General features: G+C 31.8%; 1 protein-coding gene across 1 annotated transcript; it reads left to right on the forward strand.

Annotated features, from left to right (window-relative positions):
• Positions 1-29,007: 29,007 nt before the first annotated feature.
• Positions 29,008-113,938, forward strand: LOC140450153 (alpha-lactalbumin-like). Its single transcript, XM_072543599.1, has 3 exons — positions 29,008-29,033; positions 87,119-87,352; positions 113,689-113,938. Exons 2-3 carry the CDS (start codon positions 87,129-87,131, stop codon positions 113,891-113,893), a joined length of 429 nt encoding a protein of 142 aa, XP_072399700.1. The 5' UTR covers positions 29,008-29,033; positions 87,119-87,128; the 3' UTR covers positions 113,894-113,938.
• Positions 113,939-144,179: the final 30,241 nt, after the last annotated feature.

Here is a 144,179-nt window from a genome sequence, read left to right on the forward strand (position 1 = left end):
TTACATAATATTAGCACGTTGGCCGTAATAATGACCTATAAATATACATTCTCCATTCGTTCTTAATTAAGCACATGTTATCCACAGGATACTTCTCTCATTTTTAAATCATTACTCTTTTTGCCTTTTGCCATGGATTTCTTTATTTTGTTTATTCATATCGTTTTTACTTATAACAAATATTGGGTAGATTATTGTATCATTAAACTTTCTCCTTATATGTCCGTATCATATAAGTTGTCTAGTTATTTTAGCGTATATAATGTCGTATGTTAATTCCATTTTGTTTAACAATAAAACAGCAAAACTTCTACAAAATTATTTCTATCTTATCACTACAGCTGTTTCGGAGAGTGCCTTTCTCAAGTCTCAAGTTTCTCGAATCCATCAATCATCCATTGTATTTCTTATACTTACATTTTAATCCTCTCCAATCAAAGATTTTGAAGCAGCTTTGCTCCATAGTCCATTTTTGTTGCTTTTTGTCACTGTTTCTCCTTTCTATGTATCATTATCAATACGTAGCGCTACAACACTGGGTAGGTCTTCGCTGACTACAACTTATCTCCAAGTTGATCGATTTTCCACGAATCTGCAATTAAATGAAATGTTCATTTTTTGAGATATGATTGGATGTTTTCTCTCCATTGTATACTGACATGCCCAAGTGGCATTCTTCTGTGCTAACTTCCTTCCACACCAGTTCTACAAGTTTGACATCTTGGCGTCTATGCACGTGTCCGATATACCTTAAAGGATTTATTTTCCTGAACGATATCGTTATGCGAGCTTTCTTTATTCAGTATGTTTTCTTATTCTATACGGATTTGTAGCGATATGATAATGAGTTCTGAAGCTATTTTCTTGTGGCATTTTAAAGTAATTACTATTTAAATGGGAATAAGCCACAATTAAAGCTTAAAGTTAGTTTATTGACGTTTCAATTTCCACTTCGGAAATCGTTCTCAAAATACAAACATTAGTGAGAATGATTTCCGAAGTGGAAATTGAAACGTCAATAAACTAAATTTAACCTCTAATTGTGGCTTATTCCCATTTAAATAGTAGTTATGATAATGGGGTTAAACAAAAATTTCTGATTATTTTCCTTTCAAATATTCGGAGTGCTTCCTTATTTGTTTTAGTCATTCTCCATGACTCACATCCATGTATTAAAATAGGTCTGAAGTTTGAATTATGCTCTGTATTTCTATAGTGGAATTATTACTAACCGTGATTAGTGATCTAAGATATTTAAAGTGTTCCATACTTTCGAAATTGTAGTTGTTGACTTTAATGTTTTTTCTAAATTTATTGAATTGGTTGATTGGTTTTCTGTTGATTCGCTTGTATTTGGTTTTCATTTCGTTGACTTTAAGTCAAACATTTTTTGCGCTCTCTTCACTTTATTGAAGTTTGTGGACGAAAGAGTTTCTCATTAGAGTTATGAGTTCTATATCATTAGCATATGCTAGGAGTGCTTTGTCCCTTGGGCCGTTAATGGATTACATCTTAAATAGGCGTTATTTCTATTTTAGTAAGCTGTTCATTAATTTTTTGATTATTGGAATCGAGAATCTGTATTTTATTCGACTGTTTTATAACACAGAGTTTCTTGGAGCATATTTTCATCTTTGGTTTCCAGTATCATTATTACATGGATTTTGCTGGATATGGACATAGTGAACCCGGTGGTATGTACATGATGTTTTCATAACCAACGTTCAAAAATTTTTCTTACTGTAAATTTATGATTATTTTACTAGGAAATATAGTGTTCTTTAATAATAATAAAGTTCAAGCAATAATTCCTATGCATTAAGTCGGTAATGATAATTCTGCTCCCCGATACCAGGTAGCAGTCCCGAAAACAATAAAACTGCTACACTCATGCTTCTCATTATCCAACAATTAGCCAGTCCAGAACTATACGCCTTATTATGGTACTGATATTGCTGCTGCTCCTCATAGGTGAATAGAATATGCAAGGAAGGTTTTGACAATTTAATAGGATTTAGTGTTAGAATATTAATTCTCCGAGAAAGTGAAGAATATCTATTTGCTATCCGGATTTAATCCATAAATTAAATAATAGAATGCTCTAAAGTAATGCTAGTAGCAGCAAAAAAAAGCGGTCTAATAGTCATCATCATCATCAATCAGCCTTGAGTTGTCCATTGTTGAACATAGGCCTCCTCTAGACTTTTCCATCTGCTTCTGTTCTGCACTTCTGGTATCCAATTGGTCACGTTTCTTTTGAGGTCGTTGGTCCATCGCTTTGGGGGTCTTCCTCGGCTTCGCTTGTCAGCCCGTGGTCTCCACTCAAGCAATTTTTTTGTCCAACTGTTGTCTTTCATTCTTGCAACATGTCCTGCCCATCTCCATTTTTTTTGTAATATGTTCGATAATGTCCATCACTCCGGTTCGTCTACGAACTTCCTCGTTTCTTATTCTATTGCTTAAGTTTATTCCAAGCATTGATCTCTCCATCTTTCGTTGTGTCCTTCTCAATTTTTCGGCTGATGTTTTTGTGAGAGTTAAGGTTTCTGCTCCGTATGTGAGGACTGGTAGAACGCACTGGTTAAAAGCTTTTCTTTTTAAATGGATCGGTATATTTGTTTTAAATACGTCTCTCATTTTTCCGAATGCAGCCCAACCCAGACTTATTCTTTTGAGTAGCTCGCATGTTTGGTTATCTCGCGTTAACCTTATTTCGTGACCCAAATACACATATTTTTCTACAAATTCTATGGGCGACTTTTTGATTTCTATTAGCTCATTGGGGACGAGATTGGTCATCATTTTTGTTTTTCCATAGTTTATTTTTAAACCGACTTTCTGGGTCACTTGCTGTAGTTGTTGTGGCATAACTCTGGCTTCTCCTTAGTTGTCTGTTATGAGAACAATATCATCGGCATATCTGAGATGATTGAATATCTTTCCATCGATTCTAATACCCTTTGATTCCCACTCTAGCCTTTTAAATGCGTACTCCATAACTGTTATAAATAGATTTGGCGACAAGGTATCTCCCTGCCGCACCCCTCTACCAATTTTTATCTTCTCAGTGCAATGGAGGTTAACGGTTGTTGTCGCATTTTCGTATATATTTCGAATAATATTTGCATACCTTTGATATATTCTGCATTCTGATAGTGCTTTTAAGATAGCAACTGTTTCGACTGTGTCAAATGCTTTGTGGAAGTCGACAAAGATAAGAGCAAGTGGTCTGTTATATTCGATAGACTTTTCAACTAGAGTTTTAAGGCATTGCAAATGGTTGTTTGTTCCGTGTCCCGCTCGAAATCCTGCCTGTTCTTCTGATTGATAGAAATCGAGTTTTGCTTCTAATCTGTTTGTCAGTATTTGAGTAAAGAGCTTGTATAGGTAGTTAAGCAAACTAATTGGCCTATAGTTTTCGAGATCTGCTTTATCCCCTTTTTTGTGGAGGATGATTTTAACCGAATTTTTCCATTTACTTGGAATGTTTTCACTATGCAGACATAGATTAAAAAGTCTTTGGATTCGGGACATCAAAAGTAGACCTCCTAGTTTAATTGTCTCAATGACTACACCATCTTCCCTCGTACCTCTATTATTTTTCATATTTTTGAGGGCATGTTGAATTTCCTCTCGTGATATATCTGGTATATCCTCCGATCCTACATTATGTACCTTTTGTATTGGTTTTTCGATGAGCTCTGGAATAAGTTGACTTTTATATAATGTTTCATAGAAAATTTTCCACTATATGTAATATGCTGGGTCTATCTGAGATAATATTTCCATTTTTGTCTTTAAGTTGGAAGATTTTTTTTTTGCCATTTTCTATTTTTCTCCTCAATGCTTTCATGCTTTTATTGTCTTCTATAGATTTTATAATTTTCTCGTTGTTGTATTTTCTAATATCCCGTCTGATGGCTTTAGAGATTTCTTTATTTACGTTGTTTATATCTTGTGAGTAAACATTTCCTTGACTTCTCAGCATTCTACGATCTTCCATTTTTTGTTTCGTTTCTTTACTATTTTTTTGTTCTTTTCCATGTTTAGGGCCAAATTTTTCCTGAGCTTGTGTTAATGTATCTACTATTTCTTCGTTTAGGTTATTTATGTCTTCTCTTGTTGTATTTCTGAGTAAGTTACTGGTGATATATTTTTCAAACTCAAGTTCATTCGTTGGGCGCATCCAAGGTTTGAATTTTTTACTTTTTATCATCTTCAGTCTTTCTTGCTTAATATTGACTTCTACAGTTGCTTGGACCATTCTATGATCGCTTGCAACCGAAAATTGATTTAAGACTGTAACATCTTTGACTGTATGTTTTTTGTCAGTGATGATGAAGTCGATCTCATTTTTTGTCTTACCATAGGGGCTCTTCCAAGTCCATCTTCTATGGATCTTCTTATAGAAGAAGCTATTCATTAAATATAGATTGTTTTCTAATGGGAAATTTAAGAGTATTTCGCCCCTTTCGTTTCTACCTGGTGTGCCAAAATTTCCGAGGGCATTTTCAGCTGGGTCAGTACTTATTCCTATTTTGTCATTTAAGTCGCCACATATTACCGTAAAATGTTCTTGGTCTTCTGAAACAGCTGTGTACAAGTCATCATAGAACTGTTCTATTTCTTCGTCAGCGTGACTCGATGTTGGTGCATAGACTTGAATGATCTTTATGGAGTAACGGGTGTTAAGTTGTAATTTTGCAAGTATAACTCTTGTGGAAACTGCTTTTACTGATATGATATTCTCAGCTAGTTTTTTATTAATAAAGAGCCCAATGCCTCCATTCCCATAGTTTTCTCCGACCTGATAGAAAATGTGACCGGATTTTAAAGTGGTTAGGCTTTCTTCTTTACTTCTGACCTCAGCGACTACAACAATGTCCCAATTGATTTTATCAAGTTCAGATTCCATTTCTATGAATTTTTCTTCTGATAGCAGGGTTCTTGCATTGAAAGTTGCAATTTTTAGAGATATATGTCTGTTAGATGGTTTTCTCAAATATGTCAGAATTTTGCCCCCCCAGAATCCGTGGGACTGACTGATAGTCTGACTGATGGTCTAATAGTCACTAATAAGAAAAGCAAATAAATGTTCTTTAACATACAAAAGAGAGGATCGAGAGTAGGGCATAACGGAACAATAAAGCCATATAGTTTTGAAAGATTGCAGCGTCTTAGATGCCGTAGGTAATGTTGTTACATAAAAAATAAAAGGGAATATTTAGGTAGCTAACTGATGTTTATGTATATATAACCCTCTTTTAAATCCAGAAGTCTAATTCGAATCTCTAAAATCAGGATATATAAAATAGTGATCAAACCAGTGCTAATGTGTGGATACGTGAGGAGAACGTATTAATTAGACCAAGATTGCTAGAAAAGCCATCAGAGGTATTTTCCGACTTCAGAGGTCCGAGTACTAACCAATACCGAACAGAGCTAATTCCAAGATCAAACACATATATAAAGATAGCAACGTCGTACAAGAAACTAAATCTCGGTGCTAAAGTTGCGCTGGCTTTATCCAAAGACTCTATAATAACTGCATTGCCAAGTTAAATTGAGAGAATGCCCCAAGAGAAAAAATGTCTTTAAGACTTCCACAAATGAAGGAGGAGGTAACATATGGTCAGATTTAGGAATAATGAGACTATCTACCGACCCATTATATTTATCAACACCTGCTATCCTACCTACAATCAATACTTATCTGTTGTGGAATATCAAATCAATTACATGTAATCAAACGAACTGGGCTTAAAAAAAATTATCCAAGGAAAGGCACTTCGGAAATATTGACATAAATTTTAAAAACGTCATTTACGTGGCTGTATTTTCAATAAAAAAAGGGAAGACAAAAAGAAGAAAAGGCAATAGAATCTTGTTGCGTTCTGACTATACGATGACGATGATCTTTATATAACATATAGGGAGAAAGGGAGAATAATGTTTATATTTAATTTAGAACTCGAAAGGGAGAAAAAGGGTTTTCTCCCTTTTGAATTGGGTATGTATATGTATTACCATAGAAAATAAAAGCAAGAGAACTAGAATTATAAAACGAAACGATTACGAAATGAAAAGATTATATAAATCCCTTATATTTACACAGACTGTTTTACAAAAGGTGAACGAATGAGCATAAACGGACAGCTGTTTTACAAACTTAATATTATTAGACGCATTTAGGATCAATTTCACTCAAAATATGATATGCTAAAATATGATACGACACGAAAAAGGCAATGACTTTTACAGCTGATTGCTACATAAATATCAATGTAACCCAAGTATGATGATTTTTGCCACAGCAAATTAAAAGTGTTTCATACTTTCGAAATTGTAGTTTTGACTTTAATGTTTTTTCTAAATTTATTAAATTGGTCTCTTCTGTTGATTCGCTTGTATTCGGTTTTCATTTCGTTGATTTTAAGTGAAACATTTTTCGTGCACTTTGTTAAAGATGTTTGCGGACCGGAGAAAGTTTTTTATGAGATCCATATCATTAGCATATGCCAGGAGTGCTTTGTACCTTGGCCCGTTAATGGATTACATCTTAAATAGGCGTTATTTCTATTTTACTAAGCTGTTTATTGATTTTTTGATTATTTGAATCAAGAATCTGTAGTTTATTCGACTGTTGAATAAAACAGACTTTCTTGATGCATATTTTTATCTCTGGATTTTTGTTTGCCGTCTCCTTATTACAACGATTTTGCTGGATATCGACATAGGGAACCTGGTGGTATGTACATGATGTTTCCATAACCAACGTTGGAAAATGCGTCTTACTGTAAAGTCATGATGATTTTACTAGAAAATATAGTGTTGTTTAATAATAATAAAGTTCAAGCAACAATTACTATATGCATTAACTTGGTACTAATATCTCTGCTCTCCGCTAACAGATGGCAGTCCCGAAAACATTAAAACTCATGCTTCCCATTATCCAACGATTAGCCAGTCCAGTACTATACGCCTTATTATGGTACTGATATTGCTGCTGCCCCTCATGAGTGAATATAATATGCAAGGAAGGTTTTGGCAATTTAATAGGATTTTGTGTGTTAGAATATTATTTTTCCGAGAAAGTGAAGAATATCAATTTGCTATCCGGATTTAATCCATAAATTATTAGAATACTATAAAATAATGATATTAGCATAAAAAAAACGGTCTAATAGTCAGTAATAAAGCATATAAATGTTCTTTAACATACAAAAGAGATGACGTAGAGTAGGGCATAACGTAACAATAGACCCATATAATTTTAAAGGATTGCAACATTTTAGATATCGTAGATAACGTTGTAACATAAGAAATAAAAGGGAATATTCAGATAGCTAACTGATGTATATATAACTCTTATAATACTTTTAAATTCAGAGGTCTAATACGACTTTCTTAAATCAGGATATATAAAACAGTGATTAAACCAGTGCTAATGTGTGGATATGTGGCCAGAACGCTAACAAAACAATGTACGTAAAACTCAGGTATTAATTAGATCAGGATTGCTAGAAAAGCCATCAGCAGTATTTTTCGACTTACAAAGGTCCGCGTACTAACCAATACCGAACGGAACTAATGCCAAGGCCAAACACATATATAAAGACAACAACGTCGTGTAAGAAGCTAAATCTCAATGCTAAAGTTGCGCTGGCTATATCCAAAGGCTCTATAATAACTACATTGCCAAGTTAAATTGGGAGGATGCCCCAAGAGAAAAAATGCCTTTAGGACTTCCACAAATGAAGGGGGAAGGTAACATGAGGTCAGATTTAGGAATAATGGGACTTTCTACCGACCCATCATATTTATCAACACATGCCTGTTCAACTACCTGCTATCCTACCTATAGTCATTACTCATCTGTTGGGGACTATCAAATCAATTACATGTAATCAAACAAACCAGGCTTAAAAAAAGTTATCTCAGGAAAGGCACTTTTAAAACGTTATTTACGTGACTTATTAAAATTTAAATTTTTAATGAAAAATAAAAGATTAGCCATTTGTTATGGGGTTCAGAGAAGAACCTTCACAATGTTAATTTTTTGAGATATGATTGGATGTTTTCTCTTCATTGCATACTGAGACGCCCAAGTGGTATTCTTCTGTGCTAACTTCCTTCCATACCAGTTAGGTATGGTTTGACATCTTGGCGTCTATGCATGTGTACGATCTACCTTAAGCAATTTATTTACCTAAACAATATCATTATATGAGCTTTCTTTATTAAGTATGTGTTCTTCTTCTATACGGATTTGTAGCGATATGATAATGAGGTTAAAACAATTTTCCTATTATTTTCCTTTCAAATATTCGTAGTTCTTCCTTATCCGTTTTAGTCATTGTCCATGATTAGCATCTATGTATTAAAATAGGTAAAAATTTAAATTATGATCTGTATTTCTTTAGTGGCATTATTATTAACCGTGATTATTTATCTAAGATATTTAAAGTGTTCCATATTTACAAAATTGTAGTTGTTAACTTTAATATTTTATCAAGATCTATTAAATTGGTCTCTTCTGTTGATTCGCTTGTATTTCTTCTTAGCTTGACGAATTCTTCTTTTTTCATTCTGTGAACTACTAGTGGGTTCTTTTTACGGAATTTTTTCATCACGTTTAGGTAATCATCAACGGTATATAAACGTTGTTGAAATTTTAGGGCATTTTCAAAATCTCCAAAATCACTACCATTGGGTAAAATCTATGACTAGGAAAGAAATAGCGTAATGTAATTTTTTCAATGGTAGGATGAGTTTCCAAAATCATTTTCAGAATCAAAACTATTAAACTATTTTAATGCTGCGGTTTTTGCCGCCACAAGAGTCTGACCACAAAATTACATGTTTTGCAGAAGTAACATTTTCTTCAATGTGTTTCTTAAGACAAATGCCTACGTCCTGGGCTCCCCGACCAGCTTCACCTTCTATCCAAATATAACAATGACTTTTTTATCCTTGGCGCTATGGATACCAAGGTTTTAAATACATAATTGACGCTTATAATATACAATATTTATTAGAATTTTCGAAAGGGGAAGAGTTTATCTTTAAATCAAAATAAAAGGTTTCCACTTCTGGTTGATCGTTGCTTATCTTCATGTCTAGCTTTCTTTCTTCTAAGTGCACATTTTTTCTTTTTTTTAACGCTTAATTGTTCGTTGTCTGCGCAATTTTTAATTTCTAATTCGAAAAAATCACATCTACTACAAGTATCTTTTTTCAACTTTTTTCTTTGAAGATTAAATCGTGTTAAAAACATTTTTTTGTAAAACGAAAATTTAACAAGGTCATTGTCTGCTTCTTCAATATACAATTCATACATTTTACTTAATGTTATGTCTTTTGTTAAGTATTCTCTTTCTGTGTTAGCTCTTCTGTAATGTGACTATTATAGAAAAATTTAAGCAATAACTGCCACTACTTCTTAACCTAAACGCCTCAACAAGTTGCCAACGTCACCATTGTTAACCACGTTTATGTACATATGTTTCCAAATATTCGATTTACAATCATTAAAACGCTCGCAAGAGGCGCTTGGTTCAAAACTAATACACAAAAATTAGTCGTTTGCTCTAGTTATGCAAAATTCAAAATCCAAAATAAAAAGAAAGGTACCTAATCTTTTTAAATATATCTGGTTATCCGTTACTAACAGGTTAATGGGATTTATTACGTAGATAGTTTATGCCTTTTTCTATCTTCTTCTTTAAGTTCCATCTTCTATCGAAGGTTGGAAATCATCATGGCTATACGGACTCTGTTGACTGCCGCTCTATAAAGTTCTGCACTACTGCATTCAAACCATTCCCTTAAGTTTTTAAGCCAGAATATTCTTCGTCTTCCCACATTTCGCTTTCCTCGGATTTTGCCTTGCATAATAAGTTGTAATAATGCGTATTTTTGCCCTCTCATCACATGTCCTAAGTACTCAAGTTTTCGTCTTTTGATAGTTAATAATATTTCCGCCCCATTTCCTATCATTCTAGTTACTTCCACGTTTGACATTCTTTGAATCCATGATATTCGTAGGATTCTTCTGTAACACCAAAATTCAAAGGCGGCCAACTTATTCAGATGGACTTGTTTTAGTGTTCACGCTTCCAAGCCATAAAGAAAAGTAGAGAACACGTAACATCGAAGCATTCTCAGGCTCTAACTTTATATCCCGAAAACAAAGAAACTTTTAAAGTTTAAAAAATAATGCACCTGCTATTTCAATGCGTGTCCTAATTTCTTTTGTTTGGTCTACATCTGATGTTATCCTGTTGTTCCTCTTTTCCACCAGAGAGCGCCATAATCCACAATTTAAGAAATTGGGGATGGGTCTAGTGATGCATAACGCCGTTCATATAGCAATTTGTTGTCACATGTTTATAGTTTTTCAAAAAATGAACTCCGATTTAAAGATTAAAACTTAAAACAAAATATAAAAACCTATTGAACCTTATTCAGAAAATTTTAGAAAAGAATAACTTTTGTGAAAGTTTGTGGGACACAGTCATATTTTAAGATAAAAACTTCAATTCAGAGAGTGGACATTCTTAATAAATGTATAATCTAATATGAAAGCATGTTTATGTTTTACAGACTTAGAAAGCACTGAACACACAAGTATTTATTTTTTTGTGTACTAGGTCGTAAAGTATACTCAAAACAAATAAATATTATCTACCAAGTATTCTACTCCATTTTAATATCAATGCATCAGATATATTATAAAGATTTCGTCGTAGTTGTAAATTAATAGGAGATAAAGCCAAATGTAGAGCATATAGTGAAATCTGAATATCTTAGAATAACTATATCGAGCGGGAACATTATTGATGAGCAAAAGGGAGACCCATCGCTGAGAAAGTGACAAAGCAATTGGCAAAAGCAAAGGGTACTTTGTACTAAAGTACCCATACTCTAAAGCATAAGCAGGTCTTTTCGTACTCTTTTAGTAAGTGATAGATTCGACCGTTACTTGATGGAAATTCATTTTATCTAACCATTAAACAGGTATGCGTTTACACGTCATATTTTGTAACTAAATAAGTTGAGGAGGGGATAACTGTTTGTCTCAAGTTGGTCATTCAGAATTATGTCTGTATTTTTTAATTTGCTAATTTCCATAGATTCTAATATTCATGGAATCTGCAGATAGCTTAAGGCCTTTATTATAAATACACTTTTTTAGTAATAAAAATATATAAATAGAACCTAGAATACGCCTGTAAAAGTATGTAATCTTTGATCTCTGGGATAAACCCATCTCCTGAACAATGGTGCCGATATATGTAGGTAAAATTTTCTACACCTATTTTAACCTGTTTATTTCCTCATTATCAATATATATGAGTTGTAACCGATACCACAAACTCATTTACTTATAGAGACTATATATTGACTATAGTTATTACTATATAAATCTGACTCGAAATATCGTCTTAAAATAACAGTAGCAGAAAAGTGAAAGATTAGTCATTTTTTATGAAGTTTAAAGTAGAAGCGTTTACGAAAATTGAAGTACTAATAAGACCACCGCAATCGGGCGTACCCTGGGTAATGAATAATTAAGTAATCGTTAATTCTTAAATCACCCGTTCAATATGTTTTTTGTCAAATCGGTCCTTTTTAGGACCAACTATTCTAATTATGTGTATAAATATTAAGAGTATATCTAGAGATAAAGACACTCCACTTTACATATGCGCTTAACAAAATGCAGGAAGCACGTAGATGGCCAATCCTATGGTATTTGGTATTAAGCTAATCGCTGAAAATTACATATTAAATGTAGGCAAAGAAGCAAAGAAAAACTTATAATGAGAGGAAACAAAACCAGTCAGCTGAGAGAACCTTTCAACGATGTTGAGCTTGGATCCGCTATCCACGTATATAATGAACAATATTACGGCTTCTGGCTGAGGATCTGAGCACAAAACTAACGATAAAATATAAACTAAAAATACAACAGTGGCTAATATTCAAAGTCTTTAGACAAGCAAAGCAAAGACAAAGTTGTTGCCTTGCTTAAACCTGGCAAAAACTCCAACGACCACAAAAGCTATCGGCCAATATATCTATTTATTTTGTCAGCTATACAGAATACTTCTGTACATGATCCTTAATATAAACCGATAATAGAAGAAAAACTTAAATTAAAAGACAAAAGTGGCTATATATGACAGGTTAGATCATATATGTCACAAATACTAAATCTTGCCCAACACAGCGAAGAGAAGTACGAAAAATATCAGGTATGAGGAGTGGTATTTGTTAATCTAAATGCCGCTTATAAATAGTTATTTAAATAACTTATAAAATATTTAGTTATAAATTAGTCAGCCAAATTCAGGGAATATTAAGACTCACATCCATACATAAGCTCTACAATATCGTAGCTATCAACCCACCCAATATCCGAAGATAAGTAGCTAGAGAGCAAAAAAAACAAAGTCCAGATTCGTGACATCCACTCCACGAATACCAGCCCATTTTATGACTAGAATCAAGGAAAAACTGGCTATATCAACACATCTGCAAGATATACAAACAAAAATAAGCTGCTCCTCTCCATCTGATCCCTCGAACGGAACTTCCTTATGGTAGTTATCTTCCTTAAATCTGCCAGGAGGACTTTTGCCTGCAAACACCGGTTAACTTGTGTGCATGTGGGGTGGTACAAGACTTTTCGCACTTTCTTAGTTAACTTTACCGTTCAAATCGCTCTTTTTGAAGGGACAAGGTTTATTTATGTGAACTGAACATGTAAAGTACAGTCAGTAAGCTATTACTTATAAAGATCATTGCAAATTTGACACTAACTCCACTTATATTGATTACATATTACTCCTAAATACGAGATAAAACATTCAGAAATATGTAATATTTGTGAAGTGGTATAATTCATGTTAGAAAAATTAATCATTCTTCCCTTTTTTGTGCACTACTACCCATTTTAACAAAAAAATATCTATTTTAGCACTTAAATATTTATTTTGAGATAACCTTCTATCCAAAATTAAAAAATAGAATAATAAGAAATAGAATCCAGAAAAAAATAAAATAATAAAATAGAAGAATTAAAATAATAAAAAAGCTGTATATAAGATATCATGAAACAATGGATGACATAAAAGAAGTTCTTATTAACCGGATTCTTAAATAAAACGTATAAAGACATACTCACGTTAACAAAATACATTAGGAAATTTTCGCATATGAAAAAACACATCCAACTTGGTAATGAAATCCTTTTGTATCTATAAATCTATTTTTAGAAAAGCACGTACCTACCAAAAACAGGTATTTGGTAGTACACATATCTGTTACATACTGTAATGTGTATGAATGATAACAAAAGTAAGGAGTCTATATGAACCGTTTAGAATATACGCTGAAAATAAACGGCTTAATCCCATAGTTGCCAAACTATCAGAGCTTACTTAAACCGATGTACCTATGGTTCAAATATACACGGAACAAGATCTGAACGACCCCTATAATATATACACGTGAACTACGCGATATACATTCATGATACAGGGGTACTTAGGGGCTCCACAAAATTTTTAAAAATTGTGAAACTATACATGCTGACGAATCGACAGAGCCAATATTATGGAATGGTCAAGTGAGCTCCGTATATCGGTGGCCACTTGACCACGGAGCTCACTTGAACCTGAATTTTAACATGGGCGGAGTCCACTTTATGCCGTAGATATATATATATATATATATATATATATATATATATATATATATATATATATATATATATATATATATATATATATATATATATATATGTATATATATATATATATATATATATATATATATATATATATATATATATATATATATATATATATATATCTACGGCATAAAGTGGACGCCGCCCATGTTAAAATTCAGGTTCAAGTGAGCTCCGTGGTCAAGTGGCCACCGATATACGGAGCTCACTTGACCATTCCATAATATTGGCTCTGTCGATTCGTCAACATGTATAGTTTCACAATTTTTAAAAATTTTGTGGAGCCCCTAAGTACCCCTGTATCATGAATGTATATCGCTTAGTTCACGTGTATATATTATAGGGGTCGTTCAGATCTTGTTCCGTGTATATTGGAACCATACGTATATCGGTTTAAGTAAGCTCTGATAGTTTGGCAACTATGGGATTAAGCCGTTTATTTCCAGCGTATATTCTAAACGGTTGGTATAGACTCCTTACTTTTGTTATCATTCATACGCATTACAGTATGTAACAGATGTGTGTACTACCAAATACCTGTTTTTGGTAGGTACGTGCTTTTCTAAAAATAGATTTATAGATACAAAAGGATTTCATTACCAAGTTGGATGTGTTTTTTCATATGCGAAAATTTCCTAATGTATTTTGTTAACGTGAGTATGTCTTTATACGTTTTATTTAAGAATCCGGTTAATAAGAACTTCTTTTATTTCATCCATTGTTTCATGATATCTTATATACAGCTTTTTTATTATTTTATTTCTTCTATTTTATTATTTTATATTTTTCTGGATTCTATTTCTTATTATTCTATTTTTTAATTCTGGATAGAAGGTTATCTCAAAATAAATATTTAAGTGCTAAAATACGAGTAGATATTTTTTTGTTAAAATGGGTAGTAGTGCACAAAAAAGGGAAGAATGATTAATTTTTCTAACATGAATTATACCACTTCACCAATATTACATATTTCTGAACGTTTTATCTCGTATTTAGGGGTAATATGTAATCAATATAAGTGGAGTTAGTGTCAAATTTGCAATGATCTTTATAAGTAATAGCTTACTGACTGTACTTTACGTGTTCAGTTCACATAAATAAACCTTGTCCCTTCAAAAAGAGCGATTTGAACAGTAAAGTTAACTAAGAAAGTGTGATAAGTCTTGTACCACCCCACATGCACACAAGTTAACCGGTGTTTGCAGGCAAGAGTCCTCCTGGCAGATTTAAGGAAGATAACTACCATAAGGAAGTTCCGTTCGAGGGATCAGATGGCGAGGGGCAGCTTATTTTTGTTTGTATATCTTGCAGATGTGTTGATATAGCTAGTTTTTCCTTGACTCTAGTCATAAAATGGGCTGGTATTCGTGAAATGGATGTCACGAATCTGGACTTTGTTTTTTTTTGCTCTCTAGCTAGTTATCTTCGGATATTAGGTGGATTGATAGCTACGATATTGTAGAGCTTATGTATGGATGTGAGTCTTAATATTCCCTGAATTTGGCTGACTAATTTATAACTAAATATTTTATAAGTTATTTAAATAACTATTTATAAGCGGTATTTAGATTAACAAATACCACTCCTCATACCTGATATTTTTCGTACTTCTCTTCGCTGTGTTGGGCAAGATTTAGTATTTGTGACATATATGATCTAACCGGTCATATATAGCCACTTTTGTCTTTTAATTTGAGTATTTCTTCTATTATCGGTTTATATTAAGGATCATGTACAGAAGTATTCTGTATAGCTGACAAAATAAATAGATATATTGGCCGATAGCTTTTGTGGTCGTTGGAGTTTTTGCCAGGTTTAAGCAAGGCAACAACTTTGTCTTTGATTTGCTTGTCGAAAGACTTTGGATATTAGCCATTGTTGTATTTTTAGTTCAAATTTTATAGTTAGTTTTGTGCTCAGATCCTCAGCCAGGAGCCGTAATATTGTTCATTATATACGTGGATAGCGGATCCAAGCTCAACATCGTTGAAAGGTTCTCTCAGCTGACTGGTTTTGTTTTCTCTCATTATATTATAAGTTTTTCTTTGCTTCTTTGCCTGCATTTAATATGTAATTTTCAGCGATTAGCTTAATACCAAATAACATAGGATTGGCCATCTATGTGCTTCCTGCATTTTGTTAAGCGCATATGTAAAGTGGAGTGTCTTTATCTCTAGATATACTCTTAATATTTTTATACATAATTAGAACAGTTGGTCCTAAAAAGGACCGATTTGACAAAAAACATATTGAACGGGTGATTTAAGAATTAACGATTAGTTAATAATTTATTACCCAGGGTACGCCCGATTGCGGTGGTTTTATTAGTACTTCAATTTTCGTGAACGCTTCTACTTTAAACTTCATAAAAAATGACTAATCTTTCACTTTTCTGTTACTGTTATTTTAAGACGATATTTAGAGTCAGATTTGTATAGTAATAACTATAGTCAATATATAGTCTCTATAAGTAAATGAGTTTGTGGTATCGGTTACAACTCATAATATATTGATAATGAGGAAATAAACAGGTTAAAATAGGTGTAGAAAATTTTACCTACATATATCGGCACCATTGTTCAGGAGATGGGTTTATCCCAGAGATCAAAGGTTACATACTTTTACAGGCGTATTCTAGGTTCTATTTATATATTTTTATTACTAAAAAAGTGTATTTATAATAAAGGCCTTAAGCCATCTGTAGATTCCATGAATATTAGAATCTATGGAAATTAGCAAATTAAAAAATACAGACATAATTCTGAATGACCAACTTGAGACAAACAGTTATCCCCTCCTCAACTTATTCAGTTACAAAATATGACGTGTAAACGCATACCTGTTTAATTGTTAGATAAAATGAATTTCCATCAAGTAACGGTCGAATCTATCACTTACTAAAAGAGTACGAAAAGACCTGCTTATGCTTTAGAGTATGGGTACTTTAGTACAAAGTACCCTTTGCTTTTGCCAATTGCTTTGTCACTTTCTCAGCGATGGGTCTCCCTTTTGCTCATCAATAATGTTCCCGCTCGATATAGTTATTCTAAGATATTCAGATTTCACTATATGCTCTACATTTGGTTTTATCTCCTATTAATTTACAACTACGACGAAATCTTTATAATATATCTGATGCATTGATATTAAAGTGGAGTAGAATACTTGGTAGATAATATTTATTTGTTTTGAGTATACTTATTTTACGACCTAGTACATAAAAAAATAAATACTTGTGTGCTCAGTGCTTTCTAAGTCTGTAAAACATAAACATGCTTCCATATTAGATTATACATTTATTAAGAATGTCCACTCTCTGAATTGAAGTTTTTATCTTAAAATATGACTGTGTCCCACAATCTTTCACAAAAGTTATTTTTTTCTGAAATTTTCTAAATAAGGTTCAATAGGTTTTTATATTTTGTTTTACGTTGTACAACAAATTGCTATATGAACGGCGTTATGCATCACTAGACCCAGCCCCAATTTCTTAAATTGTGGATTATGGCGCCTTCTGGTGGAAAAGAGGAACAACAGTATACCATCAGGTGTAGATCAAACAAAAGAAATTAGGACACGCATTGAAATATCACGTGCATTATTTTTTAAACTTAAAAAGTTTCTTTGTTTTCGGGATATAAAGTTAGAGCCTGAGAATGCTTCGATGTTACGTGTTCTCTACTTTTCTTTATGGCTTGGAAGCGTGAACACTAAAACAAGTCCATCTGAATAAGTTGGCCGCCTTTGAATTTTGGTGTTACAGAAGAATCCTACGAATATCATGGATTCAAAGAATGTCAAACGTGGAAGTAACTAGAATGATAGGAAATGGGGCGGAAATATTATTAACTATCAAAAGACGAAAACTTGAGTACTTAGTATATGTGATGAGAGGGCAAAAATACGCATTATTACAACTTATTATGCAAGGCAAAATCCGAGGAAAGCGAAATGTGGGAAGACGAAGAATATTCTGGCTTAAAAACTTAAGGGAATGGTTTGAATGCAGTAGTGCAGAACTTTATAAAGCGGCAGTCAACAGAGTCCGTATAGCCATGATGATTTCCAACCTTCGATAGAAGATGGAACTTAAAGAAGAAGATAGAAAAAAGCATAAACTATCTACGTAATAAATCCCATTAACCTGTTAGTAACGGATAACCAGATATATTTAAAAAGATTAAGTACCTTTCTTTTTATTTTGGATTTTGAATTTTGTATAACTAGAGCAAGCGACTAATTTTTGTGTATTAGTTTTGGACCAAGCGCCTCTTGCGAGCGTTTTAATGATTGTAAATCGAATATTTGGCAACATATGTACATAAACGTGGTTAACAATGGTGACGTTGGCAACTTGTTGAGGCGTTTAGGTTAAGAAGTAGTTTCAGTTATTACTTAAATTTTTCTATAATAGTCACATTACAGAAGAGCTAACACAGAAAGAGAATACTTAACAAAAGACATAACATTAAGTAAAATGTATGAATTGTATATTGAAGAAGCAGACAATGACCTTTGTTAAATTTTCGTTTTACAAAAAAATGTTTTTAACACGATTTAATCTTCAAAGAAAAAAGTTGAAAAAAGATACTTGTAGTAGATGTGATTGTTTCGAATTAGAAATTAAAAATTGCGCCGATAACGAACAATTAAGCGTTAAAAAAAGAAAAAATGTGCACTTAGAAGAAAGAAAGCTAGACATGAAGATAAGCAACGATCAACCAGAAGTGGAAACCTTTTGTTTTAATTTAAAGAAAAACTCTTCCCCTTTCGAGCATTCTAATAAATATTGTATATTATAAGCGTCAATTATGTATTTACAACCTTGGTATCCATAGCGCCAAGGATAAAAAAGGTCATTGTTATATTTGGATATTGGATAGAAGGTGAAGCTGGTCGGGGAGCCCAGGACGTAGGCATTTGTCTTAAGAAACACATTAAAGAAAATGTTACTTCTGCAAAACATGTAATTTTGTGGTCAGACTCTTGTGGCGGCCAAAACCGCAGCATTAAAATAGTTTTGATTCTGAAAATGATTTTGGAAACTCATCCTACCATTGAAAAAATTACATTACGCTATTTCTTTCCTAGTCATAGCTTTTACCCAATGGTAGTGATTTTGGAGATTTTGAAAATGCCCTAAAATTTCAACAACGTTTATATACCGTTAATGATTACCTAAACGTGATGAAAAAATTCCGTAAAAAGAACACACTAGTAGTTCACAGAATGAAAAAAGAAGAATTCGTCAAGCTAAGAAGAAATACAAGCGAATCAACAGAAGAGACCAATTTAATAGATCTTGATAAAATATTAAAGTTAACAACTACATCCGTAAAATAGTTTCGAAACACAATTCAGATAACTGCCTTAATCTGAACCTTCTATAAATGCAAGGTATAACAGACGCTGATAAAGATGTTAATAGAGACATGGGGAATCTAAAATTTGCATTCCACGACATGTCTCCTCAGCTAAGCAGAAATCGTTAGCGAATTGGTTTCTTGTACTCATACAGAGTAGATCCGAATAAAAATAAAATTAAAGACAGTCAAGATTTCCTTTCACGCAAAAATAGTCTATGTATCTGTTGATACGTATTTCGCTTTAATAAAGCTCATCAGAACAGTTATTCATAGGCTTTCTCAACGTGAAAATTAATCTTTTCCTGTCTTTGTGAAGCAACGATAAAATGGCTTCGAAACGGACGCAATAGCGACATCTGATATTAAATCCGTAAAATAGTTTCGAAACACAATTCAGATAACTGCCTTAATCTGAACCTTCTATAAATGCAAGGTATAACAGACGCTGATAAAGATGTTAATAGAGACATGGGGAATCTAAAATTTGCATTCCACGACATGTCTCCTCAGCTAAGCAGAAATCGTTAGCGAATTGGTTTCTTGTACTCATACAGAGTAGATCCGAATCTTTTCCTGTCTTTGTGAAGCAACGATAAAATGGCATCGAAACGGACGCAATAGCGACATCTAAGATTAATTTTCACGTTGAGAAAGCCTATGAATAACTGTTCTGATGAGCTTTATTAAAGCGAAATACGTATCAACAGATACATAGACTATTTTTGCGTGAAAGGAAATCTTGACTGTCTTTAATTTTATTTTTATTCGGATCTACTCTGTATGAGTACAAGAAACCAATTCGCTAACGATTTCTGCTTAGCTGAGGAGACATGTCGTGGAATGCAAATTTTAGATTCCCCATGTCTCTATTAACATCTTTATCAGCGTCTGTTATACCTTGCATTTATAGAAGGTTCAGATTAAGGCAGTTATCTGAATTGTGTTTCGAAACTATTTTACGGATTTAATATCAGATGTCGCTATTGCGTCCGTTTCGAAGCCATTTTATCGTTGCTTCACAAAGACAGGAAAAGATTAATTTTCACGTTGAGAAAGCCTATGAATAACTGTTCTGATGAGCTTTATTAAAGCGAAATACGTATCAACAGATACATAGACTATTTTTGCGTGAAAGGAAATGTTGACTGTCTTTAATTTTATTTTTATTCGGATCTACTCTGTATGAGTACAAGAAACCAATTCGCTAACGATTTCTGCTTAGCTGAGGAGACATGTCGTGGAATGCAAATTTTAGATTCCCCATGTCTCTATTAACATCTTTATCAGCGTCTGTTATACCTTGCATTTATAGAAGGTTCAGATTAAGGCAGTTATCTGAATTGTGTTTCGAAACTATTTTACGGATTTAATATCAGATGTCGCTATTGCGTCCGTTTCGAAGCCATTTTATCGTTGCTTCACAAAGACAGGAAAAGATTAATTTTCACGTTGAGAAAGCCTATGAATAACTGTTCTGATGAGCTTTATTAAAGCGAAATACGTATCAACAGATACATAGACTATTTTTGCGTGAAAGGAAATCTTGACTGTCTTTAATTTTATTTTTATTCGGATCTACTCTGTATGAGTACAAAAAACCAATTCGCTAACGATTTCTGCTTAGCTGAGGAGACATGTCGTGGAATGCAAATTTTAGATTCCCCATGTCTCTATTAACATCTTTATCAGCGTCTGTTATACCTTGCATTTATAGAAGGTTCAGATTAAGGCAGTTATCTGAATTGTGTTTCGAAACTCTTTTACGGATTTAATATCAGATGTCGCTATTGCGTCCGTTTCGAAGCCATTTTATCGTTGCTTCACAAAGACAGGAAAAGATTAATTTTCACGTTGAGAAAGCCTATGAATAACTGTTCTGATGAGCTTTATTAAAGCGAAATACGTATCAACAGATACATAGACTATTTTTGCGTGAAAGGAAATCTTGACTGTCTTTAATTTTATTTTTATTCGGATCTACTCTGTATGAGTACAAGAAACCAATTCGCTAACGATTTCTGCTTAGCTGAGGAGACATGTCGTGAAATGCAAATTTTAGATTCCCCATGTCTCTATTAACATCTTTATCAGCGTCTGTTATACCTTGCATTTATAGAAGGTTCAGATTAAGGCAGTTATCTGAATTGTGTTTCGAAACTATTTTACGGATTTAATATCAGATGTCGCTATTGCGTCCGTTTCGAAGCCATTTTATCGTTGCTTCACAAAGACAGGAAAAGATTAATTTTCACGTTGAGAAAGCCTATGAATAACTGTTCTGATGAGCTTTATTAAAGCGAAATACGTATCAACAGATACATAGACTATTTTTGCGTGAAAGGAAATCTTGACTGTCTTTAATTTTATTTTTATTCGGATCTACTCTGTATGAGTACAAGAAACCAATTCGCTAACGATTTCTGCTTAGCTGAGGAGACATGTCGTGGAATGCAAATTTTAGATTCCCCATGTCTCTATTAACATCTTTATCAGCGTCTGTTATACCTTGCATTTATAGAAGGTTCAGATTAAGGCAGTTATCTGAATTGTGTTTCGAAACTATTTTACGGATTTAATATCAGATGTCGCTATTGCGTCCGTTTCGAAGCCATTTTATCGTTGCTTCACAAAGACAGGAAAAGATTAATTTTCACGTTGAGAAAGCCTATGAATAACTGTTCTGATGAGCTTTATTAAAGCGAAATACGTATCAACAGATACATAGACTATTTTTGCGTGAAAGGAAATCTTGACTGTCTTTAATTTTATTTTTAACAACTACAATTTCGTAAATATGGATCACTTTAAATATCTTAGATAAATAATCACGGTTAATAATAATGCCACTAAAGAAATACAGATCATAATTTAAACTTTTTACCTATTTTAATACATAGATGCTAATCATGGACAATGACTAAGACGGATAAGGAAGAACTACGAATATTTGAAAGGAAAATAATAGGAAAATTGTTTTAACCTCATTATCATATCGCTACAAATCCGTATAGAAGAAGAACACATACTGAATAAAGAAAGCTCTTATAACGATATTGTTTAGAAAAATAAATTGCTTAAGGTAGATCGTACACATGCATAGACGCCAAGATGTCAAACTTGTAAAACTGGTATAGAAGGAAGTTAGCACAGAAGAATACCACTTGGGCGTCTCAGTATGCAATGAAGAGAAAAAAACCAATCATATCTCAAAAAATTAACATCGTGAAGGTTCTTCTCAGAACCCCATAACAAATGGCTAAGCTTTTACTTTTCATTAAAAATTTAAATTTGAATAAGTCACGTAAATAACGTTTTAAAAGTGCCTTTCCTGAGATAACTTTTTTCAAGCCTGGTTTGTTTGATTACATGTAATTGATTTGATAGTCCCCAACAGATGAGTATTGACTATAGGTAGGATAGCAGGTAGTTGAACAGGCATGTGTTGATAAATATGATGGGTCGGTAGATAGTCTCATTATTTCTAAATCTGACCTCATGTTACCTTCCCCCTTCATTTGTGGAAGTCCTAAAGGCATTTTTTCTCTTGGGGCGTCCTCCCAATTTAACTTGGCAATGTAGTTATTATAGAGCCTTTGGATATAGCCAGCGCAACTTTAGCATTAAGATTTAGCTTCTTACACGACGTTGTTGTCTTTATATATGTGTTTGGCCTTGGCATTAGTTCCGTTCGGTATTGGTTAGTACGCGGACCTTTGTAAGTCGAAAAATACTTCTGATGGCTTTTCTAGCAATCCTGATCTAATTAATACCTGAGTTTTACGTACATTGTTTTGTTAGCGTTCTGGCCACATAACCACACATTAGCACTGGTTTAATCACTGTTTTATATATCCTGATTTAAGAAAGTCGTATTAGACCTCTGAATTTAAAAGTATTATAAGAGTTATATATACATCAGTTAGCTACCTGAATATTCCCTTTTATTTCTTATGTTACAATGTTATCTACGATATCTAAAATTATATTATTGTTCCGTTATACCCTACTCTCGATCCTCTCTTTTGTATGTTAAAGAACATTTATTTGATTTTCTCATTAGTGACTATTAGACCATCAGTCAGACTAGAAAACCATCTAACGGATATATATCTCTAAAAATTGCAACTTTCAATGCAAGAACCCTGCTATCAGAAGAAAAATTCATAGAAATGGAATCTGAACTTGATAAAATCAATTGGGACATTGTTGGAGTCGCTGAGGTCAGGTTCAACATGCCCTCAAAAATATGAAAAATAATAGAGCTCCGGCGGAAGATGGTGTAGTCATTGAGACAATTAAACTAGGAGGTCCACTTTTGATGTCCCGAATCCAAACACTTTTTAATCTATGTCTGCATAGTGAAAATATTCCAAGTAAATGAAAAAATTCGGTTACAATCCTCCTCCACAAAAAAGGGGATAAATCAGATTTCGAAAACTATAGGCCAATTAGTTTGCTTAACTACCTATACAAGCTCTTTACTCGAATACTCACAAACAGATTAGAAGCAAAACTCGATTTCTATCAATCAGAAGAACAGGCAGGATTTCGAGCTAAACACGGAACAAACGACCATTTGCAATGCCTTAAAACTCTAGTTGAAAAGTCGATCGAATATAACAGACCCCTTGCTCTTATCTTTGTCGACTTCCACAAAGCATTTGACACAGTCGAAACAGTTGCTATCTTAAAAGCACTATCAGAATGCAGAATAGATTACAGGTATGCAAATATTATTCGAAATATATACGAAAATGCGACAACAACCGTTAACCTCCATTGCATTGAGAAGATAAAAATTGGCAGAGGGGTGCGGCAGGGAGATACCTTGTCGCCAAAACTATTTATAACAGTTATGGAGTACGCATATAAAAGGCTAGAGTTTGAATCAAAGGGTATTAGAATCGATGGAAAGATATTCAATCATGTCAGATATGCCGATGATATTGTTCTCATAACAAACAACTTAGGAGAAGCCAGAGTTATGCTACAAAAACTACAGCAAGTAACCCAGAAAGTCGGTTTAAAAATAAACTATGGAAAAACAAAAATGATGATCAATCTCGTCCCCAATGAGCTAATAGAAATCGAAAAGTCGCCCATAGAACTTGTGGAAAAATATGTGTATTTGGGTCACGAAATAAGGTTAAAAATGAGAGACGTATTAAAAACAAATATACCGATCCATTTAAAAAGAAAAGCTTTTAACCAGTGCGTTCTACCAGTCCTCACATACGGAGCAGAAACCTTAACTCTCACAAAAACATCAGCCGAAAAATTGAGAAGGACACAACGAAAGATGGAGAGATCAATGCTTGGAATAAACTTAAGCAATAGAATAAGAAACGAGGAAGTTCGTAGACGAACTGGAGTGGAAGACATTATCGAACATATTACAAAAAAAAAAATGGAGATGGGCAGGACATGGTGCAAGAATGAAAGACAACAGTTGGACAAAAAAATTGCTTGAGTGGAGACCACGGGCTGACAAGCGAAGCCGAGGAAGACCCCCAAAGCGATGGACCGACGACCTCAAAAGAATCGTGACCAATTGGATAGCAGAGGCTCAGAACAGAAGCAGATGGAAAAGTCTAGAGGAGGCCTATGTTCAACAATGGACAACTCAGGGCTGATTGATGATGATGATGATGACTATTAGACCGCTTTTTTTTGCTGCTACTAGCATTATTTTAGAGCATTCTATTATTTAATTTATGGATTAAATCCGGATAGCAAATAGATATTCTTCACTTTCTCGGAGAAATAATATTCTAACACACAAAATCCTATTAAATTGTCAAAACCTTCCTTGCATATTCTATTCACTTATGAGGAGCAGCAGCAATATCAGTACCATAATAAGGCGTATAGTTCTGGACTGGCTAATTGTTGGATAATGAGAAGCATGAGTGTAGCAGTTTTAATGTTTTCGGGACTGCTACCTGGTATCGGGGAGCAGAATTATCATTACCGAGTTAATGCATATAGGAATTGTTGCTTGAACTTTATTATTATTAAACAACACTATATTTCCTAGTAAAATAATCATAAATTTACAGTAAGAAAAATTTTTGAATGTTGGTTATGAAAACATCATGTACATACCACCGGGTTCACTATGTCCATATCCAGCAAAATCCTTGTAATAATGATACTGGAAACCAAAGATGAAAATATGCTCCAAGAAACTCTGTGTTATAAAACAGTCGAATAAAATACAGATTCTCGATTCCAATAATCAAAAAAATAATGAACAGCTTACTAAAATAGAAATAACGCCTATTTAAGATGTAATCCATTAACGGCCCAAGGGACAAAGCACTCCTAGCATATACTAATGATATAGAACTCATAACTCTAATGAGACACTCTTCCGTCCACAAACTTCAATAAAGTGAAGAGAGCACAAAAAATGTTTGACTTAAAATCAACGAAATGAAAACCAAATACAAGCCAATCAACAGAAAACCAATCAACCAATTCAATAAATTTACAAAAAACATTAAAGTCAACAACTACAATTTTGAAAGTATGGAACACTTTAAATATCTTAGATCACTAATCACGGTTAATAATAATGCCACTAAAGAAATACAGAGCATAATTCAAACTTCAGACCTATTTTAATACATGGATGTGAGTCATGGAGAATGACTTAAACAAATAAGGAAGCACTCCGAATATTTGAAAGGAAAATAATCAGAAATTTTTATTTAACCCCATTATCATAACAACTATTTAAATGGGAATAAGCAACAATTAGAGGTTAAAGTTAGTTTATTGACGTTTCAATTTCCAGCTCGGAAATCATTCTCACTAATGTTTGTATTTTGAGAACGATTTCCGAAGTGGAAATTGAAACGTCAATAAACTAACTTTAAGCTTTAATTGTGGCTTATTCCCATTTAAATAGTAATTACTTTAAAATGCCACAAGAAAATAGCTTCAGAACTCATTATCATATCGCTACAAATCCGTATAGAATAAGAAAACATACTGAATAAAGAAAGCTCGCATAACGATATTGTCAGGAAAATAAATCCCTTAAGGTATATCGGACACGTGCATAGACGCCAAGATGTCAAACTTGTAGAACTGGTGTGGAAGAAAGTTAGCACAGAAGAATGCCACTTGGGCATGTCAGTATACAATGGAGAGAAAACATCCAATCATATCTCAAAAAATGAACATTTCATTTGATTGCAGATTCGTGGAAAATCGATCAACTTGGAGATAAGTTGTAATCAGCGAAGACCTACCCAGTTTTGTAGCGCTACGTATTGATAATGATAAAAAGAAAGGAGAAACAGTGACAAAAAGCAACAAAAATGGACTATGGAGCAAAGCTGCTTCAAAATCTTTGATTGGAGAGGATTTAAATGAAAGTATAAGAAATACAATGGATGATTGATGGATTCGAGAAACTTGAGACTTGAGAAAGGCACTCTCCGAAACAGCTGTAGTGATAACATAGGAATAATTTTGTAGGAGTTTTGCTGTTTTATTGTTAAACAAAATGGAATTAACATACGACATATATACACTAAAATAACTAGACAACTTATATGATACGGATATATAAGGAGAAAGTTTAATGATACAATAATCTACCCAATATTTGTTATGAGTAAACACGATATGAATAAACAAAATAAAGAAAACCATGGCAAAAGGCAAAAAGAGTAATGATTTAAAAATGAGAGAGGTATCCTGTGGATAACATGTGCTTAATTAAGAAGACGACAAAAAACGTTTTAAATTGATAAATGTATACAATTTTTAACAATGTATATTTATAGGTCATTATTAGGGTCAACGTGCTAATTTTATGTAAAATAACACTTTTCAAGTTGGATCGGTTACAGCACGGTGGAATCAAATACACCCAAAGTTAAAAACTATCGATGTTTATATGAAAGATGAAACCTTATGGCACATGACCGTGCAATGTTGACACCTACACATTATCACATAATTGTGAACGGTATATTGTACCTAATTACTAAGAAGTTTGTTATTTTATTCTAAGAATAAGTTTAATAATTTACGGGAGATTTAATGTATTTAAAATTGTACAGGATCCGGTATCGTAATAGTCAAATTTCACTACAACTCCATTAAAACGTGTTAAATTTTACTTTGGATATTCTTTTTGTGAATATAATAAGTAAAAATACAGTAAGTATCATCTTCTTATTGTGCCGTATTCTAATTAAGGTTAGCGATTACTTCTTTAAACGCTTCCCATAAATTATTATAGTTTAAATTTAACTACTTTATGAAACAAATATTGTACGTCATAAATTGCAGGAATTGAAAAATTACAAAGATCTCCTGTTTACAGAGTTTCTTTTAATTTTGTGTAGTTTATTATAATCCTACCGAAGGGCTTCTACTTTCTTAAACTGTTACACGACTACTCTACTCGATGTTAGTACATTTAGAGACTAAATGTTTAAGTGCATATACATTTTAACAAAAAATAATAATAAATAAAACGAAAACTAGCCATTTCCAAGTTTATAATAAATACTTTTTTAAGTTTGAAAATAATTAAAGCAAGTAATATAAATAACCACCATAAAATATTTAACTACATTAACCAAGTACCCATTTGTGAAATTTCTCGATGACTAAATTGATTGATATTTAAATAAATTTGAAGTTCCAAAACGTACCTGCTGTAAAATTAAAAAATCTACGACTAATCAAATTATTGGCAACATCGGAGAAGTTTAGTTGTGTACGCAAAGAAATGTATACGGATCCCAAAAGTGTTGTAACCTATTACGGAGTCCACTTAATCCGACGTGTTGGTCGGAGTCCACATAAAGCGCTACCCAGATAATAATATACACGATGTATATTCGCCTGGAGTTAGTATAATACCGTTTTAGTACGGAGCCCCCATTAACCGCTAGATCTATATATATATATATATATATATATATATATATATATATATATATATATATATATATATATATATATATATATATATATATATATATATATATATATATGTATATATATATATATATATATGTATATATATATATATATATATATATATATATATATATATATATATATAAAAATTTATTAGTAACATACTGTAAAACTTTAACAAATAAATATAAACTCGAAAGAAAATCACTGAAGAACCAAAGGTTGTGCTAAATAAAACTAATTCTGATACGGCTCAGCCGTCCCTGTGGTTTAATACTAAACTATACATGCATATTCAAGACCACTATAATTTTTTGAATTCTAATCTATATCCACATTAGTATAAAAACACAGAAATGTATGTGTGTTAAATAGTTAATAATAATATTAAATTACAAAAGAAGGTAAGTAAAATAACCACATATTTACATTTACCTGTACACTTGACTTATCTTAGTCAGATCCTTATTTTAATTAAAGTTCATTATAGGCTTTGAAGAAGTGTAAAAATCTTTCAATTTTTGATTTTATTTTTTAAGTTGTTTCTAAAAAAATTCTAAATGTTATTTATGTTTCTAATAATTATCACTTTGTGAATTCGGGCCATAAAAATTTTTGTATATTCAGATAAGTTTTGATATCTTTCATTTATGTATATATATATATGTATATATATATATATATATATATATATATATATATATATATATATATATATCTATATATGGTTTTTAATTGGTATCTAGGAAGAAAAAAACGTTAATAATTAAAAAAAAAACCGTAAATTGTGAATTTTAAAATCATTATTAAATTCATAGATTACTTCATTAGATTATATAAAATTAACTGTAACTCTCTAAGTTTATATTTCTACCGATCAAATTATTAATCTTTAGTAATATCTCATTTACAGGGTGCGGCATTAGTGTGAGAAAGTTTTACCAACTACTCATTTTGTCGTAAGAGATACGAAAAAATTGTAAAGATAAAAGTTTACAGTGGACATACATTCGACCATACTTAAATATGTTCAAATATACAGGGCTATGCATATTGACTCCATGGAAAAACTTATCTTTTCTTAATGAAACACCCAGTATATTTTTAAATTTTTGAACTCTCCTCAATATTCTCGTTTTTGTGTTTTTGCAACATTATACGAAGTAATTTAAAAGATAATTGCGTTTTTTTTTATTAATTTCGTAGCAATATTAACACCCTGTAGTATTGTAAAGATTTGACATAAAAAAAATTATATTTTTTTCAATACAGTCTACTATTGTTTAAAATTACTAACATAGCGAAAAATTCTATTTTGATATACAGGGTTGGTCGAAACCCGGAATGAGTATTTTCTAAGGTTTCTCCCAGAGAAGCTTTTCAACGTTTACTAGAACGATTCTAACGGTCAGGACACATAGATTGCATGAAACATGATAGAATAAAAACTATTGTAGATGAAGAAAATAAACTAAATTATTGTAATTATTATTTTCATTAAGAATCCTCATATTATTACTAGATAAATTATTGTAAATGCGTTTGATGTCAGTGGTCGTAGTGTAGGCAGAATTAAAAAAATAAGAACAAGGAGCATCCATGTATGGTCGTTGAATGTTTTTTTGTAGGGATTCTTGGAAATTATGTCATCGGACATTACTTTTTAGGGGATTACGTAAATGAAAAAATGTATCTACAATTCCAGGAATTGCCGGAATTATTGTAAGCAGTACCGTTGAACATACGTCAAAGAATGTGGATAAGATATGATGGCGCTCAAGTATATTACAATTTTTTAGTGAATGAACATTTAAATAATAATTTTCATGAAACATGGAGTAGAAGAAGGTGACATAAGTTGGCCTCTACGATCTCCAGAGTTAAACAAGCTTGACTTTTTATAAAAAATAAGGTGTATAAAACACTAACTAAACAAGATATGTGTTTATCTGTATATATATAATGTTCGGAAAGATTTCAGCGGTTAGTACAATTAAACCTAGAGCTAAGATTAATACTATTATAAAAATTAATATTAAACTCACCAGTCTTCCGGGTTGAACCGCGTCGATATCCATTGGGCCGAGCTTTCGACATCCTCTCTGATCTCTTCTTCTGCCCTGAAGAATTATCAAATTTTTGTTTTTTAAAAATTAATTCTGGTCAATCAAGTCGTTTATTGTAAAATAGAGTTTATTTTAACAATGTTTAATGAACAATTTTAAGTTTTTATGCGGAGAAAATTGTGAAAAAAATAAATGTTTAATATTAGGTAAATAAGGTTATTTTACTCTAAACTTAAATAATAATTTAAATTGCTTAAACAAGTCGTTTTAACTGAAAGAAGTGCATGATCAGTAACGAGTATTCCCCCCTCTAGCTTTTATTACTGCTAACATCTTGCTCAGCATGCTTGCAAGTAAATTTTGGACATATCCTTGGAAAATTGCATTCCATTTATCCTATGCAGTAAGCCGAAGGTGCTCTATTGGATATAAATCTGGGCTAAACGGTGGCCAATCCAATCTTCGAATTTGGACCTCATCAAGAGAATTACTCACTATGGCAGCGGCATGTGGTCGAGCATTATCGTGCATTAACGTGAATCTTTCATATCCAATGTAACCAACATATGAAAAAACATGATCTTGCAGGATGTTTTAAACGTAAGAATCACCAGTCATCCGTCCAATCACTTCCACAAGTGCGGTACGTACCTCCCAACTAATACCTTACCAAAGAATTATGCCATTAACTCCAAAACTAACGGTCTGGGCGAGACTCCAGCTGGCGAATCGTTCTCCAACTCTTCTGTAGACGTAATTTTGACCATCTGGCTTCCATAATAGGATTCTGGTCTTATCAGTGAAAAGAACCTTTTTCCAGTTGTCGATATTCTACTAAATATGTGTTCTTACAAATTCCAAACGACGAGCTTTATGTTTTTGGAGAAGACGTGGAACTTTGACGGGGCGTCTGTGCTTTAAGTTTTCTTCTCTTGAACTTCTTCTAACTGTTTGTGAACTCACATTAACTTGTCTAACCTTTAATAGCTCATTTCTGAGGTGAATGGATGACAATGAACGATTTCGTGTAGAATTAAGAACCAAAAACGGTCATCAATTGCGGTTGTGCACCTTAGGCGTCCTTGACCAGGCCTTCGTACAAAATTTAAAAATTTAGAAACTATAAATTCAGTTTTGCTGAGATGTCGTGCGATACCTTTTTGTTCATATCTTTCCTCGTACAAAATTACAATATGTGTTACTTGGACTTCATCGCAGTGTCGAATTTTTGGGATACTTGTTTTAAACTCAGGTTAATCAAAATAATATTTAATTAAACTTAATAAATAAACTAAAAATAACCGAATTAGTATGATTTTTCCTTTACGTGAAGAAGGATTTTTATGATAAAATGTACGAATGACACTAACCACTGAATAAACGTCAAAATAAACATCAAAATATTTCAAACCAGTTGAGCACATCAGAATACTATATGAGTATTATCAGTAATCTAAAATTATTATGAACTACAAAAACTTATGACTACAAAAAAAAATTGGAAAATTGGCACACATCAACCCCCTAGGCCCCACCCACCATAACCAAAAAAGTTTAAATTGCAAACTCCTACTTGTGATACATCATTAAAAAGACTATAAATAATGCTATCCAATGATATAAATGATGCTTATACAGGGTGAAACTTTGGCTTAAATGGAAAATTCAATGAGGTTTTTTTTTTTAATTCTGTTGATGACACTGTATAATTATTGTTTAATAATGATACAGGGTGTTAATATCAGCCTTACTTTGACTTTTGTATTTGTAATGCTATCTCCCGAACTATTATTTTTAGTGATAAGCCCGTCGGAATTTTTTTTGTTAAATAAAAATTTAATTTGCTGTTTTTGCAAAACAAGTTGATAACATCTGATTTTTTCAATAATTTTTGGTTTATTTGTGAATTTTAAATGTCATTAATTTTCATCATTTGTACGATCGGTACTGTCATTCAGCTGTAGTTGTCGCGATGGTTTACAGTATACCTGAACACGTGCAGATCATTTTCATATTTGACTCACAGACCCAGTGTTATTTATGAACAGCTCAAATATTTCATGAAAGACATCCGGACAAAAATGTTAGTCACGTGTACATGTGTAAAATTTCGTTTAAACATTCTTTTTTGTTTAGTAACAAAAAGAAGAAGATTTATCCACCGTTGACAGATGTCTGAAAGAATGTAACAGATATATGGAGAATTAAATATGACATTTTACAAGTTTTATATATAAATCATAAAGAAAGAATATAATTATAAATTTTGCTTAAATTTTGAATTTCTGATCTTTTGTTTAAATTATTATCACTTTTGCTAATACAAACAATTTCCAAAAAAAGTCCTTTTAAATTTATTACTATTTTGAAAGTAATAAATTTAAAATTCTCAAATAAACCAAAAATTATTGAAAAAATCAGATGTTATCAACTTGTTTTAGAAAAACGGCAAATTAAATTTTTATTTAACAAAAAAAATTCCGACGGACTTATCACTAAAAATAATAGTTCGGGAGATAGCATTACAAATACAAAAGTCAAAGTAAGGCTGATATTAACACCCTGTATCATTATTAAACAATAATTATACAGTGTCATCAACAGAATTAAAAAAAAACCTTATTCAATTTTCCATTTAAGCCAAAGTTTCACCCTGTATAAGCATCATTTATATCATTGGATAGCATTATTTATAGTCTTTTTAATGATGTATCACAAGTAGGAGTTTGCAATTTAAACTTTTTTGGTTATGGTGGGTGGGGCCTAGGGGGTTGATGTGTGCCAATTTTCCAATTTTTTTTTGTAGTCATAAGTTTTTGTAGTTCATAATAATTTTAGATTACTGATAATACTTATATAGCATTCTGATGTGCTCAACTGGTTTGAAATAATTTGATGTTTATTTTGACGTTTATTCAGTGGTTAGTGTCATTCGTACATTTTATCATAAAAATCCTTCTTCACGTAAAGGAAAAATCATACTAATTCGGTTATTTTTAGTTTATTTATTAAGTTTAATTAAATATTGTTTTGATTTAACTGAGTTTAAAACAAGTATCCCAAAAATTCGACACTGCGATGAAGTCCAAGTAGCACATATTGTAATTTTGTACGAGGAAAGATATGCACAAAAAGATATCGCACGACATCTCAGCAAAACTGAATTTATAGTTTCGAATACTCTAAAAAGGTACCATAAAACAGGAAATTTTGTACGAAGGCCTGGTCAAGGACGCCTAAGGTGCACAACCGCAATTGATGACCGTTTTTGGTTCTTAATTCTACACGAAATCGTTCATTGTCATCGATTCACCTCAGAAATGAGCTATTAAAGGTTAGACGAGTTAATGTGAGTTCACAAACAGTTAGAAGAAGTTCAAGAGAAGCAAACTTAAAGCACAGACGCCCCGTCAAAGTTCCACGTCTTCTCCAAAAACATAAAGCTCGTCGTTTGGAATTTGTAAGAACACATATTTAGTGGAATATCGACAACTGGAAAAAGGTTCTTTTCACTGATAAGACCAGAATCCTATTATGGAAGCCAGATGGTCAAAACTACGTCTACAGAAGAGTTGGAGAACGATTTGCCAGCTGGAGTCTCGCCCAACCCGTTAGTTTTGGAGTTAATGGCATAATTCTTTGGTAAGGTATTAGTTAGGAGGTACGTACCGCACTTGTGGAAGTGATTGGACGGATGACTGGTGATTCTTACGTTTAAAACATCCTGCAAGATCATGTTTTTTCATATGTTGGTTACATTGGATATAAAAGATTCACGTTAATGCACGATAATGCTCGACCACATGCCGCTGCCATAGTGAGTAATTATCTTGATGAGGTCCAAATTCGAAGATTAATGCAATTTTAATTACTGTAAGCAGTAATAAAAGCTAGAGGGGGGAATACTCGTTACTGATCCATGCACTTCTTTCAGTTAAAACGACTTGTTTAAGCAATTTAAATTATCATTTAAGTTTAGAGTAAAATAACCTTATTTACCTAATATTAACGACTTGACGAATAAACGACTTGATTGACCAGAATTTATTTTTAAAAATCAAAAATTTGATAATTCTTCAGGGCTGAAGAAGAGATCAGAGAGGATGTCGAAAGCTCGGCCCAATGGATATCGACGCGGTTCAACCCGGAAGACTGGTGAGTTTAATATTAATTTTTATAATAGTATTAATCTTAGCTCTAGGTTTAATTGTACTAACCGCTGAAATCTTTCCGAACATTATATATATACAGATAAACACATTTCTTGTTTAGTTAGTGTTTTATATACCTTATTTTTTATAAAAAGTCAAGCTTGTTTTACTCTGGAGATCGTAGAGGCCAACTTATGTCACCTTCTTCTACTCCATGTTTCAGGAAAATTATTATTTAAATGTTCATTCACTAAAAAATTGTGATATACTTGAGCGCCATCATATCTTATACACATTCTTTGACGTATGTTCAACGGTACTGCTTACAATAATTCCGGCAATTCCTGGAATTGTAGATACATTTTTCCATTTACGTAATCCCCTAATTGATCCCGTAATCCCCTTATTGATGGTGTTGCTGGTGTTGATGGAATTGCCTTTTGTTGTTGTGGGGTGGCTTTCTTTTTCGGTGCTTTTGGTCATCTTCGATAGTTAGCTGTGTGGGCTTGCTCGCAGTTTGCTCATTTAGGATCAGTTGTTCTGTCCTCTGCTGAGGTAGTTGTCTCAGTTCACTTCTACACACTACACACTACACTTCACACCTTTGGCGCCACAGTGGCATGATTTGGAACTGTTACACGTTACCACTGAATCAGCAGTTACTAATATTGTAAAACCACTTGTCGCTCTTTATTTTAGTTCAATATATTTATGTTTTTAAGTTCAGTAATTGCTAATTGTATTTTCGAAATAAAATTATTTTTTAAAAAAGTCAAAAAAGTGTTTCGTGATATAAATTATATATATATATATATATATATATATATATATATATATATATATATATATATATATATATATATATATATATATATATATATATATATATATATATTGATATATATATATATATATATATATATATATATATATATATATATATATTGTTATGATGTGTTGTTTGTTTGAATGATGAGCAATGAGTATTTTTAATAATATAATATATAGGGTTTTTATCGCGGTTCTCAAAGAATTAGCTTGTAAGTACTTTTTTAAATTATCTTTATTATAACTATTATGAAACACACATATATATCTAACTTAGCCAATGTAAATTTAAAATAAACTATCTTTAAATTGATATTCTTATAAAACTAATTAAATTCTATAGACAATGTAAAATTTAAACAAACTATCTTCAAAATTGAAATTGTTATGACACTAACTAAATTATATTAACAAAATTTTGTACCTTTCTTTCACTGAATGCCTAAATGAACTGTTTTCCACTATATAGATTCTAATCATCACTAAATGTCTTCGTACTTCGGTTATCCTTGTTTTTGTGAAATTACTTTTTCCAATTATCAGCTTCTACCAATTTAAGATATAGTTTTCTTCACCAGCATTTCTACACCACCAAGCAAACCAGCAAACACCATTTATATTTATTCTTCTTTTCAATATACCAATATCCAATTATTATAAGTTGATTTATACTAATCTCCAATCATAATATAATTTTAATTCCTTCCAATGTCCATCCAATATTCTTCTAATATACTTTTATAATCTTCAATAATTATTTGTGTATAATTATAAATGTGCATTAAATATATGCATAATTTTTAATCTTCATTTAACTCACTATATTAAACAATTTGACTATTTGTAACTGATTCACTGACTCCAACTAATCTTTCATATTTCTTACTAAACTTTTCTGACTGACTTCTTGAAAATTCTGAACAATTTACTTCACTATTCACTAACTAAATGTGTCTACTAACTTTCATAATGAACTGGCCTGACTTCTGACTAAAAACTGCCATCTTGAATCCAAATCACGGGTATTTATATCTTTTTGGATATTCCAGAATCATCTGGTAAGAGATCATGTTCCAATTTGTTCTATTAAATACATGTCTGAATTTTCTGGAACAAACCATTTCGCAAACATGGCCATCTCCGGTGATTTTCTATTAATAATTTTGTTGACATTTAGGCTTTTCAGATCAGAATAAACATTTAAATCATTAAATATATATAAATTAAACATTTTAAACTAACATTATTATTATAACCCCACTTATATTCGTATTATGATTAATTTCTATCTGTCAATTTACTGTATAGTTGGTTGCCTATGCACATGGCTCACTTAAATATATTTACAACATTAAAATATAACTTTTTACACTTATTATATGCTAATTTATTAAAAATGCCCTCACATAAATATCTTTTTATTAAATTCTCTAGTATATAACTTATTTAAAATAATCAAATACTTTTTTATATCTAATATTATGTAGTATATAACTTATAAATTAATTTTTTTAAACAATATCATTTCAAACACCCCAAAATTAAATTTAAAATAAATAATTTACTTATTATTTTTTTAAATATTAATTTTCTTATCCACATACCTTAGTAATTATAATAAATGAAATAATTTAATTTCCTATTTTAATTGTTCTATCAAATACATCCCTGTTCGCTGTCTATGTCAAACTGTCATGTCAAATAAAGTTTGTGTGTTGTTTTATTGTGTTTACATTTTACAATGGATGTTAAGATACAAATCTAGGAATTATTTCCATTCAACAGGCTTTCATCCATATAAATTGGTAAGTTTTATACTTTATTATATTAGAAAGACATTTATAAAATCAATTTTGTATCTAACCCCCAAATTATGATTTTTAGGGTACAAAATAATTTCCATATATACAAAATTCAACAAGTATGATGTCAAATTGATTCAAAACAATGAAATCTAGCATCTATGTATGAAATGGATCTATCAGTAAGTTATTAGTGTTATTATATTTGTGTTAAAGGTATAGAAAACATTATTCAATGTCTTCATGATATTGAAAAATGTCATTAATATGAAACATGCCTCTTAGTCTGTTCTCTGCATCTATTAACACATAACTATTTAGTGCATTCTGATTTTCAATTCTATATGGACCTTCAAACATTGGTTGTAATTTCTTACAACGATTTTCTTTAACATTACTTTTTCTAAGTGAACGAATTAACACTTGGTCCTCCTCCTCCTTCCTCCTAATTCGGTTATTCACTTTCTGCATTACTTGTTCTAACATATCCTGATTATATTCACTAATCCACTTTCTGTTTCCTATATGGCCAAACATTAAATATTCTGGTACTTCCTCTGTATTCAAATTATGTGTATTATTTAAAAAATATTCTACTTGTGGTATATGTTGCTGCCAAGTTTCATGTTGGTTTTGGCACAGTATCCTTAAATATTTTATAACTTCTTTAATATATCTTTCTGCAGGATTTGCCTGAGGATGTCTGATACTTGTAAAATGAATGTTGATTCCCTTTTTCTCACAAAATGTCCGAAATTTTTGGTTGTTAAAATATGTAGCATTATCTATTATGCAATTTCTAAATGGTCCTATTTCTTCGAAAAATTGATTAATATATAATTTTAATGTTTTAACATTTGTTCTGGAGCAGGGATATAGTTTAATAAATTTTGTATATAAATCAACTATCACTAGTATATGCTTTTTTCCTGTTGGACTGAGAACTAAATTTGAAATAAAATCCATGGAAACTGTATTTAGTTTTTCATATACAACATTAGATTTATATGTGTTCTGGTTTTTGAAATTCTTTTCTTTGTTTAGTTGACATATTGGGCATTGGGTAGTAATTTCTTTTGCTATACTTATGTCATTATTTGCAAAATAATTGTCCCTAAATAGCATCCATAGCTTTCTTGAACCAATATGCATATAATTGTTATGTAAATTTTTCAATATTTTCTTTGCTAAAGTTCTAGTTATTACATATACTTCTATGCCATTTATTATTTTATAATATACCCCATCTTTCCTAAGGACTTTTTGTTTTTCACTCAAATTGATCTGATCTCTTATAATTTCTTCTTTAGAATATAATCCAGTACTTTCTACTAATTGATTTAATCCAATTTTTATTGTTCGCTGCCCTTTTTGTGGTGTATTTTCTAACCTTGATAAAGCATCTGCCACTATATTGGATTTTCCAGAAATGTATTTGATTTCAAAGCAGTATTCACTAAGTATTAGACTCCACCGATGTATTCTACTGTTTCCATATTTGTTATTTAATATAGACGTTAAAGCTTGGTGATCTGTTTCTATTGTAAATTCATTACCCAACAAATAAAATCTTAATTTTGTGACACAGTGTATTATACTTGCTAGTTCTAATTCTGAAACTGAGTAACCCTTTTCATGTGGCTTTGTAATTCTTGAAATGAATTGTATTGGGTATTCGACCCCATCATGTATTTGTAATAATACCCCTGATAATCTCTCTATTGATGCATCTGTTCTTAATATGAATGGCTGTGTGTAGTCAGGATAGTATATTTTCAAATTTGACAGAAAAATGTTTTTAATTTCTTGGAATGCTAGTTCTCTTCTCTGATCCCATCTCCATTTTACACCTTTTCTCAGTAGTTCAAGTAATGGAATTTCTTTTATACTTAGATCTGGTATCATCCTTTTATAATAATTAATTATTCCAATAAATCCTCTTAAAGTTCTTAAATTGTGTGGTGTTTTATATTCCTGAATGACTTGTGTCCGTTCTGGATCCATTTCGATTCCCTTAGTGTTAAGTTTATAACCTAGATATATGACTTCTTTTTGAAAAAATGTACATTTTTCTTGATTTATTTTTAGTCCAACTTTGTCTAATCTATTTATTATAATTTTTAGGTGTTTCTCATGATCTTCAGCAGTTTTAGAAAAAATTAATATATCATCAATGTAGTGAATTACAAAATGTTCATATTGATCCAAAATATCATGAAGACATCTACATAGAGATGATTGAAGTCCAAATGGTACTACTTTGAATTGATATACTACTCCATCTATCTGAAATCCTGTATACTGTCTACTTTTTCTTTCTAGAGGTATTAACCAGAAACTATGCTGTAAATCGATTTTAGTGAAAAATGACATTCCTGTAATTCTTCCTAATATTCCATCTATACTCATTGGTGCTTCAAATTGCTTTTCAGTAATCTTGTTAATATTCCTTGCATCCAAACATAACCTGATTTCACCTGATCTTTTTCGTACTACTACTATGGGGTTAATAAAACGTGTGTCTGCCTTCTCAATGATCCCATCTTCTAACATATTATTAATTGTTTTGTTTACTTCTTCTCTGTATTTATATGGTATTGGGTATGATTTTGTTTTAAAATCTTTTTCTTCTTTAACTTTTATACTATGGATATAATTTTGTGCAATTCTATTTTCTTTATTGACAAGTCCCTTGTGTTGCTGCAATATGGAAATGACTATTGATTTATATTCTTCAGGGCAATTTAAAACTTTTATCACATCTTCTTCTTTACAAATAAAATTATTCTTCATTATGTACTCATTATTCCTTGCTTCCAATTTTACGCACTCCGCCTCGTAGGCATCCATCTGCTTAAAATTTCCATTCCTTAAATATTTACTACAATAATTATTCTTTACATTCTTTTGGGACATTTCCCTATCATCAAAATACATTTCTTCTTCATAAACATCATTATTTTCTTTTAATAATATCCTATCAACTCTTATTCCTTCTTCTACCTCATCTTTCTGCATAAATTTAATTATTTGCCCTTCCAAAGTTACCATTTTTTCTTCAAAATCTATCTTTACTTTCTTTTTTTCCAATTCATCATTTCCCATTAATATATCAACACATAAATCCTTGACAATAAATCCTTGCATATTAATTTCGTTATTAAGAATATTAATTTTAAAATTGGCTAGTTTATCAATTTCACCCAACTTCTTATTATTTGCACCAACAATTTTAATTTTTGGAATCTTTATTATATCTGATAGTTTTAATGTATTAAAAATAAAATTCTCCGAGACTAAAGTACTTTCTAAACCAGTATTTTTCATAATTTTAATCATTTTATTTTTGGCCAAAGCATTTATATAAATTAAATTAATAGATTCAATAATTTTCTCTTCATCTAAAGAAATAAATTCTGAAGGTTTTTCATAATAGCAATGGCCTAACTTGTAATTCAGAAAGTTTACTGCACAAAATTTTGATTATTAGAATTGTCAGATTGTATCTGACCACTTGGATCTGATGTCCTATGTCTTTCCCTACTATGACTTCTACTCACATTTTCTTGCCTTGTACGATTTCGTTCCCTGTCTTCGCAGCTCCTATTCCTTCGAACACAATTTACCTGTCTGTTATAGCTAGGTCGCTCTGTATTTTTTCTATTGTTAAAATCTTGTCTATTATTATTAGTACTGTTATTAAAATGTTGTCTATTATAATTAGTATTATTATTCAAATTTTGTCTATTATAACTAGTATTATTATTAAAGTTCTGTCTATTTGGATTACTGTTATTATTATTAAAATTTTGTAAACTATCACCATACCTAGTATTATTGTTATATGATTGTCTATATTGTTGATTATCATTTTTATTATATTGAAAGTTATTATTGTTTTTTCTGTTGTTATTATTACTTGTCATATTGCCTCTTTGTATTCTTTGAATAAAATTAATAAAACTATCTATTGTTTGAATATTTTGTACAGTTACGGTTTGCACAACACCAGTATCAAAATGTCTAGATACATTTAAGACTGTTTCATCCTCTCTAAGTGGTGGTTCTAAATATTTTGCAACTGTTATCAATTTCAATGCATAATCTACCATATTTGATTTTAAATTTTGATTATACTTTCCAAAATATAGAATTTCTCTAAACTTGGCTTGCTCCAATTCACCCCAATAATAATTTAAAAATTTATTTTCAAATGTTTGAAAATTATCTAAATCATTCTCAATACTAGCAAACCAAGTTGCTGCATTGTCATTTAATGTCACTCTAATATAATCTTTAATATCATTAATATTATTCACAAATCTTAATTTATGTTTTAAACTATTTATGTATACTCTAGGATGCAAATTTTTTATATTACCAGAGAATTTAATCCCAGTCTCATTTGTTAAATTTAAGTAAGGTCTTCCTATGTCTCTCATTTGTGAAATATCATCTATTCTCTGTTCCACATTTCTTATTTGATTATTATTTATTTGGATATTTTGTTGTATATCATCTAATTTTTCTTCTGCGTTTCTCCTGTCTTCGTTAATTTTTACTTCTAAGTTACATTTCTGTAACTCTATTTTCTGTTCTATATCTATCTTATTATCTTGAATAATCCTCTTTACTTCTGTCCTCTCATTTTCTATCCTTTTCTTGTAGTCATTCCGTATAATTTTTATTTCATTTGCTACTTTTTTCTCTGCAGCTTCAAGTTTTTTATCCATTTGTTTTTCTATTTGTTTTACAATTTTATTATTATTATCTTCTATTTTCTTTTCTAATTTTCTATAATTCTCTTCTAATTTTTGTTCCATTTTTTTCATGTCTTCTTTGACTTCTTTTGAATTCTCTTCCAATTTTTTTATGTCTTCTTTGACTTCTTTTGAATTCTCTTCCAATTTTTTTATGTCTTCTTTGATTTCTTTTGAATTCTCTTCCATTTTTTTTGTATTCTCTTCCATTTTTTTTGTATTCTCTTCCATTGTCTTGTTCATCTGCATCATTAATGACATCAAAGCTGCCATATTGACATTTTCCTCTCTTTCTGGATTCATTTCTGCAGTATTTTGTGGAACTTGAACTAAACTCTCCTTTTGTATAGGTTGTGTTTCTACTTCCACATCTTCTTCATTCTTTTTGCTTCTTGTACCTTTCTTTCCTTGAGACATTTTGAGACTTTACTTGTTCAAATATAATTAAAAATAAAATCTATAATTTTTTCTTTCTACTGATAATTAATTTAATTATATGAGAGCACTTATCTTCCCAAACTAATTCTTTTAAATAGAGAGCCACCGCGTTGGGTGCCAAATTGTTATGATGTGTTGTTTGTTTGAATGATGAGCAATGAGTATTTTTAATAATATAATATATAGGGTTTTTATCGCGGTTCTCAAAGAATTAGCTTGTAAGTACTTTTTTAAATTATCTTTATTATAACTATTATGAAACACACATATATATCTAACTTAGCCAATGTAAATTTAAAATAAACTATCTTTAAATTGATATTCTTATAAAACTAATTAAATTCTATAGACAATGTAAAATTTAAACAAACTATCTTCAAAATTGAAATTGTTATGACACTAACTAAATTATATTAACAAAATTTTGTACCTTTCTTTTACTGAATGCCTAAATGAACTGTTTTCCACTATATAGATTCTAATCATCACTAAATGTCTTCGTACTTCGGTTATCCTTGTTTTTGTGAAATTACTTTTTCCAATTATCAGCTTCTACCAATTTAAGATATAGTTTTCTTCACCAGCATTTCTACACCACCAAGCAAACCAGCAAACACCATTTATATTTATTCTTCTTTTCAATATACCAATATCCAATTATTATAAGTTGATTTATACTAATCTCCAATCATAATATAATTTTATTTTCTTCCAATGTCCATCCAATATTCTTCTAATATACTTTTATAATCTTCAATAATTATTTGTGTATAATTATAAATGTGCATTAAATATATGCATAATTTTTAATCTTCATTTAACTCACTATATTAAACAATTTGACTATTTGTAACTGATTCACTGACTCCAACTAATCTTTCATATTTCTTACTAAACTTTTCTGACTGACTTCTTGAAAATTCTGAACAATTTACTTCACTATTCACTAACTAAATGTGTCTACTAACTTTCATAATGAACTGGCCTGACTTCTGACTAAAAACTGCCATCTTGAATCCAAATCACGGGTATTTATATCTTTTTGGATATTCCAGAATCATCTGGTAAGAGATCATGTTCCAATTTGTTCTATTAAATACATGTCTGAATTTTCTGGAACAAACCATTTCGCAAACATGGCCATCTCCGGTGATCCAGAGAATTCCATTCTTTTCTATTAATAATTTTGTTGACATTTAGGCTTTTCAGATCAGAATAAACATTTAAATCATTAAATATATATATATTAAACATTTTAAACTAACATTATTATTATAACCCCACTTATATTCGTATTATGATTAATTTCTATCTGTCAATTTACTGTATAGTTGGTTGCCTATGCACATGGCTCACTTAAATATATTTACAACATTAAAATATAACTTTTTACACTTATTATATGCTAATTTATTAAAAATGCCCTCACATAAATATATTTTTATTAAATTCTCCAGTATATAACTTATTTAAAATAATCAAATACTTTTTTATATCTAATATTATGTAGTATATAACTTATAAATTAATTTTTTTAAACAATATCATTTCAATATATATATATATATATATATATATATATATATATATATATATATATATATATATATATATATATATATATCACGAAACACTTTTTTGACTTTTTTAAAAAATAATTTTATTTCGAAAATACAATTAGCAATTACTGAACTTAAAAACATAAATATATTGAACTACAATAAAGAGCGACGAGTGGTTTTACAATATTAGTAACTGCTGATTCAGTGGTAACGTGTAACAGTTCCAAATCATGCCACTGTGGCGCCAAAGGTGTGAAGTGTAGTGTGTAGTGTGTAGAAGTGAACTGAGACAACTACCTCAGCAGAGGACAGAACAACTGATCCTAAATGAGCAAACTGCTCATTACTACTACATACTAATATTGTAAAACCACTCGTCGCTCTTTATTTTAGTTCAATATATTTATGTTTTTAAGTTCAGTAATTGCTAATTGTATTTTCGAAATAAAATTATTTTTTAAAAAATTCAAAAAAGTGTTTCGTGATATAAATTATATAAATTATATATATATATATATATATATATATATATATATATATATATATATATATGTGTGTATATATATATATATGTGTATATATATATATATATATATATATATATATATATATATATATATATATATATATATATATATAAATCTTCGAATATGAACAGTATTAACTGCAGAGTTTGTGTGTTTTTTGTTTTTATTTTCTTTTTGTAGTTATGTTAAGTTAGTTTTAAATATTGAGTAAATTATACAGTACATATACAACATCGAGAATATACTACATATTGAGTTGTAAGCTATGAACTATTAACTTAGATTCTATATTTTAGAGAACTGATGAAGGCTTAGAAAAATAAGGCGAAACGTCTTCAATTAAACTAATGAAGTAGTCAACTTCCTTTTTGTTTATTGGCCACCTGAATGACCGACTAAATCTCTGAATTCACTAGGTGAATACCTTTGATATATCTATATATACAGTGTAGGTAAAAGTTTATGGTCGGTATGGTAAAATTTAACAGGATATCTAACACAGATATAAAATCATATTTTCAGCGAATAGACAAAGATAAAAATCATATTTCCCCTTGGTCTTCCCTCCATATTTGACGCCCATTGCCCATTGGTGAGACGATTAGTTCCGATCAAAGATATTTTACATATCTCTGCTTCCTATCCTAATATAAGAAACTAGAGGTGGGTCGTTGACATTTTAAATATACAAATAGTAGTTACATTTACATTACACATTATTAAATCGCGAATCGTGTATATTGACATTTAAGAACTTAAGTTTTTCCACTTTTCTGGTTAGCACTGTTCTTCTTTTATTTAAAATTAAACCAGATTTTAAACATGTGTTCACAAGGAACAGATTTTGTTACAATACTACAATATTTTATGAATACAGTGGTTAAGTTAGGATACACATGGCGATGGTTTTTCCACCACTGTAATGGACAGTTCCAATCTCCGTTCGAATTTTTTTGTGGGTATATATCATCAGACAAATACATGTCGACTTCCTTCATATCTCTCGATACAGGTGTATGTTTAGATGAGTCATGTCCAATTCATCAAAAATACACCATAGACTTAAGTCATCTTTATCAGTTTCTTTTTCTTGTACTGGTTGATTTTCAATAGTACAATCTTCTTTTTCTTTTTTTATAGAAGTAACCAGCTTCTTAACTCTTTCTTTTGTTTTTTACTTTCATTTTTATCAGAAAATCCCTGCATTTTAAATCATTATTTGTCATTTACGAATCTACAGTTTCTCACTGGTAAGCCAACTAGTTGATGGTTGATTCAAAAAAACTACGTTTTGTTTAGACGTAAACAGAGGAGCAACGAACACTTTACGTCGACGAGCACGATTAGTTGATCTGAGAGACTACTACAAAACTAAAAATAACTCTTTCGGGACAGTGGACAGTCGGGCTATCGGTTAACGTTGAAAATAAAATAACTAGGTATTCTGATTAATGAATGAGTTTCGATTTACGATTGATCTGCGTTTTCGAAGGTGATGGATACTTCCATTAATAAAAATATTAGTTTAGAACAAAAGAAACAAATAGATATGGATTTACTAAACCTATGCAAAGACTCGTTCCATCTGTTTTCCATAGTTGAAGAACGAGCTTTTAAAAAGTTTGCAGGGTGGATTCCTGGATATAAACCACCAACAAGAAAAACTTTGTCAGGTTCATTACTTTAGGAATGTTATATCAAAACTGTGCAAATTATTAGATCACAAGTTGTTAAAAAAGTAGAAAATATCTGTATTACTACTGACCTCTAGACATCTGGAATAACTGAGAGATACATCGCATTAACAGGACAATATTTAACCGAAAATAAGAATTTAAAACGGTTTTATTAGGCTGCTGTCATTATTCAGAATTCAGAAAATATCGCTTTTGAAATTAGTGAAATTATTAATCAGTGGGGTTTAAAACCAAAAGTACATTTTGCAGTAACTGATAATGCCTCAAATATGGTCAAAGCTATTAAATATGTTTTGGAATGAAAACATTTAAATTGTTTTGCTCATACGTTAAATTTATTGGTGGAGGATACACTTACATACTGTCGTGTACAAATAGATAAAATAAAAAGTCTTTTTTCGACAATTCGGAAAAAAACACATTTCAAAAAATGTACCTTATCTTCAGAAGTGCTTTTAAATATCGATTACAACATAACAAAGTTCCCAAACGGCCAATTCAAGACGTGGAAACTAGGTAGAACTTCATCTACTACATGTTAAAAAGAATGACCGAGTTAGAAGAGGCAATCCGTTCCACATTGGTATTAGTTAATACAGACTTAGACTTAGACCAAATCTAAATAATGAAGACTGGATTATTTGTTCTCAACTTTCCCAAATTTTACGGCCTTTTAAAAAAATAACAAGTACAATAAGTGGCCAAAAATACTTGAAGGGTAGTTCAGTGATTGTTATGGTACGCTGCCTGCAAGAATCTTCTAATAAAATTTTAGCAAACGATAACCTTACATCCATAGTATCCGACGTAGTACAATTACTAATATCGGGTTTAACAAAAAGATTTAGAGGGATAGAACAGAACGGCACATTGTCATTATGTACATTTATGGATTCACGATTTAAAGTGCAGGGATCTGATAAAAATGAAGCTAAAAAAAACAAAAGAAAGAGTTAAGAAGCTGGTTACTTCTATAATTAAAGAACAAGAAGATTGTACTATTGAAAATCAACCAGTACAAGAAAAAGAAACCGATAAAGATGACGTAAGTATTTTTGATCAATTAATTGTACATGCCTCATCTAAACGTACACCTGTATCAAGAGTCCATTACAATGGTGGAAAAACCATCGCCATGTATATCTTAACTTAACCACTATATTCATAAAATATTGTAAATATGAACACATGTTTAAAATTTTATTTAATTTTAAATAAAAGAAGAACACGGTTAACAAGAAGTAAAGTAGAAAAACTTATGTTTTTAAATGTCAATTTAGACGATTTGCGATTTAATAATAACGTGTAATGTAAATGTACGATTTACTATTTGTATTGTTTAGTTTATTTTTCAAGTTATAATAAATATATCCTACATAAGTTTCTTTCACTTCAATAAATATACACATAAACGATAATATCCATTATGTTTGTTTATACACACGCTTATTTGAAACTACTGGTAACAATCAACTAGTTACTTGTTTACGAAAAACGATTCAGTTTCGTTAACGATAAAAATGTCAACGTCCCACCTCTAGTTTCTTAGTTATGGCCTGTGGAATACCTGTTCTGAGGTTGCTGAAGTGGTATTGTTGTTGCAACGTGACGTTGCCAAATAATTTTGTATGAAGCTTGTTTATTGTTGGCGTTATAATACAGTTTATTTTTATTGGAAATAAGGCACAATGTGACTTTAAAATAAGCTTATTTTGATGTTTAAATTTTTAATTCGGAAATCGTACTTAAAATACGAAACATGAATAAATTTTATTTATATAAAACGATTTCCGAAGTGGAAATCAAAATGTTAAATAACACTTATTGTAAAGTAAAATTGTGGCATATTTCCAATAAAAAACAGTAAGCTGCCATTTAAATCCATTTCGCCCAAATTTTATTATCTTAGAACATTTTTCAAATGCTGCAAAGACAACAGGTTAAATAAAACCAATAAGTTTGGCAACGTTGAATTTCCCCTTTTTTATTATTTCCACTCATGTATTTTCGGCGATATTTAAAGGGCGGACCTAATATACCCCTCTTTTTAAACAGGTGTTTCTCACTCCATCTCACGTAAGGTCCCATACCCACCATAAACTTTTACCTACACTGTATATATATATATATATATATATATATATATATATATATATATATATATATATATATATGTATATGTATATATATATATATATATATATATATATATATATATATATATATATAGAAAAGAAAAGAAATTTAATCTTTGCAGATAAGTTAGATAGTAAACTCTTAAATATTGGGGAAATCTGCAAGAAAGACTCTAAAGAGTATCAATTGTTTCGCCAAACGTAATATACTTCACCTTCCTTCGCGACTAACAATGCTGATCCTGATGTCTTAAGTGGGAACCCAGTCTCGGATACTCCTATCAACAAATATTTTTCATTACCATATTTCAGAGAACTCCGGGGTTAACAAGGATTCTGAAAAGTGTTGAAAATAGCTTTGGTAATAATAATAACAACATTAAACTTAATGTGACTTGTAGATCAGCCCTAACAATTAATAATCTTTATTCTAAGATAAAAGATAAGACTCCCATAGATAGGCTTAGTAATATTGTCTATAACATTCCATGCCTCTCTTGCAGCAATTCCTACATCGGCCAAACATCTCAATTATTGAAATCACGTATTACACTACACAAAAGTGATTCTCGACTTCACCCTGATCGCTGTGCATTAGCCAAACATATCCATTCCACTGATCATCTCATGGACTATACTAACACTACAATTCTCCACCGCGAGAACAATAAATCTAAAAGAGAGTTCATTGAAATGTCTTATATTTTCCTTAACGATTTCTCCATTAATGTTAAGAGTGACATTAAGAATCTAAGCGATATATACCACTTCTTACTTAAATCAGATACCAAGAACAATACAACATCACAGATAACTAACTTGACTGATATATCCATTAACAACTAACCTACTTTTATAATTAATTTTTATTAACTAAAAAAGATAACATTTCCTTGCTTTTCTTAGATACATCTCAATAAGATATTATAATAATACATGAACAATATAATATAATTAAAAAAGAAAATCAAAATAATATTTCCCTATTCTGGGATTTAATTTCATTCGGTTTTACCAATGAACCTTAACGACATAAAGATTCAAAAGAACTACTTGAATTTGTCAGCGCATGCGTTCTGGCTAAAACAGAACCTCACATTTAAACTTTCTAACAATCAAAAATTTAGTTATTGCCGACAATTCAAAGAGATACCTCCTTTTAAATGTAGTTACATTGGGTTTTTCGATTAACCTTGGGTAAACCTTTGCGTTTTAAGTTCAAAGCTACCATACATTTCCAACGTTAAAAAATTTTTTTTTTGCACATAGTAACAAAAAACACCATTATGTTGTCACTAGCAAAGTTTTTTAATATTCTAACTCTACAATTCTAAGTTACGGTAAGATCAATAATGTTTTTAATAGATAATATATGATAGCTAATTATAATTTATTCTCTTTAAGCCCTGAAGAAGCCAAATTAATTCTCTTTGGCGAAAGCGTTCGGCGAAACAATTGATACTCATTAGAGTCTTCAGATTTCCCCAATATTTAAGAGTTTACTATATATATATATATATATATATATATATATATATATATATATATATATATATATATATATATATATATATATATATATATATATATATATATATATATATATAAAGTAGTTAGGTATTATTGACTGACACGTTATGTAAAATAAAGTTTTATTTTGAGGTTGCAGTCATAAATAGGGCAGGAAAGTAAAACTCTTTGTTCGTTATCAAGCTTTCGCAAAATTTATTTGCTTCTTCAGGATATGCTAAAATATGGTATTAGTAAATACAACGAAATTAGAACTAAATAGCATTGTATAAAACTAGTATAAAAACTTACAACATGAGGTTAATCCAGTAAATTTTCAAATTTACAAAACATTAAAACTTAATTTTAAAATTTATACAGTTATGTAAGTACAATATTCCAATTTAATTTAATTTTGTAAAAATTCATTATGACATTAAAATATGGAATATTGTACTTACATAACTGTATAAATTTTAAAATTAAGTTTTAATGTTTTGTAAATTTGAAAATTTAATGGATTAACCTCATGTTGTAAGTTTTTATACTAGTTTTATACAATGCTATTTAGTTCTAATTTCGTTGTATTTACTAATACCATATTTTAGCATATCCTGAAGAAGCAAATAAATTTTGCGAAAGCTTGATAACGAACAAAGAGTTTTACTTTCCTGCCCTATTTATGACTGCAACCTCAAAATAAAACTTTATTATATATATATATATATATATATACAAGGTGGTCCAGAATTATGTACATTAATTTCTAGAGCTCATAGTACTTCCAAAAATAAGGGTACTTCTTTATGTACACTTTTTTATAAAACTGAATAATAAGGGAGATACAACCCAAGGGGTGAATTGAAATTCCTATTTTTTCAAATATCTTCCAAACGGTTTTGAATACGGAGTTCATATTTTGGGAGTGATTATAAGACATTAGGATAATTAATTTCATGTCACCACCTACCACATCCTATATTAATACAGGGTAGTTTTGGAGTGTAAGTGGGGGTTATTGCGTCACATCTTTTTTAATGTTTACATATTTAAAAAAAATATTTTAAAAATTGTTTCCTTAGACTTTTCTACGCAAAAAAGGTGCTCTTGTAATATTTCGATAGATATCAACGTTTTCGATTTATTTAAACTCGAAGGTATACATGTATTTTATTGTAATCGTTACATTTCTTAATATTCATCAAGTATGCTTTGGAATTGACACTTGTGTGAGCAACAACACTTTAATCTCAAGTAGTCTATGAATTGTCAGTGACGTTTAATAACAATTAAATTATTTTATCTACACTTTGTACTCGACAGTAAAATTTGTTTAACACGTCTCTTTTGCTATATTTTTAAATTTATTTGCCCGCAATATGGCACACTATTCAAATTCTGAGATGACAGACATACTTTTAGTATTAGGGGAATGTTCGGGATATGCTGCTGCTGCTGTAAGACGCTACAGAGAAAAGTATCCGAACAGAAATATTCCCAATGCCAGGACTTTTGTAAGTACTGAACGACGACTGAGAGAAACCGGTTGTCTTCAAAAAAGGAATACAGATGCTGGTCGTCGTAGAGAAGTAAGAAATATTCGCGTTGAACAGCAACTATTGGATGCTGTAATAAATGACCCCACAATAAGTACACGCAGGTTAGGATTAAGAACGAATATTCCCCATTAAAGTGTTTTAAGAGTTCTGCATGAAGAGCAATTACATCCTTACCACTATCGACAAGTGCAGGAATTGTTACCTGACGATATGCCACTTAGAGTTGATTTTTGTGAAGTATTGCAAAATAAAGTTCAAACTGCACCAAATTTTTTAAGCAACATTCTGTTTACAGACGAGGCCACATTTACAAGACAAGGTATGTTCAATTCTAGAAATATGCACTTCTGGGCTGAAAAAAATACAAGGGCTACAATGGAAACTCACTTCCAACACACGTTCAAGATAAACGTTTGGGCAGCTACTTTAGGAAATAGTTTCTTAGGATACCACATCTTTCCCGGAAATTTAAATGGTAACATGTATTACAATTTTCTAGACAATATTTTACATGATATTTTGGAAGATATTTCATTACAAATACGAAGAAACATGTTTTTTATACATGATGGTGCTACGCCACATTACACAAGAATTTGTAGAAGGTGGTTACATGAACATTTCCCTGATAGGTGGATGGGCTGGGGTGCGGATGCACCGATTCATTGGCCTGTTCGTAGTTGTGATCTTAATCCAATGGACTTTACAGTATGGAGTTATTTGAAATCAAAAGTGTATAACACTCCAATTAATACAGTAAATGAGTTAAGAGACAAAATTAAACAAGTATTTACCGATTTACAAAACGATCCAGTAACATTAAATGGATTAATGCGTTCGCTAAATAAAGGAATTAGATTATGTATTCAACAAAATGGAGGACATTTTGAACAGTTGTGAAATATTATTTTCGCCATTAATTAAATGTTAAGTATTAATTAAGTTTTCCATTAATTTGTAATATATGTATCGATTGATTGGCGGTCAGACTAGTTGGACGCGTGTAGTGTCGCTCCGAAATTAAATTCCAATTTTGGGCGGTTTCGAGTGTAATCTGCATGCAAATTAGTGTAAAGTGTATTTAAAAAGGACCTTTATGTAAGTAAATAATCAGTTATCTGATTTTGAACTGTATTAAATTAATAGTTAGTTATAATTGCCCTACGGATAAAAGTGAAACTTCTGAGTGGTCGAAACGAGTTGAGCTTTTTGCGCTGGACGGGTGATTAAGAAAGATAAACAATAATAATTATCAACAAAAACAATAGGTCTGTTATTCAGGTTTCGGTAAAACTATACAGAATTAAAAAGGCTGAATTTATTTGCTGTTTTGACATTGATTGTATTTTTGTATTTACAAGTGGTAGAAGTCGAAACTGATTAGGATCGAGAATAATAGCTAAAATTTAACTGTAGAGGTAGGCGCGGCGCTTGTCGAGATTTGTAACCGTTACTTATAATATTTATATTTATAAATACTTTAATTATTTGAATAAGAAGAAAAATGGCGGATGGTAAGGTTGATGAAGATGGTAAAAGAAAAAGCAAAGAGGAGATAGATATATTTAGCAGGAGCAGAAAAGTGAGCCGAACGCCAGACAGGTCGAAACCAACAACGAATGAAACCAGCAGCCAGAACGAAATGATGGAACTAATGAGACAAATAGCAAGCGATAATAAAAAGAAAAACAATGACCTGGAAGAGATAAAAAATACAATGGGTAATATGATTGAGGAACTAAAAGAAATTAGAAAGGAAAATAGTGAATACAAATTGCAAATGAAAGAAATAATAAGAGAAAATGAAAATCTAAAGAAAGAAATGAGAACGATGAAACAAAAAATAGATAAAATAGAAATAGCATTGGAAGCATGTCAGAAAGAAAAGAAGAAAAATAACCTAATTATGAGAGGCTTACCAATAGACACAATGGAAACAAAGCAACTGGAGAACTTCATAGAAACAAAAATGGGAGTAAAATCAGAAATAAATAGGGTACAAAAGATAAATGAAACAATGTGTGTTATCGAATGTAAAAAATTCGAAGATAAAATGAAAATACTGAAAGCCAAGGGTAAACTAATAAACTATAAGCAACATAGAGTATATATAGAATGTGATCTAACATTAAAAGAGATAGAGATACAAAGAAATCTTAGCAAGATAGCAGCAGATGAAAAGACTAATGGGAAAAGGACAAAAATTGGATATGGTTTCATAGTTATTGAAGGCATTAAGTGGAAATGGAATCAAAAAACAAGCCAGATAGAAAAAATAACATACAATACAGAACCAACTAGTTCAAAAAACTAGCTGAAGAAAACACAATAACGGACCGAGAAACAAAACAGGCACAGAACAGGGACATGAGCAGATCTAAAGATAATAACACAAACGGGAGTAAAAACAAATTGAAGTACAACTTAAACACAGAAAAGAACAAAACAATTTGGAAAATGGCATCATGGAATGTGAGAGGTATAAATGGGAAGGAAATAGAACTGGGGGAAGAAATTAGAGATAAGAACATTGAAATAGTAGCTATAACAGAGACAAAGAAAAAAGGAAAAGGATCAATAATATTAGAAAACGGAATGTTACTAATATACAGTGGAGTGGAAGAAACGAAGAGAGCTCAGGCAGGAGTAGCGTGCATGATAAAGAAGGAGAGTATCAACAAAATAAAAAATTGGATATATTACAACGAACGTATACTAAGAGTAGACATAGATATGGATACAAAGGAAACCAATACAAACCTAATCATATGTTATGGACCAGATGAAGACGCAACAAAAAATGAAAAGAATGAATTCTGGGACAAATTACAAGAAGTGATAAATGATTGTACAGAGAAAATTGTGATCACAGGAGACATGAACAGTAGAGTGGGGAAAGAAACAGAAAAATGGAACAAACTAAACAAAAATGGAAAATTACTACTTGAATTCTGTCTAGACAATAACCTGGTGATTATGAACACACACTTCCAACATAAAAGGATACACAAGATCACAAGAGAAGTCAAATCAAGAGATGAACAATCAATTATAGACTATACTATAGTGCAAAAAACAGAGAAGAACTGGATAAGAGACGTAAGGGTAAAAAGGAGTTATGAAATTGGTAGTGACCACTATCTACTAGAAACCACATTCAAAAGCAAAAGAAAAGAAATAAGAACATAAACAGAAAACACAAAGAAATAATAAAAATTTATAAACTAAGGGAAGAAACAACGAGAATAAGATACTCAGAAGGACTAGAGAAAGAGATGGATAATGAACATGAAATAACAGAAACAATAGAAGAAGAATGGGGAAAATTTAAAAATGCGATGATAAAAACAGCTAAATCAATATGTGGAACCACAAGAAATAACAACAGAGGGAAACGAACATCTTGGTGGAACGATGAAGTGAAAAGAGAAATAAAAGAAAAGAAGAAATTATGGAAAGAATACATCCAAGACAAAACACAACAAAAATATGAAAATTATAAGAGACAAAGAACAAAAGTTAAAGAGATAGTTAAGAAAGAGAAAAAGAAAGTTGGAAAAAATTCGGGGAAAAAATGGAAGAAAATAGCACAGAAAACGTAAAATTATTTTACAGATCACTGAAAAACCTAAGAAGCAACAAAGAAACGCAACTGAAACAAATAATGAACAAGGAAGGAACAATAATAAACGACGATAAGACAATAATGGAAAGATGGAGGGAACATTTTCAGCTAATACTGAATGGAAATCAAGCGAATACAATGGAGAAGGAAAGCCACAACAGGAGAGTATCCATGAGAAACACGGAAAATCCAGAAACTATAGAAAAAGAAGAACTGGAAGAAACAATAAGAAAGATAAAAATTGGAAAAGCAGCAGGAAGCGATGAAGTAGCACCAGAAATGAAATATATAGGAGTTAAAGCAAAAGGAAAATTGGTATACATATATAACCTAATATGGAAGAGAAAAGTAATACCCAGAGAATGGACAAATGCAGTAATTATACCTATATACAAAAAAGGAAACACAAGAGACTGTAGGAACTATAGAGGTATATCACTACTATGTGTAGCAGCAAAAGTATACGAAACCATAATAGAAAGGAAAATTAGAAAAGAAATAGAACATAAATTAGAGGATGTACAAAGTGGATTCAGGAAAGGACACAACACACAAGACCATATATTCACCATGCAACAAGTAATAGAAAAAGCCTTAAAGAAAAATAAAGAAATACATCTGAGCTTTATAGACATGGAAAAAGCATTCGACTCAGTCAAAAGAAAAGATATGTGGGAAAGCCTAAAGAAGAAACAAGTAAGTGAAGAACTGATAGAAGCAACAAAGAGTATATACATGAAAACAACAAATACGGTAAGAATGTTAAATATACAGTCAGAACCATTTGAAACAACCCAAGGAGTTAGACAAGGGGAAGTCTTAGCCCAGTACTATTCATAAATGTAATAGATGAGATAGTGAAATAATGTAAGAAAACATTCAAGAAATACTGCATCGGTTGGAACAGAATGCAAATGATAAATGCTGAGATGTGTATATTTGCAGACGACATAGTATTAATTGCGGAAACTGCAGAAAAACTGAAATACAACTTAGAGAAATGGAACCTAGAAGCAAGCAAATACAACTTAAACGTAAACAAAGAGAAGACTCAAATAATGAAAATATCAAGGAAACAAGGGACGGAAGATCAAATAGAACTAATGATAGACCAACAAAAAATAATACAGACAAATTCATACAAATACTTAGGAACAGTAATCAACAACAAAGGAGACATCGAGGATGATCTTAACAACAGAATGGAAAACACAGGAAAACTATTCCAAGCACTAAATAGAGGATTCCTTAATAACAAAGAAATATCAACAAAGACTAAGATGACAATAGACAAAACAATATATAGACCTACAGTGACATATGGAGCAGAAAATTGGATATTAAACAAAAGACATCAGAGCAGAATTCAGGCAGCAGAGATGAAATACCTCAGAAGAACGATAGGAGTAAAAAGAACTGATAGAATCAGAAACGAAGCAATAAGAGAAAGACTCAAAATCAAACCGATACTCGAGTCAATCAAAGAGAAAAAATTGGCATGGTTCGGACATCTAACCCGGATGGACAATAATAGACAAGTTAAAAGAGTGTGGGAAGCCAAACCAATAGGGAAGAACAGAAGAGGAAGACCCATTAAAGAATGGAACAGTGACATCTCGCAGATACTGCAGAGTAAGGGTAAGACTTGGCAGGAAGCAACACAGATGGCATGCAATAGGAAGGAATGAAGAAAGTTTAAGAGCTAGGACACCTCAGAAGACTGTCAAATATTGTAATGTAATGAATTGTATTTTAAACGGCCCAACACCGAAAGGTACAAATGGGTCTACTGATTAAGTAAGTAAGTAATATTATTGCTAACACAAGTGTCAATTCCAAAGCATACTTGATGAATATTAAGAAATGTAACGATTACAATAAAATACATGTATACCTTCGAGTTTAAATAAATCGAAAACGGTGATATCTATCGAAATATTACAAGAGCACCTTTTTTACGTAGAAAAGTCTAAGAAAACAATTTTTAAAATATTTTTTTGAAATATGTAAAAATTAAAAAACATGTGACGCAATAACCCCCACTTACCCTCCAAAACTACCCTGTATTAATATAGGATGTGGTAGGTGGTGACATGAAATTAATTATCCTAATGTCTTATAATCACTCCCAAAATATGAACTCCGTATTCAAAACCGTTTGGAAGATATTTGAAAAAATAAGAATTTCAATTCACCCCTTTAAAGGGTTGTATCTCCCTTATTATTCAGTTTTATAAAAAAAGTGTACATTAAGAAGTACCCTTATTTTTGGACGTACTATGAGCTCTAGAAATTAATGTACATAATTCTGGACCACCTTGTATATATACAGGGTGGTCCTTAAGTAATTGTACAAAAAGAAACAGTAGATTCTACACTTTAAAATATTACGATTTAAGCCAAATTGCTTTAATAAAATGTTGATATTAAGAAAGATACAGGGTGTTAAAGTGCAAATTTAAAATTTTATTTTTTGCTATAACTTTTATGTTTATAAACATTTATGTATAAAAATTTACAACTGGGTACTTTTAAATATGGAAAATTATAATTTGATGCAAACTGTAATGTAACTGATAGAGGGCGCCACATATACCACATATGTGGTATAAATTTGTACTTAACTTTTTTGTTCTTTAAGTTACCTGTATCTGGAACAAAAAATATTAAAGACACATTATTTTAACAGAAAAAAGGTATACTTGTTAATATCTTTAAAACTCAACATTTTTCGAGATAATCGCATTTTACAAATCAGCTGCATAATTCTGATTTAAGGCAATTACTCCAGGCAACGAAGAAAAAATAGACAAAAACGTTAATACTTTTGAATTTTTTTATAAAATACCTTTAAATAAAGTTAATAATTAACTAAGTATTAAATAAAATAAATATATCAGCAGGATAATTAATAATAGGATTTAACAAAATAACAGGATAAAAGGATTTTACATCAAACATTTTACGTTTTATGTTAAATTAAAGTCATAATCAAAACATTTTGTTTAAAAACCAAATTAAGAAATAGTTAAACTAAATAACATAACTTTTTATCAAAGTAAGTGTTCGAAATGTTTCTTTAATTCATTTGTCAATATATTCCATAAAAGATGGTCTCGTATTAAATAGCATCATTGGTTCTAAAAAAACTGCTGCAGTATTTATTTCTTCCCATAGTTGGTTGCGAATGTTTATGGGATTTTTATGGACACGTTGCTTTGATGCGCCCCATACACCAAAATCAAGCGGATTAAATTCTGGGCTACGTGATGGCTATAATGTATAATGGATGAATATATTCTTTTGGATACATATCCAAATCTTATGGTATATTATGGAACTACATCTTATTCGTCGCAGAGGTCAAATCACGTATTAAACTGTGATGTATCTCGTTCATTGGTTACTTATATACACACGGAATAATCTATCGATGACATTACTTATTTGTATGATTACATTACAGCTTACGAGTAACTATAATTACATCTCGAACAAACGGAGTATTATGATTTACTAACGAACTAATATTATGCTGCAATAAATTGCCTTTGTATTTACTATATTTATAACAATATCGGTTATTAGGCCAACGATGATGTTTTTGTAAACATGCTGAGTCTTTAAGGTTAGATTTGTAGCAAAAGTAATATGAAACAAGACACATATGTGTTATTCAATACCTGTGCTCTAGTTTCTATTTGTTCTAATAAAAATGGGTAAACAATTTACGTCATGAATAATAAATATTCTTTTCGGATATTTTATGAATTAAATAATTATATCAATATCTCACCACATTGCCAAGAAATATGACTACCACGACCAATCCAACGTTCAGAAAAGTTTTTAAGTATGTTCTAACTGCCTTCTCTAGGGTGGTGTACCATCTTCCATAAACCACACATTTTGGGTTTTCAGCATTTTACAATAGAGAAAAATTAATATAACGCCATTATAAAAACTTAAGAAGTAGTAGAAAAGGGAAATTGTAAACATGATGACGGCTAACGTCTGAATACGGACACGGCAGCTAAAGAAGAAGATGAAGAATCTTTTCTCCAATATGACTTTTAGCACCCATAACAAAGCATTTTGTAAAGTTACATTATCATCTTTGAGATGTTTAATAAGAATAAACTATGAATTATGCTTATTTACAGGTATTCAGTGCTTTACTGCAAAAATATCAAACTAAGAATTATTATGCAGCTGATTTATAAAATGCGATTATCTCGAAAACGGTTAAATTCTCAGATTACTAACAAGTATACTTTTTCTTTGTAAAAATAATGTATCTTTAATATTTTTTAACACAAATAGAGCTAACTTAAAGAGCAAAAAAGTTAAGCGCAAATTTATGCTACACATGTGGCATATGTGGCGCCGTCTATTAGTTACATTAAAGTATGTATAAAATTACAATTTATCCTACTCAAAAGCATCCAACTGTAAATTTTTGTCTAAAAATATTTACAAACGTAAAAGTTATAGCGAAAAATAAAATTTTAAATTTCCACTTTAACACCCTGTATCTTTCTTAATATCAACATTTTATAAAAGCAAGTTGGCTTAAATCGTAATATTTTAAAGTGCAGAATCTACGGTTTCTGTTTGTACAATTACTTAAGGACCACCCTGTATATATATATATATATATATATATATATATATATATATATATATATATACATATATATATATACATATATTCTTTGAGAACCGCGATAAAAACCCTATATATATATATATATATATATATATATATATATATATATATATATATATATATATATATATATATATATAAGTAAACGTTAAATAGTGGGTTTGCAGCAATAAAAATGAAATGTGTACTCTTTTAAATTTTTATTCCAAGCTTTCGGACATTGGTTATGTCCTTCATCAGGGAGCTACAAATGTGATTAAGAAATTGTTGGTGTTGGTATAATTAATTAAAAATTGTTTCTACTTACAAACTTAACGAGGTTGTATCAACAAAGATCTATTATAATATTGATAAAATTTATCATGGTCTCTCATCTATTTTAATATATAAAAACTATTTTTATGTTTAAAATTTTAAAAAAATTATTACTGTAAATACAAAAACCCTTAATTATTCTAAATAAATACGTGACATTATTTTGACAAAATTCTTTTAAATGTCAATTGATAAATTGTTGTTTGTGTTATTATTACATTTATCTAGTAGTAACAAATAGGAGAACATTTCATTTAGATGGCCAATATCCGTTTTATGATTCATTGTATTATTATTTTGGCAAATGTAGGCCATTTCAAGAAAAAGTCTTTTGGTGATGTTACGGATCATGTGAACAAGTATACTATGGTCAAACATCAAGATGCCTTAAAGATCGCATTACATCCCACAAGTCAGATAATAGACTGCATCCTGAAAAAACTGCATTGGGTGAACATGTATTTAAAAATGGACATCAGATAGATTATAATAACATCAAAGTAGTAGAACAGGAAAGTAACATCACCAAAAGACTTTTTCTTGAAATGGCCTACATTTGCCAAAATAATAATACAATGAATCATAAAACGGATATTGGCCATCTAAATGAAATGTTCTCCTATTTGTTACTACTAGATAAATGTAATAATAACACAAACAACAATTTATCAATTGACATTTAAAAGAATTTTGTCAAAATAATGTCACGTATTTATTTAGAATAATTAAGTGTTTTTGTATTTACAGTAATAATTTTTTTAAAATTTTAAACATAAAAATAGTTTTTATATATTAAAATAGATGAGAGACCATGATAAATTTTATCAATATTATAATAGATCTTTGTTGATACAACCTCGTTAAGTTTGTAAGTAGAAACAATTTTTAATTAATTATACCAACACCAACAATTTCTTAATCACATTTGTAGCTCCCTGATGAAGGACATAACCAATGTCCGAAAGCTTGGAATAAAAATTTAAAAGAGTACACATTTCATTTTTATTGCTGCAAACCCACTATTTAACGTTTACTTATATATATATATATATATATATATATATATATATATATATATATATATATATATATATATATATATATATATATATAAGTAAACGTTAAATAGTGGGTTTGCAGCAATAAAAATGAAATGTGTACTCTTTTAAATTTTTATTCCAAGCTTTCGGACATTGGTTATGTCCTTCATCAGGGAGCTACAAATGTGATTAAGAAATTGTTGGTGTTGGTATAATTAATTAAAAATTGTTTCTACTTACAAACTTAACGAGGTTGTATCAACAAAGATCTATTATAATATTGATAAAATTTATCATGGTCTCTCATCTATTTTAATATATAAAAACTATTTTTATGTTTAAAATTTTAAAAAAATTATTACTGTAAATACAAAAACCCTTAATTATTCTAAATAAATACGTGACATTATTTTGACAAAATTCTTTTAAATGTCAATTGATAAATTGTTGTTTGTGTTATTATTACATTTATCTAGTAGTAACAAATAGGAGAACATTTCATTTAGATGGCCAATATCCGTTTTATGATTCATTGTATTATTATTTTGGCAAATGTAGGCCATTTCAAGAAAAAGTCTTTTGGTGATGTTACGGATCATGTGAACAAGTATACTATGGTCAAACATCAAGATGCCTTAAAGATCGCATTACATCCCACAAGTCAGATAATAGACTGCATCCTGAAAAAACTGCATTGGGTGAACATGTATTTAAAAATGGACATCAGATAGATTATAATAACATCAAAGTAGTAGAACAGGAAAGTAACATCACCAAAAGACTTTTTCTTGAAATGGCCTACATTTGCCAAAATAATAATACAATGAATCATAAAACGGATATTGGCCATCTAAATGAAATGTTCTCCTATTTGTTACTACTAGATAAATGTAATAATAACACAAACAACAATTTATCAATTGACATTTAAAAGAATTTTGTCAAAATAATGTCACGTATTTATTTAGAATAATTAAGTGTTTTTGTATTTACAGTAATAATTTTTTTAAAATTTTAAACATAAAAATAGTTTTTATATATTAAAATAGATGAGAGACCATGATAAATTTTATCAATATTATAATAGATCTTTGTTGATACAACCTCGTTAAGTTTGTAAGTAGAAACAATTTTTAATTAATTATACCAACACCAACAATTTCTTAATCACATTTGTAGCTCCCTGATGAAGGACATAACCAATGTCCGAAAGCTTGGAATAAAAATTTAAAAGAGTACACATTTCATTTTTATTGCTGCAAACCCACTATTTAACGTTTACTTCCTTACGTTGTCAGCAAATACTTCTGGTTCATTATATATATATATATATATATATATATATATATATATATATATATATATATATATATATATATATATATATATATTATTAAAAACACTCATTACTCATAAAACATCATTCACAAACAAAACATCATTACAATTTTGCGCCCAACGTGGGGCTCTCTATTTAAAAGAATTAGTTTGGGAAGATAAGTGCTCTCATATAATTAAATTAATTTTCATAAAAAAAAAATTATAGATTTTATTTTTAATTATATTTGAACAAGTAAAGTCTCAAAATGTCTCAAGGAAAGAAAGGTACAAAAAGCAAAAAGAATGAAGAAGATGTGGAAGTAGAAATACAACCTGTACAAGAGGAGATTTTAGTTCAAGTTCCACAAGATACTGCAGAAATGAATCCAGAAAGAGAGGAAAATATCAATATGGCAGCTTTGATGTCATTAATGATGCAGATGAACAAGACAATGGAAGAGAATTCAAAAGAAGTCAATGAAGACATGACAAAAATGGAACAGAAAATGGCAGAGAATACGAAGAAAATGGAAGAGGATACGAAAAAAATGGAAGAGAATTATAGAAAATTAGAAAAGAAAATAGAAGATAATAATAATAAAATTGTAAAACAAATAGATAAAAACCTTGAAGCTGCAGAGAAAAAAGTAGCAAATGAAATAAAAAATATACGGCATGACTACAAGAAAAGGATAGAAAATGAGAGGACAGAAGTAAATAGGATTATTTAAGATAATAATATAGATATAGAATAGAAAATAGAGTTGCAGAAATGTAGAAATAAAAATTAACGAAGACAGGAGAAAGACGGAAGAAAAATTAGACGATATGCAACAAAATATCCAAATAAATCTTAATCAAATAAGAAATGTGGAACAGAGAATAGATGATATTTCACAAATGAGAGACATAGGGAGACCTTACTTAAATTTAACAAATGAGACTGGGATTAAATTCTCTGGTAATATAAAAATCTGCATCCTAGAGTATACATAAATAGTTTAAAACATAAATTAAGATTAGTGAATATTATTAATGATATTAAAGATTATATTAGAATGACATTAAGTGACAATGCGGCAACTTGGTTTACCAGTATTGAAAATGATTTAGATAATTTTAATAAATTTTTAAATCATTATTGGGGTGAAATAGAGCAAGCTAAATTTAGGGAAGTTCTATATTTTTTAAAGTATAATCACAATTTAAGATCAAATATGGTAGATTATGCATTAAAACTGATAACGGTTGCAAAATATTTAGAACCACCACTTAGAGAGGATGAAACAGTCTTAAATGTATCTAGACATTTTGATGCCGATGTTGTGCAAACAGTAACTGTACAAAATATTCAAACAATAGAGAGTTTTATTAATTTTATTCAAAGAATACAAAGAGGTAATATGACAATATGACAAGTAATAATGATAACAATGAGATTAGGATGAAGAATAATAATAACAATAATAACTTTCAATATAATAAGAATAATAATCAACAATATAGACAATTATACAAGAATACTAGATATGGTAATAATTTACAAAATTTTAATAATAATAACAATAATCAAAATAGACAGAATTTTAATAACAATACTAGTTATAATAGACAACATTTTAATAACAATACTAATAATAATAGACAAGATTTTAACAATAGAAGAAATACAGAACGACCTAATTACAACAGACAGGTAAATTATGTATGAAGAAATAGAAGCTGCAAAGATAGTGAACGAAATAGTACAAGGCAAGAAAATATGAGAAGTCATAGTAGGGAAAGACATAGGACATTAGATATAAGTGGTCAGACACAATCTGACAGTTCTAACAATCAAAATTTTGTTAAGTAAACTTTCTGAATTACAAGTTGGGCCATTGCCATTATGAAAAACCTTCTGAATTTATTTCTTTAGATGAAGATAAAATTATTGAATCTATTAATTTAATTTATATAAATGCTATGGCCAAAAATAAAATGATTAAAATTATGATAGATACTATTTCAGAAAGTACTTTAGTCTCGGAGAATTTTATTTTTAATACATTAAAACTATCAGATATAATAAAGATTCCAAAAATTAAAATTGTTGGTGCAAATAATAAGATGTTGGATGAAATTAATAAACTAGCCAATTTTAAAATTAAAATTCTTAATAAAGAAATTAATATGCAAGGATTTGTTGTCAAGGATTTATGTGTTGATATATTAATGGAAAATGACGAATTGGAAAAGAAGAAAGTAAAGATAGATTTTGAAAATAAAATGGTAACTTTGGAAGGGCAAATAATTAAGTTTATGCAGAAAGATGAGGTGGAAGAAAGAATAAGAGTTGATAGGATATTATTAAAAGAAAATAATGATGTTTATGAAGAAGAAATGTATTTTGATATAGGGAAATGTCCCAAAAGAATGTAAAGAATAATTGTAGTGAATATTTAAGGAATGGAAATTTTAAGCAGATGGATGCCTACGAGGTGGAGTGCGTAAAATTGGAAGCAAGGAATAATGCGTACATAATGAAAAATAATTTTGTTTGTAAAGAAGAAGATGTGATAAAAGTTTTAAACTGCCCTGAAGAATATAAATCAATAGTCGTTTCTATATTGCAACAGCACAAGGGACTTGTCAATAAAGAAAATAGAATTGCACAAAATTACATCCATAGTATAAAAGTTAAAGAAGAAAAAGAATTTAAAACAAAATCATACCCAAGACCATATAAATATAGAGAAGACGTAAACAGAATGATTAATAATATGTTAGAAGATGGAATCATTGAGAAGGCAGATACATGTTTCATAAACCCTATAGTAGTAGTACGTAAAAGATCAGGTGAAATTAGGTTATGTTTGGATGCAAGGAATATTAACAAGATCACTGAAAAGCAATTTAAAGCACTAATGAGTATAGATGGAATACTAGGAAGAATTACAGGAATGTCATTTTTCACTAAAATCGATTTAGAGCATAGTTTCTGGTTAATACCTCTAGAGCTCTGGAGAGATTAGGAAATGCCGAAAGGTCTTAATCTCGATGAAGGAAAAATCCGAATCTGCACCTCCACGCGGTAGAGGACGGTCAACATCAATTTTGATGGCTAACGCAGATAGGGACCGAGTGATTGCCGGTATAAGCAGTTCCCCACTTACCGACCAACGGCTCCGGGCGGACGAGTTGGTAGGTGGTAGGGCACTCTTTTGTCCTGGGGCTGAGAAACCGGCCCCAAAGGCGGAAGAATAAATGGTTTGGTCAACGGCATAAGAATATAGAAGGCAACGAGAAACCACTATATTAAAGATCCCTATGGATATCTCTAGTACAATTATAATGGCTCTACAACTCAATAAAAAGTCGCATACTAATCATGGACATCGAAGACCAAGATCCGGCAAGAGAGGTCATTCCCATGACCACAGGGCCTCTCAGGTCGTTAATATGCAAAATCCCTGTGAAATACCCAATAAAACACCTTTAAGAAAAGTCCACACGAATTGTCTGAAGAGGATATCCACTTGGAACGTTAGGACGATGGCTCAATCAGGAAAAATCCAATGCGCAATTAAAGAAATGGAACGCATGAAAATAGAAATAATGGGCATAAGTGAAATGAGGTGGCCTGACTCAAGTTATTGTGATATAGAAGACTACAGAGTATACTATTCAGGATCAGAAAATGGTAAATATGAGAATGGGGTTGGAATTATCACGCAGAAAAGTATAGCCAAACAAGTCAACAACTTCATACCAGTGAACGATAGAATCCTCCTGTTGCAAATAAATACGTCACCGGTGAACACAAACATCATACAAGTCTACGCACCCACAGCAGACCATAGTGATGAAGAAATATCAGAATTCTACAAACAAATAAGCAACCTTATAAGAGATATACCGAGACACGAACTACTTATAATCATGGGAGATTTCAATGCAAAAATAGGTAACGGAAAAGAAGGGCAACATATTGGTCCAAATGGATTAGGAGAGAGAAATCAACGCGGAGAAACAATGAGTATCTTTGCAGCTGAGCATGACTTAATCGTGCTAAACACATTTTACAAACTACCGCCTAGACGCCTGTATACGTGGAAATCACCTAGAGACAACGGAGAAGACGTTATTATTAGAAATCAAATAGACTATATGCTTGTTAACAAAAGATATCGAAATAGTTCCAACAGTATTAAAACCTACCCAGGCGCTGATATTCAATCTGACCACAATCCTTTAGTGGGCGTGTATAGAACTAAGTTAAAGAAAATACGCGGAAAAACTGTAAAAAAACATGACATGAGAAAACTGAAATGTAGCGAAGTAAAAGAAATAGTCAGCAAAACATTAAATAGAAAATTTAAAGAAATCGATAATACAACGGAAAGCACAGAAGATAAGATAGAATCCCTTAAGAAAACAATAGACGACATTAAAGACAATTTTATGAAGAACGAAGAAGGTAAGAATAAGACATGGATGACGACAGAGATTCTGCAACTAATGGAAGAAAGAAGGAAAAACAAGAACGATAACTCCATGTATAAAACATTACAGCGAGAGATACAGAGAAAGATCAGAGAAGCCAAACAGAAAGAACTGGAGAAAAAATGCCAAGAAATCGAAATTCTCCAAAGTAAATACGACGACTTCAGCGTGCATAAGAAGGTAAGAGAAATTACAGGTAAATGTAAAAACAGAAGAATAAGTAAACTTGTTAATGACAATGGAGAGATAATCGTGGACAAAGAGAGTATCAATGATACCTGGAAAAATTACATAAGAAATTTATTTTTTGATGAGAGAGAGAACCAGCCCCCAATACCTACGGAAACAGGACCACATATACTAGTGGCAGAAATAAGAGCAGCCATAATATCACTAAAAGAAGGTAGAGCTCCAGGACCAGACGGAGTACAATCTGAATTTCTTAAACTTCTTGATAATGAATCTTTAAGAGTACTATGTAAAATCTTCAATAATATCTATGACACAGGCAATATCCCAAAAGATTGGCTACTTTCAGAATTTATTACCTTACCAAAGAAACAGGGAGCAAAACAGTGCGGAGAATATAGGCTAATAAGTCTAATGAGCCATACATTAAAACTTTTTCTTAAAATTATACATCGTAGAATATACAAGCTATGCGAAGAGAGAATACAAGACACACAGTTTGGATTCATGAAGGGCGTAGGTACAAGAGATGCACTGTTTAGTCTACAAGTATTATTTCAAAGATGCAGAGATATGACTTGCGATATTTACACCTGCTTTGTGGACTACCAAAAAGCATTTTATACAGTTCAACACCAAAAATTGATGGATATTCTAACAAAAGCCCAAATGGATGATAAAGATCGGCGTATAATACAAAATTTATACTGGAACCAATCAGCCAAAATAAGAACGAATTTTGGAGGTGAACCAACGGAAATGATCCAGATTCTACGAGGCGTTAGACAAGGTTGTATACTTTCACCTATATTATTTAATCTATATTCAGAGGAAATATTTAGTGAAGCCTTGGAAAAATGCGAACATGGAATACTTCTAAATGGAGAACGCCTAAACAACATCCGTTATGCAGACGACACCGTTATTTTTGCAGACAGTTTGAACAGTTTACAGCAACTGATAAACAAAGTAAATGAAGTAAGTGAAAGATTTGGACTTCAAGTAAATATAACAAAAACTAAATTTATGATCATCAGCAAAAATAAAGTTAGAGACGCTCAACTACTTATCAATAATACACCAGTGGATCGAGTAAAACAGTATAACTATCTTGGAACAACAGTAAATGAAAAATGGGATCACTCACAGGAAATAAAATGTAGAATAGAGAAGGCTAGGAGTGCATTCAATAACATTGCCAAACTCTTTAAAAGCCACAATCTTAATCTGGAGATAAAAGTAAGGCTCCTACGATGTTATATCTTCTCAATATTGTATTACGGAGTTGAATCCTGGACACTAACTGAAGCAATGGAGAAAAAACTTGAAGCCTTCGAGATGTGGCTATACAGGCGAATTCTAAGGATATCATGGACAGACAAGATAACCAACGAGACCGTATTACGAAGAGTGGGCAAAGAAAGAGAGGTGATGTATACCATTACAAGGAGAAAGTTGGAATATCTCGGACATATAATGAGAAACAGCACTAAATACAGATTACTGAAGGTAATCCTACAGGGTAAAGTATTCGGAAAGCGAGGAATTGGGAGAAGGAGAATATCATGGTTGAAGAACCTGAGGAAATGGTTCTCCACAACAACAACGAATCTATTTAAAGCATCAGTCAATAAAATACTTATAGCCAGAATGATTGCCAATATTCGGAACGAATATGCACTGAAAGAAGAAGAAGACCTCTAGAAAGAAAAAGTAGACAGTATACAGGATTTCAGATAGATGGAGTAGTATATCAATTCAAAGTAGTACCATTTGGACTTCAATCATCTTGCAGTGCTCTATGTAGATGTCTTCATGATATTTTGGATCAATATGAACATTTTGTAATTCACTATATATATTAATTTTTTCTAAAACGGCTGAAGATCATGAGAAACACCTAAAAATTATAATAAACAGATAAGACAAAGTTGGACTAAAAATAAATCAAGAAAAATGTACATTTTTTCAAAAAGAAGTAATATATCTAGGTTATAAACTTAACACTAAGGGAATCGAAATGGATCCAGAACGGACACAGGTCATTCAGGAATATGAAACACCACACAATTTAAGAACTTTAAGAGGATTCATTGGAATAATTAATTATTATAAAAGGATGATACCAGATCTAAGTATAAAAGAAATTCCATTGCTTGAACTGCTGAGGAAAGGTGTAAAATGGAGATGGGATCAGAGAGGAGAACTAGCATTCCAAGAAATCAAAAACATTTTTCTGTCAAATTTAAAAATATACTATCCTGACTACACAAAGACATTTATATTAATAATAGATGCATCTATAGAGATATTATCAGGGGTATTATTACAAATACATTATGGTGTCGAATACCCGATACAATTCATTTCAAGAATTACAAAGCCACATGAAAAGGGTTACTCAGTTTCAGAATTAGAACTAGCAAGTATCATACACTGTGTCACAAAATTAAGATTTTATTTATTGAATAATGTTTTCTATACTTTTAACACTAATAATAACCACACTAACAGTTCACTGATAGATCCATTTCATTAGACTTGATTTGTTGAGATAGATAGATGGTAGGTTTCATTGTTGTAAATCAATTTGACATCATACTTGTTGATCTTGTCCATATGGAAATTGTTTGTGCCCTAAAAATCATAATTTGGGGTTAGATACTAAATTGATTCTATGAATGTCTTTCTAAAAATAATATGAAAAGTGTAAAACTTACCATTCATATTGATGAAAGCCTTTTGAACGGAAATGTTTACCTAGATCTTGTCTATAAATAAACAGACCACAATATAGACAATTAGGTTATATTTTTATTCTCTGATATAGTCTCCATTGCTCCATTCGACATGACAGTTTGACATAGACAGGGAACAGGTATGTATTTAATAGAACAATTTTAAATAAAAAATTGAATTATTTAATTTATTATATTTACTAAGGTATGTGGATAAGAAAATTAATATTTAAAAAAATAATATGTGAATTATTTCTTTTAAAATTAATTTTGGGGTATTAAGATGATATTAAATATAGGAAAGACAAAGATAGTGTTTAAAAAAAATAATTTATAAGTTATATACTAGATAATATTAGTTATAAAAAGCATTTATATGAGGGCATTCTTAAGAAATTAACATTGAACTTAGTAAGTTCAATGAAGATTAACAAACAGAATAAAGAGAATATTATTGAAGATTAAAAATTATGTTAATATATATTGTATATTGTGATGGGAGATATATTTATTGGAGTTAATGTATATTGGATTGGAGTTATTATATGGTGATTTGAGATTGGAAGAAAAAAAAAGATTATTAGAAAGAAGAATAAATAGAAAAGAAGAAAGAACAATATTTTACTGATTTATAAATACTATTAAGAAGAAAAATATTCTAAAATGGTGGAAGCTGATAACTAAAACATTGTGTTGTATTTGGCAAGGCAAGTTTACAAAAGAAAGATAACCGAGGCTGACAAGGAAGACATTGAGTGGTGATTAAAATCTTTATCTTGGAAAACACTTTCATTTAGGCATTTAGTGACAGAAAAGTACCAAATTTTGTTAATATAATTTGTTTAGTGTCATAAGAATTTTAAGTTAAAGATAGTTTGTTTTAAATTTACATTGTCTATATAATTTAATTAGTGTCATAAGAATTTCAATTTAAAGATAGTTTGTTTTAAATTTACATTGTCTATATTAGATATATATATGTGTGTTTCATAATAGATATAATAAAGATAATTTCAAAAACTGCTTACAAACTAATTCTTTGAGAACCCCTATATATATATATATATATATATATATATATATATATATATATATATATATATATATATATATATATATATTATTATATAAAACACTCATTGCTTATAAAACATCATACATTTTGTGACGAATTACGATTTTTGTTCCCCCCTTTATATTAAACTTCACTTTAGGCTATGTTGATTTGGTAATGGGTATAGTTTAGATTTTTTGTATCATGATTAGGATCCAATTTAGGTAAATAATTTACACACCAAAAATCAAACAAAAAAAGATTTACAAATTAAGCATCAGTTTAGATTATGAATTATTTTTTTTTTGAAAAAATATTTCTGATTTAATATTTTCATGGCCAACCTAATAAAATTTTACCTAATTACTTTTGCAATTAATGTTTTGCTCAAAAATCACGAATTACACACAAATTGAAGCAATATGGTATTGAAAGTGCTAAAGAAATAATAAAATATAGGGTGTTGCATTTAAGAAAACAGAAAATACTCATTCCAAGTTTCGACCAATCCTGTATACCTAAATTTAATACCTATTCTTCTATATTACTAATTTTGTACAATAGTAGACTATACTAAAAAATCGTTAGAATAATATACAGAGTTCTACAGAGTGCTACGAAACTAATTAAAAAAGCTTAATTATCTTTTAAACTACCTCGTATAACTTTCCAAAACCGTATATTGCAAAAACAAGAATATGGAGTAGAGTTAAATGTAAAAATATACAGGGTGTTCTATTTAAAAAAGATAAGTTTGTTCTACCCTGTCAATATGGGTGGCCGTGTATATTTAAAAATATTTAAGTATCGTCCTATCTATGCCCCATCTTTTACTTTAAACATTTTTTTCGTGTCTCTTGCGACACATGGTTAATTGGATTCTGTCCCGCACTAATAATTAATTATAACAGGTTTCTTAGAATTCTGTCGTTGATGGATAATGTAGTTTTTATAGGGGGCAATTCCTTATAAACGAGTAACGTCCATTTGTCGTTAGATATACGGATGGTACCTTCTTCGTGATAGAAGATTCCGACTGTGTTATTTATGGGAGAGAGGTGAAATTGAAATTGGGCGACTGAAAGAAGTCCATAGAATCTACAAAGAAGAAATTTATTCAAAGTATGGTTTAAGTCTGTCAAAATTTACTTTAGAAGTTTGATTGGTTTGGAGATTTGAGATAATAGCAGAATTTGTAAATAATTCTTGAATTTGAAAGGGGCCATTAAATAAATTATTCGATTTTAATTTAATTTGAGATTCTTTTACATATACCTTGTCACCGATTTTTAAGTTAGGTCGTTGTGTTGAAATAGTTTCATCAAATCTTTTTTTATGTACTGTGTCAAAAACATGGAGCATTTAGAGGTGAAAAGTTTCAAACAAGGACAAATCTTAGATTTATATGCGCGAAAAATTATTTTGAATATTTTGATATATAAAACAAAAACAAATTCCAATCTGACTCCAACACAAATTGTTTCTACAACAAGTACAGCGCTGGGTGTTAGCGATAGGACAGTCTGGAAAATTCGTCAGAAAGGATTGGATTATTATGGAGACTTACCCAAAATTCTAAAAAACCCACGTAAACGGACCAAGAAGGAAACCAATCGGGAGTTTACCTACGATGAGAATATCAGGAGCCAATTGAGAAGACTTGTTCACATGGAATTGTTCTTAAAGAACATACATCCCACAATCAAAGCTATCCTGGATGCCGTTAATTTACACGAACATTTGCCTAAATTTTCCAAAAGTACTCTATATCGACTATTGCGAGATACGGGGTTTGTTTATGAAAAAAGAGGAAAGAAAGCAGTAATGATGGAACGTCCTGACATAATAAATTATTATAAGTATAGGCTTATAGGAGGCATAAATTTCTTAGAAAAATACAGAATTATCGAAATTAAGGATACAATATTTTCTATTTAGATGAAAGTTGGGTAAATATCGGACATACAGTAAATAAGGTATGGATGGATTCAACCATAACAAGTTATAAGGATGCATTTTTAAAAGGCTGGAGTACTGGTCTAAATGATCCAAAACAAAGAGGTCCAAGATTTGTCTTGTTACATGTTGGATCTGATAAAGGTTTTCTACCAAATTCAGAATGTGTATTTTTAGCAAAAAAAGATTCAGGCGACTACCATGACGAAATGAACGGCTAGTCTTTCGAAGACTGGTTTGAAAATAATCTAATCGCAAACCTCCCAAAAGGAGAAAAAAATGTGAGAAAGAAGTTCCTGGAACAAACAACAAATTCAAGAATGGTTACGAGAGAAGGATATATTTTATGAAGATTATTAAAAGTCAGAACTATTGGATGTAGCAAACAGTTATGCAGATATATACGACAAGTATAACATCGAAACTTTGGTCGAGAAATACGGCGCAGAAGTATTACGATTGCCTCCCTATCACTGTGAGCTTAATCCAATAGAGATGGTTTGGAGCCAAGTTAAAAATTACGTTGCAGCCCGAAACACTGACTTTAAAAAAGATCGTGTTCAACAACTCATCCATGAAGCGTTTGCCAATGTCTCTACTGAACAGTGGCAAAATTATATACAGCATGTCATCAGAATTGAAAAAGAAATGTGGATAGCTGACAACCTACAAGAAGATATCCTAACGGTGATTATCACAGCCAACACCGGCAGTTCCAGTGAGGACGATTTTTCCGAAATGGAGTAGAGACCAGACATTGTTATTGTAAGTCTTACCTTTATTCATTAGGTAGCGTTTAGGCTACATAAATTTTTATTCTTTTATTAGCGTAATTTTATTCTTTGGTGTATACATACTTTTCTGTGTAATAATTGTTGAGACTGTTAATAGTAATAATTGATCTAAGTAGGTATATATCCTGTCGGTATATAAATTAACAATTTAAATTTGTAGCCACTACGGTGCTACGATTTTTTTTGTAGCAGTTTACCCAGTAGATTCCATTCTGTTGTTACACCCTGTATAATTTAGTAAAAAAGATTTTAAAGAAAATAGTTTTATTAAATTTTGTGTAATTTGCAAAATCTTGAAGTTGTAAATAATGTTACATTTGTTTCTCGAAGGGATTGAATTTTTTAATTACTATTGTAATGCATTGAAGATTGGTGTTTCATTTAATAACGATGTAAAGCAAATAGACATTCTATATTCATTTTGTGAGTCTTCGTTTATTACAAATTTAGCATTAAGGGGGTGTTTTATTATTTTACTGAAGATGTAATAACAGATTTAAATAGCACCATTTTAATAAAGATATAATTAGAGATTTAAATCAACATATGTTTTTTAGTTAAGTTATTTTACTAGTTAACCAACTTGTCTTTTGTTATTGTACAGGAATAAAATACTTTTTAATTTAATTTAATTTTTATTTAAATATAAACATCTAATTATAGCATTTATTTTACAAAATTCTGTTAAATAAATAGGTTTTCAGTTAATAATGAAAATTGTAAAAGTTGGTTATGTTTTTATTTATTAATTTGTTTATTGTTTTACTCAATTATTGTGGTTTCATAATGACCCCAAGGTAACGTGTCATGAGAATTTTGTTGCAAGTAACGTTTATCATCGTACGGACTTAATGCAATTTTTTTCTTGTGTTATTGTAAAGAGATCATGGGCGTAGGAACGAAACGTTGATTGGGAGACACTTTTAGTTGTAAATTCGTTTAAACACTTAACATAATCTTCGAAAGTAATGTTATTTTTTACCGTTGAATATTTAACCCCCTCAGATTTTTTTGTGACACCTAAATTATTTACAATTCTTTCAATATTTGCATCATCCATATTATTCTTGTATTTATCCCATAATGATGAAATTGTCATAGATGCATGTCAGTAACATAATATCGGTCTTCATGTACAATCAGTGGTGGCACCTGGTGTAAAGTATTGGGGGTGCACACATATTATATATACCATATAAAAATAGATAACACCATAGGCATCCGCTTCAGCCCTATTTCCGTAAGCAATAGTTTTTTGAGTGTCGTCAAATTGTAAAAATCAAAGGATCTTATTAAGAAACTACAATAAATAATGTATTTTATTAAACTTAAAATTATAATTTAGTTTTTAAATGTTACAAGCAAGTTTTGTATTGAAAATCAAGTCCCTGTCTTTTTTGAGATAAATTCTTCAATAACCAATTCATTAAAATTTGGAATTTCTTGAATCATTTTTTTTTTCAATTGATAACATGGTGAGTGCAGTTAGTCGATCCTGGCCCATAGTACTTCTAAGGAAAGTTTTGATACGTTTCAATGTAGAGAAACATCGTTCTGCTTCTGCTGTTGTCATTGGCATCGTAACAAGTACTTGAAGAATTAAATTAATTTCAGAAAAATCTTCTTGCAAATTATTTTCAATCAAAAATTTAAGTAAGTGAACTGCTCCGGAAAGTTCTTTAAAATCGGATCTTCTATAAACAATTTCCAATTCAGTCCTTAATTTGTTTTTATTTAAAAAGGGATAATTGTTAATTGCTGATTCCAATGTCAATGTAGGAAAATTTGAGCTGTATATTTCACAATTGTCCACTGAAAATAATTTTGCTATTTCCAAATGTCCTGTAAACAAAAACCTGCTTTTAATTTCAGATAGTATAGTATCGCAAACTTCCTTAGCTTGAATAATTGTGGAGATATAAGAATTTCTGTCATCTTTCTTCCGTCTCTTCCTGGATTAACTATCGTCAATGTCTGTTAAGTCGGTTTCTCTTATAGTGTGAATATTGTCTCTTTCTTTTTGTATCTTTTCTTCAAATGTAGTTAGGCATCGTTTTACGATTACGGAATCAGTAGCAGTTTTTTGTATTTGTGAATATAGTATGTGAAAGTGGGGCATAACACGATGAAAAACTTTCAACCAAAATACAAATTTATCATCATTCAATAACCTTAAAAGTGCACCTGCTTTTGTTATGATACCAGATTGCCTAGATGTGGATTGTATTCTTTCCATGCACTCTATTAGGCTTCTCTATTTTCATACACCATGTTCACCGTTCTAATTTTGAAATTCCATCTTGTAGCAGATGATGACGGAACCCTATTTCCCACAACTTCATCTAATATGGCAACTCTCTTAGGTGAATTTGAAAAAAAAAATAGTAATGTCGGCCAAATCAGCAAAAGATATGCATACATTAGTATTTATGCTTGTTGCCTGAGACATTAACAAATTTAACTGATGCGCATAACAATGTATATAATTGGCATATCTAAATTAATCCTGAATGAGTTTATGCACACCCCCATGAACGCCACACATAACACTTGCTCCGTCATAGCTTTGAGAAATTAACTTATCGGAACTTGATAAAACACAACTTAAACATTCTTCTATGCAGCCAGCTAAGGAAACAGCATCGTGGTTATTTGGTTTTAAAAAAGTCCAAAATCTTTCAACAGGGGTCCCGTCTTGTAAAGTGTAACGATAAACTATAACCATTTAAAAAATATTTGAAATGTTACTAGTTTCATCACTCACAATGGAAACAAATTTTGAAGCAGCAATTTCTTTTTTGATATGTGCCTGACACACTGAAAGCATACAATCGAGTAAATCATTTTGAATGTCTTTTGACGTTCCTTTAAACACAGTAGCTTGCTGCAAATGGTCTTTGAGAGCTAAATTCAATTCGGCGGAAAAAATTTATGAGACCTTTAAATATACCAGGATTTATTGAATCCTTTCTTTCATCATGGCCGCGGAGAGCAAGTTCAAAAGCACCACAAAATTTGACACAGTTTATAATTTTTGATAAGGTGTATCTATTATTTTTTATTTGTTCATTATGTTTTGCAATATTTAATCGGTATGCACTATTTAGTTGTTGACGAATATCTTGTTTACCTAATAAATTGAAACCTAATTTAGCAGATATGTGTGACTTTGAATGTTGATGCTTTTTAATTTTTTCGGATAAATGAACTAAGTCTTTACTGCCATATTTTGTCCATTCTGATTCCTCATCTTCAAATAGCAAACACGGAAAACAGTAAAGAGTATTGGTAGTAGGACACTCACACAACCAGTCAGTTTTTTCATAAATCTCAATTTTAAATGATCGTTTATAATCCCGACTTTTGCATTTTGTTACCTTCGAAATTAACAAATTTGGTTTAGGACGACCGGCACTTTTAATTTTTCTTCTAAAGATGGTGAAGAAAATTTAATTGATTTTAAATAATCCACGCTAACATTCACGCTCTCCATTCTTAAATTGTTTGAAACTTTATAAGCAACACTAACACCGCAAAATTTAAATGTGTATTTGCCGTCCGTACAAGTTACAATGACAATAGGATTTAGGATCACCGATCACAATCGATTTGTGTACACCAGGCCAGCTATAACGCTGGGCTATTGCGGGGAAGTGGGAAGTGCGGTCGGTGGTATTGGGCCAATGAAAATTAATTTTTAGCTGAGCAGTGCTCTGGAGATTGTGTCTCATGTCTCGAACCCGTGAAGTTTCCGCATGTCTAAATAGAATAAAAATAACTAAATGTTACCTATTACTTATAAGCTGCTCGGATCTGTAATTTCTGATTTCAGTTACGGTTAATTAGTTGATTAAAAATATTATTTACATAATAATAAATTTTAAATATTTATATAAATGTTTGTATAAAAATAATTGTGGGAGTGCACGTGCACATTATGAAGGAACCGCCACTGTGTACAACATGCTATATTCCAAAATATTTTTAATACCGAATGAAATCCAAACAGTTTGTGCATTATGATACATATTTTTGAAGACGTGTTCATCTGATAACGAGCTGTAAAATTTATCAATTGATGGTAGTTGCGTTTCATTCAATTTATTCAAAGAATCAATATATTCATATGAGAATATGCCTTTTCTTTTCAATAATTCCATTTGTTCGGTATTCGCGTTTGAAAATTCAACAGCTAAATATCTTAAATCCTCAGGTTGTAATGTAGCAGACAACTTGTCCAATGATGAATTTAAAAATCTCAGTGAATCAACAAATCTCAGCCTTATGATGGATTCGGATTCGTTTATTGTTAATGAAATATAATTTTCTTTGTTTATTGGCAGTAGGATGATACTACCCCTTTTCGCTAAATCTCTAATCATGATATGTGAATCGTAACCACTGAGATTATGAAAAAAAAAATTAGGACGACGAAAAGTTTTTTGAAATTTAAATTGCACACTTGGTGTGCGAATCCTCGAAAATCCCCGGTATAATAATCATGATCACGAACAATTACATCCTTATCTGAAAACGTTTTTCACAAATGTGACAATTAGATGCATCATTAATACAGGGTGTAGCAATCATAGGTACAATATCTTTAATTTTTCCTTGCACAAATATCGCCAACTCGGAGATTTCCTTGACAAACCAATCCATGCAATTTTCACCTGCGTAACTTTGATAAAACGACAGAGATTTTACGTAATAACTTGCACTAAAGGCCTTATGCTGCTGATATTTAATTGTTTTGCATTTTAACGGAGTGTGTTTAACTTTATGTAACATTGACTTAAAATCGGCGACATAGACGACAAAAGGAGTCGTTTGTTTATAAATATGATTTTTAAACTCAACATGTTGATATGATGGAAACGAAAAAATATTTTCTTACAATATTTTGAATGATCTTTCAATCTGTCAAAACTGCTAAAATAATTCAAGCACCTATCACATCAATTTTTTTTACTTTTATGCTTATTTAACTGACTGAATATAAGTCGCGACATATCTTTAATCCTACAATAATGATATTTAATTTCTACAGATTCATCGTGAGCCATAGGTGCTTCGTAGTTATTTAATTTTGAAAAATATTTATCCTGTACAATTAATAAATTTACTCTCTCTCTCCAATAGCGCTACAGCCCAAATCTGGCCTTGGCCTCCTCCAAACTATGCCTCCAACCTTGTCGGTCCCGCGCCGATCTTCTTCAGGTTCTCACGTCTAGCAAATTTTGCGCGTCCGCTGCCACTTCATCCTCCCATCTTTTCCGTGGCCTTCCTTTTGGTCTTGCGCCCTCCATTTTACTATCAGGTAAGGGCTTTTTTCGGCAATCTTTCTGTCTCCATTCTTACTACATGACCAGCCCAGCGAAGTCTCTGAAGTTTAACGAATTCTGAGATCGGTGTCTCTTTGAACAGTTGGTAGAGTTCATGGTTATACCTGGATCTCCATATTCCGTTTTCGTTAATAGATCCAAATATCTTTCTTAGGACTTTTCTTTCGAAGACTTCCAGTTTTCCTTTTTTCTCTTCTGTCATCACCCATGTCTCGCATCCATAACATACTATTGGTCTGATAATAGTTTTGTAGACCTTGATTTTCGATCTCCAGTGTGTGTTTTTGGAGCGAAACACATGATCGAGTGAAAAATAATTTGTTTTTTTTTCCTTTGTTTCCCTCTACTATTCTTCTTTGGATTTCTGGTTCTTCTGTTCCATCCGTGTTTAATGTAATTCCTCAAAATGTGAAACTTTCTACCGTTTCAATATCGTCCTCTAATTCAACTATGCGTCTGTTTCCCCTATCTCTTGCCTGTGTTAACTTTTTTCTCTTTTGAATATTTATTTCTAGTCCAGTCTCTTTTGCCTTTGATTTTAATTGTGAATATCTTGATGTCGTTTCTTGGTGAGCTGTCATATACTTCTTCTAGCAGTTCGTAGAAATTTTCTTTTATTTCCATGCTATGTTCTTCTGTTGGGCAATGTATGTTAATGATTGAGATATTAAAGAATTTTGTTTTCATTCTTAGTTTACATATTCTCTCATTCACTGCTTTGAAATCTAATATGGCGTGTTTAATCTTATTGTCAACTATGAAAGCTACTCCGAACTCTTTCTTTCCGCTCTCTTTTCCGCTATACAGTATAGTTTGCGTTTTTGTGTCTTTTGTTCCATGTCCTAGCCATTTAGTTTTTTGTATTGCTGCTAGTTCTATTTTGTATTTTCTGAGCTCGTTAAGTAATGATGCTTGTGCTCCTGGTTTATTCAATGTTAGGACATTCCAGGTACCGAGTGCGTAGTCTATATTTCTTTGCTTAAGTCGTCGTCGATAAGACCGATCTATCCGAGGCTTATTTAAAGGTTTCGTGGTGTTATACTTTTTACGGTAACGGGTTACCGGCCCATTGCCCAACCCCCAACCTGGAGGACCAGAATTTTCTGTCAGGGTTTATTCCCTTAGCCGATATGTTCCAGTTTTTAGGCGCCAGAAACTCGCCTGTCACCCCCTCTCGTCTGCTACATAACGTACAACCATTGTACGCCATGCCTTCGGGGACGTGAGAGTAGGATTTGTTGGCAGAAGCTGAGTTCTATTTCTAGGACCCCCGGCTCTTTCGTCGGAAACAGTGGACATTACTCGGAGTTTTATTACAGTATGAGCATCGGCAACCCATACTGCCTCCAAGATCCTTTACTAACCTTAAACCACTAAATATAAAACCACTAAAAATAAATTTACATGTTTAGTTAATTTTGTTTTGCATAGCCTTACCGGTGTTGTTACGTAAAATGTTCTCTCTTTAGCAACGTTCATTTCTAACCCGTAAACGTTTACAGAAATGTTTCAAATTTTGAAATACCCTTAATAGTCACCCGCTTACGTAAGCTTGCGTTCTGGCCACCATCTTGAAAAGTGGTTCCGTACGGTATGGTTTACATGGACTAATGCATGAGGAATTCGGACTTTTTCTATTTCGGACTTTTTAGAGATGCCTTTTTCTCTGTGGTCTAGAGATGTGTTGATATTGATCTCTAGTATTTTCGGGAAATGAGCTACTGAGCTTTTTGTCAGCGGATTATTTTCTGTGGACTTATGTGTTTCGTGTCTAACTTTATGTAGGATGAGGGTGAGGGTTTTGAAGTTTGTATAAAGTATTCTAGTTTTAAGTTCTATTACACGTTCATAATGATCTAGAAAATCTAGACCTATTATGCCATCATAATCAATGTCTAATTGTCAATAAAAACTTAATGAGAAGTTACCTTCAGTAAAAGGAATAAGCACAGATTCTGTAATTAGCAGTTTTTCGTCGGTTATGCCTTGTATGATAACTTTCTTAGGGAATCTATTTTGATAATTTCGTGCAGTATTCTCTTTAAATACTGATTCCTGCACCGATATCAACTAAAAGTTTAAAGGTATTTGTAGCGTCATTGATATAGTATAAATTTTTGAAGGTCATTATGTGAACGGGGCTTACAGGAATGTCTGTTCGGGGAAATTTAGATTTGAATCGAAATTATCAAATTAGGCTTAGAATTTGTTCCTGTATATTCACAATATCTGTAGAAAGATTCGTTTGAATTGGGGGATGGTTTTGGTGAGGAAGCGAGAGAAAATCCTGATACTCCTCTGTATATCATTGATATAATCGTAATATTGTTCGGTTTCAAGATAATTTTCTGTATAGTAATCTCCATTAGATTCTATAAATTTATCAGGGTATTCATTAAAACATGAGTCCTTTGTTGGTCATTTTGTAAGTTTGGGTTTCTTTGGATGACAGATGGCCGATTTTGCATTTGATTTTGAGACATAAAAGTCGGTCTCTATGGGTTTGAAATTTTGTTTATTGGAAGAGTATTGGTTTTGATTATTTTGGTAGTTTTGCGGTCTATTATATTGATTTTTGGTAAGAAGGTGGACGTGAGGAACGGCATTCTTTACTTAAATGGCCAATACGACCACATTTTGTGCATTTAGAAAAATCAGATGAAGGTCTTCTCATCGGTTGTGGATTTTTTTAATTAATATCTTTATTTGACTTTTGAGTTTCGAAATATGACACCTGAAGCTCCCGTCGTGTACGATTGCTAGCTTTGATAAGATCAGGAGGGTTACTAGCCCTAATAATTTGTCCTAAACGGGGCTCTAATCCCGTTAAAATAGTATTTAATGCCATAGAATCGAATAAATTACATTGGGCGATCTTTTGGTCTGAGGTTAGGTTTGATTTTTGGATTGAGGCGTGCATTTTTGCATTCAGGACTTGTAGTCTATTGAAGAAGTGTAAAGGGGATTTATTTGATAACTGTCGAAGTCTTTGTAGGTCATATATTAAAGAAGTAAGGTCTCTGCTATGTCGGAAAAAAATATTTAGGAATATATAAAGTTTATATGGTTCGATTTCCGCTTGAGTTTGGGAACGTGTTTCAGGCATTTTGAAATGTTAATGGGAATGGTATGAAAACAGAGTATAACAAAGTAAACAAAATATAAATATGGTGTGAAATGAAATAAATAAAAATTACAAAGAGTAAAATATAGCAATAACATAAAATAAAATACTTCTTCTTCTTCTTCCTATGCCGTCCCCATTAACGGAGGTTGGCGACCACATTTTTAAAAGCTTCTCTGTCTTTTGCAACGTGGAATAATTCGTCTACAGTCATGTTTGTCCAGTCTCGAATATTTCGCAGCCATGACTTCCTCTTTCTACCTATTCCCTTTTTGTCATCGACTCTACCCTGCATGATGACCTGCAGAAGACTATATTTATTATTTCTTAGTATGTGTCCAAGGTATGCAGTCTTGCGTACTTTTATCGTTCTCAACAATTTTTTGTCTCGACCCATCCTTCTCAGCACTTCCTCATTGGTGACCCTGGCAGTCCATGGAATTCTTAACATTCTTCGGTATATCCAAAGTTCAAAGGCTTCAATCTTTTTAACTATTTGCGCTTTTAGTGTCCATGTTTCTACCCCGTACAATAGTTGCGACCAGACGTAACATTCAACAAACCTCAGTCTCAGCGCAGTATTCAGATTTTTGTCACAGAACAATTGTTTGAATTTTAAGAAGGCTGCCCTTGCCATTTCTATTCGTACCCGGATCTCTTGGTCTGGATCTAATTCTGTGTTGATGTAAGCTCCCAGATATTTATATTTTGTCACTCTCTCTATTTGCTGTCCACCAAGAGTTAGTTGTTCATTATTTATTGGACTCCTTGATACTATCATAAATTTGGTCTTATCTGTGTTGATGTCAAGTCCCATTTGAATGCATTCACTATTTATTGCATCTACAATAAATAAAATACAATAAAATAAAATATTTCCTTATTAGATAATCAAATTGGCTTGCTATGAAGTCAATTTTATATAAAAATAATGTTGCAAATATTGAAATATCAAAACGAGATGATTTAATTACTTACATTAACAGAAGCATCGAGGTCGTCTTGTTTTCAATCAGAATCTGCTACCAGGGGCTTAACTAGGTGTTCCTTTTGTAGAATCCTGTTGAATGAGGACGGCTTGTAGATTCTTTTTCCGTTAAGGGATTGGGATTCGTTGTTGCTAGTTAGTTTCCTTGTTCTATTAACGTTAACCGAATCCTACTGACTGCGCAATTATTATATCACTTATTTCTTCTTCGACTTTTTAAAAAACACTATTAAAAATTTTTATTACAATTATTTTTATAACTTAAACTGACAAGGTACAAAAATGAAATAACAATAACTACGACGTTGTATCGAGGATGACGAGATTTTGACTAGTGTCCTAAAATGATAATGATCCTTTATTTATAATATCGCTAAAAGTAACGATTTGGCATTCCCACGATAGCCAACGGCTGCTTCGATGTTTGTGGCGGGGCATGGCTCAGCTATTTCTATGGGAACTGCCTAAAGTAAGGTAACAATAATATCAAAATTATAAGATGAGTAAAAGCATGTAGACTTTGATATGCAAAGGTAATTATTGATAAACAACTCAAAAATACATATAAACTTCACTTGATATGTCAAATAAGACAAAGTTCTACACAAAAGAGATATAGTAACTGCATAAAACAAGTTCTAGAAGACTAAGAATAAGTTAATAATGAAAATAAGATATTGATACATAAGAAATGTTATCCTCACTAAATATAAACCAGGGATCTACACAAAAGAATAAAGTACTGCATAATTATAGTTTAAAAAAGATAGAAGAAAACAAGTGAAAGTAGGTATATTACAATCAAACTTCAAAGCGCCATAATTCTACACTAGATTTCTAAAAGTAGATTGCATAGAATTATTTTAACTCCAAAAGAAATAAGAAAAAAAATCATCCAAAAAATATATATACCTACAATACAGGACAGTGCCAGCTTCAATAGGGTCAGTTAGTTCTTCTTCTACTTTTATATTTATTATGTTGTTTTGGTCGATATTTTCGATTGTTTTGATTGCTTATTATGATAAGGTGTCTCTCTTGCGTACAATAAGTGGATAACGTCCATTAATTTAACCCAGTAAAATGCCTTATTAAGGTCCACGAAACATAGATGTTCCAGTTTTTTGTATTCCAATGATTTTCCTTGCACTTGCCTCATTATAAATTTAGCGTCAGTGCATGATCTTCGCGACCTAAAACCTTGTTGTTCTTCTGCTAGTGTTATAATTTCATTCAGTCTATTTGTTATCACTTTGGTTGTTAATTTTAGTGCTGTGTTTAATAAATTAATTCCTATATGGAGACAAACGTGGCAAATGCCTATTGCATATACACCGATGGCTCCAAAATGAAAGAAGGCTCAGGATGCAGGATATACTCCAGATCACTGAACCTAAGAATAAAGTGGGGTATGGCCAAAAATGCCAGCGTAGTTCAAACAGAACAGAACTTCATAGCCGCAAAAGAGATAACCCAAAAAGGTATAGCAGGGAAAACTATAATGATCTGCACAGATAGCAGACAAGCGCCACTAACCTTGAATAGATCACGTGTCACATCAGGTTTAGTAATGGAGTGTCACTAGTCACTAACTCAAGCTTCGGAAGGTAATACCATCATCCTGAGGTGGGTTAAAGAACACAATAGGAATAAAGGCAACCGCATTGCTGACCAATTATTTAGGAAGACGGCAGGCCTATGACTCATAGGACCTGGGGATCTTTTTGGTTGGTCAACTACAACAATCACGGAAATTGTCAAATGTCACTCCCATACGCAAACCGTAAAAAGATGGGAAGAAGGGAAAGGATGTAAACTTGCCAGGGTAACACTGAGTAACCTTGAAGAGTCAGCATCAAAGAAGTACTTGGGAATGACCAGGAAAAATCTACGTTTGGCAGTTGGTTTTTTAACTGGTCATTGTCAACTAAGCAAACACCTCCACACACTGGGGCTAGCAGACACACCTCTATGTAGGAAGTGTGAACGAGAAGACGAAACTGTAGAGCATGTCCTATGTGAATGCCCAGAGTTATCGTTAATACGAGAGTACGCGTTCGGCGAGTCCTGGCCCACACCTGCCCACATAAGAGAGATGTCTCCTGGTGACTTGTCCACCTTCCTAGAAATGGCAGGATGGGCAATGAGCTAAGGGTGACAGCTCCCTGGGAGGATGCAAAATGGGTCGATTGTGGCCTTAGTGCTGTGAAACTTAACTCGCCCTCCCTACTCTACAGATACAGATACAGATAAATTAATTTCTTTGTAGTTCTCCGTGTTCGATTTGTCTACCTTTTCAAGATAGGTATAAGGATGCTTGATCTCTATTTTTGAGAAATTCTGTTTTGTTCCATTATTTTTGTGATTACTTTTAGTAGTTGTTTGGTCAGATCTGGTCCTTCGTACTTTAGGAGTTTGTTCGGTATTCTTTCCTCTCCTAGTGATTTTCTGTTTTTTAATTTTCTTAATGCTTTGTTTACCTCTTCCTCCTCAATATTTATTTCTTCGTTTGCAGTCACCTCAGTTGTTGGTGGTTCATTATCGTCCCTTTAGCAAATAGGAATCGAAAGTAGTCTACCCATCTGTGTTCTTCTGAATGAGTTTTATTTTTATTATTTCGTTCAACTCTTTTCTTTGTCCTCTAATTTTTCTCCATATTTCTTTCTGTGTTCTATAGAAGTCGTGTTTCATCTCTTTAAAGAATCTCTCCCAGTGGTCCACTTTTATTTGTCTAACTAAAGCATTCGTTTCATTTCAAATTCGTTTATAGAGGTTGTATGCCTGTTGTGTTTGTTATGTTCTGTATTGTAAAAAAGCTTTCTTATTTTAGTGTTTGTTACTTTCCTTTCTTTAAGTTATTATGTTGCTGCCTTATGTTATTTTTGAGATTTTTCCGGCTTTCTTTGATATTATAGTTTTCTAATATTTCATTTCCAGCAATCTTCTCTGATATTTTTTTCTGTATAAGTATTCCGTGGATTCTGTATTTAGTTCTTCGACTCTGGTTTTTGTTTGTATTTTCGTCGCTCTTCTAGGTGTAAACTATTTCAGGATGATTCTTATGTTACATAATACTAGGCTATGGTCGCTATCTACATCTGCTGAGTTGACACATCTTACGTCGATTAGTTTTGATGGATATATATATATATATATATATATATATATATATATATATATATATATATATATATATCTGTTAGTTATAACGTAATCTATCATAGATGCTTATCCACGGGTGTCATTAAATGTACATTTGTGTTGGTCTTTGTGATAAAAAATGTGTTGTTTATTCTAAGTTCGTTATTCGTACAGAAGTTTTTTATCAGTTCTCCATTTTCGTTAAATTCTCGTTATGTTTTTGCTTAATTCCGGGTATTACTTGAATGCCTATTCGAGCGTTAAAATCTCCCAATATTATCATCTTCCTCTAACTTGATTTGCTACTTTTTGTATTTCGTCATAAAACGTTTCCCTTGTTTAAGGCTTGGTATTTTCTGGGCCGTATACTCCGATGGTGTTTAGGTCTTCCTTCTTTACTCTTATCTTTGCCTTCACAGGGTTTTCTTTTGCTACTTCACTGTAGATTAGCACGTATTCATCTAACTTTGATTGTCCTTTTCCTTTCTTGTTTTGTTTCCTGTAGAGCGCAAATGTTTATTTGTTTCTCTTTCAAAACTTGGGTAATTTATTGGTCCCTTAAATTAAGCGACCCGATATTCCATGTAGTGATTTTCATCAGGGTTTTGGATTCAATCCTATTTCGAGGCTAAACATTGTTTCTGTAAGCAATATTGGTTTTTACGATTCGGAGGTTACTAACCTTTCCAAGCACTCTCCACATTTTATTCGGACTTGATATCGGCTGTATATGATATTATAATGATCTTGTTAGGTTAGTAATTACGTTATAAATCATAACAAGACAATAACTTATAATGCTATATCGACATGAAAAATTTGGTCTATATATTCCTCAATATTAACATAAATTTTTATATAATTATAGAAAAATTTTAATATATAAATAATGCATCCGTGATATGTCCATGTAATTAACTATGACATCAAAAGTAAATTCTATCAAAATTGATATTCTCTTAGAACACATATTTGGAGTAACCAAATCCTTTACGTGTACAATTTAATTTTTACACGCAAATGTTAATAAAACGTTAATTTTCTACAGTATAGTTGATTACCAGAAAGATATTTTAAAAGGTAAAATTCCAAAATGAAATAGTTTCAGAGCATAGATAAGAATATAAAATATTTAACAATATCAGTATTTTATCAGTGTTATTATTATTTGCAAATATTTTGTGAAGAATCTTCTACCATTTAGGTAATCCGATATTTATTTTTCAGGTACTACAAAATGGTCTACAAAGCAGCTTTTATATTATTAGTGCTTCCTTTAGCACTTTGCAGAATCTACGATAAATGTACTTTGGCGAAAGAATTACTTAACGTTTACAAATTCCCTCGTAAAGAAATTCCAACTTGGATTTGTATTGTTCAACATGAATCACATTTTAATACTGCTGCTATAAACACCCAATCGCATGATAATGGCCTGTTTCAGATTTCTCAAATATATTGGTAATTTAATTAATACAGTAATATATCACAAAAACCAAATATGTACACAAAACTCATTTTGCTCAAAATGTGAAGTGCAAAATGTGTAGATCACTGATATATAAAATTTTTGAAATATTTTTTAATTATAAAATTTTTACAACAAAATTTTCTTTATTAAAAAAACGTAATGCTAATTATTATTAAGGCCAAAAAATGTTATATAGGGAGCCCATAAGCTTCCTTTATTATTTGAATGTGCTCTTCCTTATTGTTTTCTTCTACGCCTTCTTCAACATTATTATCCACAATTGGGACATAGAACTGCAAATTGTCATAGGCTCTTCACTTCCCACCAAAATGAATGTTAAGACGTTTTTCTACATCTTGAATTTTTTCTTTTGCAACCATGACGTTGTTTGAAAATACAGCTCGAATAATCTAATTCATTTTATTTCCCTTTTTTAAGATTGGCAAAGCAGCAAATTTGAAGTGAAGTTGTCCTGGAGGTTTTACAACTATAGCAACTGCACTTTTCCAGTCTTGAATTGCTATCTGGGTCCCAATTTTTCTAATTGTGCTAAATTGGAAAAACAAATCCCAATATTTACTATTGGGATTTGGGTACTTTATTACTGTGTCCTTTTTAAAAATTTTTATTCAATCCTCCTGAATACAGTATGGGGAGGAATAAGGCAATGTCCAACCACGGGGTAAGTAAAAGCAATTTCTTTGGAAATTAATGTTTTACATAAAAATTTGCACAACATGCCAGTCACAGTAATGTTTTTATTTTGACTGGGTAGCCATCGCAGAAAAGCATTTTTTTGTTAATTTCTGAAAGGTCCTTATTTCTAAGATTCTAGTATAAAATCGAAGCGATTTCATTAGATCCTTTATATCTTTGGTGTTCACACCATGTATAAGCATATACCGAACCAGGATTTTAAGCACTAGTAGAATATACTTCACAGGTGGTAGAATTGTAGAGGTACAATAGCGCTATAATAGACAGCCTGGTCTTGAACATGTGGCAACTCAAGGTTTTTTTAACAGTCAAAAGAAAGTTGAAGTATAGAAGGTGTGCCGTCTTTTTTTAGCATAGAATAAAAAGCCTTCATTGTACAAACTGCATGTTCAGACATAACTTCAACCTTCCTGAGTTCTGCCGGCATCATTTTAATTTAGCATTTCAGACAAATGCATTGCGAAAAGCATCTGTGGAACAGTTTTGGAACAATATTAAAATAATAGTTGAAAATAAACAGAAAGTAAGAATACTTCACCTGTAGGTTGTCAATCACTGATTTATTATCTGATGGGTTGTACTGCTTCCAGAGTTTTTGCTGTGCAATCACTTGGCATATAGTGTCTAGTACTTTTCTCTCTTGTATAATGGTATCAGAAACTGTAGTGTTTTTAAGAAATTTTAAAGGCATCTTTTTTACCTTTAATTTTTCAGTTTTTTTGTCACCTTCTCTTTATTCCCTTGAAGACTGACATTCTAAAAAAGATTTCTTGCCAGTGTTTTGAACGCGGTATTTAGAAATGCCCAAAATTGTAAGAAAAGCTGAAGAACAAACCTGTACCATTCCCTCGAACTGATTTTTTTCGTTTTTTATTCTTTACTGGAGCTAGTTGCTTCGTATCTGTGTGTCTCATAAAAATCACACTGTTTCACAAACAACAACTTATATTTGTTTTTCCCATACTGTTCTAAAACTGGAGTTCTCGTTCTGGATGGTAAAAACATAATCATTGACATCTCCTGGTTCAATTTTCAAACCGACTGTCCCATTCTCCTACCCTCGTTCTTCCTAGCCAATCATATACATCCATTCTTTCGAAATGTTTTACCTATACAAATTGTTCTTAGAAACTATTCACTATTGAAGTCCAGTGTTCTTCGAAAATACTTATAAATCAATATATTTATAAATTCTTAACCTATATAGGGTCTTGAATATTTATGATCTCATGAAATTTTACATACAAAAATTTATTTTATTCTTGATCTATTTTAGAATCATAACAATATATATGTATAAATACGTTCGAATTATCGGGTAAAGTGGTCTGTGTCAAAATGAAAATCTTTCTTTTTTCTAAGATACTCAATATTTCGCTATTTATTTAATAGCTTCCTCAGGAGTAAACTAAAACAATTTGAACATTACAAAAAATGGCGTACAAATACTTTTAAAACACTCACAGAAATTAAAAGATTTCGCAAATAAAAACTGACATTGAAGTATTTGAAATATTGAATGTCAAGATTAGATTGTCTTAATCTTGACATTCAATATTTCAAATACTTCAATGTCATATATATATAATGTTCCAAAAGGTTTCCAAGGTTAGTACAATTAAATCTAAAGCTAAGATTAATACTATTACAGGATTACTTATCAAAGCATTACTCATAGTTATTAGCGGTCTTGTAACAGCTAATTACACGTTATTTAGTAAATTTTAGTAAATTAATAGTATATTACATAACGAGAGTTGTAAGAAGCTTATTACATGCGAGCAAAAAAGTTGCGCGCGAGCCGGGTAGCGGCGAGCGCAGTAATTTTACAAGCATGGAATAAGCTTACAACTCAAGTTGTGTACTATATGTTTTCTTCGATTATTTTCATTTATAAAAATAAAAAGTATAACAAGTAACTTTTATTTACCTATTTAACAAAATTCGTGAACAATTTAAATTAAACATTTATTTATAATAATTAATTGTAAAATTTTGGCAATTATTTATAACTATACCCTTATCCATAACATTGGTATTCAGTGTATGTAAAGATCTGTAAATTACTTTTAATTGAATTTATAATTCTATTGGCTGTTGACGTCTTATTATTTATTGACTCATCGACATATCCTTCGGCCGTTGTTGAAGATTTCCATCCGCCATGTCGTTTAAGAGCCATTAAATCACCACCGGCATCTACCAAAATAGTGGCAGACGTTCGTTTTAAACAGTGACCTGTGTACATTTTAGGATCTGGTAACTTTAAATATTCGGCTATTTATTTAGGAACACCGCCTATTTTGTTTAATCCTACCACCTGTTTCGTACATTTACATCTTTGATAATTAAGAAAAAATTGATTTATTTGCGGTCGCTAATCTGTAGTCGAATTTCTATATATTGCTTGAAGATTTTATAGAAATTTCCGGAAATAACGAAAGATCTACATATTTTGGTTTTCGTATCAGGAATTTTAACCAATAACATGGTACTTAAATAATCAATGTCACAAATTTTAAGATTTTTGAAGTTATACTTCTATACACGTGCTCCACGTTGGAAATTTTTATGGGAGTGAATCGGTGAAATCATTACATATGTAAGATAATGAGTAAGAGAGAGACAGAAGATATATTTTCTCTCTCTTCCTCTCTGGAGAATAAAAATGTTCCTTTTGTATACCTATATATTTTATATATGTATATATATATATATATATATATATATATATATATATATATATATATATATATATATATATATATATATATAATATAATATAATATTTATTAATATTATTATTTATGTGATGTGTTTTGTATTATTTATTAAATGTTTATAATTATTTTAGCCTTTTGTATTTCAAAATAATAATCTCAATAAATCACTGTATGACCGAGAACTGTCAATTTTGAAATACGTTTGTGTCATGTCTAATTGGCAAATATTTTACGTGTTTGGTTCATACGCTGGTGTATGTGAGTTCGAATCCCAATATGAATTTCCTTTTTTATTTTTGAAATAGTTAAAAAACCAAAGTTAATTTTATTAAATATAAATTTGTAATATACGCAAAAATACAAATTTTTAAAATAAAATGAAAATTTACAACATAATCCGAGTTGTTGGTTTTTGAAGTTATATTTCTATACGCGCGTTCGACTTTGGAAATTTGCACGGGAGTGTATTGGAAATTTGCACTGGAGTAACAAGCCTCATTAGGCATGTTAAATTAGAAATTAAAACTTGTAAATATCTCAAGACAGTTCAAATGTGTACTTATATACACAACAAACAACAATTAAATATTGTATTTGTCAATGACAGATAAATTGACAGTTGTATCACCAAACAATATTTTTTTTATTAATATTGTTATCATGGTAAATTATCATATGCCTAAGTAAGTTACGAATATTATCATTTTTAAATACTTATGAATATTACATTTTAATTTGTATTTTAATATTATATTGAATTATGTTGCAGTGTATTGTATTGTATTTTTATATTAATAACAAAATTAAAACAAGAACAGCAATCCGACAACTTAACTCAGTATGGTGGGATAGACACCTAAATATGAAGACAAAAACACAGATTTATAAAACATTAGCGCGAAGTATTATGACATACGGGGCTGAAAATTGGATCATAAACAAGACAAACAGCAATAAGATAGTAGCAACAGAAATGGAATGCCTGTGTAGATGATGCAGTGTAACAAGAATGGATAGGAGAAGTAATGACGAAATAAAGCAAAGAACATCAATAGAAATGGAAAAAAAACATCCAAAATAAAAGCAATGGAAATGAATTATTGGAGAAGATGTTGCCAACTCACTAGAAGAGATAGAGTAAGGAATACTGAAATCAGAGAGCGTATGGGCATAGATATTGACGTCCTGGAAACTATAGAATGCAAAAGGCTGAAATGGTATGGCCATGAAGAAAGGATTAATGATCAACGATGGCCAAAGAGAATGTTACAGTGGATCCCCACCAACCGCAGGAAAAAGGGAAGACCAAGAAGATCGTGGAGACAAGAAGTAAAAGGTGCAATGGAAGACAGGGGTCTACAAGTAGATGACTGGAACGATCGCAAGCGTTGGAAGCTAGGTTGCGAGAAACGGCGGCAGCTGTAATAAACTCGTTATATATATACATCAATAGAAACACATACTAACATACTAGACATACTAACATATATAGAACAAAAAAGACTAAAGTGGACATGTAAGAAGAACTAGCGACAGCAGATGGATAAAGAGAATAACCGAATGAAGCCCCATAGAAAGGAGGAAAAGAGGACGACCCCGAAAATCCTGGAGGAACGAAGTAGACGACGCCATGAGTAAGAGAGGCCTAAACGATGGAGAATGGAACAACAGAGACAGATGGAAACGGTTGAGCGAGGGAAGGCAGTGAATACTGTAGAATCCCTAATTATAATATATATATATATATATATATATATATATATATATATATATATATATATATATATATATATATATATATATATATATATATATATATATATATATATATATATATATATATATATATATATATATATATATATATATATATATAGAAATGTAGCCATAAGCTCCCTTACTATTAAGAATCAGCAGATTCCGATATCCGACGTTATAAATAGGAAGAAATCAATATTATTATTATTATTGTAATTATTATGTTTCAATAGTCAAGTTTAAATCATTAAATGTAGTAGTTTGTAGAATTTCTCAAAAATTGTAACTTATTTTCGAAATAAAGATTTTTTTTTTTGGGAATATCGACGTTGAAGAAAGATTTCTGGCGCTGCGAACCACAGGATATTTCATACAGAAACATAGTCGTTTCCTGGTCTACATTAGTTTAATGAAATCCTGAAGAACCTGGTAAAAGAGAAAAATGTATTGGAAATCAAACACGATCATCCTTGCGTAAGTTTTTCCTTTCTTTACCATTGTTTATGAGCATTTATTATTTTAATTGAATTCTTAAACATTTACATTGAATTTATTATTTATTGTTTATTGAATTTATATTATTTATAACATTTTACTTCAACGAATTTTTATATATATTTGCATTTATATTTTTGCATATATTTTATGAGTACATTGAATGATATTTCCCAAAATAGTATCGAAAATTTAAGTTTACTATTCGACAATTTAAATTTAAAAATAAAAAGAAATCTACAAACCTCTAAATCTAAGCCTGCATCTAAATTCCGTTCCAAAATGCCGATGACCAATAGCGATATTGCTAGCCTTTGCTCAACTCTGCCCGAATTCTCTTCTGGAGACAACCTCTCCACCTTTATCAAAGCAGTAGATAATTTAATAGTTTTCTTAGGCACCCAAGATTTAAATCCGTCCCAAGAATTTATCTTAAATTTCCATATCGTATCTCGAATTAAAGGAGAACCTAGAAATTTCTTAAACTATTCTAATAAAACCAATTGGACAGAAATTCGTCCAGCGTTATTAACTAAATACGGAGACAGACGTTCCGAAGACATATTAGTAACACAACTATCCACTACCGTCCAAAAACATAGTGAATCCTACGACAATTATCATCAGAGAATAACTACAAATCTGAACGATTTACTCAAACACATCACTTTAAACGATAATCCCGCGACAGTCACTTTTAAAACTCCATACTTCAAAAACATTGCCCTCAAAACTTTCTGTACCGGAATCAACGAGCCTTATTGCGAATACTTATCGCATTTTGAATTAAATTCCCTAGAAGAAGCCCTTCAAAAGTGTATTGCCTACGATAACCACAAAAATCAACAACAATACATGAACTTCCTTAAGAGCCAACAAAACAAAAAGGCCCCACTCAAAAATAAACCCTATCAATCTTCGAATAATCAAAGATCCACAAACTTTCAACCCACATACTCAAACTTCCAACCCACGCATTCAAATTATGTGAGACCTTCAACTCACAACACAGAGCCCAATTTTAACTTCACTCCACAACAGAACTATAATTTCCCTCAGAGACAAAATTTCAGTTCTCACGAACAAAATCAATCCTTCCAACGGAACAATGTTCCGAAAAACAACCAACAAAGATTAAATAAATATAAAGCTCCTCGACCCCAACCAAATTTTGCTACTCCAATGAGCGGTGTTCAAACTACCACAACCAGAAACCATCAGCCCATGACAATTACAACTAATAGAAGCCACAATTTTCACATAGATTCAAATGATACCCAATATTTCGAAAATGATTTCGAAAATTACGAATCCGAACAAGAGCCCGATTTGCATGATGAAAATCATCAGGATTTTCAAGCCATCCCGTTAAACGATCATCCACCCCCTGTATAAACCTATATAATATCGAAAGTTCCCCTGGGTTACCCTGTTTCGTTACACCCAAAACACATCTACGCGTTTTAATCGATACCGGCGGTTTCCATTCAATTTTAAATCCGCGAGCTCTCAAACTATTTGATAAAAATCATATTTATCGAAAACCTTTTTCGCTAACGTCAATGAAAATTACTTCCAAGCACGACTTAAATATTAAGACGCCACTATTCCTAGAATATGGAATTCCACAAACATTCGACGTAAAAATTGCCGACTTTAGTCAATTCTTTGATATCCTCCTTGGAACTTACGATCTGAAAAGATTCCACGCCACAATTAGCTACGCAACTCATACTTTAACCTTTGAGAATCCTCACGTTAGCATTCCATTTGAAACATTATACCAAAAAATTCCAGTAAGCGTTCATAATGGCGAAGTTTTATTGCGCGAAACACACTTTCAAGGTATCAAAATTCCCCATTCTATTCACGTTGCAAAAAACGGCTTTCTAGACACTTTCGACTTACCTATGCCTATGAAATTTAATAAGAGAATTGAAGTTGAGAACTTTTGTAATTATAATATAGCAAAAATTCCAACGACGCATTTTAATGAAAACAAAATCCGTACTTCGCACTTAAATAACGAAGAAAAATATAAAATTATAAGTCTTTGCAAAAAATTTAAAGACGTATTCTACGACGAAAATAAAAATTTAACTTTCACGTCAGCTGTTAGACACGAAATTAAAACTAAGGATGAAAATCCAATTTATGTAAAGGGATTTCGGCATCCCAAAGCAATGCAGGAAGAAATAAAAAAACAAATAAATAATTTATTAGATAATAAGATAATTCGACCGTCAATTTCACCGTACTCAGCTCCAGTTTGGATAGTACCAAAAAAAGCTGATGCCTCAGGTCAGAAAAAATTTAGATTAGTAATTGATTACAGGAAGCTTAATGATCATACTGAAAGTGATCGCTACCCACTTCCTCAGATAGACGAGATACTGGATAACTTAGGAAAAGCCAGTTATTTCACAACATTAGATTTAGCTCAAGGTTACCATCAGATTGAAGTTCATCCGGATTCTATTCGGAAAACAGCCTTTTCAGTTCCGCATGGTCACTTTGAATTTTTACGTATGCCCTTTGGTTTAAAGAATAGCCCAGCAACATTCGAAAGGTTAATGGACAATATTCTTAGGCCCTTTATTCATAAGTTTTGCTTCGTCTACATGGACGATGTCATTATTTTTTCCAAGTCACTGCAAGAACACTTAGTTCATATTGCGACTATTTTTGACACTTTCAGAAAAAATAATTTAAAAATTCAGTTAGACAAATCTGAGTTTCTCACGAAAGAAGTTTCTTTCTTAGGTCACGTAGTGACAACCGAAGGAATCAAACCTAACCCAGCAAAAATCGAAGCTATACAAAAATATCCTCTACCAAAAACAGTAAAAGAAATTAAATCATTTCTTGGTTTAATCGGTTACTACCGAAGATTCATACCCAACTTTGCAAAAATAACGTCCCCATTTTCGAGATGTACTCGAAAAGGAGCAACTATCGACCCCACAAATCCAAATTATTTAGAATGTTTTGCAAAATGCAAACAATTGTTAACTAATTCTCCAGTCTTACAATATCCAGACTTCGAAAAGCCTTTTGTACTGACTACAGACGCCTCTAATATAGCTATAGGATCAGTATTATCTCAAAATAATCACCCTATTGCCTACTATTCTCGAACTCTAAATTCCGCAGAACGAAACTACTCCACTATTGAAAAAGAACTTTTAGCCATACTAGATTCTTGTAAACACTTCCGTATGTATTTATACAACCAAAAATTCACTGTAGAAACAGATCACAATCCTCTCGTATGGATCTACAAAATTAAAGACCCCACTTCTAGATTAGCCCGATGGAGACTTAAACTAGAAGAATATGATTTTGAAGTTAAATATAAAAAAGGCAAAGAGAATCAAGTTGCTGATGCTCTTAGCCGAGTCCAAATAAATGCCCTAAGCTCGAGTTCAGAATGTGCTGAACCCCCGAATTCAGAATGTGCTGAACCACCCGACAATTTCGACATAGACGATTTCCTTGCCGATTTTGACAACTTACAAAACAGTACTAACACACAACATACATCAGTTGAGAACCCTATCACTGGAATAGAGATTTCACCTGAACCAATTAATTTATCCTCAAACCAAATTATTTTTAAACCAGAGTCAAATAATTTTGAAATTAAATACAAAAGAATTTTTAACAAACACCGTTACACTGTCACTTTGACAAATAATTGGAAAACAGAAATAGCAAATACCTTCCAAAATATCCTTAGACCAAATCAAAAATTTGCAATAACAATCCCTCACGAATTTAGACCTTTTATCTGTAACTATTTTAAAGAAAAAATAAATTCCACAGTCAAAGCAATATTTTGCAATATACTACTTCAGGACATAGAAGAAGAAAACCAACAAATAGAATGCATAAAGAAATATCACGTAGAAAATCACAACGGAATAATTGAAACCTACAAACATTTAAAACAAAAATTTTATTGGCCCTCAATGCAGACAACTATTTCTAATTTTATCAATAAATGCGAAATTTGCCTAAAAAATAAATACGAGCGACGTCCTTATAAACTTCCCCAATTAGGACCGTTGTTAGGTCAAAAACCTTTTGATATATTACATATCGATCTATTCCACTGCAATAAAAACCTGTATCTCACAATAATAGATTCTTTTTCCAAATACGGTCAATGCTATAAGCTCACCGACAAAACTTCCATTTCCATACTAAATAAATTAAGACACTACTTTTCGCACCACAACTACCCAAAAAAGATTGTATGCGACAGCGGCACCGAATTTAATTCTGCAGTCATTAAAGAATTCCTAAATATCCACAAAATCGAAATACATTTTACAACAGTAAACAATTCTTCCTCAAACTCTCCTGTAGAGCGCTTTCATTCAACTCTTATTGAAAAACTTAGGACCTTACAAGCCCAAAATCCAAATGATTCGTTAGATGACATTCTAACACACGCCATTCTTATTTACAACCAATCAATCCACAGTTCCACAGATTATTCCCCGTTCTCAATTCTGTACGGACCCTATGCAGAAGAAATACATTTCGACTTTGATCTTCCGATATACGAAACATATAATCAAAGACATAAAGAAGAACTCCAACCCTTTATTGCAGAACTATATAATAAACAAAAACAAAAAAGACAACAACTCTTAGATAGACAAAACGAAAATGCCGAAGATATTCCGGAAATAGACCTTACAAAATCCCTATATGTTTCTAAGAAAAAACATAAGTCCAAATTACAAGCCCCTTTCTCCACTATTCATCCAGAAACGCAAGACAAAACAAAAATAATAGGTAAAACAGATAAACAAAATTTAACAAGCACTCACCTTAAATACGTAAAACGAATACGAAAACATGTAGATAAACCTACTCAAGACCCAAATTTTTCACAGGACAATCCTCGCCCTGGTCCATCCACTCAATATTCAGGAGATTCCGAATAATGGTTACTATGCTGAAGAGATAGGCAAATCAAGAGAAATCTCCCACTATCACAGACATTTTCTTCACATTCCACTAGACAAATTATCCGACAGTATTGACGCTAGTCCGACAAGCTATTTCAAAGATCACTTCAAAAATGCACCTCTCTCGCTACTGTACTCCCAATACACCCACATACAAGAACAAACAAAAGACGATCTACACAAGATTACGCGAAAACAGAAACGCGGACTTTTTAATTTTCTAGGTACAGCCATCAAATACGTGACTGGAAATCCAGACGACTCTGACTTAGACTTGTTAAAATCACACATAATCTCTTTAGAAAATAAACAAAACGAAATCATAAAAAAATTTAATAACCAAATATCTTATGGAAACTCTTTTAACACGAGATTCGATAAACTTTTAGAAAAACTAAATTCTGATAATTCAATTCTCATATCTGCACTCAACAAATTATCAGCTGATTTTGACAGCTATATCATTCTACACAACGAGATAATAAATCTCCAAAATATAAACGAATTTCTAATGAAACTTATAAGAACCATTACTTTATCTGAACTTAATATCTCTAATATAGAATTATTCACTTTAAAGGAAATAATAGACCTTAAAGAGAACCTTCTCAAAATTTATCCCAGAAATTCAATTCCCAATAGTAATGAACACCCTTACGAACTTATAGAATCAACAAAAACGTTAGTTTGTGTAACTTCAAATACAATGCTCATAATAATTAAAATCCCTATACTCCATGAAATTCCTTATACTACCTATAAAATCTATCCCATTCCAAACAAAGATCATGTTATGATTCTGCCACCTGCAAGCTACTATACAAATAATAAATGGTTCAACACTTGTATAGGACAAGGCGATAACATAGTTTGTTCCAACTATGTACAATCCAAATGTAACATACCCAATGTAGATAATTGCACAAAAACATTAATCACAGAGAACTTTTTCCAAGAAACCAGCAAAGTCATATTGCTAGGAATAGTTCACCCAATGAGAATCCAGCAGATAGAAATTAATTCAACCAGCCTCTTGACGACAGAAGTACCAATAATGATTGAAGGTATCCAATTTAATAAAAAGACGTCTCAAGATATTTCCATTCCAAAAATTGTTCCAATAAAATTAATACCAAACCATGAGATGAAAATTGAAAAATTAACAATCCCAGAGACACATGGCCAAATTCAACCAATAGATACCATAGAAGTACTACCCCGATTATCCATAGGACTGAGCACCACTTCTGTTATAATATTTTTAACTATTTTAGCTTTCCTAATAATCTTCCTAATTAGGAAAAGAAAACGAATTTCCAAAATCCTATTTGGAGAAAAATTGCATCCTGCCCAGATCCAGATACTAGACGAGCTGATAGCCGAAGTAACCAAAACTTCGAGGACGAAGTCCCAACCAATGGAGGGAGGAGAAATGTAGCCATAAGCTCCCTTACTATTAAGAATCAGCAGATTCCGATATCCGACGTTATAAATAGGAAGAAATCAATATTATTAATATTATTGTAATTATTATGTTTCAATAGTCAAGTTTAAATCATTAAATGTAGTAGTTTGTAGAATTTCTCAAAAATTGTAACTTATTTTCGAAATAAAGATTTTTTTTTTTTGGGAATATCGACGTTGAAGAAACATTTCTATATATATATATATATATATATATATATATATATATATATATATATATATATATATATATATATGTATATATATATATATATATATATATATATATATATATATATATATATACAAAATTAACAATGAATTTTGCTGCAAAGTATGTGTAAAAATTGTTTGTGCATTTAACTCCTTTTATACATATATGAAAATAAAAATATATATTTGCAATAAAATATTGATTCAATCTTTCATTTACTTACTATACTCATATTACAGGTCAAATGTTTATATACAGCAAACGATGCACCATATACCTTTATACCTAATTCTTTTTCTCTTTCTTTTCTCTCTTACCTATAGCATTACATATGTAATGATTGTGCAGATTGACTCCCATATAAATTTGTAACGACGAACGCGTGTATAGAAGTATAACTTCTACCGGCAGTCCCACTGGACTGCCACACCCGTTTTTTTAACTCTTGTTTCCTACAAGCTCCACATATTCCAATAATTGCAATAACCTTAAAATAAAAGTATTAAAAGTAGGCACATTTATGTTATACTTTTAAATAACATACCTTTATTAACAAGAACTGTACATCAGAAGCTCTATTTAAAAAAAAGTTTTATTTCATCAGGATGTAAAATTTTAGATTTTTTGTTTTTAAAACCTTCTAATTGCCTTTTAGATAAGCTCGCAATTTCGGGTAATTTTCAATATTAACATTATTTTTCAAAGTTATAATACTTCTTAGCATAGATTATATTGCCCATAATGGGGATGGTTTAAATTTCTTAGCGATTTCTCCAAAATAAGCCAAGAGTACGTTTTCAGAGATTGAATTTACATTATTTGTTGTACGTCGATCCATAAATTGAGAATATACCTTTTTATATCTTCCTCTAGATTTTTCTGGTAATAGGTTCTCGGTAGTATTCGCAGCTAACTGCATAATATTAAGTGGTGTGCTATTAAATTCATCTTCACTATTCGATGAACTCATTTTATTTATCTGTATTTAAATTACCATTATATTTACACTGACAGATTAATAATTTTTAATCTGTCAAAATAACGTCTGTTAATTCGTTTCCATGATAACTCTACCAACTGACTTACAAGCCTTATATGATATTATACATTTTTATAGAACTGAAGCGAAATTTTTTTTATTACGTGCTGTTGATTACGTGTCAGTATCTGTTTTGATGTATTTAATTAGCATCCAAATAGTAGGTAATATACAATTTACTAGTAAGGGAGTAGAAAAAATCTTTTAAAAACCAAAGTTAGTTATAATTGGTGTTATTTGAATTTAAAGTGTCTTGAAGAGTGTTGGGTAAATGGTATTTAATTCTTGAACTTTTTGCACTTTTCTACTAGCACTTGTTTTACTATAAGTGTGAATCACACTTATCACAAATGAGGCGATATTCTTTTTTAAATAAATAGTTAATAATAGTTAATAAGAAAACTAAATATGTCCAACTCATAAACGGGAAATAATGATTTTGCTTTCGTCTGGATACTTTCGTCTAGATACCACTGAAGCTTTGATAGTGTGGTTTCCATTTATTGTTCCAGTTCTCGAACAGGTGCTTTATGAAATAGCTTTTTAGATCCATACTTACAGATTAGGGTGACTGGTAACACTGTTAACGTTTATAGCTTCTTTGATAGTTTTGACTGCTGCTTGATTACCTGATATTCTAATATATGATGGGGCCCAGAACAACTTAACACCTATAACTTCAGTATGAATTTTTTTGGTTCTTTCTTTATTAGTAAAACGGTGTCCTAAATAAACGTAGTAATGACATGGAGTCCTAAATATGTAACATAATAGAAGGACATAGTTTTCGCAATGAACCGAGAGATTTATTTCAAAAGGTCAAACTCCTTACCAGAGAGTTTAAATCTCAAACGTTGTCTATGATGGATAAGGAAGGTAATCTAAAGACCAATACTGAAGAAATATTTGAAACGTGATGAAACTATTGTAGCGATTTATATAAAAATAACGAGACTTTAGCAGATAATCTATGGCCCTCCTATTAGCTTAGAGAAGCTACTGTCTTGCTCTTTGAAGTATATTAAAGTATATTGAAGTTAAAATTAAATCAAGTCAGTAGGTAACAAAGGTATATATATATCATCCATTATATCTGTATCGCTGTCTGAAATTCGAAAAAATTAAGATCTAGTTGGTGTCTAACTGACGATGGGAACTGCGAAATAAAAGTTCGGAGACACATTCATCATCATCAGTGGTGCTACAGCTCTAGTTGAGCCTTGACCTTGCCCAGTCTATTTCGCCAGTCGTTTCTGTTCATCGCCAACCGTTGCCAATTTGCCGCGCCGATTTTCCTTGCGTCCTCGTCCACACCGTCCCTCCATCTCAGTCGTGGTCTGCCTCTACTCCTATTTCCCACTGGGACCGATAATAGAGTTCGTCTGGGTGGGTAATTTTCATTTGCTCTTGACACATGTCCAGCCCATCTAAGCCTACCTATTTTTATGAAAGATATTACATCTCTACCATTTACTATTTTTTTATACTTCTCGTAATATAATATACTTCGATATAATTCGAAATTATATCGCCTTCTCCAAATACCATTCTCACAGAATGCGCCCATTATTCTTCTTAGTATCTTCCTTTCGAAGACGAGCAGAAGATTTGCGTCTGTTTTGGAGATGGTCCATGTTTCTGACCCATATGTCAGCACTGGTAGGATGAGTGTTCTATATATTATTAGTTTGGTTTTCTGGCTTAAATTTCTGTTTTTTAGCTGCTTGCTTAGTCCAAAATAACATTTGTTTGCTAGCAGTACCCTCCGTTTTACTTCTTCAGATGTGTCATTATCGTTTGTTATGAGAGAACCCAAATATGTAAACTTATTTACTACCTCAAAATTATATTGGTCTATACTGAAGTTTTCTTCGGCGTTTCTAGCTCTATCTCTGTTATTTGGAATAGATGCTAACATTTTGGTTTTTTCCTCGTTTATTTTAAGGCCCATATTTTGTGCGGCTGTCAAGAAGGTGGAAGTCATCTCTTTAAGTCCTCGTGTAGTACGTGCGATCAAATCCAGATCGTCAGCGTAAGCCATAATCTGCGTTGATTTATTAAAGATTGCTCCCCTATTGTGTAACTCGGCATCTCTTATAGTCTTTTCTAACGCTATATTAAAGAGAAGGCACGCCAGCGCGTCTCCCTGCCGTAACCCTGCATATGTTTCAAACGCTTGTGACATATCGCCTTGTATTTGCACTCTGCAGATCACTTTACTCATAGTTGTTTTTACGAGCCTTATTAATTTATGGGGGATGTTAAGTTCATTCATGGCTTCGTATAATTTACCTCTTAGGACGCTATCATACGCTGACTTAAAGTCCACAAAGAGATGGAACGTGTCAATATTAAATTCATTGGTTTTTTCTAAGATTTGACGTAGCACAAAAATCTGGTCAATTGTTGACCTACCTGGCCTAAAACCGCTTTGGTACTCACCAAGGATTTCTTCCACGTACGTACTTTAACGGCTGTACAGGGTGTTGGAGAATATTTTGTACATTGTATTCAGAAGAGTTATACCCCTATAATTTTTACATTCCAACAAATCTCCCTTTTTGTGCAGTGGATATATGATTCCAGTGCACCATTCCTCTGGCATTTGTTCTTCTTCCCAGACTTTGACTATTATGTTCTGAATTTGGTGCATAATGCTGTTACCTCCATGTTTGATGAGCTCTGCGGGGATACAATCCACTCCTGGGGACTTGCTATTTTTGAGTCGTGTGATTGCGTCTTTCACTTCAAATATTGAAGGAGGTTCTACGTGAGTGTTATTTCTTGGTTTTTGGGGTGACGCATCATTTTCCACTTCGGTACCCAGTAGTTCTTTGAAGTGCTCAACCCATCTGCTTTGTACTGCGTCAATGGTACTGACTATATGTCCATTTTTGTCTCTACACATCGTCAGCCGTGGTTTAAATTCTTTTCTTGTCTTATTTAGGATATTATAGAACTTTCTAGTTTCATTTTGCCCCTTTAATGATTGAAGCTCCTGCATAATCTGGTTTTCGAAGGTCCGCTTTTTCCTTCGATGTATGCGTTTTTCCTCCTTCCTAAGATCTTTGTACATTTGCTCCTTATCCCGTGTTCTTCTTTGTTGCATAAGTTTATATGCATATTTTTTTCTTTTAGTGATATCTTCACATTCATCGTCGAACCAACTGTTGCGTGGAGTGGATTCTTCTGGTCCTAGGACGTTGTTTGCCGCTTCCTTAATTGTTCTTCTACATATATCCCATTGCTCGCTAGCTGTTAAATTCTCATCTGTTGTGCTTTCATGTTCAAGGTAATTTTGATACCTTTCTAGTGCACGGGGCTCTTTCAAGAGTTTTAAATTGTAGCGAGTACTTTTCTTGCCCTTTTCTTTTTTTGCATTTGAGGTTCTTGCTCTTATTTTTGCGCCTACTAGGAAGTGGTCTGAATCTATATTAGCTTCACGATAAGTACGTACATCCGGAGACACATTGGTATGGCAAAAAATGCGATGAGTCTACTAACTAAAGTTTGAAAAGACAAATATATCTCTAATAAAATAGAGATGGAATTGGTGAATGCACTTTCATTGTCAATATTTTTGTACGGGACAGAAACTTGGATTCTTCGTGCACAAGAACACTAAAAATAAAAATGTGTTATTGAAGAATAATCCATTCCTTGGATAGCTCATCGGACAAATGTTTCCATTCTTAACCGACTTGACAATAAAAAAATGCTGTCCAGAACATGTCTTCAGCCAATTCTACAGTTCTCTAGTCACGTGGTTCGAAAAGATCATTAAGAGAAATTGTTCTGAGTGGGTCGGTTGATGCAAAATTCAGTGTAACCTGTCAGGTTGTGCGTTAAGTTATTTTTACATTGGGTTTCTTCTAAAGAAATAAAATCTGGTGCATATTCTGAGACAAAACGCCGAGGCAAGGTTAAATGAGAATAATACCCATTTAAGTTCCATTGAAAATGGTTTATTTGGTTTATTATTTAATTGAAACATGAGTCACAATCAGGTTCAGATGTTTAATGTTCTAATAGTTTTTCTAGTTTTTTTGCATAATCGTCTGATTCGATTTTTTAATTTTGAGTCACTAAAATGAGCATGAGTATCTAAATCATTTTAATAAGTGATTTTAAATCCGGTTTATAAATCTTAACAATATTATAAACATCTTTAGGTCTATAAGTCTCATTTGTAAATCTCGAAATTGCTCATAGAGTTGCAAATAGAGTAGGCAAATGTGCAAAATGCATATATTGAATATTTTGCATATTTTATGCAAATATCTGGGGATTTTGCATATTTATACAAAAAATTGCATAATATGCATAAACATCAATTTATTTCGAATTGCGGATTTTAAATAATATTTACCTAACCGTAGATAATGGTATGACTAAATAACTGGATCCAATGTTAATTTTATTTCAATATTTCAGGTAGTATTTATAGATACTACCTAATATTCTTAATATTATTGTAGCACATAATCCATTATAATCTCGTAATAAAAGGGTGTTTCAAAATTTTATATTGGGTATGAATATAATTGCCCTTTTGAAAATAATTTTGTCCTCAAAAGTGAAACTAAAAACAAAGCATGTGGTGTTCGTGTGTATCAAGGTATAAAAAATGCTTATTAAAAGCTTAAAACTTTTATTTTAAAGAAGATCTTTTCGGAATTGAATCATTCCATCATCAGTTTAATAAAAAGTTGTTAAAAAACATTGTTTGGAAAAAGAAAAACACTGGAAAGACATTAGTAACAAAAACAATCCTCATTGAATTTACAAAGGTAAATGCAATAGACGTTAACTTCGGTTATTAATAAAAACTAAAAATGGGGGCATTTAACATGACACCCCGGAGCTGGTGAGATTTTGTCGACTTACATTACCTCTGATCTGTGCTGGAGTCTGGGGTTAACTATTTAGGTCTTGTTTTTGTTACTGATGTCCTTCCAGTGTTTTTCTGTGGCCAAACAATGTTTTTTAACAACTTTTTATTAAACTGATGATGGAATGATTCAATTCCGAAAAGATCTTCTTTAAAATTAAAGTTTTAAGCTTTTAATAAGCATTTTTTATACCTTGATACACACGAACACATAATTTCGAAACTAAAAACTTAAGCATCGTTAGTCGAACTTGTTTAATTTGTTACCTATTTTAATTTTAAAATGCCGAAAATAACTAGTATCGCTACTTTGATTAAGACTTACAAAGAGTCTATATATGAGAATGGATAAAGTTTATTGTTCAGTTTGTGGCAAAATTGTAAGTACTAAATATTTAATACTTATTTGATATGTTATTTAAAATATTTTAACGATTGCATAAGTTATATATAGCTTAATATATTAGTATTATATTAGCATATAATACTAATTTCTATTTATGTATATTTTATTATAAAAACATTTTAACTCTTGCTAAAATATCATTGACTGACATGCAATAATCCGTGCGGTTACTTGGAATGGTTTACTATGGAATTTCTTTTATTGATGCATTTAGTTTAAGATTATAAAGAAATCAGTGCTTACTCTAGTTATTTATATTTAAAACATCTATTACAAATTTAAAGCGAAAAGAAATTTAAAATAGACCATAGGCGAGAACTGCGTCACATTTAGCAGAAAAAGACAAAACTAAGTCTGGAAAAAAAAATATTAAGCTTCGGTTCCTAAGTTTTTTCGGTCAAGTTCGAAAAAACGAAAACGAGGTATATATTACGAATTATACAAACTAATATTAGTGACACTTACTTCTATGTGTGTGTTGACGAAACAACTGATTCGTCAGGAAGATATATTAATTATTGGCGTTTTAAGCAATCAGATCTCATTAAAATTTTATTTAATTTCATGAAAGCAATTAGAAAAAACCAACTCTACAACAATATAATTAAAGGTATATTTCCTCTCTCATAGGAAAAATGATTCTGATTCGGTTTCTTTGCAGATTCTTGTTTAAAAATGTCGCCTTTAGACAAATCTGAAGGGTGCCTGGCGAAATTTTTGCTCAGAAATTATTTAAAGAATTTTTTTTAACAAATTCCAAAAATCACTTTTTAGGTTTATTGTATTATTTTGAACAAAAAAGGCCTCCTGTCATTTTTTTTTCTTAAGTTTGCAGTTTTCGAGTTATACGAGATTAAGAATCTGAAAAATATGAAAACACTTATTTTTGAATCTGTAAAATATGAATGATGAATATGAAACTTATTATTTTTAAAGTTGCCAAGTGCCTAAATTTTACACATTTAGATGTGAAGTTTTCACATTTACTTTCAAGATTTTGAAGAGCAATCGAAGCTTATTGTAATTTGGACTGTTAGTTTCTAATTGTTAATTATGCGCGTCTACTCGATTTTTCAGCAGCTGTGCCGCGGCGCGCCGCACTATATGGTGCGTCTCTGTCGCACCTATACATATTATATGTATAGTTTATTTCACGAAAAATGGTTGAGTGCTTAATGATTGCAATAAAACCCGACAGCAAATACCAAAGCTTAGTCAACATTAGTTGAGCAGGTAAGTATTCAGGTAAAATTGAAGCTACTGTGGAGCGTCGTTATCTTGTTTGTATAATAAATTTCTGGTAATATAAAAACGATTAAAAAATCGTATAAAATTATAAAAACGATTAGAATACATTTTATTTCATAAAGTTGTAAACATTTTAACAGTGAGTTTCACTATCAATGGTTGATCTTTTAATGACCACAATAAATTTGTTGATCGTTAAGTATTTCCTGGAATAATTATACAGGTTTCCTCTATTCTGTATAATTTGTAAAAGTATATAAAACCGATGAGAAATTTTTAAATATACCTACATTTTGTTTCATTTAGTTGAAAGTGTTAGAAGTGTTACCAGTGTTATACCTATTTATACCTATAAAACAGCATTATGTGGCGTCCGTGGAAAAACATTGATGGTGCTTCTTCCAGTGTTCCAGCAAAGAAAAAGCATTTATCTGCTGACGCTAGAGAAATCGTAAAAACAATATATAGTTCTTTACTTAAAAGAGGACTTACTGCTTATACTGCTGCCAGTGAAATATCTGATTTAACGAAAATACCTCTAACCACAGTAAAAAGAATTACATCAAATCCCATTAAGTCAAGAAGGAAGCGTAAGGATGCCGGTTCTACCAAATGTATTGACGAAAGTGATAATGACTTAATAAGACGAAAAATTTACACAATGTACGAAGAGCAACGGATACCTACATTAGATGCTTTAAAACAATGGCTTACTAATGATGATACACAAATAAACTGTAGCCACATTAGTCTTTGGAGGATTGTGTCTAAAATGGGCTTCAGATATCGTACAATTGACAAAAGACAAGTGCTTATGGAGTCCCATCGTTTATACTTTTTCCATCGTCAATTTGCCAAGCGTCGGCTTTTGAGATTCTTTGATGCCAATGCCGACCATTGGCGTGGAAAGGTATCAGTTATCAAGCGCATATTTCAAGAAAAATCATATAATTTTTATTAATTTTTACATAATTATATTCAGGAAAATTTCTCAATTTTTGGGCAGAAATTGTTTAAACAATTTTTTAAACAAATTCAAAATATCACCTTTTGTGCTCCAAAAAATATTTTTTAGGTTTTTGGGTGACTCTAAATAAGATCTATGTAATTTTTCTCAAAAGTTAATAGTTTTGGAGATATAGGCGATTTAAAATCCGAAAAATACGATACCTAATATGCATTTTCGAGGCTTGAAAAATATGTAAATGAGTATTTTTGAGATTCAAGAGTATCTAAACTAAAGTATCAACATTGATTTTGGTGAGAAATCGGAGCAATATTTTCCGTAGCAGAAAAAGGTGATCTTTTGAATTTGAATTGTTTCCGGCAAAAATGTCCGGCACCCTTCAACCTTCGATTTGTTTAAACGGGGCATTTTTGAATAGGACTCTTCAGAGGAAGGACAGAATCAGTTTTTTTTTCAAATGGGAGCGGGCTCACAACATCGTATAAATAACAAATTAATTATTTCAAATTAAAGCTTGTTAATTTTAGTGATTTATAAGAATATTGGACTTATTATTTAGTTTTTACATAAACCATAATATTTTTTTTACAATTATCTGTAAATAATGGCTCATTCTGTCAGAAAATTTTAAAAGATTGTCTATCCAGCAATTAAGATAGTCAACTAAAATTTAATTTTTAAACACGGCCTACTGTTAATGCACAAACAGGGTGAATCTTCAATATTTTGCTTCGAGTTAGAGATATCTGAAAAAGTTTTTTGGAAAAGATGTTCCAAATATTATTATAACCCCACATAACAAAGTTTTATGTCAAAATTCGCACTTTTACTTTTTTCATTAATTGAAGAGCTTATTTCCAAAGTGTCTTAAATCCAAAATTTCGATTTTTTTAATTTTCTTTTTTTAAACTTTATAGATTTCTTCAAGTCTAGAATAAAGTTATATGTACCAAAACAACTTCTTATTTACCATTTAAAAGTGCATATGAAAATTGTAAAATTGTATAATTTGTATGTTAAATTTGTATGAAAATCTGTAATTTCATGGATTTCATTATATGGATTTAAGACACTTTGGAAATAAGCTCTTCAATTGTAGTCAGGATTCTAAAACGGACAGTTGGCTGTCCCGAGATGCATCTTTAGACAGCCAATTGTAGATTTAGGATCGAGATTACAAATAATACTGAAAAACTAAAATTGCGAATTTTGTCATGAAATTTGGTATGTGCGGTTACAATAAGTGGAACAACTTTTCCAAATAAGTTTTTCCGATTTCTCTAACGCGAAGCAAAATATCGAAAATTTACCCTGTTTGTGGATTCGCAGTAAGCCGCGTTTAAAATTTAAATTTCAGATGACTATCTTAAAAAAATGTGCACTATCAACATGTATGACTGTGCAAAATGTCAAATCTGTATGTATTTTAGTAGCTGATATATAGAGGTGTCTTCATCTTAAATGCGACACACTGTATAATAATGAATACTAGTGTTCAAGATGCATCGCGATAGCTGTAAAGAAATTAATTAGAAGGACTGAAAAGAATCGTCAGAGTCTTCTGAAGTCGAATCATTCCCAGGTTGGATAACTATTGGTGCTATTGCCGGTAAAACAGAATATTCGTTTTCTATTTTTACAACATGAGCTTCGCAATTTTTCCACACATCGCTATTAATGCCACTAATTATTTCTCGAATATTCTCAATGGCCATTGCGCTTAATGTTGGTGACTGATTATATTTTCGCAATCGTTTTTTTACGGTACCCCAAACCATTTCAATTGGATTAAAAATGCAATAGTATGAGGGTAATCGCAAAAGAGTATAGCCGTGCCTGCTGCAAATGGTGTCAATAACGTATTTGTTTTTAAAATTCCGACTTTTGATCATTCTAATTAATTCTTTCTTTACTGGAATCTTTTTAGGAACAGTGATGTTTTTAAGTTGCATAAATTTTAAAATTTCGTCCTTTTTCGTGTTATTATTAGGTATTTTATTTAATATGCGGGAATGATCCGACGCATTATCCATAACAATCACTGAATTCGGCGCAATATATAATTATATTCAGGGAAATCTCTTAATTTTTCACGAATCAGTTCTAAAGTAGGCACTCTATTTTTTTTTGTAAAAATTGTAAACTGTTCGCTGAATAACGTCTTTTGCAGCAGTGTCAATCCTACCCAATTTTTTATTTGGTCGCTTTCGTTTTAAGGAATGATCTGTAACTGTGCCTAATTTAATAATTGTATATATCGTCTTATACCCGATTTTTTTAATACATAAATTCTCGAAACAATTGCATTATCAGCCATCCCAATATTTTCTTTTTTCAAACACTCATACATATTTAAAACTATTATTTGGAATTGTACGTGCAAATCTTTATTTTTTAATTCGGAGCTGTCATTAACATAATTGTCATTATTTATTGATAACACAGAAGTTGATGCATCTTAAAAAATGCCATCCTAGAAAAATATAATATTACTTATAACTTATATTACTTATACCTTATAATAAGCCTCCGCCTCTGCAAAAGGAAATATTTTAGGGTGTCACATAGCCAGACAAACAGGTGTTCATTAGAATTTACGGCTTTGCGATTCACTGTTGCCATAATGCATGAGTTTAAAATTAGTGAATATAACCTTAATACCATTATTAATATATCTGCAATTTTTCATGTTTCCAGGTAAGGTTTAAAATCAATGAAATTTGGAAAAAAATAATACAATTCTTGAAACCGTTTTTGAGAACTTAGATTCTTAAAAGTTGTCTGATTTCTTAAAAGTCGATCATTTTATCTATAAAAGTATTACCGCTAAATTCACCAACAGGGCAACGTCGAACGTTCAAATTCTCTCCAGACTACAATGTTGCCAATATTCGAAAATTACTTAGAATATAAGTAATATATACAAAGTTCACGGTTGCTTTAATTCATTAGTGAAGAGTCCATGGAAATATTAGTACCTAGTTAATTAATTTATATATATATTTTTTGAGAATATGTTGATATTATTTTTTAAGAGTGTCGTTCGTTGACTAGCAATTGAATAATAACGAATAGAGAATAGAGAATATTTTTTAAATATAACCTTAGGAATTTTAGGAAATATGTCTGACAACCTTGATTTGAAAGGCGGTCTCTTTGATACCAGAATGAGGCATGTTTATGTTGGAAAATTATTAGTGGATGTACTATACAAAAGTGGCGTACTGAATATATAACTTCCATAAGAAAGTACCGTACAGAAGATCGACCAATAATTTATCTGGACGAGACATGGTTTGACACTCATGAAACACCATCCAAAGGATGGTCCGATTCTTCCAACAGGTGTCAAACAAAAGCTCCATCAAACAAAGGGAAAAGAATAACAATTTTACATGCAGGATCAGAAAATGGTTGGGTCCCAAATGCCTTATGGCTTTCTGAAAAGAACATTAAAGACTCCTGCGTGGACTACCATAAGGATACAACGGCAGAGCTTTTTGAGCAATGGTTTAAGAATTGTCTTATCCCTAACCTTCCTCAAAACAGTGTGATAGTAATGGACAATGCAAGTTACCACAGTCGTCAATTACTCGTCAATTACTCGTCTCCAAGTGCAAATAGCACGAAAATTGAAATTCAAAACTACCTGTTAAAAAACGATATATATTTTAAAGCAAGTTATTTAAAAAATGAACTGTTAGAAGTGTTAAAATCATTTTCTATTAAAAAAGTATATGTTTGTGACGCATTGGCCGAGGACATGGGACATACAGTGTTACGTCTTCCGCCCTACTATTGTTTATTTAATCCCATAGAGCATATGTGGCACCAACTAAAGTCAAATGTTAGGTCACAAAATGTTTCTCCGACTTTAAGTGGTAGTGTAGTCGAATTTATAAGGAAATGTGTTGATGATATCTCCCCAGAAAGTTGGAAAAATTCAGTACGCCATGTAATGAACGTAGAAAATTCATATGTTACTTTGAATCACATAATTAAACCAATTGTTATTAATCTTAAAGAGGATAGCGACAGCGAAACAGAATTAGGTATTTAGGAATTCATAAATATATTTTGGTTATTTTGGGTATTTTTTTTTTGTAAATATTTACTTGTATATATTTTTTTATATATTTTTTTCAATTCATCTATTTTTTGTACATTATGTATTCGTTTGTATGTATATACTGTAAATAGAACGATTATTACTGTACATTTTTAACGATATCCGATTAGGAAGAGCAAAAACTTTTAAACACGACAGTCCTAAGCCTGTAAAAAGTGTGAAGGAAAGTACCTTTCTGAATTTAGATCCATATACTACAATTATTCACGTAGAACAAAAAAACTACTTTCTTCATGTTAAAAATTGTTCAATTATCAAGTATATTCACTTGAACAACCTGAAAATACCATATGAAATAATTTAATAAATTTTTATAATCGTGTATTACACAGCTACCAATGAAATATATTAAATAACAAACTTTCTGAAGTGCGACCCTGTGTACTTCGGTAGTTTATTGAGAGATTCTTGTATACACAATAGGATCAACTCAGGTAACCATTAAGCACTCAACCATTTTTCGTGAAACAAACTATACTTACGCGATAAAATCCTAACAAATATTGACATTTATTAAAATTTAATATTAACATAGTTGATTTTGAAATTTATTGTGTACTACTGTTCCAAAATTTTAATAAATGTCAATATTTGTTGCGTAAATACGTATTATATGTAGGGCGACATAGACACACCATATGTGGTTTGGCAGGCGGCGGCTTAAAAATCGAATGGAAGCGCATAATAATTAACAATTAAAAAACAAGGGTCTAAACTGAAATAAGATTATATTGCTCTTCACAATCTTGAAACTAAATGTTTGTACTTTAAGTTCCACACTTGACAACCCCAAAAATAATTATTAACATTTGAGTTTTCAAGCCGCGAAAATGCGTATTTTTGCATTTTTTAGTTTTTAAATAGCTTATAACTAGAAAATTGTTATAACTTTTAAGAAAAATGAAAAAAAAAATGTTTAAAATGACACAAAAACAATTTAAACAAGTCTATCTAAAAATTTCGCCCAGCTACCTGCAGATTTGTTTACAGGGGACATTTTTGAACAAGAATCAGCAAAGAAACCATATCAGAAACATTTTTCTACGAGAGTGGTCTTACAACTATAGTTCGATCGGCAATATCTTAATGAAGAATAGATTTTCTAATTTTTTTATTTATCGATATAATCTCTTCTAATACGTTAGCTTAATAATATTGATTTTTTACATATGTATATGTAATTCCTTATCATTTATTTTCTAATTATGTTGTTTTTATTGGCAAATAAATAAATATTTATAGAACTTGCTTATTATGTATATCAAAGTTTTATTGTAATATTTTATTTCATAGGTGCGATCCACCATCACATCTTGAAGGGTGTCATGTACCTTGTGACAAATTAAGAGATGATGATATTCACGACGATGTTCAATGTGTAAAAAAAGTATTCAACGAATTCAAGAGAACCAACGGTAATGGTTTTAAAGCTTGGACGACCTATGACCAATATTGCAGTGGAAATAATGACTGGATTATTAAAGAATGTACTTTATAAAAACTTGCGTACCGCTTATGGACAAATAAAAAAAAATAAAATATATTGTTGATAAATAAGAATTTAGATTTATGAACCTAATACTTGTCATCAGTCGACTAATCGCTTCTAAGCATTCATGAATACTATCATGTAATGTTTTCAGCGCCTTTGCTGACGCTTCTTTTATGTCTGCGGCCTAAAGTATCTGGTATATTAATATAAATAAAATATAAATTTATTCTTGGCTTATCGTATCTCTCTTGCAACATTTTCCAGGCACTATAGTTTGCTTTCGTCGTGTTTAAATGTTGTATTGTTTAAGTGTTCTGCTTCTCCTCGCATGCTTGTGTTCAGATAGTGCATTTACTCCACATTTGATAGTTGTTTGTTTATCATATCAAACGTTTAAAAAAATTATGAAATGGTACCCATGATTCATATTTACCCTCAAATATAGATATCTTTACTTGAGACAATACATTTTGTTCTTTCTTTCATCCTTCCGCCTCCAATCTCTTTTCATCAATCCAATTGCCAATCAATTTTATTTTATGATCGACTGCACCTTTCTTTTCATCAGGTAAAATCTTTTTATTTTACCTTCTTCTAGCGCATCCTGTTAATTGTTCAGAGTTATTTCCATTATTAAAGCGTCTATTTTTTTACCTCTTCTTTTAAATATCCTTGTATATTTTCATCATTTTCATCGTCTTCCAATAAATGATGCAGCCTTTCAGTCCTAATTTCCATCTCCTTAATTTTTAATACATTCATCTAAGGTCTTTTTTCCTTCCTCGTTTTTCTTTTGTACCTGCCCATAATATTTAGATGTAAAATATGTATTTATCATATTTTGAACCCTCTTCTTCAATGGAATTTCAAATTCCTTAATTGTCTGCAATCTTATGTTTAAATAGTCTCTTCTTAAACGTCAGTTTTTCTTTGTGTAATTTTTTTTATATTAGTTAAAAATTTTATTTTCTAGTTTCTTATGTTGGGCATAAAAATGTTGCATTTCATAACGTTTGTATAAACTTGATCTAAACTCAATTTGAAGTCTCAGCAAGATACAATCTACCTCAACACGAAATGACCTGCAAATTAATGACAACAATAATTATACAATTTTAAATGTAATTATCACTTGTAACCAAAGACCTAACTTGCTTGGTTTATAACAAAAATCAAATACTAAATATATGGAATATTAACTCAAGAATGTTTAGAAAAATAACTGTTGATTTATTAAATATGTCAGGAAGATATTATATATAGAAAATCAAAATATTTCATAAGACTCAAACTATCAAATAAGTTTTTCTCAGGTTATCATCACACGACTGCGGCTTGGTTATAGTCGCCTTACGCATGGACATCTGATGACAAGGAATCCCCAACCGTAGTGTTCTGCTTGCGAGACCCCGCTAACAGTAAAACACTTTCTAGTGGAGTGCCCGTTACATAGTACGGAAAGATGTAAATTCGATATCCCGGAGAATTTGAGAGAACTATTCTTAAAGTACGGTGCCAAAGTGATTATCTTAATTAATTAAATATATTATTAAATAAATATATTATTAAATATAATTAATAGTAATTAAATATTACTATTTAAAATAGAAGAATTTGAATTGAAAACAAATTTTAAGCTTACGTTTTCTTAATAACCTTTTTAATTTATAAAAAAAAGCACTGCTCTAAATGAGAGTAAATATTCAAAAACTTACAGTTTTATCCCAACGTTCACTTATGTGGCACTGGGTGGAACTGGAAAACGCCGCCTCCCCCTTAGAACTGTAACTGGAACCTAGTGAGCTGGATCTCTGGATGCCGCTAGCTTCTTCACCTCCTAACAGCTGGAACAATAGACTCATTGACTGCTATTCAGTTTCTCTGGTGCTCGCTGGTCTTTTTTTGTATTCTCTTTACTCCACACTTCGAATGCAATCGTCGATCTTATACGGAACTGGGTAACAGTTATTCAGGTCGCTAAGGGTCGTCTATTTCAAAGGTCCAATTCTTATTAACGACCTTTTGATGTTGTTTTGCTGAAGGACCAACGGACAAATTCGAATGTAATTATAAGTTTGACTTGTTCCTAAATTCTCTGTATCCGATTCTTCTCGATCGATGATGATAAAATAAAATGTTGAAGTCGTGGAGTAAAAGGTAGTTTTATTGAGAGCTACTGAATTAATACACTATAGTTGTTGTTAAGGTCAAAATTTAAAATAGACTGCGTCCCAAACTAGTCCCGAAGCTATATTTATAATCTTACAAAAAATGCTACGATTCATCAAATAAGTGTATTGTCCTCTGCATAAAACAAAAACCTTTACTTTTGAAAGCTGGCACATATAATTTGAATGAAAAAGGATGGCTAGCATTTCCTCAATACCTATTAGGCAATCTATAGTTTGCAGAAAGTTGAAGAAACTGTAATTAAGCTACTAATCGATAGGTTTCACAATTATACACAGTGAAAGTATGCAAATTCAGGAAATTAAGATTAAAGTAAGATTACAAATTAATGGACTAATTTGTGATTGAACACCCTTTGTAATATTGATATTGTGATTTGATTTGTAATTTAAATATCTGTTGGTGTGTGTTGGTTTTCTATACACCTTAGTCTTATATCCATTATTGTTCTTAGAGATTAAAATATCCAGGAAAGGTAGTGTATTATTATATTCCTGTTCGATGGTAAATGTTATTGTCTCTTCTTTATCGTTTATATCATTCAGGAATGTGTCCAACAACTCTGATCCATAAGGCCATATTGAGAATACATTATCTACATATCTCCGCGTAAAATATATATCTCCATATAGAATGTATATGTAGAATATACCTGATGTTTCTTTTACGTAATTGTTCGAAGTTCTCGCTGTACTGCATAGAACTGCATTTTGATTATCGTATAATCATTAATAGGAAAAAGAGAATGCTCTAAAGTAAGTGTAACTTGGGGAGAAATTAAGAGTTGCTTTAAGAAGTTTAAGGTTGTCAAAATCCGGGATAGATTGGAATTGCTACATAATAATGTAAATAATTTTGAAGTAACTATAAATGGTTCATAGTTAATATTATTTTTGTAAATTTATGGGTTACTCGTATATCAGGATTAATGAAAGATATAGGGACTGCAATAATTAGCAATTTATGATTTTAATTTTGGTATAGCTAACCTTTGTTTTTTTTTTAATATAGAAATGCAATTATATTACTTGTCTTCTTATTTTTTCTTGAAGTTTTATAAAATTTTCATCATCCTCTTGAAATAATCTATATTATTGATTTAGATATTGTTATAAAATGTCTCGTTCTATCTTCATTGTAGTAAATGTTGATCGATATTACTTAGCTTCTACGGTAAATCTGGGACTAGTTATCTACTGAAAGTAAAAGTTTCTTTGGGAATGAGGTTCATTAAAGTCTATTTAACGTGTGGATACTCTTATGGATGTTGGCTTATATAATTAAAATAATTAAGATAAAGCAATTGATCCTCCTTCCAGTATATTTCCTTTTTCACCCTTCTTAAAAAAAGAAATCTACTCAAATAACCTACCTACTGACATAACAAACCCAAATGAACAGTCTATAACACCATTATTTGTCCCTTCTAACTCTGGCATAAAAAGAACTCATTCCACTGACACAAGTCTTGAATCACCTTCTTTAGTGGTTACCGCTAGCCCACCAAACTTAAACTCTAATAACACACCAAACACGACAACCTTCGCAACTCCTAAATCAGCTCCTAAAAAGAAAACAAAAACTGATGATATAGAAATTGGTAAAATTAATACATCTGCCCATTCAAGTATTGAAAAATTAATTTGTGCTAATCCAGAAAAATTTTCGTTATCAGCATTACAAATAATTGCCTTCCTAGAAAATTCCTTTGGGAGTAGTGATCCTCTCAAAAAGCTCATAATTTCACCACGAACATTCATTCTTTCCTCGAAGATCTTACACAAATATACCAAACTGTATCCGATAGATCACTTAAAAATCGCATTACAAGAATAACAAAAAAGCTAAAACGCACATTAAATCCTATAGAAGCTGACGAACATACCAGCCTTACGTCCAATAATTCATGTGACTCTAACTGCAATGATATGGATTTTTTCTAAAATTACGTTATTAGTACAAGGTATATTCTTTCTACTAACTAAATAAGTTTTTAAATTCACTATTTTACAATGGAACTGCGACGGATACTATCCGCGCCTTGAAGACATTCAATATCTTATATCAATTTACCATCCAGATTTTCTTTGTCTCCAAGAGACTAATTTTAATACAACTAATATTCCTCATCTTAAATCCTATGAAGGATACCACTTCATTAGGACGAACTGCTTCAGAGCTAGTGGAGGTGCATCAATATTTGCGTCCAGCGAAATCTTCTCAACAATGCTACCATTAATAACGAATCTTGAGGCAATTGCCATAACTACATATTGGCCAAATAAACTTACCATCTGTTCCATATATATTCCCCCAAACCATTCTCTAAAAGAAGAAGAGCTCCTAGACCTTATATTCCAACTTCCACAGCCGTTTATACTCACAGGGGACTTCAATGCACATAACAGTATGTGGGGTTCTCAATCAACATTTGGACGGGGAAAAGTAGTTGAAAATATTATTAACTGCACAAACTCAAGTCTTCTTAACACAGGATCTAATACTCATTTTAATATTTCCTCTGGATCGTTCTCTGCTATAGATCTTAGTATTAGTGACCCTAAATCTGCACCTTTTTTAAACTGGCAAACAGCTGACGATCTCTTTAATAGCAATCATTATCCGATAATAATTTCCAACAATTGTAACGGGACTGCCTCTGCCAAAAGCTATTGGCGCCTAAATAAAGCTAACTGGCCAGAGTATTTAAAAGCTGTTGACACTCTCTTGCTCGCTCATGATCATCTAATAATCAATGATGTAGACTATTTGTTAACGTCATTAACAGACACTATTGTTTCAGCTGCTAAGACTCACATTGGCAAAACATCATTCTCTCCAAATCATAAAGCAGTTCCTTGTTGGAACTCTTCTTGTGAAGAGGCAATTCGTCTATCCAAAAAAGCTTTAAATAAGTACCAAAAAAATAGACGCCTTGAAAATCTAATAAATTACAAAAAATTCAAAGCCAAAGCCAAACACGTAGTTAAAAAAAGTAAAAAATCATCCTGGCAAGATTACGTATCATCTATCAGTGAAAACTCTAGCCAACTTTGGAAAAAAATACGACAAATTCAAGGTCACAAAACTAATAATAAAATTACTCGTTTAATTTCAAATGGTATAGAGATCACTTCACATGAACTTATTCCTAACGCTTTTGCCAAACATTTCGAAGAAAAGTTCAGGAATAAAACCAATAATATTACTTTATATTACTTATATTCACACAGAAATCGTCTGATATCATCTGAATATAGTAGATCCCTTAATTCTCCTTTCACTATCCATGAGCTAATAGCTGCCTTAGCTAATAGTAGAAACACTGCAGCTGGGCCCGATGATATTCCCTATGCATTCCTAAAGCACTTGTCTAATTATGGTCTTAATAAACTCCTTAATTTATACAATATAATCTGGAGTTCTCATAAATTTCCATCTCAGTGGAGCAAATCTATTGTTATACCAATACTCAAGCCAAATAAGCCGACTAACTTTCCACCATCTTACAGGCCCATCTCTCTCACATGCACTATGTGTAAGCTAATGGAAAAAATGATCAACAAACGTCTTTTATGGTATTTTGAAAAACACAAGATTATTCCAAAGGAACAATCTGGCTATCAAAGACAGCGCTCCACAAGAGATAATCTGGTAATACTCCAAACCCATATCTCCAACGCAATAAATTGCAAGCAAGATTTGATAGTAACTATCTTTGATATAGAAGGCGCATTTGATACCATCTCTAGAAATGCAATTCTTGACAAACTTTTTGAATGTAACCTTACTGGCAACATATACGCATTTATCAAAAACTTCCTAACATCTAGATCGTTCAGGGTTTCTGTCAATAACTTTCTTTCTTCTCCATACATCCAACATGATGGAGTTCCTCAAGGTTCAGTTTTAAGCACATCCTTATTCATTCTTTCGATTAGCAAGTTAAGTGAAAATATAGCTCCACCAATCAAATGCGTATTATATGCCGATGACCTAATAATGTACTGTCATGGTAAATCCAACGCAACTACTAGTAAAATTCTACAATTAGGAGTAAATGACCTACAAAACAAAGTAGCTTCTCTAGGACTTACCCTCTTCCAGTCTAAATCCAAAGTAATTAAATTTAGCAGAAGAATGAGTTCTTTTGATCCTGAAATCATTATCAACAACTTCAAATTACCGGTTGTTGATAATTGCAAAATATTAGGGCTGATATTTGATTCAAGATTAACCTGGAAACAACACATACAGGAACTTAAAGGAGTTTGCCTAAAAAGGTTAAATATAATCAAAACACTCTCACATTATCATTGGGGCTCGGAAGAAACCACGTTACTGAAAGTTTACAGATCACTTATCCGCTCCAAGCTAGACTATGGATGTTTTGTCTATATGTCTGGTACTAAATCAATCTTAAATTCATTAAATACAGTACACAACACAGCTATTCGTCTATGTCTTGGAGCATTCCGTTCTAGTCCGACAGAAAGTCTTTACTGTGAAGCTAATGAACCTCCTCTGTGGCTTAGGCGAGAAAATCTTCTTCTCTCCCATGCTGCTGCAATTTCTTCCAATCCGTCCAATCCAGTATATCATTTAATTACATCATCACACCATCCCCATAACAACCCTTCATGTAACTTAATTATAAATCCTATTCCTAGTCTTCTACAACCGTTACTAAAAGATATAAATTTGTCTGAAACCAGAACTCTACCTTTTTCCAATAATCCCTATTGGACCAACATACTCCCACATCATGATATTTCCCTCACCAAGTTTAACAAAGAAAATACCAGTACTAGTACATTAAGAATTCTCTTTCTAGAACTTATAAACAAAAATAAATATAACATAGTTCTTTACACTGACGCGTCAAAGACTGAAAGTGATGTTGGATATTCTGTAACCACTGTACAACAGCCTATCAAACTATCTAAAATTTCTCCTTGGTGTGGCATCCACACTGGTGAACTACTAGCTATCTCACATGCTTTCAAATATGCCCAACAATATCCAAATACACACATAGCTATATGCTCTGATTCACTTTCCTCTATACACTCCATTAATGCTATATCCACCAACCATCCTATCGTCCAAGATATTCATGACACATATCAGCTTCTTATAAACCAAAATACAACTATCACTCTGATATGGGTACCATCCCATGTTGGTATTAGTTTTAACGAAAAAGCTGATTGCCTTGCCAAAAAAGCCGCATCATCCACGGACACCATTATGAATATACAAATTTGCAACGATCTCAAAGCTAGACTGAAGAAGCTGAATCTATCCACCTGGCAGATTCACTGGAATAATGTTACTTCAGCGCTGCATGAAATTAAACCCTCAGTGAACCTTCTTACCTATCCCAGTTTATCTCAAAAAAATATGGCAATCATACGGAGATTGCGTATAGGACATACCCGTCTAACTCATAGCTACTTGATGACATCATCTCCACAACCAAAATGTCAGCACTGCAATACGACTCTTCGAATCAGGCATATACTTATCGAATGCCCTTTTTATGCCAAAATACGCCAACATCTCGATATCAGTAATAACTTCAAAGAGGTCCTAAACAGGACCTCGAAATATAAATGTTATATTATAAGTTTTTATTATTTTCTCTTTATGTTAAATGTTTTTGTAAACTACTACTTTATGTTAAATGCTAATGTAAACTACATTATTTTGTAATTAATATGATATTACCATGTAAATCGTAACTCGTGCTAATGACCATAGATGTCACATGCACGTTAATTTAAATAAAAAAAAATTAAATTTCTCATAGCACAGAGACTTTGTAAATATATCTCCAAGTTGCTCATTTGAACAAATATATTCAACCTTCATAATACCCTGTGCTACCAGATCCAAAACAAAATGTAATTTTACTTCAATGTGTTTACACCTTTTATTGTTTTCAAAGTTTTGTAGCAGTTTGATAGCACTTTGATTGTCTTTAAATATTGTGATTGGTAATAATAATTTAATTTCCAAATCCAATAGTAAGTTGTTTATATAAAGTAATTCACATGAAGCTGCACATACTGCCAAAAACTCAGATTCTGTACTTGATAAAGTTACCAAACTTTGCTTTTTGGAAGACCATGAGATTAGATTATTAAAAAGTTTAAAACAATATTCACTAATGGATTTTCTATCATTTATGTCATTAGCCCATATCAGCATCAGTATAACCAACTAAATCAAAACAAGAAGTATCTTCTAAATGATAAAAATACAACCTAAAATTAATAGTAGATTTCAAATATTTCAGTACTCTTAACAAATGCTTAAAATTTTCATTAGTAGCACTATCTTGAAATCTCCCAAAATAACTAATGCTGAAACAAATATCAGGTCTAGTCCCATCATTATATACATAAGGCTACCTAACAGTTGTTTGTATGGTAAATTGGTACTAAGATTACAATCAGTTTTTCTCAGTAAATTCAAATTCTTTTCTATTGGTGTTTTAAAATTTTTACTGTCTTCAACATTATATCGTTTGACAAGATTTTCAATTGCAGGTATTTGGTCAAGAGTTATGATCCTATTTTCAAAATCTCTGTCAATTCTTATTCCCAAAAAGTTAAACTGACTGCTTATTTTATTCATTTTAAAAGATTCACATAATTTTGTTTTCAAATAATTCAAAAATACGTCATTATTACAAGCCATCAAAATGTCATCTACATAAAGCAGCAAGTAACATCTTATATTCTTATTAATAAAACTATATAAACAGTAGTCTGTTTTTGAACGTTTAAAATTTAACAGTAGCATAAATTCATTAAATTTCTCATTCCATGCCTTTGGTGATTGCTTGAGACCATATATTGCCCTATTCAATAAACGTACTTTATTTTGATCATTTTTCGAAACTCTAAGACCTTCAGGTATTTTCATAAAGGTTTTTTCTTTCAGAGAACTATTCAGGAAAGCATTTTTCACATCTAATTGTAACAATAGTAAATTATAATGATTACAGATAGACGATATTATTCTTAATGTAGACAACTTTGCTACAGGAGCATGTATTTGTGAAAAATCATTAAAATGACTTTGTTCAAAGCCTCGTGCAACTAATCGTGCTTTATAAACAGGCTTACCAACATCATTTTCCTTTAACCGAAAAACCCACCTATTACTAATTACCTTTTGATTACATGTCTTCTCAACTAATTCCCAAGTATTATTATTTTTCAGTGCATCTAACTCATCTTCAATTGCCTGTTTCCATGAACTCCATTCTGAACTTTCTTTTGCTTCTGAGTAAGACTTCGGTGCATTTGTTAGTTCACTACGTAGTGCCAAACAGCTTATATCTAATTCTTCATCACACTTTGCTGCATCTAATTCATAAATGTCATATTTTCCAGTTAATTTTCTTACTCTTCGTGGTCTGCCATTTTGGGTATTTCCAGAAGGCACTCCTTCATTATCCTTTTTATTATCTTCTTCTTTGTCTTCTTCACTATCAGACTTTCTGTCTTCATCTCCAGCTTTAGTTTGTATTCCTCTTTCTTTGATTTTATTTTCTTGTATATCATAATTTTCTTCATCTTCTTTTTCTCTGTTTCTTCTCAGATCTTTTTCCTTTTTATTCATAAAATTATTTTCATCGAATACTACATTTCTACTGTGAATTAACTTGTTTTCTTATTCTTGCCATAACTTGTAACCATTTTCTGTATAACCAATAAATCGGCACATCACTCCTTTATCGTCAAGTTTCTTTCTCAAAGCATCTGGTACTCTGGCATATGCTATGCAGCCAAAAATTCGCATATTAGAGACATTTGGCTTTTTACCAAGCCACAATTCAAAAGGACTTTTATTCTGTATTAAGCAAGATTGCGTTCTGTTGTTGATATATGCTGCCATGAGAACTGCATCTTCCCAAAAACATTTATTTATTCCTGCCTCTTTTATCATACATCTTGCTCTATCCATTAATGTTTGATTCATACGTTCTGCAACTCCATTCATTTGGGGAGTGTACGGTGGAGTGTATGATATTTGAATTCCCTTTTCTGAGCAAAGCTTTAAAATTGCATTAGAACAATACTCACTTCCATTGTCATATTTTAATTTTGAGATAGGTTTATTACAAAATAATGATGTCACTTTCGCTGTATAATCTTTAAAACAATTGTAAACTTCGTCCTTTCCTTTTACAGTATATATCATGAAAAACCTAGAAAAACCATCAACAAACGTTATAAAATCCTTATAATTATTACGTGATGTTGGTGTGATTGGACCACATACATCTGTATGGACTAATTCAAGAACTCTAGTATTTCTGGATATTTTCGAATTATATGGAAAACATTTTTGTTTCGATTGTACACAAACATCACAAATTTTATCAACCTTTGATTTGGTAAACTCTAAACCATTAACTATATTTAAATTTTTAATTTTTGAAATAGAACCATAATTCAAATGACCATACCTTTTGTGCCAAATATCTATATTTAGTGCTAAATTTGCAGATTCAATATTAGATTCAACATTGATTTTAAATATAATGTTATATAAATTATTAAGACGTTTACCTATTACAAAAACATTATTATCTTTTTTTATAAAGATCTTACCGTCATTACATACAACTTCAAATCCTGCCTTTTCAATGGTAGGTATAGACAACAAATTTGCTCTTAATTTTGGTACACAAAATACATATTTTAAAGTAATTTTCACATTTCTATTTTCCACCACACTTGTCACTTGTAAATCACGTATGCATGTTGCCTCCATACTTTTTCCTTTTTCTGCCAGTTGTATTTCTCTTCTCTCTGCAAATCTTTTCTTGTTTATCAGTAAGTCTTCATTGTTTATATAATGATGTGTAGCTCCCGAGTCTGCATACTACTCTAAGATTATACCGTCTTCACTTTCAGATGTTGTACAGAAAGCAACAGCATTATCCTCTTCTCCATTACATTCATTCATAGCATTATTTGCCCTGTTTCCAATTTTTTGTTTGTCATTCACATTCTGCTTTTTGACTAAACATTGACTTGCTCTGTGTTCCATCTTACCACAGTTGAAACATTTAATACCACATACACTCTTCACATGCCCAATTTTTCCACACTTAAAGCATTTTACTTGCTTTTCTGTTGCACTAAAAGATGACGGCAAAACTTTTGTGCTTCTTGAATTTTTATTGGAATGAAATTCCAACAACCTACTTTTCACAAATTCTACTTTTAAATCATCTTCTGATAAAGTTCTTATGGCTGTGACTACATTTTCAAACTCTTGTGGCATTAACAATAATAGGAAACAAGACATATCAGATTCATCAAATTTACTTCCCAGATTTTTAAGTTCTCTGAACAGTCGATCACATCTTGAGAAATGATCCTGAATATCTATGTCATTGGTGTATTTTAACGTTGTTAATTCTTTTAATAAATAGAACTTAGAACACGTACCTTTTTTATCAAAAATTCCTTTCAGTTTCTTTATCATATCATGAGCTATTTCCACTTCTTTGATGTATTCCAAATGCGAGTCAGCAATACTTTGAATAATTACCATACATGCTTTATTGTTTTTCTTATGCCATTCATCATTTCTATCAACCGCGGGAACCGGCTTCAAAGCTTCACTACATTCCACGGCCTTCAATACTGAAAACAACCTAAATTTCCAGTTGTCAAAACTGTTTCCATTAAAAGGTATTATGCCATATTTGTTTTCAGTTGACTTCTCCATTTTTTGAACTTTTACGACCACGTGCCTTTACTAGCCTCTTTTCACGTTTTTATCTTTTCTTAATCAACACACTCTTTGTACTTCTGGGCCCATAACCAATCTTATATTGATGAATAGAAAATAAAAGAATGTGTTGATATTTTATTGTAATACTAACTCAAATAAACGTGATACATAAATACATAATTAAAAGTGGTTACATTACGATACCATCTTGAAAACGTTGACATTGACATACATCAATCGTGCTGTCAACCATAGACAGGTCTGTTGCTTATTCACGAGTATTTATTTAACAGATTCGGTCATAGAATGTTGTGCATATTGTTTGATTGTCCCTCTTGGAATTTTTATGAATGATTGTTGTAAAATGGCATTGGATTTGGTCTAGAGAATAAATTTTGCCGTTGTGGTTTGAACAACTTAGGCTGCCACCCTCTAGCAGCGGGATTATGTGTTAAATTGTTCTCCCAACGTCTCTGGAGTGGCAGAGAATTTGCTGGAAAATGGTAAAGAATAACTTCAAGATTTTTTCCGATATTTTATATTATTTTATTTTTGCATGTATTGGATAGCAAAAGCAAGACTCGTTTCTCACGGATCGGATTATTGATACCATTAGGTCTCTTAGTCTTGCCAAAATGTGGGTTAAGCTTGTTGTTAAGAAAAAATGTTTTTAACTTATCTTCAACTACTCATGTTCCGTCAGCAGTTCAATATGGTTCGAAATAGAATTTTGAAGTTAAATATACAGTACAGTGATAGACTTGCTAGCTACCAGACGTATTTCTATCAACAAAATTATTTAATTTTTACTTTGTAAACTAGTTTAAATTTTTTTTTGTAATATAGTGTACGAAGTGTAAATAGCTCCCCCTAAATGGGGGAAGCTGTAAAAAGAAAGACGCCCTTAGGTGTAACTATTAACCAGAAAATGAGTGCAGATAACTCTAAAAGTGATGCGGAGTCAGAAAATTATTTATCGGTCCCCGTACAAGACATGGATACCACTTTAAGTTCCGAAGCAACAGCTGAAACCAGTCGTCAGCTCATTAGTGATAACGAAAAGGATATTTATAAACAAAAAAAACACCTAAAGTTTTTAATCTAAGGAATGGAGATAAGTATAATTTGAATAATATTTGTGTTTTTATCGAACGAAAAAATATTGAAAATGCCGGCCGTCTTCATCACTTATTTGTAGGAGATGTCTTACACAAAAAACTTTAAGAATATTAATCAAATTAGATCTGTTGGAAAAAATAGAATAAATGTTAGTCTAAAAACATGTTCTGATGCCAATGCTTTAGTAAACAATCCTCTTTTATCAGAAAATGATCTTGTAGCGTTTATACCAAATCATTTATTAGAAATTAAGGGTTTGATAAAAGATATCGATACTCAATACGATACGAAATATATTTTAGATAACATAACATTCCTTCAACAGTAGTTGATGTTAAACGTACACATCGTAGAATAGAAAAGGATGGTGATATACAGTATGTCCCAAAAAAAAACCATTATTTTAACTTTTGAAGGTAACACCTTACCTAATTATATTTCAATAAATAGTGTATATTTTTCGGTAGAGCGGTTTTTTAGCAGAGTTACACAGTGCCTCAGATGTCTACTCTATGGTCACATTTCTAGGCAATGTAAAAATATTGAAGATTTATGTATTAAGTGTAGTAATGTAAAAGCTGAAAATCATGTTTGTCACGATTCAGAAATTCGCTGTTTATATTGTAAAACAAATTGTAACGATGCTATGATCGTTTAACAGTTCGAACCGTGGGAGTGTCAATATTTGCGCATCCACTTCTACGACGTGACTTCGTAGTGGGATTCAGGACGGCTATTTAAGGCGTGAAATAGCGGAATTAGACAGTCTTGTAGCTAGCGCTCTAGGCTCCCTGACTCGCCGGTGTAGTGAACCAGCGAGACATTCTGGACAGAGATAGTTCCATATTGAGGATCATACTCTGTCCCTAACCAAGCGGAACCCATCGGTATTGCGTATTGAGCATTACCGTGGATCTGCACAGAACCAACCGGGACAGAGATTTCCGTATTGAGGATCATACTCTGTCCTTAGCCAAGCGGAACCCGTCGGCATTGTGTATTGAACATTGCCGTGGGTCTGCACAGCTAAATATTTTGTTTGCGAGCATATTCGGAGCTTTCGCTGAATTGAAGCGAAAGCGAGTATATTAGTAGTACTAATTAGTTTCTTTTCTTTTATAGACGTTTGCCGGGAAATTCATTCATCGCGGGGCCCAGAAGGAAACGTAGAATCCATTTTATTTTTGTTTTATAAGTATACAACGTAGGATTCCTTTTTTTTTAGTTTTTATTTATTGTATATATATATACTTAATAGATTTATTTTTATTTCAAACCTGTGTTTTACTGAGTCTGTCGCCCCGAAAGAGCTACCCGTCACAAACTGGCGCCCGAGCAAAAATTAATAACATGCCGACAGATAAAGACACAGACTCAGTAACAGGTACGTCGTGGATAAACCGACTTTGCAAAGAGGAATTGCAGAGCGAGGCCGAAAAATACGGCTTAGATCCCAAGGGAACCGTCGACGAATTGAGAGCACGACTCAGAACCTATTTTAAAAATCGCGAGGAAGCTACAGGAACAATCCCAAAAGAAAAAACTTCCAAGGGAACAGAATCCGACACACTGACCCAGGAAATTTCGGGCATCCCAAGACTATTACAGGAATTAACAATAACGAAACAAATGGGGCAACCAGAATTGCTAAATCAAGTACGAAAGTGGAACACACACTTCGACAAGAAACATTCAGATGCAATAGAATTCTTAGAGAGGATAGACGAATTAAGCTTGGCCTACGAGATCGATAAACAAGATCTACTAAGAGCATTACCTGAATTATTAGGAGACCACGCTTTGTTATGGTACAGAAACAATAACAAAAATTGGAAGTCATGGACAGATTTCAGCGAAGATTTTAAAAAAGCTTTCTATCCCAGGGGATATTTGCTACAACTAGAAGAGGAAATCCGAAACAGAAGACAGAGACAGAACGAACCAGTAGATAGATATATCACGGAGATTCAAACATTAATCAGACGAGAAGGCTCTTTTTCCAAAAACCAAGAACTCGAAAGGATATACAAAAATTTGTTACCAGAATATAAGCTTTATGCTCGCCGCCGGGATTTCGGAAACTTAGCCGAATTACAGGATTTAGCCCAAGAATACGAAGCTATAGAAGACGAAAAGACCCGAGCAAATCAGATTTGCCGTGGAAACTGGAGACGCACAGAGCAAGCAGAGTACGATGCGAAAACGGCATGCTTTAGATGCAAGATGCCAGGTCACAGCCGTAAAAACTGCAAAAACCCATGGAAAAAGTTTTGTTCGCGTTGCGGCAGAGAACGGGTTTACAGCAGCGATTGCTGTTTCAGGCGTCAGGGAAACGAATTACAGACTGGAGAAACAAGGAGTCGTCCCAGTCTGTAAAACAAGATTCGACTCCATTCGTTTTCGCCGTTACACAGCCAGCAAGCAATGACATTCGACTGTTCGCATCACTAAAAATAGGGCAAAGAACATACAGAGCGCTCATAGACACAGGAACTACTAAAAATTACGTCGGGGATCGAATAGCTTAGATATACAAGGACTCTCTAGATAGCTACAGCGGGAGAACAAGACTAGCAAATGGAGCGTCAATTGAGCTTAACCAGAAGTTGACAATTGAATGCGAGATCGATAAGTTACAAACCCGACAAACATTCATAGTAATGCCAGGGTTGACGGAAGATGCATTAATAGGAGTGGAATTCCTCAGGAACCATTCTATCGAACTTAAATTCGATAAACATACGACCAAACAATACATACAACATCAAGAAGAGGCTTGTAACACTTTAAAAGACTCCACTCAAAATACGGAGTTAGAAAGGTTCCTAAGAAAAGAACTAAGAGAGTTTGAGAACATAACAGGACCCACCAACTTAATAAGACACGAAATAAAATTAAAGAAAAAGTGCGATCCAGTCAAGCAGCCTTATAGGCGGCACAATCCCGCAATGCTACAGATCATCAACCAAGAAGTGGACAAGATGTTAAAAGAAGGAACCATTGAACCCTCCACAAGTGGTTGGAGTTCACCGATTGTACTAGTTAGGAAAAAGGATAACTCGTACAGATTTTGCATTGACTTTAGAAAAGTCAACGAACTATCAGATAAGGACGCATATCCGTTACCCAGAATATCGGAAATTCTGGATAGACTTAAGGAAGCAAATTTTATATCGACCCTCGATTTGAAACAGGGATATTTTCAAATACCCCTAGAAGAAACAAGCCGCCCAGCGACAGCATTCAGCGTACCCGGAAAAGGCCATTTTCAGTTCAAAACCACCCCATTCGGACTGCATTCCGCAGGAGCCACTTTCCAACGCCTACTGGATAAGGTAATACCTCCCGATATGGAATTCGCGTTTGCCTACTTGGATGATATCGTAGTAATATCTAAAACGCTCCAAGAGCATTTAAATCACCTACATGAAGTTTTCCGAAGACTGAAAGAAGCCAGATTACAGCTGAACTTCGAGAAATGCACGTTTTGCCAGTCAGAACTCAGATACTTAGGACATGTGGTTGGAGCAGAAGGAATAAAAACCGACCCGGAGAAAACCAACGCTATAACCGGACTTACAGCACCGAGAAATGTGCGTCAACTCCGCCGGTTCCTAGGAATAACATCATGGTACCGCCGATTCATAGAGAACTATTCGACAATAGCAGGACCGCTAAACATGCTTCTGAAGAAGAAGATAAGATGGAAATGGACCGATAAGCAGGAAAACGCGTTTGAAGAGCTAAAATCAAAACTTACATCGGCCCCAGTATTAGCATGCCCCGATTTTTCGAAAACATTTTACCTGCAAACAGATGCGTCGAACTGTGGACTTGGAGTTGCACTAACACAGAAATACGACGGCCAGGATAAAGTAATTGCATATGCTAGTCGAACCCTCACACCAGCCGAGACAAAATATTCCACAACGGAAAAAGAATGTCTATCCATCGTGTACGGGATAAAGCAAATGAGGCCGTATATAGAAGGATACAATTTTAAGGTCATATCAGACCATCAGTCCCTCAAATGGCTAAAGAACCTTAAAAACCCGTCAGGTCGGTTAGCCAGGTGGAGTTTAGAACTGCAACAGTACGATTTCGAGGTAATATATAGAAAGGGAGTCCTCAACAAGGTAGCAGATGCTTTGTCACGACAACCACAAGAAAACCAGAGCGAAGAACCAGAGTCGGAATTATTAGCATCAGAACTGGAATCATGCAATTGGTACGATAATTTATATAGGAATGTACTCCAGAACCCAGACGATTTCCCGGATTTACAAATATTAAACGGGAAATTATATAAACACGTTTGGAGCAGCCGTAATTTAGCCGACCCAGAGTTTAATAACCCATGGAAATTATGCGTACCAAGATATAAAAGGAAAGATATTTTGGAGGAAAATCATGACTCGACCACAGCAGGCCACTTAGGAATTGCAAAAACAATTTGCCGAATAGCGCAAAAGTACTATTGGCCTAAAATGTTTAAACAAATTGCAGACTACGTTAGAGCCTGTACGAAGTGCCTCCAATATAAACCGTCTCAAATGCAACCAGCCGGGAAAATGCAACCGTCCACTGTAGAAAAGCCTTGGCATACTGTCTCAGTTGATTTAATGGGACCATTCCCAAGATCTGCAAAAGGAAACATTTTCTTAATAGTCGTGCAAGACCGGTTTACCAAATGGGTCGTCGCCCAGCCAATAAGAGCAGCATCTACGAACTCAATCATCGACACTCTACGATCTAAAGTAGTCATGCAATTCGGTATCCCGAAGAAAATCATCTCGGACAACGGCGCGCAGTTCACAAGCGGAAGTTTTAAGGCGTTCCTAAAATCCTATAACATAAATCACATTCTAACACCGCCGTACTCACCTCAATGCAATCCAGTAGAACGAATGAACAAAGTACTGAAAACGATGATAGCTACTTACGTGGAGGATAACCATAAAGACTGGGACAAATTCATACCAGAATTCTGCTACGCCATAAATTCGTCAAGACACGATTCAACAGGATTTTCACCAGCGCTTCTTAATTTCGGAAGGGAATTAGACACAACAGAGGCGACAAATGGACAAGATATACAGGGGTATGCAGAAAACTTAAACAAGTTAGAAGCGTTAAGAGAACTAGCGAAAGTGCACATGGAACACGCTTTCGAGGACCAGAAGAAACATTACGATCTAAGACGAAGAGACTGGCAGCCACATCCAGGAGATCGAGTCATGAAAAAGGAACACCATCTATCATCGGCTAGTGCAGCTTTCACCAGCAAACTAGCGCCGAAGTACTCAGGACCATACATAGTAACGTCAGTGATATCACCAGTAATAGTAAAACTAAAATTGGCCGATAATAGTAGCCGCAAGCAGATGACGGCGCATGTAAAAGATTTAAAACCGTGGGGAGGAAGATTGTAATAAAGATACCGAGAGGGATAGGTGGCATCACGAGGCTGTAGACACCATATACGCAAAAAAAAAGGTATGTTACTTTTTTTTTTTTCAAAGAGAAGGGGGTGTAACGATGCTATGATCGTTTAACAGTTCGAACCGTGGGAGTGTCAATATTTGCGCATCCACTTCTACGACGTGACTTCGTAGTGGGATTCAGGACGGCTATTTAAGGCGTGAAATAGCGGAATTAGACAGTCTTGTAGCTAGCGCTCTAGGCTCCCTGACTCGCCGGTGTAGTGAACCAGCGAGACATTCTGGTCAGAGATAGTTCCGTATTGAGGATCATACTCTGTCCCTAACCAAGCGGAACCCATCGGTATTGCGTATTGAGCATTACCGTGGATCTGCACAGAACCAACCGGGACAGAGATTTCCGTATTGAGGATCATACTCTGTCCTTAGCCAAGCGGAACCCGTCGGCATTGTGTATTGAACATTGCCGTGGGTCTGCACAGCTAAATATTTTGTTTGCGAGCATATTCGGAGCTTTCGCTGAATTGAAGCGAAAGCGAGTATATTAGTAGTACTAATTAGTTTCTTTTCTTTTATAGACGTTTGCCGGGAAATTCATTCATCGCGGGGCCCAGAAGGAAACGTAGAATCCATTTTATTTTTGTTTTATAAGTATACAACGTAGGATTCCTTTTTTTTTAGTTTTTATTTATTGTATATATATATATACTTAATAGATTTATTTTTATTTCAAACCTGTGTTTTACTGAGTCTGTCGCCCCGAAAGAGCTACCCGTCACAAAATGACCACGTTTCTATTTCAAGAAAATGTCCTCTTTATGAAAAACAACGTAAAATTAAGAATATTATGGTTGAACAAAATATTTCCTTTTTTGAGACAAAAGAATATTGTAAAATGTCTTATTCTGGTATATCTGTAAACAATAATTTTTCTCAATATCCAACTCAAATTTTCCGCCTTACCAGCGGTTGAATATAAGTCTGAAAATTCTAACTCCTTTTTACACTCAAATTTTAAGAATAATAGCAATTATGTTTTGCCCACTCATCCTACACGTAGTCCTGCCGGCAATAGCAATAAAAAACGTCGAATTTCTAATGACACTTCTCCTCCACAACCGATGTTTCCTTTTCAGTTTGGCCTTAATCAACCACTGCCTTGAAATAATAATCCACCAAATTATCAAAATTTAAATAATAAAAACATTGTGAAGTCAATTGCAGATTTTATAGTTGAATTTTTAAAAAGTATTTATACTATTGATGATATCAAAAATTTGAATAATGATTTAATTCAAACAGGAATAAATAAAGTGTTGGAGGACACATGTAAAAAGTAACCTTCACTCCATTACCAAAGACATTAAATATTTGTCAGTGGAATGCACGTTCTGCTGTTTCGAATAAAAATAGTTTAATGCATTATATTGTAAATAATAATATTGATGTAGCAATAATAAGTGAAACATGGTTTAAACCCAAAAAAGTATATAGTTTCGTAGGTTATAATGTAATTCGTAAAGATAGACATGATGGTTTTTTAGGAATTTGCATTTTGGTCAAAAAGTCGATTTCACACCTAGAATTAAGCATAGTTTCCAATTTTAATGTCGACCTTCTTGTTTGTGGTATTAATATTAAATTCAACAATAAAACTTTAAGTATAATTTCCGTTTATAGGTCACCGGATATTAAAACCAACACAACTGATTGGGTAAATATTTTTTCGCAGTTTTCAACTCCATGTATTATTGGTGGGGATTTTAACGCGCATCATGCTACTTGGGGATCGCATAAAAACGATTCTATTGGTAAACAACTCATTGAAGCAAGCAATAATTATGATTTTGTAGTTATGAATACTGGCGAACCCTCGTGTATTACCCGGCCAGGCAGCAATTATTCTATGATAGATGTTACCTTTTGCTCTTCGGACGTAGCTAGTGATATAGATTGGGCAGTTTACTCTGACACACTTGGATCGAATCATTTTATGATAAAAATAACTCTTGCAATGCAACAAATTCCGCAGGACATCACAATTCCGCGATATAGATGGAACCTTAAAGGAGCTAATTGGGAGCAATATAAAGAGTTTGTGGAAGCCTACTTTTATAACTTTACTGATGCAGAAAATCCAACCATCATAGAAAATTATGCATTCTTAATCAATTGTATAAATAATGCGGCACAAAGAACTTTAAAAGAATACAGACCATTTAAGTGCACAAATCGAACACCTTGGTGGGATGCAGAATGTGACAACATAATTTCTGAAAGGAAACATGTACTGCAAGTTTACAAAGAAAACCCCACAAAAGATAATTTTCTTGTATACCAAAAATGCATGGCACTTACTAAACGAACATTAAAAGAAAAAGCTAAAAAAAGTTGGATTGAATGGTGTTCCAATCTCAACAAAAATACTCCAGCTAGCATGATATGGAAACAAGCAAAAAAATAAATCGTAAAACAATAAACATTGGTAAGCCACATAATGATGATTTAATAGATGCGTTTTTAAATCATGTAGCTCCCCAGACTGTTCCTTCCACTGTAAATATCGAACATACGATCTTAGATAAAAAACATTTTTTGGCAAATAATTTTCACATTAATGAACTAAATGATGCTTTAAGAAATAAAAAAAGTACTGCCCCGGGTTTTGATCAAATAAAGTATCCAATTTTAGAGAACCTACCAATTATAGCAAAAAGGTTTATTCTACAAATTTTTGATTAAATCCTTGCAGGTGAGTGCAATGAAGATTTTAGAAAAATTATAATCACACCGATTCCTAAACAAGGTAAAGACCCTAATTTTGCCTATTCTTATAAACCAATTTCTCTGCTATTATGTATGTAAAAAACTTTCGAACGTATGATAAAACATAGGCTGGAATGGTGGCTACATAAAAAAGACCTGCTTACGCCCTCTCAGTTTGCATACAAAAGAGGAGTGGGTACGCTAGATGCACTTACAACCTTAGTAACAAATATTCAAAATAATTTCTCTATAAATATCTTTCTTCCAACAATTTTTATTGATATTGAGAAAGCATACGACACCTTAAGCTTAAATATTTTGAGTAAAAAAATGATTATTGATTTTAACATTCCTAAGGCAATAGTATATGCTATTATCGGATTATATTCTGAAAGACATGTTTATGTCAGGGATTTTAACAACCATTTATTAGGCCCAAGATATGTTTTTACAGAAATTTCACAGGGAGCTGTCTTAAGTCCTTTTCTTCTCAATTTATACACAGCTGACCTACATAAATTAAAGTTGGAAAAATATCCTTTTAAGATCATCCAATATGCAGATGACTTCAGCATATACTATGAAACAAAGAAGAGAGATGAAGCTTTTAGATTTTTAATGGATACCTATAACGTTGTAGAAATATGGTTGGAAGAAAATCCTCTTCAGCTGTCGGCCACAAAATCAGCAATGACCATTTTCAGTATGAATCAGTAATTAAATATTTGGGCATTATACTGGATCACAAGCTCACATGAAAATTTCACATAGAATATATGTTAAATAGATATGAAAAAGGCCTAAACTTTCTGAAAATGACAACTAAAACTTTGTGGGGAACAGATGTTTAGACTTCCTTACTTTTTTATAGAACGTACATTCGTTCTATCGTAGATTATGGATGTTGGTTATATGGATCTGCCAGCAAGAACTTACTAAACAAATTAAACATATTTATAAACCAGTGTTTGCGGATCTGTATTGGTGCCACAAAGACAACTCCTATTGAGTGCCTTTATGTTAAAGCACTGGAGCCTCCAATTACTCTTAGAAGACATTTCTTGGCCGAAAAATTTTTACTGAAAATTAAACACCAGAACACTTTCCTTTATACCGAATTAATAAATTTAAACAATTATGATTTAACGAATAAATATTGGATAAAGAAAAATTCTCCAACCCTATGTGAAGCTCTTAGAGAAAACACAGTTTGTGCTGATGAAGCTAATAATTTAAAATCACACACAGATATAAATGATTTTGAAACTTTTTTTATAGCGTTAAATTTATTAAACCAAATTAGGTTAACACTGGAAGAGCAAATAACAACATTATAACAAGCATCTTATCCAATTGGGATTACTACAGAAATCAGAAATCAAAAGACGGTACAGGATGTGCCTTTTACATCCCCATGGAGAAGGTAGAAAAAATGTAAAAAATAAAAACCAATAATTTCCATATTTAGTGCAGAAGCAATTGCCATATATCAAGCCCTACTTTTTGTTTTTAACAGGGAATCCTCCGTTATTATTGTTTCAGATTCCATGTCAGTTCTCACAGTCATTAACCAACTTTTTTCCTACCACATACTCCAATCCCTACATAATATTAATTAAAAAATTAGTTAAACCTTTAAAGAAAATAAAAAAAATGTGATATTTATAGGTATGGGCCAAAGCACACAGTGGAATTAATCATAATGATGTGGACCAACTAGCCAAAATAAGTATTTATTCAGTAGATACCACAGAATATCTACCCAGTATTTCTGATTTGGTTGCTTCACGCAAGGCAGTTTTGAAATATAAATGGAGTAATCTATGGTGTGAGTTTTGTTTTACCAACCCAAATAGATACACTTCTTTACACACAACTGTCCCAGTTGCACATTGGCATAGAACTTATAATGTCCCTAGGCGTTATATAACAACCATATCTAGGCTTAAATTTGGACATGCTTGTTTTCCTGCTCATCTTGCAAGGATTCATGTGATCGAGAGTAAAAACTGTGTGGAATGTGGAGTAGAAGGTGACCTAGATCATGTAATTTTTGGTTGTGCCAAATATAATTTGGAATCCACCTTATTATACAATAATATAGTTCACCGGTAAATCTCCGTTTAACGTTTTATCTGCCCTAGCGACTCAAAATAGATTAATTTACGATTACATATTCGATTTTTTGACCAAATGTAATATTTTTCTTTAGTTCAAAAAAATTGTTTTTACTTTTTACCTTTGTTTTCTCTCCTTTATATGTTTAATCCTATTTACCGTGGCCTAGTTCTCCTGTGTATGTTATATATTATATTTTAAGGGGATGGTTAGGTTGGGATGTGATTCTCGAGAAATAAGGGTTCATTTCGTAATACCTTCACTGCAAATAGGTAGCAACGCACAGGTTGATGTAAATGATAATAAAACACATCGCTTGACGTCGTGTATTCAGATGAAAAATAAAACAATAGACATTATTAAAACTACATTATACAGATACACACATGTTGATTGCTATATATACAATATGACAATGCCAATGAATATGGCAGACAACCGTTGACAGCATCCTACGTCACAATGGTTGACAGGGTTGCCAAGTATAATCTTGTTACATCCTCCCCCTTTGGATCAGACGTAGAAGATGACTGATACAAAACATGTATGGTTGTTGATTGTTGGCGAAGGCTTGGGACAAACCTCGGGCATTATTCATGGGCGTCTTGGTAACGCTTAGGACGGTGCTTGGAACGCCTGGGTCTCTGCATAGAACCATTACTCTTTGCAGGCAAAGAGGTACTTCTGGGGTCACGGGTTGTGGTTTCAGGTACACCAGAACTTGCGGATTGCTGCTTTGGCTTTAGGTGTCGTTTTGGGATAGCCCTTTTGGCTTCATCCGGAACACCTTTCTGCAACGTGTTTGAAGGTCGTCCTCTACTACGTAACTCATGTAGAGGTGTTATAGGCGAATTGGAATCATCCTCCACAAAAGAATGGAGAGCAGATACATGGCACTTTCCAATTGCTATATCCGGGTGCGTTACAGTTGCTAACTTGTACGAAGTAGGAGAAAGTTGGTTGAGGATAAGGTATGGGCCATCGCGACGCGGCGCAAATTTGGAAGACATTCCTGCATCACTCTGTCATCAACTGGCCATCTTCAGTCAGATGGCCAGTTTTAGTATGAAAGTTAGTTAGAGTCAGTCAATCAGTTACAGTTCAGTAAGTTCAAGATAGTCAGAAGGTCCAATTGTTCAATATAGTGAGTTAAATGAAGATTAAGAAACAGTATAAAGAAAATATTATTGAAGATTAAAAATTATGTTATGTATAAATGGTGATTGGATAATGGAAGAAGTATTAATTGAATATTAAAATTATATAATATATTTGGTGATTGGATATTGGTATATTGAAAAGAAGAATAAATATAAATGCTGTTTGCTGGTTTGATTGGTGGTTTATAAATGCTTAAGAAGAAATATATTTTAAATTGGTGCAAGCTGATAATTGGAAAAAGTAATTTCACAAAAACAAGGATAACCAAAGCACGAAGACATTGAGTGATGATTAGAATCTATATAGTGGAAAACAGTTCATTTAGGCATTCAGTGACAGAAAGGTACAAAATTTTGTTAATATAATTTAGCTAGTGTCATAACAATTTCAATTTTGAAGATAGTTTGTTTAAATTTTACATTGTCTATAGAATTTAATTAGTTTCATAAGAATTTCAATTTAAAGATAGTTTATTTTAAATTTACATTGGCTAGGTTAGATATATATGTGTGTTTCATCATAGATATAATAAAGATAATTTAAAAAAGTACTTACAAACTAATTATTTCAAATGTATGTACTACAAAAATGTATATATTAATTTAAGATAAGATTTAGTGTAGATAAGAATAGAAATTTGTTTGGCAAACGACCTGTTTCCGTTGCAAACAAAATTATCAAAAAAAACCTTTGTTTAGAATTAGAAGACATTTTACCTGTAAGTTAATCTCTTCATTGTTTGTAGAGTCGAGTATTAAATGACCATATTCTAATCTTTTGAAATATGTATAAATGATGTATTGAAAAAAACCAATTTTAAAGTAAGCTATTTAGTTTTCTCTGAAACCGAAATTAGGCTTTTCCAATATCATAGTAAACACAATTTAAGCTTTTTGATTGGACGGTCGTTTTTAAATGGGAATTTGGGAGTCGATGATGAGACAGGAGAAGTTAGTCATATTTTGGTCATCGAAAGGAAACAGTCGTGTGTCTCAAGATAGGGTGTGGTTCGTGAGTTTGGATACCGGCGTAACGAAAAGAAGTGAATAGTTTGAAGAAGGAGATAACAAGTAGATTAAAAGAGGTCCTTGTATCTACCGTGGGCATTTTATAAAGTATATGTGAAAGTATTCTTACGGCATCAAGTTGACAAAAGGAGGTCCTGGTGTCATAAATAAGTAGCAGAGTTTTGGAGAAGTGAATCAGGTGTTTTTTTTGTGTAGTCTGAAGGAGGTTTGCAGAGACGTAAAGAAGGAGCCGAGGTGCCAAAGAGGGGAGATCACATCTTTGAGGAGACTGGACTTTTCTGGGTATGTTCCAACATACAACTCAAGAAGAAGATAAACTGTAAGTGTTTGTACAATTGAATTTTATATCTGTGAAGGATCGTTTGGACATCATGGTCATTATCATTAAAATTTAAGAACTGAGGTTTTGTTGGGCTAATCAAAAGTTTAAAGTTTTGTGGTTTCTTTTTTTTCAAGTAAAGAAAATTTTAAGTAAAATTGGTTTTTTCACGTAATATAAATGTATGTAGCTTTCTAATCTTATCATAATAATTCGATTTATTTTCTTGTATGCTGATTGATAAGATAACGACAGAATTTAATAATTGTTTTATTCGTTCATATAAAATAAAGAAACGTAAATCTTTGTAATATAATATATTTGTATTATTATCCTTTTCTTCTCTCCCGATAAAAGACAACTAGAAAATCTTTTGAATCCATCGAACACAGGTAATATAAGGATTATTTTACTTTTGATAACAAATAAGTTATAATTCTTTTTTATTGGCTCAATAAACTAAGTTTGAACTCAAAATAAACAATCATAACAAATGGCCCCCAACGTGTAAGGCGTAGAAAGTATTTCTAGTTAAAATTTAAACGGATAGAGAAAGAAAGCAGATTGATTGAAAATTTATTTGCCGATGGTTAAAGTTTATAATATTTGCTTTTATGGCATTACATTTCAAATTTCACCAGGTACAAATTTTTACATGATATAATTTATGATATTTGATTGATTTTTACAACTGACAAAATTTTAAAATTTTATTGCATTTATTTGAATTTATTGCATTTGGGATAAGAGGAAAAGTTGTCGTCTTTGCAACATTACTAGAATTTCATATTTGGCGGGGATATTATTGCACAAATTTCAAAGCTCAATATTTGGCGGGGATAAATAATCTAACGAACATGTCAACCACAAGGAGTCAAAGCAAAATGCAGGAAAGGAAGGAGGATAACAGAGAAGATGAAACAATTTTGGAAGAAGGATCGGATAATGAAGGAAATGTTACAATAGTCAAGGAGAGAAAAGAACCATCAGGAATAGAGAAAATATTACAACTAATGCAACTCCAGTCACAAAAAATGGATATAAATCAACAAGAAACAAAACAAACAATAAGCAATATAGAGCAGCGTTTGGAAAACTATGAACAGGAAATTAAAGGATGTGTTGAGGCGATAAAGAAAGAACTGATACAACAAATAGAAGAGATTAATGAAATTAAAAAGAAAATGGGAGAACAAGAAAAGAAAGTAGAAAATAAGATAAAGGAAATCAAGATTGGCCAGAAAAAGGAATTAGATCAGTTAGAAGAAAAATTTGAAATGGCGCTACAAGAAGACAGGAAAGAAGTAGAAAGGAGGTTAAAGCAAAATAAAAAACATATTGCAAAAATTGAACTAAGAGGAGCAGAGAGAAAAGAAGTTATCGTCCATGGAACAAGCGAGGTAAAAATACAGTTTGGCGGGGACGTAAAAAAATTACACCCAGTAATTTTCATCAACAATTTAAAAAAGAAAGTACAACATATCGGTAATTTCGAAACAGCAAAGGAAACGATAAGGAACCATCTTAAAGATGAGGCAAGTTTATGGTTTGATAGCAAAGAAGAAGAATTGCAAAATTGGCAAACATTTGAACAAAAATTTCTGAATTATTTCTGGGGGAAAATACAACAGATAGAGATAAACAAGGAAAATCGCGGAAACCGATACGGGTCCGAGAGACCAAGAGAAAATAGAAGATCGGTCAACAACACACACATAGAGGAATATGAGGATGAGAGACAAAGCGACAGAAGTAGAAGCGAACAAGAACAGCAAGCGTCCTTTTCACGAAGGCGCTCACTAAAGACAAAGAAACAAACCGGAATTTTTTGTCACCCGAAGGAATTTATTAGATTGGCAGAAAATAAGGACAAAATAAGTGGAGCAAATCTGAAATTTGTAGATGGTTTTATCAACGAGACACCGATTAAAATTATGATTGATACTGGATCGGAAATTACACTGATCAACAGAAAACTAATAGAGGAAGTTAATTTAACGAATTTGATTTACAAAATTCCCAAGGTAAATTTAGTGGGCGCAAATAAACGGACTTTGGCAACGATAAATGAAGGAATACGAATAAAAGTACGATTGGATAAGACATTTTATGCACTACAATGTGTTGTGATGCCAAACATGTTGCATGATATGATCGTAGGAGTGGATGAATTGGCAGAAAAACATGTGGTGATAGATTTCAAAAAAACACGATGAAAATCACAGAGGAAAAAGAAGAAGAACAGGACAGTAAGAAAAAGGAAAAGGAAAATGAGAAACAAAAAAATGATTAAGACAAAGAACAAACGGCGGAAATGAATTTGGCAATGAAACAAGGACAGAGAAGAAAGAGGAGATTGGCAAAAGAAAGTGAAAAGAGGGTTTCCTCAAAAGAAGAGATGAGCCCAGAAGAAGAAAAGGAAGAAAGATTAACAAAAGAAGACGAAAAAGGTACAATTGAAACAGTGGTATTTGAAGAAGTATGCGAAATGGAGGAGGCAGAATACAAAATAAATATGTGTAAAGAAATTGAGGAAAAAGAAAGAAAATTGATATGTGGAGAAGAAAAGGAAAAGGAATTGCGTGTAATATTGAGAAAGTATGAAGATTTAATAAATGAAGAAAACAGAGTAGCCAAAGAGTATGAACATTCATTTGAGGTTAAAGACTTAGGAAATTTTCGATCGAAAACTTATCCGATCCCATATAAATACCGACAGGAGGTGAAAGGAGAAATAAAAAAAATGTTAGAAGATCAAATCATAGAGAGATGTGACTCGCCGTACATCAACCCAATCGTGATTGTGAAAAAAAGCAGTGGAGAATTGAGGCTCTGTTTGGATGCCCGGAATATAAATCAACACACGGTATCTCAATATGAATCACCCCTCAACATCGAAGCTATTTTTGGGAGAATTACGGGAACACACATGTTTTCTAAAATTTATTTGAAACATAGTTTTTGGTTAATACCGTTAGCAGAAAGATGTAGAAATTACACCGCTTTCTCAATCGATGGTATTGTATACCGATTTAAAGTAGTACCGTTTGGATTACAAAGTGCGTGTGCAGCATTGGTAAGAGCTCTCCATACAATATTAAATAAATATGAAGATTTCATAGTGCACTACATCGACGACTTACTCATTTATTCACCAGATACATCAAGTCATTTGGAACACATAAAGATTATTTTGGGAGAATTGGACAAGGCCGGATTAAAACTGAATATTGAAAAATGTCAATTTTTTCAAAAAGAAGTGATATATTTGGGATTTAAATTGGACACACAAACAGTTAGTTTAGCCGAGGACCGGGTAAAACTCATAGATGAATACCCAAGACCAACGAATTTAAAAACATTGAGAGGTTTTCTCGGGACGATCAACTATTTTAAAAAACTAATTCCTGATTTAAGCCAGAAGGAAATTCCTCTGATCAAATTATTGAAGAAGGGTGTTAAATGGAATTGGAAAGAAGAACAAGAGAAAGCTTTTCAAATTTTAAAAGAGGAATTCTCGAAAGGAACGAAAATATATCATCCCATGTACAATTTGCCTTTCATCCTACGAATTGATGCATCCATACAAAAATTTGCGGGAGTTTTGTCGCAAATACAAAACAATCAAGAAGTGTCGATTTGTTTTATTTCCCGGGTGACAAAAACACACGAAAGAAAATACAGTGTGACTGAACTAGAGTTTGCTAGCGTACTTTTCTGTGTAAATAAGTTAAGATTTTATCTGTTGGGAGCAAAATTCACAATCGAAACTGATCATGCAGCTTTGGTACATATAATGAAAAATCGTCTGGTTAACAATCGTATACATAGAGGCATTTTGTTACTACAGGAGTATGACTTTGAGTTTCGATATATAAAAGGAAAAGACAACATTATAGCCGACGCTCTTACAAGGGATGAAGACTCGGGGAAAAAGGAAGCAATGGCTTTTCATGTAGGACTGAACATTTTGACACAAGAGGAAGGGGTATTTTCGTTAAACGAAATTAGAACAAATCAAGAAGACCTGGAAGAAAGAGAAAAAAGAAGAGCGGAGAGGGAAAACGGTATATTTTTCAAACGAATTGATGGAAAGGAACTATACGTGATAACACAGACATTGGCAGAAAGGATCATACATAAATTACACGAAGACAATGGACATATCGGTAGCAGAAAAGTCTGGCTGATTTTTCGAGAAAATTATATTTGCCGACAAGATTACCGCATCGCAAAAGAAATTACACAAAAGTGCCAGATCTGTCAAAAATATAAAATTAGAAATTTCAAAAATGAAAACGTTACAAAAAATATTATATCCCGGAACAAATTAGATATTGTAGCAATAGATATGTTAAGCGATCTAATTATGACGACGAAGAGGA

The sequence above is a fragment of the Diabrotica undecimpunctata genome, chromosome 9 (genome assembly GCF_040954645.1).
Source record: "Diabrotica undecimpunctata isolate CICGRU chromosome 9, icDiaUnde3, whole genome shotgun sequence".
NCBI lineage: Eukaryota > Metazoa > Arthropoda > Insecta > Coleoptera > Chrysomelidae > Diabrotica > Diabrotica undecimpunctata.

Bases quoted from the DNA above. Each gene is read 5' to 3' on its own strand.
- LOC140450153 (XM_072543599.1), top strand. From the start codon at position 87,129: ATGGTCTACAAAGCAGCTTTTATATTATTAGTGCTTCCTTTAGCACTT. The intron at 87,353-113,688 runs GTAATTTAATTA...TTTATTTCATAG, and splicing joins CAGATTTCTCAAATATATTG to GTGCGATCCACCATCACATC.